Here is a 140,266-nt window from a genome sequence, read left to right as displayed (position 1 = left end):
CTTTATAATGAAGAGTGGTCACATAATAAAGGGAGCTTTGGCATTCACTGAACCAAAGGGAAGTGTTCTGTGTCTGGGATTGCAGAGTTTCATTCCTATCTGTGATTTTCCCTAAGCAGCAGGTGCAAAAAAAAAAACACCTTCAATTTTCCCATTTTGGGACTTTTTAGTTTGCACACTCCTTTTAAGAAGTGCTCTCTTCCCAATGAGCTTTTTGGGGTTGTCTCTTCTTCCCTCACAAGACATGCAATCCCACAGGGGCTCTATTCCTGCTTGGAATCAGAGCCCTGAAAAAACTGCATCTCCAGGTCAGTCAAGACAGATGTGGCAGAGCTGGGGAGGGTGGGGAGACCAGTCCAACAGAGAGAAGAAAAGGCCAAAATCAACTTGCCTCAACATTTTGGGAAAGGAGCCCTCTTTTTGGTTTTCCATTGGTTCAACTCTAAATGTCCCAGGTCTGTTCAGTAAAATGCAGAGCTGCCTGAAACTCTGCTGACATGTCCTTCTCCTATTGCAGTGGGAATATTCCATGGTTTCAGCACATTTAGGAGCATGATTCTCATTTACTTTCAAGGCTCTCCATGTTTACTCTTTCAATATTGAGATTTTACTCTAAATTCTCATATTCATTCTTGCCCAAAGACACGTGAATGCCCAGGAAAAGGTTTTGCAAGGTGTAAAACTGTAATACTGATCTTTTAAAGAGTTTATTCCATTTTTTGTTGTTTTGTTCTCCTCAGGCCTATTCCACTGTTGGAACCCCAGACTACATTGCACCAGAGGTGTTCATGCAGACTGGCTACAACAAGCTGTGTGACTGGTGGTCTTTGGGAGTGATCATGTATGAAATGCTAATAGGTAAGTTAAAGAACTTGGAAAAAAACTGTTCAAAGGTAACATTTTTCCACTGATTCAGAAGAGGAAGCTTTTGGGGCTCGTGAGATTTGGGTCACTTGGCTCTCCTGGGAAAAGCTCCTTCATTTCTTCTTTATTTGTGCAGGGTATCCACCTTTCTGCTCAGAAACCCCTCAGGAGACTTACAGGAAAGTCATGAACTGGAAAGAGACGTTGGTATTTCCTCCAGAGGTGCCCATTTCGGACAAAGCCAAGGATCTAATCCTGAGGTCAGTAAGAAAAGCCCCACTTGCTCAGCCAGGGGCACCTTCCAGGTTCAGTTCCTGTTCTGCAGGAAGGAAGTTTCATGTTGGAGGGACAGTTGGTTTCTTCTGTGTCACCATCCTTGATGGATTATTTTATTTTCCCCCCCTTTGCCATGGGTTTCACATGAAGGAATAACCTGGAATCATCTTGATTTGTACCATGGTATCAGGAGAAACAGAGCAGGCAGGGAAAAAAGGAGAAAAAAGGGGATTAGCACACACCTTTTCTCTTCCCAGAGGAGACTAAGAAATGACTGCTCACCACCACTGCGTGCACTGAGCAGAAACCTTTGGATGCTTTGGATTTGTGCACTTGTTCCAGAATTCCAGATTTTAATCCATTTTAATCAGTTTGCTTGGACGTTTTTGTGAGGGGTTCAGTGACAGGGTCAGGCAGAGAAATGCTCTCTTGTCCTGGGAGGCTTTGAGGTGTTAGGGAGGGGATGTGGGTTTTGGCTCTGGTATTTTTTGCTCTTTTTTTTTCTTTTTTCCTTTTCCAAGTTAATATTAGAAACTTCCACAGTTTTGTTGCAGGCAGAAAGGGGGAATGTACTTCACAAAACTAGAATTTGTTATTTATTGTTCAATCAATGCTTCAGCAGCACAAACAAAAGCGTAACTAATAAACCAGTGATCCTGAATCCAGCTACAGTGGTACCAACAGCTCAAATCATTGTGTAAAAGAGTTTTATTGCTTTTTCAGTCTCTATTTCTCCAGTGCTCTGCTCAGCCTTCCTGCATGTTGTCAGCATCCCGAGTTCTTTGCCAGGGAATTCTTCCTCCTCAACCCTGGCTGTGCTTGGGGGGTTTTTAATTATTTCAGTGTATTTTTTTTTGGCATGTCTTGCTCATGAATTTGCTCATGCAACGACTACTGGCATTTATTAGTTTGCTTCCACACATGGCAAGATTTAAATCAGGGTCAAACATCTTTAGTTGGAGATAATCTACTAAAATGAGGTCAAAACCACCCTGCCTGTGCTGCCAAGGGTTTCCCGTTTCCAAGAGGTCTCCAGAGGACTCCAAGCTTGGCAAGCCCAAGGTTTTCTGTTTGTGGGGGTCACACCATGTTGCAGAGCTCCCTTTTTGTGTCACTGTGACACCTTTTGCCCCCCTCGAAGGGTCTGCAAAGGGCAGTGCAAAAAAAACTGTAGCACATGCAAAGGACAGCTGGGTGAAGCGTTGGAATTCTCACCCTCTCCTGGCAGTAGGGATTTAAGCCTCCATTCCAGACTAATCTTACAGGGCTGGAACAGGCAGCAGCTTTTCACAAACCTCCAAAGTTGGGATGCAAAGGTTCAGAAAAGGTGGAAGTTGTCGACATTGGAACTTTCTCTTTTGGGACTCACAATATTCTGCCTCTATTTCTCATCTCTCCTGGATGCAACTTCCTGAAAGAACCTCCTGAAACTCTTGCTGCAGGATGCTGTTGCTCCTGGTTGTATTTATTGTAACATTCCCTTTATTTTTTTTTCCCTTTTTCAGGTTTTGTACCGACTCGGAAAACAGAATCGGGAGCAATGGAGTAGAGGAAATAAAAAGTCATCCCTTTTTTGAAGGAGTAGACTGGGGACATATCAGGTAATACACACACACATCTTGGAGAGAGAATAAAAGCCAGGAAAGCAAGAATTTCACGTCCTGTGATGTCAAGGGTGATTATCTCCAGTTTATCTTTGATTTTGAAAGGCAGCTGCAGGCAGTGGGTGGGTGACAGCGAAGGTGTTCGGGCCTTGCAGAACTCGTGGATCTGATCAGAGGTGCCTCAGGTTGTTTAATTGTAACTGTAACAATCACAACTGCCTGAGTTCCCAGCTGGAAATGCCTGCCTTTCCCACAGGGCCCAGTGGGAAGGTTTTTGTGGGACAGGTCCCGTGGGCAGTTTCCAAAGCACCTTCAAAGTCTTTCCAGGGCTCCCTGATTGTGGAGCTGCTGAAGCAGGAAGGTGTCAGAGCCAACCTGTTCGGGATGGGAGATGCTGGCGAGAGTGGCAGGAGCAGGAGCTGCAGTGGGAAGGTGCTTGGATGAGCACTGGGATTGGAAAGCAGCACATCTGATGGCTCCAAGTGCAAGTGAAATCCTGCTGGGCTGGGTGGGCTGGGCCTGTGATGGCAGCGATAGCTGGGAGCCAGATAAGCCTGGAATGCTCTTCCAGTTAATGGGAAAATGATGTTTTCCCCAAGCCTGCCAGGAAGATCCCAGTGCTAGATAGGGAAGCAGAGAATGGCAGAAACAGGTGAGTCGGCCACACCTTGCTGGGCCCAGGGGAACCCCAATGAAAGGGGAGTAAAACCCCAGTTAAACACAACTGCAGCTGGGTGTCTTTTCCTGCTCTTCACCGTGCTGGCATCTATTTCTGCTTGCAGGGAAAGGCCAGCTGCAATCCCCATAGAAATCAAGAGCATTGATGACACTTCCAACTTCGATGAATTCCCCGAGTCCGATATTTTACAGCCAGGTGAGACTGTCGCTGGAACTGCCACGTTTCCATCTGGAACGTGCCAGAAAAAAAGTTCTCCCCAGGAGCTTTGCTTGCTGTTTGCATTCATTTTTCTGATGCCCTCACACTCAGGCCCCATCTAGAGACTTCCTTTGAAATATAACTGTAAACCTGGGATCTCTTTAGAGCTTCTCCTTCCTTAGGACTTTGGAGTAGAAAACAAAAGAAGCCCAGGAAATTTCAGAGCTCAGTCAGTTGGTAAAAACAGTTGGCACAGACAGTGAGCACAAAAAGCAGTACAGTTTCCTGTCCTGCAGATTTTGGTAAAACATAATCCATAAGAATTATACAAAAGCTGGGTTTGGGTGGTTTTGGTTTGTTGTTTTTTTTTTTTTTTTTTTTGGGGGGGGGGGAAGTTTGTCCTTGATGGCTTTGCATTAAAATCTCCTTTAAATGCAAAACAACTCATCTCCAATGCCTCAGTAAAGCTGTTTAAGTCCATATTTGGGTAATGTCAGGAGCACTTGTGTTGTTTTGGCACTTCAGACTCACTGGAAGTGATTTTGTAGTTGTGGATCCCTAAATACAGACTTGGAAATATTGTTACAAAGGTATAAAAGCAGCAGCCAGAGAGGTAAATGCAAAGCCCAGTGACTGTCAGCGTGCAGGATGGCAGCCTGCACAGAAATGAGGCTGTGCAAGCCTTGCTGAAGCTTTAAGCAGAGAAGTCCTTGGAGATTTAATATTCTCTTGGGAGAACTTGGCTGTGTCTCGTCTGTGGTGTGTAAATGTGTTTGTTGCGCTCAGAGCATCGTAAATGTGATGGGTTTTGTAATCCTGTCTCCTGTGGGTGTGTGAGAGGTTCCTCTCAAGGTCTGGCAGCCTGGTGCAGTGTGTAGATACAATAAAAAAAACCCCAAACAAACAAAAGAACCCCCTTTTTCAACTTCAGAGTTCTATTCTGAAGTTGAAAACTCAGAATGCTCAGAAAACTCAAAGCAGAGTTTTCTTCTGAGACCACTTCTCAGACCACTGACAAAAGGCAACTGACCTGATTAAACACAGGATTTCTTCCAGGAATTTCTGCTGGGGAGGGAAGTAAAGAGTTCAGGGCTGTTTATATCTGTGGAAAGTCCTCCTAGAGGCACCACTGGTTTTAACTGTTTGTTGTTTCTTTTCCCCCCACGTGTTTGCTTTTGCCGGTGAATTGCAGTGCCAAACACGACGGAGCCTGACTACAAATCCAAAGACTGGGTTTTCCTCAACTACACCTACAAGAGGTTTGAAGGGCTCACTCAGCGTGGCTCCATCCCTTCCTACATGAAAGCTGGGAAGTTGTGAGGCAGGACCCGAAAGCCCCAGAGGGAACTGAAACCACAAACCTCAGGTAGTGCATCACCAGACCCGCTTGGCGTTGTTATCAGCACATTGACTCTGGTGCACATCGACTTCACACGGAAATCCTACAGGATTAGGGTTTCTGAGACTACTACAGGAATTAGTTGGCAGTGCCAGCTGGCTTGGGTTTTGTTTTGTTTTCCTTTTCTTGTTTGTTTGTTTTCTTTCTTTTTTTTTAATATTTGAATATTTTTGTTAACTTTATTATACAAAGGTACTGGAATAAAAGGAACGTGCATCCCTTTTTCCTGCACTGCCTATGTGTGGATAACGGTTAATCCTGCCTCTCTCTGTACTGTGGCTTTGTTTGTACTGTAAACCATCTAATGCACCCCAGGAGGGCAAACATATCATTTGGTGCAGTGTTGTTGTTGGCCTGCTCACCTGCTGGGCTTTAGATATGCAGTATAAAAAAAAAAATAATAATAAAAAAAAAATGCTCACATTTGCCAACTTCTCTGAGCAGCTGCTCGAGGGTTTTCCATTTGTGGGCTGCAGATACCCCATGGAATTATTTTAAATAGCAGTGTCCTGCTTCTGCTCTCGTTTGCCTCCCACTCTGGGATTGATCAGCCCACGCTCCCTTCCTTTCCCCACCGTGTGTGGCAGTGCCATCTGTGGTCTGTGTAGGGGCATTTCTGATGTCAGTAGTGGCATTTCTGATGGGTGTGGCTGTTCAAGGTGGTGATGCCTGCTGGCAGCTGCAGGATTAAAAAGAGGAATCTGGATAGAAACGACCAAGACATTGAAGAGAAGGGAAACGTTCCGATGTACAAAGTCTTGAAGGGATGGGGGAGTTCCCAGGACTGCATTCCTGCCTCTGCTGTACAGCTCATCACCTTAGTGCTGCTCAGAACTCAGGCAGCCTTTTCTCTCTCTGTGCAAAATGGACTCTAGAAAAAGGGATCAAATTGGGGTGTTTTCCTTTTTTTTTTTTTTTTTTTTCTCTCCCCTAAGAAGTTCCAGGCAGTAGGAATCCTTTTCTTTCCAGAATGCCCTGGAGCAGCCTCTGCCCAACTCAAGGAAGTGGAGTGTCCCAGGAGTCCCCAGTGGGCTCAGTCTCCTGGTATTGTCTCTCTCTAATGTGGCCACGGGATGAACACCAGTGAAAGGCACCTAAAACCTCTGCAGCCCCCTCAGGACCTTTGGGCATCCAGTGGGAAAGACCCCTGGCCTTGGCAGCAATATGGAAGTGACTTTTGGAAAACCATTAGAAAAATATTTACTGCTCTATCAGCTGTTCTGAAAGACTTGTATGCTTTGAAAAACACACTGGGGGGTTGTGCTGCTGCCTAAGAGACCATTTACCAGCAAGAGTTCTGTGCATCAGTGCCTTCCTGATGTGCAGGTAGCCTTCCCTGATCCAGCTGCCTTCTCTGATCCAGCTCTTGGGTCCCTCCAGGGCTTCAGTGATGTCTTTCTTCCAGTGTTCTGTCTCCCTTAAGCATCTCCTGTCTGTCCTTTGTACAACAAAGCTTCACTCTCCAGCTCATGCAGGAGGAGCAGCTGGTGCCTCAGGGCCCAGAGTTTACCCAGGCTTTTATCACAACATGTCTACGCTAAACTTCAGCCTGAGGGCTGTCCCAGGTTTCCCCCAGCCCTTGTGCTGGTTCTTGCCCCTCTGGCTGCTGCTGGGACAGGGGCCCTCAGAAATTCCCCACCCTCAACCCGAGGCCATCCAAAGGCTGTCCAAAACCAGCAACTCTTAAATCCCCCCTCCCCACTTCACCCTGGCAGTGCCCCAATGGCTCCCCAGGCTTCCCAGGAAAGGAAATGCCTTTTCCCAGGCCTTCCATCCAAGGCAGAGGAGCTCAGGCAGAAAATCCCTGAGATGAAACTTGGCCCCAAAAGGACACTGCTATTCAAAACAGTTCTGCTTGGGTTTCATTTCCAGGCTCATTCCTGGGGCGCTGTGTGCACTTGGAATTGGAATTCCTGCAAGCACCACCTTCCAAAAGCCCACAGTGACCCTTTTAACATGACCTAAAAACAAGTCTTTGCTTGGACTTGCTAAGGCAAGTTTCATGGAAACTGCAAATGCTCAGTGATACTGGTGATCTGGTGGTTTTCTTTTGTTCCTGTGGGGTTTGGGGGAGGGCAGATGAATACACACCTAATTTAAAGCTATCTATTAAACAACTGTGTCTGTACATACTCACTGGTTTACAAACTCGGGCAAAAGCTCAACCCTTCTCTTTGTAACACTCAAGGTAATAACAACTCATGTAAAACTGCAGATGATTAATCATATCAGTGCTCACATAGGAGTTATATCCATAGGGAAACAGCCTGCAGCCTATCTAGCATAAACTCCTGTATTGTGGTAGTTGATTTTTTTTTTAATTTTTTTTTTTAAACCCATAGCATTATTTTAATCAGCAAGCCAAGTTAAACAATATTAACTGCTGCTTTTAGGATGGTAGGGGTTTGGGTTTTTTTTTTAAAGGTGAAACTGTGACACTGTAATGGGTTAAAGAGAACAGCAGGTTATTGTACACTGGCTTTCAAAAAAAAAGTGGAAGTACAACATATCCTTTGTTATTTTTGTCTGATTCCTTTGGATGGTTGTGTGTTTTCCTTTGGTGATGTTTGTCACTGTGCCATTTATTTTTCTTATTCTTGGAGTACCAAAGATCCTGAAATGGCTTGATGATTGCAACCATGTGCAAATTTATTTTCTGGGAGTCTGTTTTTGTTAGACTTTGGTTAAAACGTGGAATTGTTGTATGCAACTCGTTAGCAGAGCTTTGCTGGGAAGCTTATCCTGTTCCAGCAGGGAAAACATGAGTGTGTCGATGGAAGTGAAGCACCTGGATGTGAATTCCCTGGAACTGGGGAGGAACCTTGGACTGGGAGCCGCAGCTGAGCTTTTGCACACCGTGGTCTCCAACCAGCGGGAGCGAGTGGCCTTAGGTCCAGGACATCAGCAGGGCTTCTGTGGGCTGCAGAAGGAGTTGAAGAAAGGAAAACCTGCCAGCATTCCCAAATCCAACGTTGCACTGTGGAATTTGCCTTGCTGGGGTGTCACACGAGTGTTATTTTTCTAGGTCAGTTGTTCAAGGCCCGAGCCGTGGGATCCAGGATGGAAAACAGCCCCGGAGGGGGGAGTTCGCCTGAGGGCAGGGATGTGCTGTCTCCTTCCCCCTGGCCACAGCCAGCAGGGAATGCTGCAGTTTAGCCAGGGAATGCTGAGGAAGTGCTCTCACCTGTTCAGTCCCACAGGCTGCACCTCGTCCTGCCAGCGCCAGCAGCTCGTCCTCAGAGTCCAAAAGGCAACTGCTCTATTTTTCCTGGACTGTTTCATTAGTCGTGGTTGGGAAAGTTACATGGAAAAGCATTATAAAAATTTATATGAGGCTTTTTACAGCATTTGACAATAAAAGTAGCATTCTTTTTGTAAAGTTGTGGTTTTGGTTTGTTGCTTTGGGGTTTTTTTCCCCCACACTGGTGTACTGGATTTCTCTTCCAGGATGGGAGACCTCGAAGGAATTGAGACACTGTTTACTCAGAAAATGGTTTTTAACAGAATCTTACAAATTCTATTTTAATGGGATTAGGTTACTCTTTTCTTCCCTTAACTATATCTCATAAGAAAGTACAAGCTTAGTTCAGTTCTTTATCTCCTTGCATCACCCACTTCAGTGTTCCTCAAAAAAAGCACTTCAGTGGCAAATACAAAGGCAGTGCCTTCAGCTCGTGTAAATTTTTTAAAATCACAGTTTAGTGCTTAGAAAACATACTGCAAATATCTGTGCATCTGATTGCTTTACTCTTGTACAGAGTGTGCCTTGTACCTAAGCAAAACAATTGTGCTTTGGACAATAAAAGAGCTTTTGTGGACAAGCATCCAATGGAAAGAGAGGGGAAGAATATCCAAAACAGTCTGTCTTGGGAGTGAGGACAGTAGTGGTTCCCAGCTCTGGATATATTTGCAGTTTAGGAAGTGCTTAATGTGTTTGTGAATGGAAAGGGTGGTCAGGCATTGGAATGGGCTGCCCAGGGAGGTGGTGGAGTCCCCATCCCTGGAGCTGTTTGAGGAAACACTGGACATGGTCTAGCTGATAAGGTGGTGATCAGTTGAATGTTGGACTCAATGATCTCGGAGGCCTTTTCCAATCCAGAGGATTCCATTTCTCTAAGGCAAAGTGACTTCTCACATGTAGATCTGAAATGCCATGGAGGTTCTGAGATGCCTGTCCCACAGCTGAACTTCCAAGATGAAAGCAGGTTCCAAAGGCACCCTGTGAGCCATGCTGGGTTCAGCTGCTCCAGGCCCTGCAGCACGGAATTCCAGGCTGCCTGAGAGCTGTCACCATCCAAACAGCCCCAGCTGCACTGACACTGGGAGGGCTGGGGGCAGGTGGGGCTGTGTCACACAATGGGCTTCTGTCAGTAGTAACCTTACCACTGCAGTGGGTGGGAGAGGAGATGAATCTCCTCTTCCTCCTCCTCCCACCCTCCTCAGGTTATTTGATAGTGTGAAGGTCCCTGTTCTGGGAGGAAATGGGGTACACAGGCCTGGACCTCCTGGTGTTGAGGAGGGAAATGAAGGCAGGTTTCTCATTTCCCAGTGGAGCCAGAGCTCCCCTCAGAACAGTTTGGACCGACCCTCAGTGCCACATCTTGTGTCTGCACCAGCTGCTTTAACGCGTTTCTGGTGAGCTGCCATCTGCTGCGGCTTCTCCCTCCTCCAGGAATACCAGGAATACGTTCTCTCCCTAGTGCTGTCCCCAGGCAGTTCACTGCCATCAGGAGCAGCTCCTTCCCCTGCAGGTGCCTCTGCCCAGCCTCCCTCTCCCCCCTCCTCATTTCATTTGTGCCCACAAGGAGGATGGAGAGAGACTATTTCCAAGGGCCTGGAGTGACAGGACATGGGGAATGGCTTCAAACTGACAGAGAGCAGGGTTAGATTGGATATCAGGGAGAAATTGTTCCCTGGGAGGGTGGGCAGGCCCTGGCACAGGTTGCCCAGAGAAGCTGTGGCTGCCCCATCCCTGGCAGTGTCCAAGGCCAGGTTGGATGGGGCTCTGAGCAACCTGGGCTGGTGGAAGGTGTCCCTGCCCATGGCAGGGGGTTGGAATGAGATGGTCTTTCAGGTCCCTTCCAACCCAAACCATCCTGTCATTTGAACACACATCCCTCCAGCGTTCAGACTTCCTCAAAAACTGCAACAGCTCTGCCAGGCCTGGGCTCTTGATTTCCCTGTTCTACTTCTGACTTCAATATATCCATTTAGTGAACCATCAGATAAGAACCTCAGTGACTTTTTGATCATGAGGGGGTGAAATCACACTCGTGTCAAGATTTTCAATCCAGCAGCTGCCTTTGAGGTCTCATCCAGCTCCCACTGACGTCAGCAGCAGATCCCTATCTACAGGCCAAAGAAACCAGGAACAAGGATGGTCTCCCAAGGGAGCTGGTTGCTGATGCCATGCCTTGGTGTTCTTTACCAAGGAGACAAAAAGATTTCCCAATCTCTGCAGCTCAGTGGGTTGAAAAGCAGGATGTGGAGTCCTTTCGGCTTCAAACACCATGTGAGAAACTTCTGCTGTTAAAGAGGGAAATACTACCTATTTTTTTACAAACAAAAGGAAACTAAAGCCTCAAGGAAGCTTTGCAAAGTGTACAACTCATTTAAATGCCTTTTTCTCAAAGGGCATCGGGTGGGATCTCCCTGATCCCGACTTGGGAGCTGCCCCTTGTGCACCGTGGGCACATTTGAATTGCTTTTCATTCCAGCAGGCCTCCTAAACAGCTTTATTTATCCTTGGGAAGACATTTGTATCTGCAGACCCAGTTCTCAGAGACATTAGGTTCTCATTAGGCATTCAGAAAGCATCAGTTTCTGCCAGGAATTAAAAGGCTATTTAAAAACTGGAGGCTACTTTTTTAATTTTATTTTTTTTAAATCAGAAATGGCACCATCAAATTGAGAGACTTTTGGGCAAGAGATTTACAAGCAAGGGAATTACTTTGTGGGCACAAACCTCACCAAGCAGGACCCCACAATAAAGCAGGCACTTTGGATGTTAAGTAGCAAGTAGGATTTGGATGCTCTTCTCCAGTCAAACTTGTTTCATCATGCAAGGAATTTGTCCACGATTCACAGATCTCTATATCACCATCCCAATCCCATTGGATTCACTGAATAACATAATCCATACAACCCCACTCCCTGGATTGTGCCAGCACAAGCCTGATTTTTTGGTGATGTTTTTTAATTCTCTGAAGGGCTTCTGTGCTAATTATCGAGCAGAAATAACTTTAAAGGGCTTATTTTTGTTAGTGGCTGATGACAGCATGATTATGCTCTTTCTATAATTTTTGAAGCAAAAGGCACTCTGATTTTGGGAGGAATTTTTGCTCTAAAATGCCAGCAGGTTTTATTAATACACAGACACTGAATTTATGGCAAAGTAAGTCAGCAAATTGCTTGTGGTGCCCTTAAAATTAATCCAGCGGCCTTCAAGCAGAATAAAATGCAAACAGTGGCCTAAAATAGATTTTAAAAAAATACTCTCTCTGATAACTAGCTAACCTGTTCACATGTACTCCATGAAACCACACTGGATTCAGGGCACAGGGGCTGTTCTTTCCTTTGAGCCTCGTGTCTGAGGGGAAACCACAAACACTTGTGTTCTGGGACAGGAGGTTATGAAAAATGGGTTTGTCTCTCCAGTGCTGAGTCACTTCGGTTCACTGCTATTAACTTTTTGGAAAAAAGTTGGCTGGGTCCCCCTGGGCAGTGACCTAAGGGTGTTTGTGTGTGAAGTAACACAAGTGTCCCTAATAATGGAGAGGGACTCCCGGGTTCCCTCACAGGAGGAGAGTCACTCCTGGATTCTGGGATGGGTGTGCATGGAGAGAGCTGGGCCCCAGCAAACACAGAAAAACTCACAGCCCCTTCGGGACGCTCCTGGGAAACAGCTACGACCTGGATGTGACAGGAAACCAAACAGGAGGCAGAGCACAGCCACCTCTACCTGCTCACTCTCAGGCCATTATTTAACTGCCCCGAGGTCTGATTGTTATTCTTACCCCCTTAGCAAGTCGTTGTATAAGTTGTTTGGGGAAAAAAAAAAAAAAGAGGCTGTCCCTGGCTTACATAAAACATTGTGTTCCCTATTTTATAGCTGAAAGCCACTCAAGAGAAAGTGCTCACCTTAAAATGGGGCAAAAATATCAAGTGTGGCCTATTCAAACTCAGTGCCTTACATAAACTGGGCTCCTGCTCTGCAGACTCTGCTCTGAGACTCGAGGCAAACTGTGCTCCAAACACCAGTTACTGGCAGATGAAATGCTCAGTGAACAGGCCAACCATCACCTGGGAAGAAGAAACAAGTGTCACAAATGATGTCTCAAATCTCTGTTAATGATTTGGCAGCGCTGGAAGGTTACAGGAGTTATTTAAGTGCCAGGGGACACGTCATTAATTTCTGTGTTGAGCTGCAAGTTCTTCTATTGTGGCACTAAAAAATATGAAATGAAACGTGACTGAGGGACAGTAGCTCTGTTTCTAGTGAGTCAGTTTATTAAAAAAAAAACATTTTAAATGTCCTCATTAATGTTGCCATATGGAGAGAGTTTGTATTTAAGAGCTGTTAGGCTACTGAGCTTGTTGAAACAGTTTGGGGGAACTATTTATATGTTTAACTCGTTGAACTTTATAACATCTTCAACTTTCTGTGGTTGCTGTCTCTGAAAGACTTTTGGACTCCTAAATCTCCCTAACATTTGGGTGTGCACAAACCTGGAGGAGGGAGCTCCAGCCTTCAAAACTGGGGCAGAAGAATATTTTAGCAGGACAAAACAGGAATCCTCCCCAAGATTATAGTTTAGACAAGTAAATGCTGTCTAAATCTCTGAAAGCTATGAAGTAAACACCTCCTTTGTTTCAGGTTTTTGTCCCCAGCTCTATCCAACTCAGGCAAGTTACTCATTTTCCACCATAAATAAATAAATTTGTAGGTGTTCGAATGGATTTGGCTCCCAGAATTTTATAAGGATTTACTTCCCTCTCATCCTTTTTCTTGTTACCTGGGAGAAGAGGCCGACCTCCACCTTGCTGCTCCCTCTTTTTGGGTAGTTGAGGGGAGTGCTTTGGCAGACACAGATGTTTGTACCTAATTAAAATAAAGACAATGCTGAATTGCTGTTTTAGATTGAAGGATGGAAGCAGAAAAGCAAAGATTTAAGGAGGCTTTCATTTCAAGGTATTGGCTTTCCCAAGGCAAAACAGTAACTTTCCTGCACAGAGAAAAGAGACATAGAAACAGCTTGTTTGCACACAGGAGGGGTTTGTTCAGGTATAGCAAGCAAAATCTTTGGCAGGACTTGAAAATTTCCTTGATATTGATGGGGAGAAAAAAACCCTTTTTTTTTGTTAAAAGAGTCAACAGTGAACATCCTCTTGTAATTTTATAAATAACCACAACCACCTGTAGTCTTATCACCAGCGGTGAGATGCTTGTAAACATTACTGGAGTCCCCTCTGCACTCTTTCTACAGCTCCAGACTCACTGTGCTGTTGCATGTGACCATCCTGTTGGAGTAAACAGCCTTTCAGGAAAAATGATCTTTCAAGCCATTTACTTCTGCCAGATCAGTTTTATAACCCCCAGGTTTGGCTTAAACCTTGGCATGCTTGAAAATCCCTTTGACCTGGACAGGTGAGTGGTGTTTCACACCCGTGTGCTTGCTCTCAGCATAATGAAAGTAGGAAAATGACACTCTCACTTTCATTAAAATGGCATGGATCTTTTGTGTGTGTTTAGCCACATTTTCTTTAGCGAAATCAATACACTCCTCAAGGTTAACCCTATTTTTATGCTCCTTTTCACCGACAGATGTGGCTGTTCTGTCCCTGCTCTGACCACACGCTGCACCAGATGACTCCTAGAGGCCTCTGCCAACCAAAAGTACTCCAAGATCCTGACTTGGGCATGTCAAGATTATCTCAAGTCAGGATGTTCTTTGGTGCAAGATCTTTGTACACTTTCAAACCACTGATGTCTGGCTCCATTGTGTCATTACTGTTTTGTTGTGTGCCTAGTAACAAATCCACTTCTGTGGACAACATGAGGAATCTGGACAGGCTGGATCGATGGGCTGAGGACAGTGGGATGAGGTTCAGCAAGACCCAGTGCTGGTCCTGCCCTTGGGTCACAACAACCCCCTCAGCTCCAGGCTGGGGCAGAGGGGCTGGAAAGTGCCCGGTGGGAAAGGCCCTGGGGGTGCTGTGACAGCGGCTGGACATGAGCCCAGCTGTGCCCAGGGGGTAAGAGCCCAATGGCCCCTGGATCAGCAAGTGTGGCAGCAGCACCAGGGCAGGGACTGTGCCCCTGTGCTGGGCACTGCTGAGGCCACACCTCAAATCTGGGTTCAGTTCTGGGCCCCTTCCTGCAGGAAGGACACTGAGGGGCTGGAAGTGCCCAGGGGAGGGAACGGAGCTGGGGGAGGGTCTGGAGAGTCAGTCCTGTGAGGAGGAGCTGAGGGAGCTGGGGGGGCTCAGCCTGGAGAAAAGGAGGCTCAGGGGGAACTTCTCGCTCTCTCCAGCTCCCTGACAGGAGGTTGTAGCCAGATGGGGGACCTACTCCCAGGGAACGAGTGGTAGGATGAGAGCACGCAGTCTTAAGCTCCACCAGAGGTTTAGGTCGGACATCAGGAAGAATTTCTTCCCAAAAAGGGTGCTGAGCCATCGGAACGGGCTGCCCAGGGAGGCGGCGGAGAGTCACCTTGCCACGAGGTGTTTCAGGAAAGACTGCGGCGCTCGATGCTGTGTGTTCTAGTCGACAAACCGGTGCTCGGTCACAGCTCGGGCTCGATTTCCCACCCCGCCCGGCCCCGCTGTCCCCTCAGCGCTCCCGCTCCCCGAGCCATCCCCTCAGCGTTCCCGCTCCCCGAGCCATCCCCTCAGCGTTCCCGCTCCCTCCGCTGTCCCCTCAGCGCTCCACTCCCGCCATCCCCAGCTCCTCCCCAGCCATCCCCGCTCGCTCCCTAGCCATCCCTCAGCGCTCCCGCTTCCCCCGCTGTCCCCTCAGCGTTCCCGCTCCCCGAGCCATCCCCTCAGCGTTCCCGCTCCCTCCGCTGTCCCCACAGCGCTCGCGCTCCCCGCCGTCCCCTCAGGCCGCCCGGGCCCAGCTCTCGCGAGAGGCGGCGCGCGGGGCCGGGGCGAGGGTGCTGAGGCGGAGCCGCTGAGGCGGAGCCGGGGGGGGAGCCTGGCGGGGCGGTCCCTGAGCCCTCCCCGGGCTGAGCCGTCCCCGGGCCGGCGGCTCCTCCTCGGCTCACCTCGGCTCACCCCCCCGCATGCCGCCGGTGCCGGGGGCGCTGTGGAGCGGGGCACGGGGCCGCCCGCCATGGCCGAGGCAGGAGCGGCGAGCGCCGAGGGCGCCGAGGAGGAGCGGCGGGCGGCGGAAGGTAGGAGCGGGGTCCGCCTGAGGGGCGGCCGTGGGTGGGGTGTGTCTGTCCGTGTGTGTGTGTCTGTCCGTCCCCCTCGGTGATGTGGCGCGGGCGGGTGTTATTGTGGGGCCGGTGAGGGGTACTTTGGGGCTCCCCCCGCCCGTGCCCGGCGCCGCTCTGGCGCTGGGGGGTTTGTGTTTTAATTCCCGCCGGGCGCTGCTCTCCCGCACAAGTTCCTGCCCAGGTGGAGGTACCCGGGGCGCTCACGGGGAAACCACGGAATCCCGGGAATGCGGTTGGAAGGGACCTCTGGAGACCATCCGGTCCACCGGGGCAGGGTCACCTGGGCAGGTGACACAGGGACGCGTCCAGGTGGGGCTGGAATGTCTCCAGAGAGGGAGATCCACGACCTCCCGGGGCAGCTGTTCCAGGGCTCTGCCACCCTCAGTGCAAAGAAGTTCTTCCTCGTGCTGAGGTGGAACTTCTTGTGTTTTAGTTTATGGCCACTGCTCCCCGTCCTGTCGCTGAAATGAGCCTGGCACCGTCCTCTGACGCCCGCCTGTGTGATGGTCACTCAGTGCTGTTTATTGCCATCATACCGACGTGATGTGCACTAAAAATCTCCTTGGTTTGTTTTTAACTTACGATGTAGTTCGTAATTTCACTTACCTTTGCGTTCCTAATACTGTAGTATGAGGGTTTTTTTCCGGTATTTAGTATTTTAGGTACAGTGATTCTGGCTTCTCTGTGTGTGTGTGACCAGGGTTTGATGTTCCTTCCTTGTTCTTAATCGTAAGTTTCTGGGACTAAAAAAACCCAGGCTGGTTGTAAAGCACCACCAGCAGCTGCTCCTCCTGCCTGGAGACAAGTTCGGTGCTTCCCCTGTGCGAGGGGAAAGGAGTGTTTTGGACGGGGTTTGGAGAAACGGGAGCGAGCCACTCCCTCTGAAGCCGGCCCTGCAGTTCTGTTTAGTTAGCACCAGCTCTTCTAGGCTCAGCAGTGGTGTTTCATAAACCTCTGCTGGGTTGTGGGTGGTTTTATGGCTATGGGGACCCCGGCTGTCTCAAGTTGACAAGTTTCTGTCTCTGCTGCTTGGTTGTTTAAATATTGGGGTGAAAATGTTGTGGCAAACAATGCAGTGTTTGAAAACAGAGCAGGGTGTTTTTCCGTGGTGTTTTTGCAGTCTGTGGAACTGCTGAAACGAGAGTTTATTGTTTATAGCGTGCACATATTGTAAGGAAAGGAAATAAATAAATTAAAGAAAACCCCAGGTGCATGGATGTTTCCATTTACACATGGGAATTGGAAGATCGGTGTTTTGTTGTGAAATAAACCCCCTCCTTGCTTTTTTAACTACCCATGTTTATACCTGTTCTTTGACTGGATTTTGAAGAAACAAGTTTTGGGTTTGTTTGCTTTTAAGAGACTTTTATCTGAATTGTTTGTGGAATAGGTCCCTACACTAAGGTTGACTGCTTAATAGATTCATTTGTTTTTTCACTTGGCTGTACACGTTACTGTTGGTCCATTTGCACATCGTGGAAAATCAAATTCTGAATGGGACATTTGACAATGAGATGATTCCCAAACTTGCAGGCAAACAGCTACCCACTGTTCCTTTAGGAGTGTGTGATTGGAGAGGGTTAGTGGGTTGTTTTTTATTCAGGGATGAGACTCCCGATTACTGTCAGTGGGTTTTACCTGCTGTGAACCCCAAAGTGCCTGGGAAAGCAGGGTACGCTTTCAAGGCCTTGGGCAGTGTCTTTTCATTAGCTGGTTCCTGTCTTGTTATAGTTTTTAATACAGCAGGTTTGGCCAAATATTTGGTGCTTGAAATCTGTCAAGGAAATGTGTTATTTAAGGGGTGAGTTGTTACTCTTGACTGATTCTCTGCTGAGCGATGAAAATAAGTAAAAACAGAAGCAGACAGTAATCAGTTGCCTCTGCTATTGTTTGATTTAAATATCTGTAATTCAGGATATTATAACTTTTCATTTGCTGACATTAAAAACAAATACATTTTTCAAGAACATATAAGAGTTCATCCTCTGCATAGTGTTGTTCATGCAATTGTGAATTGTCTGTCTCTTGCTCCTGCATTACAAAGTTTGGGGAAGAATAAGCTGCTTCAGACTGTACATTCCTACTGTTTTCAGAACTCCAGTGAAAACTGTTGGCCCAGCTTTCCACCAGAGATGCTGTGGGCAATAATCTTGCTGTGATCGGCCTGAAGGTGCTTTTCGTGACCTATTTTAAATATCTAAAATAAATGAACTCCAAGTAATACTAAACACAACTCTCAGCCCTGTTTCCAAAATATGGTTCTTTGTTTTCTTCTCCTGCAGTTCAGATCTGCAGGAGCTGGAAAGGGACATCACAGCACCTGTAACTTTCTTCCTCCTGCAGCACTGTGTGTATGGTGGACACCTTCCACTGTCCCAGGCAGCCACAGCTTCTCTGGGCAACCTGTGCCAGGGCCTGCCCACCCTCACAGGGAACAATTTCTCCCTGATACCCAATCTAACCCTGCTCTCTGTCAGTATGAAGCCATTCCCCACGTCCTGTCACTCCAGGCCCTTGGAAATAGTCTCTCTCCATCTTCCTTGTGGGCTCCCTTCAGGTCCTGGAAGACCACAGTGAGGTCACCCCAAAGCTTCTCTTCTCCAGCTGAACAATCCCAGCTCTCCCAGCCTTTCCTCCCAGCGGAGCTGCTCCAGCCCTCCATCTTATATCTTACAACAAATAAAATAAAAGAGGCTGTTCATTATGACAGGACTCAGTAAGTTGCTGCTCCCTGGCTTGGCTTGCAGGGCAGTTTTGGTGTCCCTGAGCTGGACTCCTTTCAGGAGAAACTGAAGTCGACTTTTGTTGCAGCAGGGTCAGTGCTGCTGCAGTCCCACCCCACACATCCCCCAGGGACTGAACCAGGGGTTCTCAGGCAGCTTCAACACACATGCACTGTGAGGATTTTTGGCCCAGTGAACCAGAGTAAATGTGATTTACTGTAAGCTCCCTGAACTGCTTTCAAATTAGAAACAGGGGCTTCTGCACCAGCTGCTTCCCCCTGACCTGCTACTGTTCTGCCACTGATTTCCCACTGCAGATGCAGCCCAGGAGCTCCTGTGAGCACATTTCAATTTTAATAACTTATCTCCTTACACTGCACAACCCTTCTGTGCCACTTCACAGCCACTTCCAACAGAATTTTGAGTTCTTTAAACTTGTCAGGGCTTAAATTTCCAGCTCAAGGTTTTTCTGTGTGCCAGGAACATACCTTCGGAAAATCCACATTTTAATGGTTTGTGGCATCTGTGATCTTAGAAAATTCAGTTCAAAGCAGCTTCTTTCTCCTCCTTTCCTTCTGCCAGAAACTGTTTCAAAATAGGGAACTGGATTGAAAATTCCTTATTCTTGGAAAGTTTGTGCCAGTGTTACCACATAATAAACCACATTTCTCCAAGTCTCATTTATCCCCACACTGTGAAGGGTGTCACCATAAGTTTTATAACTGTGCTTATTTGTTGACATTTTATTTCAAGCCCATTTTGCTGCCATCTCCTGATAACTGGATTTGGATGCTGCTTTTTAAACTGTCTCAGTGAGGATTGACTGACAGCTTTTATATTAATTTATTAATACAGACATGACTTGTATCCTCCTGTGTGTCTTGTATGCTTGCATTCTGATGATTCTAAAAAGTCAGTGTTTTGGTACTAAAGCAATAATTTAGGAAACCTATGAGGAGGAAAAGGTGACCTTGCACGGGGGGGGGTGAGTGGATCATGAGGTGATAGTGTATTAATTAAGGCACTAATTTTGAAAGACTGTCTTGGGCTTGAACTTGTTGCATGTGATAGCAGCCTGTGGTTGGTGTATTTTTAAGGATTGCATGATGGTTCTGGAGCCACCCTGGGAGGGATTCATCTCACTCCTTTCTGATGTCCAAGTGTGGATATCCAAGTCTGAGCCAGTTGCTTTGGTCCTTGTGTAAAAGGTGGATACTCTTGGGCTGCATCTCATGGAACCAACTGTAGGAATCTATTTTAGATGGAGATGAATCACCCTAGAACTGTTGTATTCCATGGAGCCAACTGGAGGGATCTATTTTGGGTTGGGATGAATCACCCTGAAAATGTCTTCCTTCCAAGAGGGGCTGGAAGGGCCACTTTGGATGTGGACATGGTTGTTTGCTCAGATCAACCTCCCCTTTTATGGCTGCTGGAGTTGGGCCATGAGCTTTTTCTAAGGGTTGTGTTTGCCTAGAACTGAAAACCTGCGAACTCTCGGTGGAGCAAACAGCTCAGGAATGTGGCATGTGATTGGAAAAAATCTTCTTGGAAAAACGTGGAGTGTCCCAAGCCTTGTTTCTGTAAGCATTGCACGGGGTTGGGCAGATGTTTTGCTGAACACGGGGATGGGGTGGTTTGGGGTGTCTGTGTCCCACCCAAACACAGCTCCACCACCTCATTCGCGCTTGTTCACTGCTTTGCCAACCCCTCGGGCACTGGAGTTATTTCTTTTCCCTGTAGACAAACACAAGAGAGTGGGATCTTGAGATTTGAGATGATGAGAACTGTGTATATTGATAATCACTCCTTAAATGTTTTCTTTGCCTGATTACAAAATATATTAACATTAGTGTTAAAATATACTACACTTAATTAGGGTTAAAATAATAGTGGGTTTTTTCTGATACTCACTAGGAATGAGATATGGTGTGTTTGTACTGCTTGGATGGTCTTTTCTCTTTCACAGAGAAAATGATTCCACTGGGGGGTTTCCTGTATTATTTTCATCTGTCCCAATGTGTCCAACATGCTTTTAAAAGATGTTTGATTTTAATATAGATAAGCTTTTTAATATAGATGTACTTAATACTGAGAGCCACACATAGACCATAATGGAGTTGTCTTTGAGGGACTATTCATTTGCCAATTAATTTCAGTTGTCAGTGTGCCAGGGGCATTAACAATGGAATGAACAGTAATAAAAGTGTCATTTCTCCATGCTGGAGTTTTATTGGGCTTGCAAACCAGGCTAGTGTGAGTTATAGCCCTTGGGGTGCTAAAACACAGCATCTCGACTTGAATAAGTAGATAATAACTCCTAAACTGTTTCTAGGAGTTAAAAATGGTTTTCCAGGGAAATAATCCATCTCCCATAGTAAGGGAGCAGGAGAAGAAAGCTTTCAATCCCAGACTCCACGAGGCTGACCCTCTCCAGGGAGAGAGAGAGAGAGAGAGAGGGAGCACCTTGGAATCACCTGGTTTAATGATAATTATTAGAGAGCCCTCAGAGATTATTTTAAATCACCTTCAGTGACTTCTCAGAGCTGACCTGGCCTTAGGAGCTGTTTCTACCCCCTTCTTGCTCCAGTGAGTGGTAGTGTACTAAATTCCCCAGAGCCACTTTTCTACTCTGCTTGGCAGTTCTGACACTTTAAGTTAATTTCTTTATCTGTTTTCTATTGCACTGTTTATTTTTGAAGGGTTTGGTTTGATTTGTTTGGTTTGGTTTTTTAAATCTTAAAATACATATATAAAGAATAACAATAATTCTGCTAATGTGATGGAGAAATTGGGAAAATGGTGCAAGAGGCACTGGATTTTGTTCCTGTGAAGGGCAGTGGCCCAGAAAGGCTGGCCATGTGTGCACAGCAGTATTTAGGTCAGTGGGTCTGGGCTGGCCTGCTTTGTTCCAGGACGGAAGGATCTCTTGTGCTGGAGGCATTCCTGTCTTGGAATCATGTAGGTCTCTGCTTAGTAAGTACTCTTTTATGAATATTCATCATGGAGGATTATACTTCAGGAGCTTAATCTAATAATTATAGGGTGCTGTGACCTCGGTGAGTTAAAACTGCTCCCTTAAATAAACACTTCCTTTGGAATCGGCGCCGTGTTTTGGTTTATAGTTGTGTTAATAACAGAAATATAAAATGAGAGACTATTAGGAAGAGGGGATTAATCATAAAAGTATTTCAAATATCTACCATTTGTGCCCTTGTAGTACTTAGCGTGTCCTTTTTTTAATATCTTTTTTTATCATGTAATTTCTTTTAATCTTTTGAACAATCCTAAATTGAATATAATGTGTATCTGAAATAACCAAGTTTTCTTGCTGTTGCACAAAGGCTGTTACTTATTTGTCAGGTATTTCTTGATTCTTTGAGTTTCCACCTCTTTTTTTGTTTTGTTTTGTTTTTTGAGACTTCCTGTGTGAGTTAATGAGTTAAAGAGCTTTCTAAAATAAAACAGAGGCTGACTTTGTGTCGTCTGACTTGACAGAGAGAGGATTAGTGGAAGACCAGGCAAGCTGTTGTTGGAGTATTAGCCTATATTCCTTTAACTCTCCAGTCATATTCCAGCAGCAAATGAAAAACTAGCAGGTCACTTTTATGGTACAAGATGTGTTTGCACCTAAGGGTTAAAAACCCCTGTGCTTTGTATGGTTCTTCTTGCATGTTTTGACCTGTCATTTACAGATAGCACAGATGCCAAAAAAAAAAAAAAAAAAAGGAGGAAACTCACAAGAAAACATCCATTTTTAAATTCCTGTTGGATTTTCCAAGTGCTCCCCTTTTACCCCCTTCTAGAAGTAGGAGAGGCTCCCTTCCTGAAATGACCTCTCTGTGTCTCTCACCTGCCCGAGCACGTGAAACCTGAAGGAGTTCCTGCCTCGAGACTCCTCCAACTTCCATGGCAAATGTCCTGTGTAACTGTGGATTTTATCTCAGAACATGGATCCCTCTGTATTTTTGAACTTTAATTGAGTTTGAGCCACAGTGTTTTGGATCTGTGAACTCCTGGGATTCTGCAGCAGGATGTCTGAGGTGCTGGGGGGGATTTAAGGAGGGGAGTTGATATATTTTATATGTGTGTTTTCTGTTGATGGGGTTCAGGATATCATTACAGCACTGTGGGAAGTTGTTGGGGTTGGAGCAGTGCAAGCTTTGTTTTCTGTGTCAGAGGCCTGGAAATCACACACAGAGAACACTTTCTGTCCAGCTGGGAATCCAGATGGATCCACACTGCTGCGGCTCCTCCTGGACACTGAGCTTTTATTCCCATTCACAGAGAATTTCCCGGTAGATGGGAGCCCCTGTGTTGCCTCTGGAGTCTCCAACCTCATGAATCCCATCCCCAAGCCTGCCACCACCACTCCTTTCAATGCTCCCGTGCCTGAGATTCCCAGGAAGCGCAAAGGGAGCGATTCCGACAACCAGTGAGTAAATCCCTTCTCTATGTGTGGCCCAACTTTCATTTTTCCCTTTTCTTCCAGGTGCATTCTTTGTTATTAAACCCAGAATCCTATAATGCCATATCCTGGCTGAAGTGTCTGGATGATGTCTCTCAATCCTACCTTTTTTTTTTTTTTCCCATCTTTCTCCCCTTTTTTTCCCCTCTACTTTGCCTGCTGCTGAAGGCAAGTTATTAAACTGCTTGAAATAACCCAAGGGCACACTTGGGAATATTACTTTGGAATATTACCTTCAAGCATGAAACCAGATTGTTAATTAAGCTGTTTGATCTGGAACTGCTGCTTCAGTGCCCAGAGCAGCCACTGCCTTCAGTGTGGGGACTGACCTTTGACCTAAAAATGGGGACTGTCCCCTGGTTGTGCTCAGGCTTTTTAAGTGGCTCATACTTGTTTTCTCCTGGTTTGTAGCTGCCAAACAGATGCCACTTCACCCAAAAAGTGATCTGTTCAAAGCTGTGTTGATCAGGCAGAAGTGAGGGGCACGAGGCAGATTTAATGCGTTACAAATATCTCCAAACCAGTGTGCAAAACCCACCTTTAAAAAAATTGAGGGGTAGGAAGTTTACATGTATTTGTGCTTATTAAAGCAATTATCTTTAACCCCCTGCTTCTTCCATGTACATTCCACTGATCTACAGAATGTACCCATACCACGGGTGTTGATGGAATTGGAGATTCAAGTGTGTCTTGTGGATCACTGAAACCTCCAGCAATAGCTGGTTTCTGGGGGGAGAAAACTAAACTCTCCATTCTTTTTCAGTAGCACTTGTGGATTTTTACCCATTCAGTAGAGTTTCCCTCAAGTTTCAATCTCCCTGATTAAAAAAATTCATGTCTAAGGCAAAAAACTAATTGACAAAGTATTGGTTTATAAGAAGTAGTAATTAGGTCCTAAAAACTGGTGTTCTTGCTGAAAGGAACCAAGTGGGGTTTCCACTAAAATTCTTCTGTGGCTTTGCTTCCTTGGGTGTCTCCAGTCATCCTGTTGTGCTCCGAACTACATTTTGCTTACTTGATGTCGTGTTTCTGCAGGGACACGGCCGAAGCTGATGGTGATCCTCAGAAAAGGTACTTTCTATGCCTGACTCCGTCTCTTTGGGGTGCTTATGGACGTGTCACACTTGCCTTGATAAGCTGTGTGGTTCCTTCAGGAAAGCTTCATCCAAGGGCAGGGCTTTTACAGCACAAGGTGATGAACAGGAGGGGGAGGTCCATCCAGTGGTCAGGGTTCCTGGGACTTCTTCCCAAGGCATTTTGTCTCTTCTTCCAACTTCACCAGATGGATGGTAGGATGGAGGTTAAGGATGGGAGCAGATGAAAAGCACCACTCAAATAAGAAGACTTTTTACCTTTCAAACTGTAATTTAGGCCCAGTCTAGGCAGGGGTTGCTCATTTCATCATCTGACAAGAAGACATGAGAAATCACAATGTGAATAGATGAGCTCCCTTGTAAAATTTGAAATCAAAAAAGTGAAGTCGAGCTTAGACTGAAGTTATTTGAACATTCTAATAATGTTGTTTTCTCCAGGTTACAAATAGCCCCATAATTATGGAATATCCCCGTAATATGTTCAAACAACTGTGAATATTGCCAGCTGTGCTTTGGTCTCTTTCTGTTGTGCATCACTTGCTACACAAGTTTTCCTTTCAGGAATTTTTGGGGCTTTGCTTTTGCCAGAGCCATAGTAAAGTTGTAGCATTTTATATCTTCTGAAAGTTGTGGGAGGAAAGAGGTGCCAAGTAAGTATTAAATATGCAATGTAAAACTATATCTTGTTGGGTTTTTTTTCTAGGAGCGAAGATGAAGAACATGTTAAAGTGAAAGATTTCAGGTACTGATTTACAACAGAAATATGTTTCGCTAGTAAATAATAGTGAAATATGAGTTTGTGAAACTTCTCAAATATTTAACTGTATACTTTTTCCTTTCCCTGCTTAAACGTGTAGGAATTTTCTACTAATTTTAATAAAAGTTGCTGCCAAATATCTCAAATGGCTTAGCAAAAACAGGAGAATACAATTTTCCAGGTGAAAATTAAATGCAAAACACTCAAGTCATCTCTAAAGGGAGGAGCTGATGCTTCACTGGGGTGAATTTGAGAACTGTTTTTTCTGGATTTGTCCACACCTGCAGATATTTAAAATTTATCCCACATAGAAATGGATTCAGCTAAAGCACAACAGAGAATTCTCATCCTGGCACAAGTTTTTGTGTAGGGAATTATTCAAGGTTTGCCACTGAACTTGGAATTCACAGCAGCTGAGATTCACTTATAAGATGCAGCCACAAGTCAGGCAGTTATTTTCAGCCGTAGACAAGCCACTTTGTAAAACTAGAGCTGTTCTATAAAATTGACTTGAAAAATGTCTTTCATTTTTCATGGGAGCAGAGATGTCAAACCAGAAATCCATAATCCACTCAGCATGCTGTCAGAGGTGTTATTTATATAGTGTGCTAACTAATAATTGTGAAGTGTCCCTGTAATCTAAACAAAACCAATGAAACTAAAATGACCCAAGATATATTCACAGTTTTGTTTAACTCCAGAATGAATTTGTCTCCACAGAGTATCCCAGATTGCTATAAAAGATTGTGTGGTATTGTTCATTTTGTTTCCTTGAGTTTTGGTTCATTAGCTGGGGGGAAAAAAATAGAAGACTCTCTGAAGCTTTTCTTCCCAGTTGTGTTCTTCCAGTGGTTTTTTTTCCCCTGCAGCTTTTCTCCCTTCCCCTTTACAACTGGGAATGTAACACAAGGCTTTTTGAGTCATCCAGTCACCACCTGAATTTCTGCACCCACCTTGATTTTTTTATAACTTCATATTGACCCTTGGAGATGGGGAAGGTCGCTCCCTTTCCTGGAATGACTGTGTCCCTCTTCCCGAGGTCCACAGGTCAAGGAGCAGACACAATATTGTACTTGACTGTTCCTACAGCGAGGAAAGAGTCGGGTGAACTCCTAAAGCTGAGCGTAACTCCTACAATTAAAATGCTTTTAGAAAGGCTTTAGAGGGAGAAAAGCTGATTTCTTGGCAGAATGACCCAGAATCAGTTGTGTGGTGGAGGCGTTTATTTTTTTTTTGGAAGGAAGTAATAAAAATAACAGATAACAAGGTCTTTAAAACTGCACTTTGTTCTTTCTCACCTGACCAGGAAAAGGGAAAGTTTTCTGAGTTATTGTGGTAAATGACACAAGGCACAGCTTTTTCTTTCAGTTCCCACTACATCCCTTAAAATCCCAAGGAAAAGTGTGGGAGTAAATGGTGGTGTTTCTGCTTCAACCTGAGAGGGTTTTAAGGGACTGAGTATTAATAGGAAGACACTGCTTATTTCTGCTTGTTGGGAGTTGCATAAAAGAGATTTCAGAGAGGCTTTAGTCTGTGCTGGGACACTGTTTTTGAAAAGGAAAAGGGCAGAATGAACACCCCATCCTAGTTCCACAGTTCCAGAGATGAGGAACAGAAATGTCTCCCAGGGATTCCTAAAGGACATCCAGAGTTTTCCTCTGTAGGGTGTCCAAGTAATCACTTGGAAGTCAAAAGTCACAAGAATAATTTAATTTTTATAAGTCTTCATGGCCACATATAATCAAACTGTTCCTTGAGAGTGTTTTTCCTCCTCAGTTTTTCCCATCATTATTGGGACCATTTCATTTGTTCAGGTGAATCCCATTCAGCTGTCCAAGTGTATGAAAATTGTTTCAGTGCAGTAGCAATCGCGAGGTGTGTTCCATTGCAGAACTGAACTATTGAATGTTATGGAGGGGTAAAAAAACCAAACATGTGTTCTACATCTCTTTTTTAAAAATATTTTTTCTTCTCAGAGAGGCTCACAGTCAAACAGAGAAAAGGAGGAGAGACAAAATGAATAATCTGATCGAGGAATTGTCTGCCATGATCCCTCAGTGCAACCCCATGGCCAGGAAGCTGGACAAGCTCACAGTGTTAAGGATGGCTGTGCAGCACTTGAAGTCTTTGAAAGGTGGGGTTTAGCAAACTTAATCCTTGTTCTAACAGCACACTGTGTGTCTTCTTTGGTCTCAGATAAACCAAGGATAACTCATTTTGCATTTCCTTACTGTATTTAGTTCTGGGGCTGTTCCTCATTTAAATCTCCATCTGTATCTTCCAGAACTCGAGTTCTTCTTTTTGCTTAGTACAGCAGAAAAAAAGCCACCCTTCAGTATCTGATGTTTTCTGTCTTGCAGCCAAGTCACTCCTTGGTTCTTTATAAAAAGTCCAGGAGTCAAAAGAAAAGTTGCAAGACAAAACATATTTTAACAAATGATTGATAACAGTAAAGTCTTAAAAATTATGTTAGAGAGTAGCCAGAAAAAGAGTTATAAACTCAGACAGCTGGCAAAGTAATCATGGATCTCAGGGAATGTTTAGTGTCAGGATCAACCCAGGAAATATCCTTTCCTCTCCTTTTGATAATTGCTGGGGTTTGGGATTGATTTATTTTTTTTCCCTCCCCTAAAAAAATTGTCTCCAAACACAAGTTGCACATTGCACAGTCTGTCAACAGCACACAAGATTTTGGGGGTTTGCAGTTTATAAACAACCATCTCCAAGAAACCTTCAGCTCAAACATTTATATTTTACCAATAGGATGTGAAAACTGGGCTTCACCCAGCACAGTTTTATATATATATATATATATATATATATATATATATAAATATATATATATATATCTTCAAAACAAATACTTTAAGAAACACAGGGTGCTCTGCGGAATCATAGTGAATGATGAAATTTGCTAGAAGGTTCAACTGCTGTTTCCTCAAAAAATATCTAGGAAAAGTTATAGACATGCTTGTAATGGAAAAAAAATCCTTTATTTTAGAGTGCTTGCCATGGGTGCTAGAACAGCACATGCAGTGAGTCAGTCATTACATTTAGTGAGATGTTCAATTTAACTACAATTAGTAAAAAATTGGATTGTTGGCAATAAAACATAGTTATGTGCTTGTATGTTTGAGATTTTTTTTAATTTATTTTTAGAATTCCTAGAACTGTTAATTTTTTTTTTTTGTAATTCAGCTGCTCTGGTCACAGAGCAAAAAATACAAAATATATACTAAGTATGACTCCTTTAAAAGTGAATTTCAAATGTGACATCTGACATTATGTCTGTGATTAATCCACTTTCCAGGTTCCAGCAGCTCCTATACAGAAGTCAGATACAAACCTTCATTTTTAAAGGATGATGAACTCAGACAGTTAATCCTGAGGGTAAGTGGAAGGACACTCTCAGGTGAATGATGTCCTTATTAACTTCAGTTTTTGTAACAAACTTTTTGCCCAGCTCTGTAAATGACTCCCAAGTGAAGCTGGGAATTCTCTGGGCAATCTGTGCCAGGGCCTCCCCACCCTCCCAGGGAAGAATTACTTCCCAATATCCAATTTAAACCTGCTCCCTGTCAGTTTGAAGCCATTGCCCCTTGTCTTGTCCCTTGTAAATAATCCCTCTCCATCTTCCTTGTATTTAATTTTAAAAAGCAGGTTTAGAAAGTGTGCTTTCTTGTAGTAATTAATATTCACTGGATATTTTAATGGCATGTTTTTAAAGACAATATCTTTATATTTCCAGGCTGCAGATGGATTCCTGTTTGTGGTTGGATGCAACAGAGGGAAAATCCTGTTTGTCTCTGAATCAGTTTGCAAAATACTGAATTATGATCAGGTTGGTTATAGCTGAGTTTCTTGCTTTACTTTTACCTTGCATTTTCTGAGAAATTTGAAAAACTTGCACATTTTTCTTATTTATACCATTTCTTGGACTTTCTTTGGGTTTAAACCAGACCTTGTGTTATCATTTCTTGGAATTTCTTTAAAGCTGCTTCAGAGTAAGGCTGGATATCCTGTAATAAAATATTTGCAGGTACACTTGGTGTTCCTGACCTGAGTAACAGCCCCAGATTTCAGCTCCCCCTGAAGAAAACTGCTGCTCTGAGAGGATAATTGGAAGATGTCCTAATTTCTGGGGTGCAAGAGATTTTCTTTTACATAGTCAAGTGATTTACATTTTTTTTTTATTTTTTTATTTTAAAGCAAAACTATCCTTTTCAATAGCAACACGTGGGTGTGGTTCTCATCTCCTGTGGGACTTGTTTTGTTTTTAACAGGCCAGTTTAATTGGGCAGAGCCTGTTTGATTATTTGCATCCGAAAGATGTTGCAAAAGTCAAGGAGCAGCTTTCTGCCTCAGACGTGTCCCCTCGGGAGAAGCTCGTGGATGGCAAGAGTAAGTCACACTTGAACTCAGATTCATTTTTGAAGAGATGTCAGTAAATCCAGTTATTATCCAGGATAGATAGCTGTATTTTTATGTGCCTGGGTGTCCTTGTGACCCATTTGAATGTGTATCTGCTGCTCAGAATGCATTTTGCAGTTCAAAGTTAGCCCAGAAAAGAGTTGATTTTAGATCATAAGAATGACTGAGATTTGCACTGTTTGAACATTTACCAAGCTGTGCTCTGACCTTCTTCCTACCAGGAATACTACTTTTTTTTCTTGTATTTGCTAGGTCTTGTCAATACAAAAGCCCTGATGGGATAAAATACTGCACTGTCAAGAATCCCTGTCTGCTCTGAAAATGCTAAGTGTCAATCCCACTGTCACCAACCCTCCCTCTGCTTACACTTATTTCTCATGTGGGAAGCCTTACATACTGTGCAGCTCAGGGCTAGTTTAGAGCTGGCTTTTACAGGCATCCTTGGGCCAAAAGAACAAACTGAATGAAAGTTTCTTAAAATACCACTCAGAATATCAGGAGGGGTTTAAAAATTAGTTTGGTAGCTGGTTGTTGTTTGTTTGTTTTTTGTTCCGGAATCTGTGGGGCAGCCATGTTTTATTTATTATTTAAGCTTAGACTTATTTCGTTGTGAGGCCAGGATTTATTTAGGGGAATGTAATCCTAGAAGCTCCATGTTTTGGGAAGTTCCACTGTCTGATTTTGGGCTTTTTTTAACTGCTTTACTGGATTTTTGTAAGCGGGCTTGCAAGTCCACACAGATTTCCAGGCTGGACCGGCTCGGCTGAATTCCGGGGCTCGCCGTTCCTTCTTCTGTCGGATCAAGTGCAGCAGGAGCACGGTGAAGGAAGAGGAGTGTTTGCCCAACCCAAAGAAGAAAGGTATTCATGCAGTGTAGATCAAGGAGGGGGTGCTTTTCAGCTTGAAATGTCAATTCCAAGTTTAAGTTGCCGGTGGCTGCCGTGACCCTCGTGTAGCTCTGGCTGATCTCACAGAGCAGCTGGAGAGAAGTGGAAGTTGGACAAACAGTCTCATTGTAGCCTTTCTGCTCCCTGTTCCCTCCTGGAAAACAGGGAGGAAGCTACGGTGGCTGTTTAGGAGCGTGGTTTGTTGGGGTCAAATTTTAGAAGGCTCAGGGAAATACTTGAAAGAACTGGAGCAGATGAGAAGAATGAGACTAAATAACTTTATCTCTTGAAGATAACTGAGTGAATAAGGCCTGCAAACTCTGCTATTTTGAAGGAAAAAAAAAGCAAGTAAACCAACTTTTTTTTTCTGATTTACTTTTTGTGTTGTGTGTATTTGAAAGTCTGAGTTTTTCCTTTTTTTCCCCCTTTTCATTGTAAAGTTATCAGTGTCATCCCATTCATTTTTCCAAGGATTTTAATGTAGCTCATATTCTGCTATGTATGCCTGTACAGTAATCTACTCTTGTCAGATTTTCAGTGAAAATTTTGATTTTTAAAGTGTGATTTCCAGCTTTTGTTTAATACCTCAGTCTTGATTTTTGCAAAGGTGTGCTGAGATTGGTTGATCCTGAAAAAAAACAACCCTCCAACTTCTCTTTTTTTTAAAGTAACCTGTTACTGTTGAGATACACCACACAGCTGTAAAATTTAAGAGGCCCATAATTGTAAGTAAAATAGAATTTGGTTGATCCCTTGATGTGTCAAATAACTGGGTAAGATAAGAATTTAGTAGTTGGATAACTGTTTGTTGGGAAGGCAGCTGAGAAACTGGGACAAAGTTACAGTGGGATAACTCAGTTTCTCATTTTATGGAGTTGATAAGTGGGTTTTTTTCTTGTTGAGAGGAAATCAAATCTATGGTAAGCACAGGGATATCAGGAGTGCTTTGGCATTTTTGGGGGAAGACAGTTCCTGTAGGACACATAAAATCATCTCTGTGCCTTGATGCACACGAGGGTGTTTGCACGTTAGGTAGGTGGCAAGTGTACTGTAATTTTAAGACATTTAAAACATTTGTGTTCCCAGAAAATTGTGGAATTCAGAAGCCTCAGGCAAACAGAGAACAACCTGGATTGTTTTGGATTGTTCACAACTGCTTCTTTGAGCAGTTGCAGCAAGGATATGTTAAAATCATTGTGTTCACAAAGAGTAGATTGATTTGGAGGCTGCAGAGGGCCTTTCCAGTTAGTTTTCATTTATAATCCATATGAAACCACCCAAAGGCAAAGGGAGCTGTGGGTTGCCAGACTGTTGGTTTGCTTTTTTTATTATTATTATCATTATTGTTATTGTGCCACTGTGTTTGAACTGCCAACACCTATAACTTCTCTTCCTAAATCTCACATAGGGGGTTAGAAGCACTCTCTCCAGGTAAGCCAAAATCAAGTAGTACCAAATCAATTTAAAAACACTCTGTAAAATTATCTATAGCCTTGTAGGTAAAACTAAAATGTAGTTGCTGGTCTCATGGCCAATAGAGTAAAAAAATAATGAAAAAAAAGTAGTTTGGTTTCCTTTTTGAACCATAACTGCTTCTCATTTCATTTCTTTCTCTCAGATCACAGGAAATACTGCACCATTCACTGCACTGGCTACTTGAAGAACTGGCCTCCCAATGAGGTGGGAGTAGAAGAGGAGACCGATGTAGAAAAGGACAGTAGTAACTTTAACTGCCTCGTTGCAATCGGGAGGTTACACCCTTACATTGTTCCCCAGAAGAGTGGAGAGATAAAAGTCAAAGCAACAGAATTTGTTACACGGTTTGCCATGGATGGGAAGTTTGTTTATGTAGATCAGCGGTGAGTGTTTTGTTCTGTGTGGAGACAAAATGCCAATTACACCAATAATTAAATTTTCTGCCAGATTTTCTAATTAGAATTCTCAACAAATTTTCAGATTTTTTTTTTCCTGCTGGAAATACTTCAGTCTGAACCCATGAACTCTTGGGCTCTTATTTGTTTGGGTTTTTTTCCCCAAACATAAAACTTAATGTATAAAAGTGTATTGTTCCACAGAAATATGTTGTAAAATGCACTCATATACTTATTTATTAATAAAGGAAAATCTCGAGGTGACTAAAGACATTTAACCAAAAGTTATTCTTAAAATCCTACTGTTTGGGACAAATAGGTCTGAGTGAGGTACCAAATTATTTCATTAGAAATGAAAGCTAAGAAGTTCCCCTTTTCTGAACTTTCTGAACCAGATTTTTATTTGTTGTATAGACTGAGTATATTTTATTTGTGGTGTTAGACTTTGCATTTTGAATTTCATCATTGCCCCTGGGGACTGTGTTGCTTTCACTCATCTGTTCCTTCACCTGCACGTGTCAGTTCAACCCTATTCCTTGGACAATCCTGAGCTTTTTAATGACTCCTTTTGTGTGTCTGGCTAATTATGACCTAATCACCACAAGTATTTCGTGTGAACATGTGGTTTGCTTGTCTAAACACTGGGGGTTTTGTCTTTGAATTGCCACTTATTGCAAATGGATATCTTGCAGTGAATTGTTCTTTCAGAGCTGTACTAGTGCTTTCTTCCTTTCCCCAAACACTGCTTCTTTAAATATCAATTTTTTGCTTTGCCTGATCGTGAAAAAAAACCCAGCTTTGCAATTGTTTGAATCCTCTGGAGTTCATGTTTCTGTTTCTCACAGTGCCACAGCAATTTTAGGGTATCTGCCCCAAGAGCTCCTAGGAACTTCTTGTTACGAGTACTGCCACCAGGATGATCACAATCATCTAGCTGAAAAACATAAAGAAGGTACAAAATAACACCATTCAAACACTCATTATGGAACTCCACCAAGTCCTGAGCCTCCCTGCTGGTGGTTTGCTTTTTAACTTCACCTTCCTAAGCATAAATATGGTGATTATAACTTTTCTTTCTTATCTAGTGCTGCAGAATAAAGAAAAAGTCTTTACAAATTCCTACAAATTTAGAGCAAAAGATGGCACTTTTGTCACTTTGAAGAGTCAGTGGTTTAGTTTCATGAATCCATGGACCAAAGAGCTGGAGTACATTGTGTCAAACAACACGGTGGTATTGTAAGTAATTCCTAGCAATCTCCGTGTTATTTTTTTTTTTTGTCTTAATTACAATTAGCATTTAGCAGAAAGCAGCCTGTTTAAGAAGCAGGACAAGGCTGGAAAATGCCAACACCAAAAGGGGCTGAGTAACCTGGACAAACCTTTTTTTGGCCTTTACCAGCTGTTTTTATTTCAGCCCTAAGTCAGGGGTCTGAGTTTGAAAACTGTGCTGTTTCCTGGTGGGAAAAAATGAAGGGGAAGAATTTCTTCTTAGAGGAGGGAAAGGAAGGATCTTTTAAGAAAGGGAGATACGAGTAAATGGACATGTCAAGTTAATTCTGCTTTTCCTCCTTGCCTTTACAAGACTTCATGTGTCAGTTGACCCAATTTTAAGGACTCCCCCACCTACCAGGTGTCAGGAGGTGGAGAAGAATAATTGGTGGATACTCTCCAAAGTGACAGCCTGTGGGACAATAAATAGATGTGTTCAATTCTTTTTTCTTTTTTTACTTTTCATTCTTTTTTATTCTTTTTCATTCTCCTTGCAATGGAGCAATAATTTGGATTGTTCCAGTGATGCTGGGGGACAGGGAGGATTATAATGGAAATAAAGTGAATGGAAGGGAGGCAACCACTGACCTGTCCTTGTAGCACTTGTTCCTGGTTACCTGCCCTCCCTCAGAGAATTCAATTCACAGCCTTGTTCTCTTACCATGGAGCACAGACAACCATCTTGGCTTTCTTTTTGATCTGGAGGATAAGTGGGAATGAACATTTCACCCAGAACCAGTGCAGAGGATTGAACATTGAAACCTGGGGGGGGAATCTCTCCTTTTTACTGCTTTGAGGATGTCAGTTTTTATTCTCTGTGAGGTAATTTTGACATCAAACCTAAACATGCTGGATTTTGCCCTTGAAAAATGAACTGATTGTTTTTGTGGTTTGTTTTTTTAATATATTTAAATCTCAGAGGTCACAAGGAGTCAGCTGAAGAAGAGGTTCTCTACAGTTCCCAGCCTGCAGAAGGCAAGTGTTGCTTCTTACAGTTACCAGAGATGCTTCTCCTGACCACTCACTCCAGATTTATTCTCTCCAGGATTTTTTTTTCTCCAGACTGTGTACAAGGAAGAATTAATTTTTTTTTTAAAGCTAGTTCTGGTGACAGTTTCTAGCTACTTACAGCATCCTAATTCATGTCATTCACAGAACTGTAAACAGCAGCGTATTTGTAATTTGTAGCAGCCTCTGTTGTAGCAAGGATTTTGTTTGATAGGATATTATGCTTCTGGCACAGAATCTATTCATATTTTAACCACTCTTCTAAGGAAATGTAGTTGTGCTCTGAGTTCACCTGGTGAATGCAGGGCAGTACTCATAGATACACATTTTGTTAATAATTTTTTGCCACAGTGCTTTGCATTGTCTGGGAGAGAGACTGGAGGTGGCAGTGATTAAAGCCAATGTCACTACTGGAGAGCAGCAGCTTTCACAAACTCACTTGCCTTTATATTGCAAATGAGGCTCACAGCGCCCTCCCCCACCAATTCTCAAGAATTTAATTTCTGAAAATAAGAGATACAGAACCAAAACCGCTTTAAAATGAACCCTTGCTGTGCAATTAAACTGCTACAGATTCAAAGTGTTGGTTGTTTGTTTTTTTAACCTCTAGATGCTGTAAAACAGTCTTTAGTAAGTGTACCTGGAATGTCCTCTGGAACAGTCCTCGGTGCTGGGAGCATAGGAACCGAAATTGCAAATGAAATCTTAGAGTTGCAAAGGTAAGAAAGGCTCAGCATCGTCACTGGGTGGGGAAGAGGTTTATGTGCTATGTGGTTCCATTTTCATGAGGTGTATCCAATATTTGGGGGCTGAGCAGTGGCACTGGGAGGTAGCAGTTCTGATGGAATGGAACAGCTGCAGAACACACCCCTGCTGGGGGTAAGTAGTTTTGTTCTGGCCGTGCCATTTTCTTTGAGGAAAGGATTATTTGACTGGGACTTGGCAAAGTGTTACTGTGGTGTAGCTGCTTCCCATGGTGGTGAAATGGGCAGATAAACCACTTGGGAAGGGGAAATGAGTTGTCTGTGAGTCGTGTTAGTGTTTTTTCTGGTAGGAAAACTCGCCTTGAAACACTTCCCAGTGGAACATTTCCATAGCCTGTGTTGTCCCTCAATGCAAAGCTGTCTCCAGTCCCAGCTCTTCCAGGAATTGAGGCTTCATCAGAAGGTTAAGGTCTTGTTAAGGTCAAATTTAGGGTGATGGAAACATCATCCCATCAGTTGTCTGAGCATCAGTCAGAATTTAAGACCTACTTGTTTCCAGTTACCTGAGCAGAGCTTCACCACTGGGGAGCTCTGCTGGCTTCTGCAACACAAGGGCTTTGATTGATGGGACCTGGTAAATCAGCTCAATGTATGTATTTTAGGTTGCATTCCTCACCATCAGGGGAGCTGAGCCCATCACACCTCCTGAGAAAGTCCCCTTCTCCAGCTTTACCTGTGAACTGCAGCGATGTGAGTATAGAACTGCCTGGCAGAACCTGAAATCTGGGCTTAACATCAGTCACCTGCTCAGTCTGACAGCCTGAACAGCAGTGCTGGCTTTCTGTCCCTTGTAGTTTTAATCTTAAAATTCTTGAAGACCCTTTAAAAAAAACTATGCTGTTTGGAAATGTTTAAAATTGTGACTTTGAAGGTATTTCAGTAGTCTAAAAATGGATAGGACAATGCTGTTTTGCTAATTTTGTGGTGCTACACACACTAACAACTTTATTGTACTTAGCAACCATAGCTGTGGAATAATTAACGTATGTTTTAACCTAACTGTATTGTCTGTTGTATTGTGTGCACTGTGTGAATCAACATTTACCTCTCCATCAGCACTTTTGGAAGGTACATTTCCTTCCATTTAAAGGCAGTTTATCGTCCCTTTGCAGTTTTCATTTCCTAACAACTCTGCTCTGGATCGTTTTGGCTTCCTCCCTTTTCTTGTTAAAGTTCTCCCCTGTGTTACCACAGCTTTCTCTGCCAAATATTGGCTGATTTGTACACACTGATCTCCAAATCATGCAGCATCTCATCACGAGGATAATTTCACTGTATTCATTGAGGGGTTTGCTTTGTTCTGGGCTTTGGTGTCCCATTTGTTCCCAGAATACTTTTGGAAAGCACTTCAACTCTATTAATTCCCTGGTGGAAGTCAAGCAATCCAAGAAACTCTTCTGCTAAATCTCATGTGTGTGTTACATTAAAAAAATGGGGGGAGGAAGTAAAAAGTACTATTTTTTTTCTGATTTGTTTGGGTTAGGATGATTTTCGTCTCAAGTGTTGCTATGATTAATGTGGTTTAATGCACACAGAGCACGGTAGGTATGAGCTGGGGTTTTTTCATCTTTTGCCTGGAATGTTTTGATGTTGACAAACCAGTCACTGGGAGTTTGTAGTTTATGGTGGACGTGGAAGTTATTCCTAAATGCAGAATATCTGGCTGGCTTTCACTTCCTCTATTCAGCTCTTCATAACCTGGCAGTGTTCCTGCCATGTAATAACTGACTAAATTTAGGATTTAATTCAGTCCTTTGCACTCCTTGTGTTCTTCCAGGTGCCAAACAAAGAGCTGATCCAGTTATGTCCTTCAGAGACAGAAGTTCTGGAGAATTCCGAACAAGCCCGGGGTGCTATTCCATTTCCCAGCAATGAGCCTCTCCTCAGTAAGATTGATTTCCCTGGGGATATTTGGGGACCTTTTATTTCATTTCTCCTTGATAAGTTTGTACAAAACCCACCCAGCATCAGGAACAGGGTTCATTGGTTTTGGACTAAAAGGAGGCCAATTTAGGTGCTGTTTAAAACCAGGTATGTTTTGGAGTTCTTGGTGGTTCCTCCTGCTGATGTTATAATCCCTTTTCCAGGTGGGAATTCCCAGCTGGACTTTGATGCAATATGTGAAAATGATGACACTGCCATGACAGCTCTCATGAATTACCTGGAGGCTGATGGAGGCCTTGGGGACCCAGCTGACCTCAGTGACATCCAGTGGGCTCTCTAGAGCTGCTTTTTCGGGATGAGAAGGAATGTAAAACCCGTAATGCACAACAACCACACATCCTCAGTACTGTATTGTAGGTTTTTTTAATGTCTCAGTTGGATTCAAACTTACTGTCTATATATATATATATATATATATATTTTAAAGACTGAAGCCTTGTTCAGAGAGACACAACTTCTGCTGCACCTCTGGAAAAATGCAATATTTTTTTTTTTTCTCAAGATGAGGAAACCTTGAAATTTTAATATTGAACCACCTGTAACTGGAATGCTTAGAACACATTAGTATATTTTTGCTAAGAAGCTTTAACCAAAAGGTACTGTACAATGTACAGGAAGACTTTATTTCTTAGTTTTAATACTCAAACTTTTATTTATTGGGTTCGTTTCAAGCAGTAGAATATTGGTTATCCGTGTTACCTTCTGTAGAACCTACTGTACTTGTATGGTTTGAGGATATTTGTAACTATTAAATTTCATGGAAATGATGATTTGCACACACTAGAGCTGTAAAATAAGGTGTTGTGATTCTCCAGTGATGCAGTTTGTGGTTCCTTGCCCTTCTCAGCAGGGCAATTTTTGCAGTCAAAAGTGAAAATAAAGAATACAGATCTGGGAACAAAGGTTGGAGCTGGAACCCCAGAACAAAGAGGAGAGAATGGTTTGAGAAAAACAGTCATTTTCCCAGTAACCAACACGAGAAGGGTATGAGAAAAAGAGCACCAAACTTTTAAATTACTGTTTTGTATTGTTTTTAATGCATTGTGAGTGCAGAGAACCTGAGACAGACAGTGCCGTAACTGTAATAAAGCACTTTACTCTTGTCCCAGGTTATTTCCTAACTAGAGGAAGTCTGGGCAGACTGTCTTGGCTCCAGAGTGAGACTTGCACTGTCTGTTAGTGAAAGAAATGTTAAATTCTGAAGCCTCTTTTGTTATGTTTTTGAAGGTAAGGAGAACTTTCTGTTGCTTGAGTCTGTGACTTTAGCAAACCTCTGTAATCCAGCCCTGTCTGGAAGTCAGTGCCATGCAGGAGGAGCCTTTGGGGGCAGCTTTTGCAAGGGGGGGATCCCAGTTACAGCCAATGACTCAAGAGCGTGGCACTTTATAGCTTTGATCAGAACAATAGAGCATTGATAGATGAGGAGGATCTTTCTATCTCTGGTGTTAAAGGCTTAGACAAATTTTATCATAGTTTTTTCCTGTTTTCTTGGTTGTTTTTTTTACATTCAGGTCATGAAAGGAAAGCGTTTGGAGATATTTGAGATGTGCACCTTTTAGCAGAGACATTGAAACACAGGTACCACCACGAGCTCCATGGCATTTACCACCCCAGGACAGCCCGTTCCAGGGATTTTTGGGAGCACATGGATGTGGTAAACACTAGATGTCCCCCTTGTCCTGCTGGGTTAACCACCACTTGAACTGGCTCCTTGTTGCTTGACAGGGCAGCTTTATATCTTATAGATATGACTTTTTTTGGCACAGGAGGAATTGTTTTTTGGTAATGTCCAGATTGGTTGGGTTGATTTTGCTTTTTTTTTTTTTTAACAGACTTGGGGCCAAAATGATCAGTTCTCTGGCTTTATTCAAATGAACTTTTCTATTTGTTTTTTGGTGGTTTTTTTTTTCACACAAAATGAATTTTGGGCAAAGTGAGCAAAAGAAACAGGCACTTTCTAAGAACTGAGAGAAACCTATTGGCATAAAGGAAATTTGAGAATTTCAGATTTTGCCATTGTGAAATGCATTTTCTTTTTTCTATACTAGAAATAAATGCGAAATAAAGCAAGAAATACAGTAGTTAATAGGTAAGTGACTACTTAAATAACTTAAAATTATACAGACTTTACATAGGGATTTTTTTAACTGGATTAGTTTAAAAAGGGGCAGCTGTTGTTACTGAAGGAGCATATTAGTTTTTTTACAAGATTATGTAAGTGTCTTTAGTCAAACCATTATTTTGGGATTCCTGGCTTTCCCTGAAAAAATAAAACCACAACTGTAACTTCCTTTTGCAGTCAATGATCAACATTGTGGCTCTGGATTCATTTCCTCCATTATTCTCCCTTTGCTCTTTGTGAATTTTTCTGGCTCAGAGAGACCTTTACAAGAAAAAGTGTCCCTTTGTAAATATTTATGGTGAAATGAATAGATATTTTGGAATACAGCCGAGAAAGTCTGTGCTTGTTTCTGTTTGTATAACAACACAGTTTGGTAAGACATGGACAGTGTGTTCTTTGGTTACAGGTGATCAGAGGATGTGCTTAAAGCAGGTCAATAAATGTTATTTTGATGCACTGCTGTTACTCTGCTAACACTTCTATCTAATCCTGAAATACCACATACTCCTCCTGTCAGATCTCAGGCTACTTCCCTAAAAATATACCCGGGAAGACTGAACTAACGTGGATTTTGGTACCCCAGCCAGGGTAACCTTGTGATCCCAACTGCTGTGCATTTTTTAGGAACTAAACCCCCCTGATGTTGCAGTTTAATCGGGCTGGCTCTGGAGAGGAGGAGCCTGCAGGCTGGACCTGGGAGAGGCTGTTGAGCACATGGAAACCATCCTTAGGGAATGGTGTGGCAGGAAGGTGTGGTGAGTGATAAAGCAGGTGTCAACAGGCTCTTAAAGCCTGCTCAGTTACCAGGGTTGGATTGAGATTTGTGTCCGAGGACAGAAGGAATCAAAGATTAAAAAATCTCGATGGGAGACGAGTTCTGACACAAGCAGCTTATTATCTGGCCAACCAGTTCCTGTGTTGACAGGAAAACAGGAGAGAATTCCTTTCGGAATGTTACCAGATGCTTGAGGTTATAGGAACCTGCAGGTTAACAGATACAAAATGATGTTTCAGAGTAGCAGATGCAGGAAAAAACCCAACTGGAGCGGTGAATGAGCTGGGGAAATACATCCTTTGGGAGCAGCCAGTTTTACTGGTGCACATCCTCTGGGCCTGTGGAACTGCTGCCTGATCTATTAAAGGATAAGTTCACATACTTTTTTTTTTTAATCCTTCATTTGTTTTCATATCAAAACCTCTGCAAATAATCACAACAGTCTTTGGAAATCACAAGGAGTTTTGTGGCCAAGCTCTCCCCTGGCTGCTGCTCTCACGGTGCTGAGCCTGTCTGGGAGGTGAGTTTGTTTTCTTCCCTGGAATTTGCAGATTCCGAGTGTACGTGACCCAACATCACTGCCGTGCCCCAGAACACTCAGGGAACTTTGGCACGTGGGAAAGTCACGAAATTAATGGGCTCCCTGGTTAATGTTCATGGGTAACAATGAAGTATATGCTTGTTTTTCTAGAAGGGGCTGTAAGGTGAGCAGAAAACTTTGATTTATACAATTAATTTTGATTTACTGGATCTTTAAGAATACTCTTTATTTTTCCTGCAAAAACAGTTGCAGTAGCAGATAATGTTTTTATTATCGTTGAAGACATGATAAATCTCTTAAAGAAAAAAAAAGGTGGGAGAGGGAGAAGAAGAAACTCCCAAATAACCATGTATTTAGTTTACTGTGGTATTTTTTTATATATTTTGTGTCCAAGTTCTGTCAGGAACTTGAAGTTTGGAGTGCAAAAACACGTGTTATGTATCTGAAGAATCAGAGGTTGTTATTCCAGGGTTCTTCCATTTGCTTTGCTAGGGAGCCATGGGAAATGTGCTATGGGAGTTTGCAGAGAAACAGAAAAATCAAATGGAGTGCAACTCCAGAGAGAGCTGCAGGGGAAATACACATTTTTCACCCCCCAAAAAAGGAACACACACAGAGTCAGGACAATTAGTTATATAAATAATCTCCAGTTCTATGCCATGCTGCCAGCAAAGATGCTTGTGGAATGCTGCTTCCCTCAGCTCCTTTGGGCTAAAGCACAGGAACACAGACTGTTTGTTCTCTCTCTTCATCTTTGCTGCATTTAACCCAAATATTTACTAATTCTGGTAAGCTTTCTTATCATGGTCACTTGGCTGGTGTTTCAGGATTCCTGACGGCAGCCTGAGGGGAAAATACCTCCAAGTGGATCATTTTCCTGCTTAGAGCCAGTGTGCAACTGCTCCCTTCTCAGGCAGTCACTGAATAGTCAAACCCACTGCAAACCTGTTGATTTGGGGTTCCCTGGATTATCTAAACACAATTTGAAGCTTCAACCTTATCAGTCTGGAAGGAGGTGGGACAGTGCTGAGCAGAGCTTGTGCTGCTGGAATGACCTGTCAGGAGCTGCAGTGGCAGGACATGGGGAATGGCTTCACACTGACAGAGAGGAGGTGCAGATTGGATATCAGGGAGAAATCCTTCCCTGGGAGGGTGGGCAGGCCCTGGCACAGGTTGCCCAGAGAAGCTGTGGCTGCCCCATCCCTGGCAGTGTCCAAGGTCAGGTTGGATGGGGCTCTGAGCAACCTGGGACAGTGGAAAGTGGAAGGGGGGTGGAACTGGATGATTTTTAAGGTACCTTCCAGCCCAAACCATTCTATGATTCTTACAGGGAACAAGTCTTTCAAATTAGGAGTTGAGACACTTCCAGTCTTGGCAACTGTCCCACTCAAATACAAAGTTGTTCAGGTATTTTTAGGATAAGGAATCTGGCAGATGCGAGTCCAGTTATGTCCATTTTTATGACAGGAAGCTTTTCCTGGGACAGAACTTCTAACTTGTTCCAGTAGTCCTAATTCAGTCTGTTAGACATCTCTGGATGTGGCACTTTAGGGACTTCGACAACCTGCCATTAAACAGCTTGGGAAATGTCTCCCAAGCCTTCAAATAGCTGGAATGGAGATGGAGCTTTTGTTCCTTCTGAAAGTTGAGCTCCAGTGAGAAAAAGACCAGAATTTATTGGATCGTTAGTGGTTCCCAAGTGAACTTTAATGTTTTAATTGATTTACAGAAGCAAAACCTGAGTTCAAACCTGACTCCATTGCAGTCAGTGAGAATCTTTGCCTTCAGTGTGGCCAAGATCAATATTAAGAATAACTGCAAGGTGACTGGTAAAACTGAAGTTCTAGTTAGCAAAAATGGGCTGGCTATAAATCCTCCCTACACACAGGCTGTATTGTTTTGGTTTGTTGTTCCTCTGCACAGATTTATGGGAGTTTAGATCTATCAATCAATACATATTTAATTGGCACAGCCTGCAGATGATTGTGGCACTTACAGACACATTACTGCATCTCTTAATAAGCCCAAACTTCTAAATAATGTAGTTTTTAAAGAACTGATAGATTTAAGTCCTGTCCAGCTGTTAGCAGCTAAGAAACAAAGCACAATCAGCACACCAGTGAATCCCAGAAATAATCTGGTTACAGTGGCAAAGCCCATAAGACAAACCTTAATTGGCTTGTCTTCCACCAGCTCCAGCTTGGGCTTTTCCACACAGCGCTCTGAGTGTGGTGGAGACACAGCCTAAAAGCTTCATCTGGCAGATATTTTAACCTAAGTAGCTTTCTTCACTTGTCTGGCTCTGTTTAGAGTTACCCACGTGTTTAAATAAATATTTGCACTTGGAGTGTACGAGGTAGAATTAAACTCCCCAATTAAATTGCTTTTCTGGTCCGTGGTTAAGTGGAGGCTCGTGGCAGCACAGTAATTCTGCCCTGGAAGGAAAAAAAGAGGCAAAAGAAGAAAAACAGGCAAAGAAAATTAATCATTTTTTAGCAAATGTTGGCAGCATCTTCATTGTATTGAGATGTTTGTAAAATTATAGTTAAAAATTAAATAGAGGTGACCTGTACCTCAATTTTAAACTTACTTTTGATTTTTAGTGCAACAGTTTCAGCTGAAATATTTCTCAAAAGGAACACACAGGATTAGAAAAATACTACTAACATTTTCTTGGGAATATATGCCAGTGGACACTAACCAATTGCTGAGCCCTTCTTACATCAGAGACAACCCTCGGGAGTTCAAGTTGAAATTCCAGGAGCTCCTCCCGTGGAAATAGGAAACTTGGCTGAAGAGCCAAAGCCAGGATAAACATGTGAATTCAGCCATCCTTTAGCTTAAGCAAAGCCACACAGAAATAGCTGCAAACTTTGCTGGGCAGATGTGACTTCCCTTTTGTCACCTTGGAATGTCGCTTCCAGGTTTTTAGCTTTGCCTCTTGGTTCTTGGTGCTATCCTTAAGCTTGCTCTGAATTTTTAGCAGTTAATTTCTTTTCCTAAAAGCCCACAAAGCGAAATGAGAGTGTCTTCTAGCCCTGCCTGTTGACACTGGGCGTGCAGAGGAATAAGGGAAGGATTCCTGGGGCCAGGACACCGGGGAAGGATCCCACTTGTGTTCCCAAGAAGGAATGAGTCTGTCCTGAAACAACCACATTACTCAAGGTGAAAACTGAGCATTCGCTGCTCAAGTTGGGCTTTTTTTTCCCCCAGATAGGTGAGATCTTTAGGTACACATGAATTGGAAGGCAAACTAAGACTGATTGTGGGTTGGGATTTGCCTGACAAATCCCAGTTCAGCTCTGCACGGTCCTGCAGCCTTGCAGTGGGAAAGCAGTGCCTTTAGTCCTCTCGCTTGGCTTGTGTTTTCCAAGTGTGTCATGGAGCCTCTGGCTGCACTTCCATGAGAGGTGAGTGCCCACCCCTCTCAGGCTTCAGAATTCCCTATGTTTTTCCATGTGCAGCAAGGCTTGGTGTAGAGATGGGTCTGGCTGAAAACACACAGTGAGACCGGTGCTTTCCTATCTGGGTATCGAGTGCTACCCCCACTCTCACCATGTGTTGTTATGGGGGTAACAGTGACTCACCTCCTCTGCCTTCTGAAGTAAAGGAGGATTCCAAGAGGATTTTACTTGGTCTTCATCATGAGAAACCTGGAGTGAGACCGACTTAATCTACAGAATCTCATTATCTGGGTTTGCCTTTGGGGTTATTTGTCAGGGCTGTGGCAGAATTACATCCCTTAAATGAGTTTAATGCTGAGAAGAGGAATTAGACCATTGTCTGAAAGCCTGCTAAGATATCATGGGTGTCCCTGCTGTTTGGAGCTGCTGTGGGCTTTTTACCTGTAGTTTTAGAAGGGAGGTCTTTTTTTTTCCTCAATCTTTTGCTAATGCTAAAATAATCTGTATTAATAACGTTACCGATGAAGTTTGTCTGCTCTGAGGACTGGTGCAATGTAGACTAAATGTGATACTTGCAGATATAAGTTTGCATAGGCTGAGATACTGTGCAACTTCAAACATTCCCCCCTGAACCTCCACTTGAGTGTTTTTACAGAAGTAGAAACTTGGATATTGCCGTTGTCCCAAGGCTGTGTTAAAAGACCCTGGTCCGTGGGGTTTTTCATGCTGTGCTCTTGGCACACCTCAGCCTGGATGCAGAGATATTTCCTGAGCCTGAGAGGATCCATTAAATTCCCCCTCAGTTCCCTTGGCTGCTTTGCCAAGTTTCCAGAGCAGGTCATAGCGTTGCACTGGTTGGGATAGTGTTTGGTGTGCAGGATAGAAATGCTCCTCCCTCAGGTACCGGAGTGGCCCCACTTCTGATCCTCATTCCTGTAGTAAGGTTGTTGTAGAGGTGTTTGCAATTCCTGGTCCTTGGAGCCTGCAGGTGAAGGGTGATCCCTGCCACCGGTGCTTGTGAGGGAAGGCAGGAGAGGGAAAATGCTGAGCTGGCACAAAACAAGCTTGGAAGGGGTTTATTCTACCTTCCCTCACACACACAAGGATACTGAAGTCAACAACTGTGCATTTTAAACCACCAGCCTAGTGCTTGGGACTTCTGTGTTTGGTTTTGCAGCTTTGCTCCAGGCAACCTTTGGACTTCACTGGAAACCCTTGTCTCTGTTTCCCACCTGGGAAAACACAGCTCCAGGCACTCCACACTTCAAAGGCTTCCCTTGGGAATAATCACCTTACTGCTACAGTAAGAACAGGCACAAAGTGCACAAGGCAGAGGGAAGGCTTCTCCTACCTGGGAAGGCTGCACAGATGGAGAGTTAATAATTGCCAAAGGCTGTTACTGCCGAGGTGCAGAGCAGTTAATGCCATAAGGAAATCAGTGTTGTAGCTTGAACTGCAGCTCAGGTAGGGGATGGAAAGTTCCTGCCAATTTGCTAATAGTGCACCTTTAGGATAAAAGCAAGATGAGGAATATCAGAGAATTCAAGGCCTGGGGAAGTTTGTTGCCTCCTGCTCTTGGCTCTCCTTGCCTGATAAGGAATGCTGCTGCAGCCTTCAAGTGATGATTTTGGTGGGAGCTCCTCTTGAAAAGCAGAATAAGCACGATGAGCCAAACTGGAGTTTGGGAAGCTGAACTTGCAAGCAGCGACACCACTTTTCAGCTCGATTAATTAAAATTTAATCAGGAGCTGGGACACAGCTGCTGACTAGAAAACCAGCATATGGAGCTGATCTGTGAGTGTCTGAAGAAAATAAGAACTTGTGCTCACATTAGCCCTCCACTGCTGTTACATCAATAGCTGTTTATATTTAAATCTCATCAGATTGACAGTGAGTCTGAGTTCTTGCTGTGACTTGACTTTGGAAGGTTTTTGGAGAAAATGGTATGTGCTATCTATAGGATTTCCTGCCTCACAATGGCCCACCCAGCTGCCTTCTGTGTAGCTGAGTATTCCTCCCCGAGCACTGAGGCACTCCAGCTCTGCAGTGCAGCACAGTGTCAGTGGCAGCTGCAGGTTTGCTGTTCCTCCACATCAGCACAGAGCACGGAGGCTTTAGTGGCTGCAGAGTGGATGTCACTCCCTAGGGCTGAGAGAGGTTGGGAATCCCTGAGAGGAGGTTATGTGTAGGGACAGCTGAATCCAGGTGTCAGGTGTAACTCACCTCTGCTTTGCTCCTGCCCTCGGCAATCGCGGCGGCGCAGGACGGTTGGGCTTGGAAGGGACCCCTGGAGATCACCTGTTCCAGCCCCCTGCTCAGGTAGAGGCACCTGGAGAAGGTGGCACAGGATCACATCCCGGTGAGTTTTGAATCTCTCTGGGGAAGGAGGCTCCACACTCTCTCTGGGCAGCCTTTTCCAGTGCTCTGCCAGCCTCACAGTAACGAACTTTTCCTTCACTCCCTCTGTTCCCCTTTGTGTCCATTGTCCCCTGTCTTGTCACTGGGGAACACTGGAAGGAGTCTGGCTTCATCCTCTTGACACCCACTGGAAAAAAATTCATCCCATCATCTTGACAGCCACCTCTAAGATGTTTCTGTGGATTGGTAGCACCCCGTCTCAGTTGTTTCTGCTCCATTGTACATCATCAGATATTGCTGCCAGGTCAACTACCTTGAGATTTATCTTGGATTAAGGGATTCTATGTAAAAAATAAAAATCCCACCTTTAGTTCAAAGAGATTCCCAAAGTCAGGACTCACAGTGCCTTGTTCACTGCCAGTTACCAGTGCTGCCCTTGGAAGAGTCACCCAGAACATTCCCACCTCAGAGGGAACTCACATTAGGCTGGATGTTGGTCCTGATTACCAGAGAGTAGATGGGAACAGAAGATTCCCCATCTTGTGTGCGTAGCAGAGTCTGGGAATGTGCAAGGAAGCCCATTAGTGGCTCATAGCTGCTGCCTCCTGTGAGGGACAGTGGCACACCAGGCTCTGGAGAATCACTCAGCCATTTTCACAACAACTTTTTATTGATGCTGGAAATTCGGATCATTATTTGCAGAGGTTACTTCCCCCTGGGACACTCCAAAAGCTACAGGCAGGCCTGGCACCACACTCAGCCTGGGAAGCAAATTCCAGGTTAAATCAGTCTGGAGTCCTGAGGCACAGAAGGCCATGTGAGCTCTGAGCAGAATGAGGACTTGCTTCTGACACCCCCTTTTTGGGAATGCCGTGGCTGCCTTTGGCTTGGATGACAAATTTTTTGCAACAGCCCGAACCTCCCGTTGGTTGAAGTCACTGGGGGCCAGTGTCAGTCTCCCAGTTGTTTGATGTGTCTCCCAGCTTGCTAATGCAGGAGCAACGAGCTGCATCATTTCCATGAGAAGCAGGAGTGCAGCTTGCCTTCCTGTCCTCCTACATGTACAATACAACATGTTTAATTTACATCCCCCCCTTGGGGCAGCTTTGGGAGCTGAGGGCCCGAGCTGAGAAGCGCAGCCCATGGGGATCTGGGGGGCTGAGGGACACGGAAGGCCTGGGGTTTGTAAGGCTTTTTATTTTCAACATACTTGATCCTGAGAAACTCAGCATAGTTTGTGTTGTGTTGCTGAAACACTGCCACGCTCTCTCGTGTTTGCAGGAGAGGAGGGTTCAGTTTGTCCCCTTAGGGCCATGTGAATGTATCCCATGTTTATTTACCATACCCAGCTAACCCAGCAGGCCATTGCCAGTGTGCTGGCCACAGAAAAGCTCAGCACTGTACAATTTTCATAAAACTGAACTGATTTAGGCAGATTGCAGCTACTGAATCCGAGTGCTTGCTGCTCATCAGTGTCCCTCAAAAAGAGGTGGCCCTTGCATTCCTCACTTTTATTCCCAGCTTTTTGTGTTTAGTTCCTCATTCGTGTCTCGGCTTTGAACTTACTGGTATTTCTGTTTCAGATTATTCAGCTTGTTCAGCTCCAATATCCTTTCTGCACATGTAGAAAATCCCTTTTATCAAAAGCTGGTTCACTTCAGCCAATTCTTGTTCCAGATGTTCGGATGGTAATTCCATCAGTTTGGCCAATTTTATGTTCTTTAAGACTTTAATAGCGAACATTTATGATTTTCACCTTGAATTTTATGTCATCCATTTTAAGTGTATATTCAACTTCTGCTTTAATACTATAAGAATAGTATATGAATTTCATGCTTTATTTTAAATGGCCTTATGTTTTAAGTAAGCTATTGAATTATTAGTGAATCCAGCTTAAGTGTTTACTTAGGTACATATAAAAGTATAGACATATACTTTAAAAGAACGCAAGACTTTTAAATATCATCCAGTCTAAAGCCCTGATTTCCAAACATTAAGGGGGACTTTAGTGTTTGCAAAACACTTGCCAAAAGAAAATGGTTACTTCTGACTTTGTTAGTTTTATTTTAAATGTGAAAATATAATTTTTTGGATGCCTGAGAGCGACTGAAACTCCTTTTGAATCTTCCTTGCGTGTGTTTTGTGTGTGAATTGAAGGCATCGTATCTGAATTTCCTGACAGTTTTTGTTTGAATTTTCAGGTGCTTTATGTACAAATATAGCAGTAATGTGTGTGGGTACACAAGAAGTAATCTGAGTAAGGGAAACTGGAGAGTAAATTATTTGGGAATGCTCAAATAATTCTTCACAGAACCCGAGATCAGAAGAAATACCCACATATGTTAAGAAGATAACTTTGATCATTCAAATTTGAGACTTTTTTAAAGGAAAAGCGTTTTTTGTAGGAATCATAGGCGCTTTTGTAGAAGGTGAACAAAGCCGTTCAGGGAAACTGAACCAGCTCTGGGAGGTTTGGATGAATCCTGCCTGGTGCCCCGCTACCCGAACTAAAGGAGAGCTGTCTGTTTAAAGATATTCGCGGAAGTTTTTGGCACAAAGCCCCGCAACAGCAGCGCCGATGCAGGATCCCTCGTGCCTGTGTATTAGCAGATTGGGCGGTAATGAGCTGACAGGGCTCCTAAAAGCGTTTTGCAGGAGGGCATTTGGCCAAGTGGACGTGACAGCCGCAGGTATTTCCACGCAGCCAAGCTGCCAGGGGGGGCTGTGCCTTCCATCTCCAGCAGGATTAAGCTCAGGATGTCATTAATCTCCTCTCAGATGCCCTTGCATTGTTTCGCTGTGCTCACCTGCTTTTCATGCCTCGCTTTTTCTTTGGCACGTGTTTAACCTTGCACGGTTCACAGTCCAGCCCGTTGTTCCTGCAGGGTGTGGTGCTGGATCCAGCCTGTCCATCTTGTCCTTGGGAAGGAGCTGCAGGGGCAGCAAGACACCCAAAACGAATGCAGAAGGTACAGCTCACCAAGACAGAGCAGCTCCTTGTTTGTCCCATCTTTAGATGGTCCTCAAATGGCGTGTTTTAGGTAAATAATGTAAATATTTTTAATTCTATCGGCTTAGCAAAATTCTATAAACTATTCGTGTCAGCCATACTCAGACATGACTTAAAATCCCTCTGTCTCCTCTTTTCTCCACTTATCCTTAATACAAAAAGAGAGGACTCACAATTGGAGAATCAAGATCATTTTTATGTTTTTCCTAACCTAAAAAACAGGTATCATCTTCCACGAATGAAACCTTTATTTTCTGGATTCCTGAAGTGTAAAATCTCTGGAGAGAGAGGGACAGAGAGAGAGAAGGGGAGATTAAGAGTGGTAGTAGCTAAACTGATGCTCCCCATCCCCTTGTGCTCCCTCGGAGCTGCATTTCCCATGTTTCTCCCTTCTTTCAGAACTCAGTAATCCCTGGTTTATGGTTGTCTGTCACTTTGCTGGGAGCGGGGCAAGTGGCTGATACAGCCGGACAGCTCGGTGACTGTCCTAGTCAGCCTCTAAGACCTCGCCGATCACTTCTTGTTTCTCCGGAGCAGAAGATCTCAGTGATTTCCAGTGATTTCCCTTCCTTCGGTCCTGCCACCTGCCAGCCGCCCTTCCCTCCGCTGCGGACACCGGCACTGGCTCAGCCGGGGAGCCCGAGTTTCCCCCCTCAGAGAGTCACCGGCAAAACGCATTCCCGGAGAGGGCAACCCGGGAACAAGTGCTGCGCACAGGGCTCTTGGAAGTTCCCGCCTTCCTCCGCGGCCCTCTCAGCCTCAATATTTAAGGAATGTGTGAACCGGCGCTGTTTTCCTGCTCCTGAAGGCCGGCAAAGGCCGAGCCCGGGCTGAGCCAGCTTGGACACGGGCCCATTGTGGGAGCTGCAGTGAGTACCGCACTTGTGTCTCTGGTGCCGGGCAGAGATATCCGCGGGGCTGGCAGCGCTCCACGGGCCCTCCCGCCAGCTCCACGTGGGAATGCAGCTGCATCGTGGAAACGTGTGGAGGTTTGCTCAGCAGCTCTGTACCGTGGCACACTGTGAGCCGAGAGATTCCCTGAACCTTCTCACCCCTTGTGTTCACTGGTGCTAGAGAGAGAGGAACTTCTGTGTGGTGGATGCAGTGCTGGAGAGTCTCTTCAGAAAGGTCCTGCTGGTGCTGGGGAGCCCTGCTGGAAGGCTTTTGGGAGTGCCTGCAAGCCTGCTTCTATCAGGAAGTGTAAGAAGACTTGTCTTCAGGAGCACTGGTGGATTTTGGTTACCCAAGAGCTGTGCTTGGGTACCTGAGAAACTGAGGAAAAAATTGAGGGAAAAAATTCACACGTTTCCCCAGGCTATGGGAACATGGAAGTTGAAAGGAACAAAAGCAGTATGAGTTCAGAATCAGTGGGATATGAAAAGGGAGAGTTGTCCCAGTGGCTGGGGACCAAAACTTAGGTGTAGGGTGTCACCACTAGATGAACATTTTGTCCTCTGTCTGAAGATAAACACTTTGAGGACCCAAAGGGCTTCTCTCCAGCTCCATTATCTTTCCTGACTATCCCAGAAAGCAGCTCCTGAGTGTAAGTAACAACTGTCTGCTGACACAGAAATGGAGAGAATGCTGTTAAAAGTACGTACATGTGAACCTAATGAGTATTTCATCCCCTTTAAGGTACATTTATACCTAAATTAGGGAGTGAGAGACCTCCAGGGAAAGAAAAAAAAGTGTTTTATAGACCTGCAGAAATTTAAGAATGTGAAACTTTGGAAGTGAAATCTCTTTTCCTGCTTTTAATGACAGCAATTGTTCAAAATAACAGAAAGACAAAGCCCATGTGGAATACCCAGTCTTTCCAAGCAGCTACTCTATTGCCACTGAACATGTAGGGATTCCTCCTGCCAAACCCAGTGTGATTCCTGCTCATGTCAGGTTTTCTCTTGCTCACATTTTACCTCAAACATGCAACACCTTCCACTCTGTAATACTGCTTTTTGTGATTTCCAGACACACACTTGACATGTGGCTGAGGTTCACCCCCGTGTTCAGGCTGGAGAGGTTTCTGCAGCTAATTGCTTCTTCACCCTCATGGGTGTGTGAAGTTTTATGGGAAGCTTTCTTGTCCTCTTGAAAACAGAGCTAGAGCTTGCCTTTTCTTGTTTTTCAGGGGTTAACTGCACAAAGCTCCGGATAAAATACACAAGACTGATCATCTGAAACTGGGCACCTGAAACAATCCCAAGCATTGGAGCAGACTGGTAAGTTCTTAAATGGCCTTCTGCTTTTTAAGGTGTTTAACCCAGAAACTTGAGGGAGCAATGCTGATGAAAAGCAGCAGCCCTTCCGTCAGTTCAGCAGCGTGTTCAGTGTGCAGGGCTTTTCTTACTGTTTTCAAACACTGTGGGAAGACCCAAGGATGGGACAATCAAGGTCAGAAATTTGGCTCTTTTCAGGGAGTACAGTTTGGGGGCATTTTGTACTTCAGCTGCTGTGGATTAAGTGAATCCTTTGGGCACTGAATCTCTCTCCTTTTTAGGAAGGGATTGGAGGGGAATTTAAACATGAGGAGGAAGGTTCAGTTATGGGTTTGACAGCTAGAAACTGTTTGTGCAGTGCTTTGTCCCAGGACTGAACATCATGTCATGGTGAAGCTCAAGGCTTGGGCTAAAACATTTGCTCCATTGAGTATTTAACTATCAGATACTTCAGGTATCTGAAAGCCAGGGCAGCTTTGACAGCCCAGCTACAATAGGTGGTCAGAAGAGCAAACGTTTCCAAGGAAATGGTTCCTAATGGTAAAACCGGGCTGTTGCTGCAGAGAGAGAATTCCAGCTCCTCCAACTGAAATGAGCTGCCACTTTCTCTGCTCATCCCTCCATCTGCACAGGGTGCTTGTGCTGGCACAGCTCTGCCTTCCGGGATCTTATCACAGCTCTGACTGACACAACTGTGCCGGGAGAGTCGGGAGCGGAGACCTGACCTGAAAACACCCTGGCTCAGCCCCGGGGTTAATTCCCGTCTGGGAGTAAAGACAGCGACTCACAGAATCCACCTTCTGAGCTGCCCTGAAATGAAAGCTGTGCACAGCCTGGGTGTGAAACCATTGCCCTTTGGGAAGGAGATCCCTCGGCTCTTTCAGCTGTTGTATTCTGGGCAGGGGGTTTGGTCTGAAGGAAAACTTCTGGGGCCCAACAAGGAGCTGAAGTTTGAAAAAAATAAATTGGCTGTGATGTACACAGGGCTCTGCCCGTGAGCTGGCACTGATGGAACCATAGAATGGTTTGGATTGGAAGGGACCTCAAGGATCATCTAGTTCCAGCCTTCCTGCCAAGGGCAGACACATCTTCTACTAGACCAGTTCTCAGAGCCTCATCCAACCTGGCCTTGGACACTTCCAGGGATGGGGCAGCCACAGCTTCTCTGGGCAACCTGTGCCAGGGCCTGCCCACCCTCCCAGGGAAGGATTTCTCCCTGATATCCAATCCAAACATTTAGGCATTGGGCTGATGACAGTGCGCTGCCAAAACGAGATGATTTCCAGAAGAAGCTGAAACCTGGATCGCTACGAGGCATTAACACTCCCAGTAAATTGAAGTGAGTCCCTAAACTGTGTGCAATGAGACAGCAGTGCCCGTGAGAACGTAGCGAGGATAACTGCGTTAAACACTGCAGTGTTTATCCTCTGCACCGAGGCACTGCGGGTTTACTGAGTGCTGCACGTTGCTGTTTTCAAAGGGGCTTTGTCTCAGAGTCACTGCCAGTGGGATGAATGGTCCTGCTCGTGCCTCCACCCGACACCCAGACACCCATTTGGTGCCAGGGACCTGTGTCTGCTCGTCCCAGGGGTCCAGCTGGGAATGAACTGCTCTGCCACACTGCACACCCCAGCTGTGCCACAGCGAGCGTGGGGGAGACACGGAGACCAGGAGAGATCCGTGAGATCCTGGCAGAGCCGCGAAGATCACGTAAGAAAGTGCACACTGCTCCTTCGAAATGCCTCTGACAGCTCCCGAAATACCGGGCTTAATGCCACTTATTGATTTGTAACCACGGAGACGGTGCGTGTTCCCGCTGCAAAGTGAGGGAAAAGCTCTTTCCCTTCACCTCCTCCAGCACCGAACAATGTTGGAAAATACTCCTTGTAACCTCCCGGAGCCCTCACAGGAGGGAGGAGCGAGTTGTTCGCCTTCTCAGAGGCTGCTTCGTTTTCACAAAGGTGGGGAAAATCAACCATTCCTTGCAAACCAGCCTGGAGCAAAAAGGGCTAAACTATTCTGGGAGATGAGAGATAAGCACGCCAGAAAGCCTTATCAGCGATTTGTCTTAACTTGCAAAGGTATTTTCTTTGATGAAAGAATACAAACAGTTGTTTGAAATGTTCTGTCTGCTCAGATTTGCTTTCAGGGATCTTACACGAAGTCCCTCTGCATTAAATTCTTTATTAAGGATCTTCACTTTCTGAATTAAAAATTAAAGTGTGAAAAAAAGAGGTATCAACAGGGCAGTCAATTCAAAAAAGGCTGAAGGATATTGGATCAATGTTTGTCCCATGTCCAAGTCCAGCCATTTCCAGAGGGACTGGGGCGCTGGGTGTGAGATCCCTGTGATTCAGCCTGGTGTGACCTGGAGCGTGAGCAGCACTTGTCCATCAGCTGACAGCAAACTGGGAACATTTGCTGGAGAACTGATGAAGGTTTGAGGAAAACGGGCAGAAAGACCAATTGTAAAGCATCTGAACCATAGTCAGGCACCAAAGCTTTGAAACAGAGGTTCTAGAAATAGAAGATACCAAAGCAAAACAGGTTATTTTTAAATTGCCTTTCTTTTCTCATAGTCTAAACCAGCCTTGCTGTTTAACTGGAGCTGTGTGGCCAACGTGACAGGCTGGTAACTTGCCAGGAAACAGTGTTTTGGGTGGACTTGTCCTCTTTGGAAACTGTGCTTAAAAAGCAAATGCTTGAAAGGCAAATGGTGCCTTCCCGTTTTTGTTGTGAATTCCAAATGTTTACTTCTGTCGTCACCATGTTGAGGGAAAACTCCTACTTCTTTATGAGTCGTGGTCAGAAAAATAGCAGGAGCAAATCATTTCCCCCCCCCATATAAAGCCTTAAGAGTTTTCTCTTAAGGGAGGGAATGGGGAGAAGAGCTCTGAAATGACAAGTTTTGGGCCAGCTCAAAACAAAATTAAGAGTTAGTCGGATGGATCTGGCCGCCCAGCCAAGCCCCACGGCCCACTAGTCCCGTGACTCCGCTCCTGGAGGAGCAGCATCTCGAGGCCTTTTTGCCATGGACGCGGCAAAGCTAAGGCTGGTTTTGGGGCAGGCTATCTGTGAGTCCCTTAAACTGTATGGAATGAGGCAGTAACGCTTGTGAGAACGCCGGTGGATCACACAGGCTGGGAGAACGGCTTTGGAATGGGCTGCCCAGGGAGCTGCTGGAGCCACCGTCCCTGGAGGTGCCTAAGAAGACACTGGACGCGGCACTGCAGTGTTGGGTCATAGGTTGGACTGGATGATCTCAGAGGTCTTTTCCAACCCAGTCGGCTCCCCGGATTCTGCGTGAACTCCGGTGACCATCGAGAGCGCTTCAACCCTCGCCGGGCCCCGGGGGCGGTGCCGAGCTGTGCGGGGCGGTGCAGCAGAGTGCGGGGCGGTGCAGCAGAGTGCGGGGCGGTGCAGCAGAGTGGGGGGCGGTGCCGAGCTGCCCGGGGTGGTCCCGGGCCGTGCGGGGCGGTGCCGAGCTGTGCGGGGCGGTGCCGAGCTGCCCGGGGTGGTCCCGGGCCGTGCGGGGCGGTGCCGAGCAGCCCGGGGTGGTCCCGGGCCGTGCGGGGCGGTGTCGGGACGGCGGCGGGCGCTGCCCGGAGCCGGCGGAGGCGCGGCCGCCCCGGAGGGTTCTCCGGGGTCTGTGCGCAGGTAAGAGGCGCTCCGGGGAAGGGGGGATCGCGGGACCGAGCGGCAACTTGGAGTCCCGGCGGGATGAGCTCCCGCCGTGCCGTGCCCTGCCCCTCTCCTGCCCCTCCTCTCCAGCCGCCATGGCCCGGGTCCCATCGGGAGCGGGGATCGGGAGCCGCCCCGAGCCCGGCGGGACGGGCACGGCGGCGGGGGCCGGGATTCAGCCGGCCCTCCGTCCTCAACCTCCGTGTTCCCTTCCAGCCTCCCGGCTGGAAGAGGAGGGAGAAGCGTTTTCCACGCTCCGGACCTTCTGGTGCCTTTTTTACGCGCTGAAAGTGACACAACTTTTAGGGAAGTTTTGGAAAGAGGTAGGCAGGCTCCGGCTCTAGTCTTTTCAGGCACTACCACTGTGAAACTGCGGTGAAAGAGTTTTATCTAGAACTAGCAAATGTGTTTTGATTTAAGGCCTGGGGTTCTGACATCCTGTTATTATTTTTTATCCCCCCACGCCCCTCCAGGTCTGTGTCTGTTAGATCCGGGATTTCGGGAATCTGGAATAACTGTGGTAGCTCACACCCTGGCTGAGGTGTGAGCTGTGGCTGTAAAAAGGTGCTTTGCGCCTACGTGGGGGGAACGCGAGCTTTTGGTGTTGGGCGCCGTGGGTGTAACACGTGTGCGCCCTGTGGTGCGAGCGCAGAAACACCCATTAAGTGCTTCGGGTTCGGGCTTGGCCGTGCCTGAGCCCTCCAGAGGCTCTGCTGGCTCCTTGCTGTGGCCCGAGCACAGATAGCCCCCAGCACCATGGGTGAGCTCCGGTGGGTATTGCAGCGGCAGCACATTGAGCAATGCGAGTGTCGCCGCATTCCAAAAAGTAAACAGCAAAAAATGGGGCACACGGTGAGGATGTTCCCCGGGTTACACGATCGAGCACCCGAGAGGAAGAAGTCACAGTGTGTCAGCTCCGGATTTATTGCTCCTATTAAAGGTAGCAGCTATAGCTGGAGGATTTACTTTTGTGAAGGACATAAGTAGAGGTTTCAGTAAAACCAGAGGCAGCGTGGCAGCTCGATTTGAGGGGCATTCTGGAAAGGAGAAAAGCTGAAATCTGCTTAAACTCTCTGTTCCAAAGGCAGCACAGATTTTGGTCTCTTAACTTCTTTACATCAGTAAGAAATTAAGAGCCAGAGTGCTCTTTAATTTAGCTCAGTACCTGTCCTAGGGGAATTTTGGCAACAGGATTTAGCCCAATTCTTTGAAAAGCTGTATCAGAGAGATCAGCTCCTAGAAGTGAAAATGCCTGTCAGTGGCGTGTTGCTCGTAAATTAAGATCCATGTTCATGTGTCAAAAGTATGAAGTTGATGTTTCACTCCTCCCTGAGGGCAGTGGGAGCTCCACCTGTTTGCCTGGCTGTGGAGTGGGGCCCTTGGGAAGCGGGACCCCTCCTCAGCATCTCCTGCCTTTGAGCAAGGTGCCCTGGGATTTGATCCATTTGCTGGATCTGGGCTTAAGATAGAGTTCTTCTGAGGAATATTGAAGCTGCTGTGTGCTGTGCACGTGTGTCTGCGGCAGATCCACGCTCTGGAAGGATATCGGTGAGTAACGTTTCTGCGTGTGCCCGCCCCGCAGGGCGGAGCGCCTCGAAACGGGGATGCCACAGGGGGCAGGGACCGTGCCGAACGGCAGCTTTTTTCCCCCCTACTTAGATACATCTAAGTCCTGTTTCTGTTTGGAGCTGTCTGGGCGGTGTGAAGCACCTCGGGAAGGAGCGGGGTGCTGATGTAAATGTCCACGGGGTTGTGGGGGGAGGCTCTGCCTGTGACCCGTGGCGACAACGACAACGTGAGGATAATTGTTAACATTCCTGAAATTACAGCCATTCCCGGGAGACTGAGGTTCCCAGGTGGTGCTTCCTGCCTGTCTGGTCCCACTGCTCACCGGTGATCAGCAGGACACATTCTGGTGGCTGCTCGGGGCTGAGGTCAGGGTGGCCCGAGGACAAGCAGTGCTGCGTGTGAGGAGGTGCAGGGGGTGCAGTGCCCGTCAGGGGGTTCTGTGTCTCTTGGATCCATCCAAGGGGGGGTTCTCTGATGTTCTTCTGTTTTTTGTCGCTTCGAGGAACTCTTTCAATGAAGTGGAAATCCTTCCCCTGAAGAGGTTTAAAAGCAAACAAGGTTTAGTCATTTTCTTGACTGGTGGTGTGATTGCATCAAAATAGACCTTGGGCTTACTCAGGACCGGGTAGTGTTGCTGTAAACTCGTTTGAATAACTGACTAATTTCCTTTGTTGTGCTTTGCATTGTGTGTTTTCTGTGGAGAGGTGGCAAGATCCCAAATCCAGTACAGATGTTCCAAAAACGTGTCCCTGGCTCCTGGGATGGCGCAAGAGGAGTGCAAAAAAAAACCCCTAAAAGTCTCTGACTGGGAACTCTACTGGTTTACAGAGAAAGTAAAAGCTCAAATATTAGGTAGGATTTAGGGAGGTGATAGAGCATCCTGGAACCTCCTGTGGTGTCAGAGGTGGTCAGGAAAGCCCCCTTCCCACTGCAGGATTTGCATGCCCTTTCTTAAGGAGGCGCTGGTGACCTCTGCCTCAGCTTGTGCGTGGTGATGCACAGGTTAGGTTGGTGTACCTGAGACAGCTTCTTCTCATTCTTGCCTTGGCTATTTTTGGGCTTCAAAGCACAGCTGAAGTCATGTCGCTGCTTTCAAGCTGTACAATTATGATCTGACCCGTTTCTGCCTGGCCAAACCACATCTGTAAACTTAGAGGTGCAAGGAACGGGTTTATTGGAAAGTTGGGGCAGGTTTTGTTGTGTTCGCTCCTCACTTGGGGCATGTGCCTACAGCTGTGCATTGCCAACACCTAAAACACTTCATACCTTCATCAACAGAACCACTGAGTACCTTCCTGTCCTTAGGCTGAACAGTGAGCCCCTTCCCCCTTTGCATTTGGGAGATGCCATTAGTCATCATCCCATCAGTGACTTTGCTCCAGCCAGGAGAGGTGAACTACGCTGTGCTGCTGTTCATCCCCAGACGTTTATTTAGCATTCAGTACAAATTCTCACCCTGTCCTGCTGTGCTGTAAATTTGTTGGGTGTCCAGAGCCTACATGGTGTAATTGCAGTGTCTCCTGAGCAGAGGGGCTGTGCCTGGACCTCCTCCTTTGCCAGGCTTTGCATCTGTGCTGCTTTTTTGGTTTGAGTGGTACTAAGGCATCAACCCTCCCTGTGTCTTGGTAGGAAAGCGACTCTTGGTGCTGAAAATCTGAGTGCTGGCAGGTGACCTGTGAGTGGGGAAAGGATGATGTTCAATGACAGCTGCAGACATAGCTCTTTGGAAATGTCTGCTTTGCAGGCGTTAACCTTGGCATCACCCAGGAAAGGCTCCAGTGCTGTTCCTGAGAGGTCCCATCTCCTGCCCAGCCTTTGGAGAAGCCAGCATCCAGTTTGTGTTGAGGTGTCCTTTCCCTTTGCTCTGCAGCATTGACCGGTGCAGGCTGTGTCAAAGAGCAGGACTGGGGAGGCCACTTCAGCAGCCTCTGGCTTGTGGTGTTGAAGGGAAGATAAAAGTAACAAGTGTGACTTTAAGGAGCTGCTTGCATACATTTCGATGGTAATCACTCCTCCAGCAGGCACAGTGTCATAACTGTGGCATGAATAAAATCCCCTCCTCCAATGGCACCTGTGAGCAGAAGGCTCCCAGATCAAGTTTGGTTTGTACTTGCATCTCTCTTTGTAGGCTTTTTCCTACATGCTAGTGAAAAATCTGAAGGCTGAGGCTCGAGCCGGCTGTTGCAGCATCTGAGCTCTGAAGTGGAGGATCTCTGTGCTGCCAGACAGCTGCCTAATTGTGTCTCAGATGGGAAAAACCTGATAACCACTGGCATGAATCAGCACATTTGAAATCAAACCGTTCTCGTGGCTCCAAATGTGACGGATTTGGGAGAACAGCTTTACTTTCTTGCTGTGTAGCAGATGTGTTAAAGTAGGAGGCAGTGGTAACGGTGTGGTCTTGTACACACTGACCCAGGCCATGGGGAGTATGAGGGGTGGGGAAAAGAGCACACAGACCCTTTGGAGCCTCATGGGCTCCCATGTTTGTGGGTGTTGTGAGGTTGGCAGTTGAAGGTGTCTGTAGGATCAGGTTAAAGTTCTGCAGAGTGCAATGCTGATAATTAATGTCTGTCTTGAAGAGTGGGTGAGAAAACCGTCTTTGTTGTAAAAACATCCCAAGCTGCTCCTGTGTTTCTGAAAATAGTTCTCTCACGTGGTTGTAGCACTTGTGATCTTGGGTCCTGTGTCCTTACACTGCTGTAAAAATCCCTCTTGCCATATGGAAACTGCCAGAGTCTGTTCTCTGCTAGGCTTGGATCAGGTAGGGAGGTGGTTTGATGGCTGTGCTTCCTGTGGTGCTCATCCCTTTCTTTGCTCTCCCTCCTGCACTGGAAGCATCTCTGATCGACTTTTGTTAAGTGGGAGATGGGTTCAGGTGCTGGCTTTGTTGTAGTATCCCCTGTCCTGCTTCCAAACCAGGATTAAGCGAAGGAAAATATTTCTTTACTCTTAATTTAAATCTCTGGGAAGTGGGTTTTGCTTCAGAGCAGACTTGAAAAGGCTTGTCAGTTGGATCTTGGAGCCACCAGCGTTTTTTTCCCCTCCACTTGACTGAAGCTGGTTTCATTTGGGACAGCACTTTTAATTTGTTATGTTTGCAAAGGAAACATCAGGGGAAGGTTCAGAAAAGCATATTTATGTTTCTTGGCTAAACTGAAATTGGCTCTAAGAACTTGAGTTTGTAAACTTTGGAAAGAAAGGCTGGATAATTTTATTTTTTATACATAGTGCATGTTTTTTGTTTGTTCTTGTCCAAAAAGAGGTTATAGTGGCTTACCTCGGTCTGCACCTTCCCTTGGGTGTGAAATATGTAACTAGGAAGTTCTAACTCGGAGTATCCCCTCAGAGGTTTCCACGCTCACGCTGGAGGGATGGAAGCAGCAGTGAAGATGTGGTTGCACAGACAGATGGGCGTTACACGAAGCAGTAGCAGTCTGTCACGGGTGCAAACACTTCTGCAGCAGCAGCCTTTTGCTCTCCCTCCACCTGAGAGTGTCCTTTTGGTGAGCAGTCCTCGGGCTGTGAATGCAGTGTGGAGATGAGAAGATGTGAGATCTGCTGTCAGGGTGGCGCCAGTAAACTTCCTGCAGCTCAGTGACAGAGATCATTCTGCGGGGTCCTGGCTCCATTGTTGGGACTGGGTCTAAGGTGAATTTAAGAATAATGTTCTGGTTGAACAGGCCTTCCTTTCTTCTTTTATCCAAGGGGAAATATCTGTTGTTCTCGTTACTGAGACCTAAATCCGTGATGATTTGCAGGTCCTTATCTGTGTGTCACAAGGCTTCCCAGGTCTGTGTCTCAGGTTTCAGGCTCTTAAATCTGCAGATGCAGAAGTGTTTGATCATAAAGGATCCATGAGGTGAGAGGCTTTTCTCTCTGCATCACTTTGGGCATTGTGGGATGGATAATCAGCTGCCGAGGACCAGCCTTGCTCGGCTCGCGCGGGCTCTGGGGCTGCTCTCGGAAGGATGGGGAAGTGCAGGATTGTTTGACCAAGCCTGTAATGCCTGGGGAGGCTGGAGAGGAGGCACTGATGACCTGCAAGGCCTGCAAGGCCTGTCAGGGGTGAGATAACCTGCTTAGGGGGAGAGGGGAACATCTTGCACCCCGGCATGAGTGCAAGAGTGGAGTCCCACCACGTCTCCAGAGAGCTTTGTGGAGCCAAACCTCACCTGGCCTCGGAGAGGGCCCCCTTTTGTGCAGCAGGAGCTGGGAATGTTTTCCTTTTGGACCTGGTTGGGAGTCTCTGGGGTTATAGTTACCTCCTTACTTGCAGAAGCACTAAAGCAGGAGCTGGAGTTCAAGGCTTCCTCCTGCCAGGAGCGTCCGTGCCATTGTCTCCGTCTGAAATCTGTTTCCATTTTCTCCAGCACCTCGTGGTGCTTGAAACTCCCCCTTCCTTGCCCACTCTTCCAAGGAATTTTACAAAGAAATCAGTGGCTGTCTAGTTATGACAGCAAAATGAGAAAGGCTGTAACGTCTCCATAGCTACCTAAAAAGTGCTTGTGAAATGCCTGTGGAACAGAGTGCCCTGGAATTATCCCATGCATTCCTTGCACGCAGACTGGAAATCGTTTGCATTAGTTAAGTAATCTCTACACGCCTGTCCGGTGAGCAATGCTTGGTTACTGCAGTAAATTTCGGTTCCTCAACCCCTGTGAAGCTGAAAGAAGTGGATTTGTTTTACACAGCAAACTGACTGACCTGAACTCTTAGTGGATGAGCTGGTTGTGAGCGGCCCAGCTTAATCCAGCTTGTTTTTCTCCTCGTGTTTCGTGTAGCATCTGAAAAGAGACAGCTTGTGGCAAATTAGCCAGGGTGAGACTACAAAAAGATTGAATTATTCCTGTTTGAACAGTTCCCAGCATGTGAGCACTTGCTGCTTGGCTTGTACATCATCTGTGTCTTGAGCTGGCTTGCCAGAGCTGCTGTGACTGAGGTGAAAGTAAATAACCTCCGACTGGAAATCCTGCCTTTGCTGTAAATGAGAATTTATCCATTCATCAGTGAAAATACCATGAACAAAAAGGTGACTGCTGTGTGTTTGGGTTCCTTGCAGCAGTGGCTCTCTGTGAAGAGAAGACTCTGGCGCTCTGTGCTGTGCTGTCCTGAAGAGTCGTTTTGCTCCGGGTGGGACCCGGTGCCGGGTGGAGATGCAGTTTCAGGACACCCGTGAGGTGTGTCCGTGCCTTGTGCTGCTCCCCTCGCTCCGGGCCGTGGCACTGCAGTAACAGGAGGCAGAGTTAGGCCTGCCTTGTTTAGGCAGGGCTGAGCTGGCTGTGGGGAAGTGCAGGAGGAGCTGCAACAAGAAGCTGTTTCTGGAGGGATTTGCCTTGATGCACTGATGTAACTCAGCACCTCTGTCAGAGGACACTCTGCAGTTTTGAGAACCTCAATGGAAGAAGGATATAAAGCTCTTGGAGAGTGTCCACAGGAAGGACACAAGGGTGGTGAATGAAGGGTCTGGAGGAGCCACACGAGGAGTGGCTGAGGGCACTTGGTGTGTTCAGCTGAGGGGAGACTTCATTGCAGTTCCAGCTTCCTCAGGAGGGGCAGAGGAGGGGCAGGCACTGAGCTGTGCTCTCTGACATGGAAGGGGTGCTGGGGTCTCTGCTGCTGCACTCCTTGGTTGTGGAAGTGAGGGGCGAGGGAACAGTTCCCCGGGGGGTGTAGGGGGACTGGACTGGGTTTGTTGGGCGGTGAGAGCTCCTCCAGAGCTGCTGCAGAGCAGATGGCCCTGCTGGCTTGAGGAGTTAGTGGTGCCACCCTCCAAGTGCGTGTCCCTGCCCTCCGTACCGCAGCCCGTGCTCCCATGGGAATGGGGAAATTCAGAGTTGTTTGTGGTGTCCTTTCTTTAATCCCTCGTGTCTGGCCTGTGCTGCAAAGCTCCGAGGCAGAGGCTTTCCTCCCGTATCGAGAGCCTCATGCCTGGGTCTGGTTGATGTTTATACAGGAGCGGGAGGGCAGCCAGAGGTTCTCCGGGATCTGATAGAAGCCATACGTGAAATCAGTCCAGATTAAACTGGTGGTTGTTCCGTGGTAAACAGGAGGTTACAGCACAGACTCAACATGTTGCATAGCTTTGAGACTGTGAAAAATGAGAAGTGAATCCCCCTCTAAAAGTTGGCTGTCCCTGGATGAGGCTGAGGAGGTTTTGAGACAAGCCAGGACACCGAGCTCGCTGTGTAGGCGTTTGTGGGAAATGAGGCAGATTTGAGGGAGAGGACTGTGGGTAGAGGGAGGCAGAGGGGTGTTGGAGGTGAAGTAAAGTAGCTAAAACAATCGTGGATCTGCTCGGGGCAAATCTGTGGTTCTGGGCCTGCGTGCTCCTCCCTATGGAGGAGGGAGAGGTCAGATTGTGTGTCCTGCTAACAGGGACCGAGCTGGAGCTGCCTCACCTCTTGGTGGGGTTCTGCACACCATTCCAGTGTTCCAGCTTCCTCATGCTCCACAGTGACTGAGCACGTGGCAGGGGTGTGGGAAACAGGGGAAAACAAACTGGGCAGGGCAGCCCAGTTTCTTCCTGCAGAGCCTCTTGTGGGGCTCAGGGAATGCTGGAGGTTGGTCAAGGGCCAGGCATTCCCCAGGATGGGGGGAAAACGTGTTGCTCTGCCCTCACCCCCTTGTCCCAGTGCTGGGGAGAGGGTGTGTTGCACTTCCCAGCAGGGCTGGCATTAAGGAGCCGTCGGAGGCTGGGATGATTTTCCCTGGATGGAGTCAGTCAACTCGCAGCTGCCTGGTGTCTTTGGAGTGGGCACATTTCTCCCAGTGAGAACAAAAGGGGTACAGAAATGTGTGTGCTCTGGGAGGTGTGCTGGGCTGGCAGGACATGGACCAGTGTCACTTGACAGACCAGTTTGCTCTGGGCTCCACCTGTGATGCTCTGGAGGGTTTGCAGTGCCACCTGCTTCTCCTGGGGCTGGGAGTGAGGAGGGATGGATGCTGCCTCAGAGTCTCAAACTGTGACTCTTTTCCAAGGGAAAGCAGTGCCTGCATGGTTTGGCTACCCCTCCTGCCCACATGGAGATTGTGTTGGTCTGGTGGATGTAAACAGACCAACAGAGCTGTGATGGCTGGGGAGGGGCAGCTTCCAAATGGGAATACTCCTGGTGGTGAGGAAGGAGCTTCTGTAACTCTGTGCTTGTGGGTCCCTCCTTTCCAGGGGCTGTATACTTGGAACTTGGACCATGTTAACTGCTTGTGTTTGGATTTCCAGAGAAGAGGCTTCCCCTCAATGCACATCTGTGGGGCTGGATGCAGATGGTGAAGGTTCATGTCCAGCTGTGTGTGCGCAGAGGGAGGAGATGTTATTTTGGCATCTGCAAAGGCAGCTTACTAAAAATAACCCAAAGCCCACGAACCCAGCAGCAAGAGTAGTTGTCCCAAAAGTCTGTCTTGCTGCATTTTTGGTTGGTTTTTTTTTTTTTTTTTTTTTTGCCTTAAGGGATATTTGTTTGGAATATGCTCCGTGTCTCAGCGTTTGCACAAAAGCCAGTTGTGCTCCTGCTGGAGCTGCTGCTGGGTGGATGGAGCCAGACTGAGCTCTGTTTGTAACTCCCCCACTCATTCCCCCTGGCTGGGATAAGTTGCCTTCGTGCTTTTCCTGCTCTCCTGCCAGTCCTGCCGTGTGGCTCCCTGCAGCCCCTGTGCCGGGCGAGGGCACACTCGTGCCCTGAGCGGGAGCAACACTTCCAGGGCAGAGGCTGGCAAGGGAGTGGCACGGGGAGTGGTTGGGATGTCAGAGCAAGGCCCTTCCTGTGGTTTGAGCTGCTGGCCCTGGCTGTGTTCCGTGTGTTTGGAAGGGGCAGCTCCTCACACACGTTGCAGCCCTTGCCCACGAGCTGCTTTGCTGTTTCAAGCCCTGTTCGTCGCAGGGCTGGGGCCCCGGGTGGTGCAGGACTTACCTTTGCTTTGGGAAAGCAGAATAAAGCAGCTCAGTGTTAACTTGCCCTCACAGAGCTGATCCTGGCTGCAGGTTGTACTAGCTGGTGCCCAGACACTTCCAGATTTTAATGCTGGATGTTCACAGCTCAACCTGGGAACGGGGCTGAGCGTGTGCTTGGCTGTGCTCTCAGAGCTGTTTGCAGTCATTGACTGGCACGCCTGCAATAGTAGGAGGTGGTGTTACATTGCTGGACAAGGCTTTGTACAAGACCTGCTGTCAAAACAGCTCGATAAACTGCCTGCTGTAACACAGAATGCTGGGCTGTCCTTTTGCAAATTGAATTGCTGGGAAGCTCTTATGATTATTAAATGATACTTTGTGTTAACTCAATTTCCCGTAGAGGGCACGAGCTGGGTGATTCAGAGAAACAAAGCAAACAGTCAAGGTAAAGGCAGAATTTCCATACCTGTGCATATGCAATACTTGAAGGTTTCCAGTACCATCATGTGCCACTGGGATGGAGTAAAAAAACATACATAAACCCCCTCTACTTTACAATTTGTCAACTTTGAAGAAAACTGGGAAACTGAGTAATGAAACCCAGGCAGAGCAGGAATGGGGAAAGCATCAATTTAATATCTTCTCCGAGTGGTGAGAGGCAGGAATCTTTATCCATCCCCCCCACGGTATTTTGAATGAGTTTAAGAGCGTGTTCCAGGTGGATTCAGTGGAGGGTTTGGGAGCAGAAGGGCTGTTATTGGAATTCTGGCTGGGTTCCAGCTCAGGGGATCTCAGTTCAGGGTGAAGTGCCCCCTTGCTCTAGGCAGGCGTAACTGTTGCCTCTCCCTCCTGCTCCACAGGGACCAGCAGCCTCTCTCCTGGTTTTTTTTCATGCTGATGCCCTTCAGATCTGAGTTAAGCTCACAGACTCTTGAATGAGTGGAGCTTAAGTGATCCTGGGCATCCTTTGGAGGAAGGATGCTGCTCTGGACAACATTAGCTGTGCTTGCAGGATGCCAAGGGACCTGAAAGCTCTGCTTTATTTACACACAGCATTAAACTTCTAAACCAAATAATATGTATGTGTTTATGTATATGTGTAATATATACATAAATATGTATACAAAGGTTCCGTTGCTTTCTGAGTTTGACCACAGGAGTTGTGCTGAAAACAGTGGGGAAAACTTGGAGGACTTGAGGATCCCCGAGTGTTGCCTGCCTGCTCTGGTGTTTAGATATTGCTTGAATGTGCTTAATCAAACATTTGCCTGCGTCTCCTGCCAATTCAATTAAAGTGCCGTGCTCGAATTAAAGATGTAGCTGGGAGGGCAAGTCAGGGACAGTGCTTGAGTTAATCTTTCAGTGTAGACAAACTCTGCTAATTAGTGTGTTTATCTAGGTCCTGCAGCAGTTTAGAATTCCTGTTGTGCTGTTCAAAGTCCGTCTCGCCTCAGAAGTGGCTCTGCTTATCAATAATACATCAAGGGATGGTCCTGGGGCTCTGTGTGCTTTATAAAATGGATTGTGTGGATAGCTGCTGGTGTCATTTCTAAATGCTTTTCCTTGCTAGAAGAAGTGTAGTTCATCATGAACTGAATTTACCACTTGGCAATATTTCTTCTCCAAGCACCCAGCCTGGCTGGTGCTGGCAGCAAGGTTTGTGTGTCTGTAGTTGGTGTTTTATGAACTGTGTGTTGTTAAAGAGCTTTTCTGGTTCCTGTTGCTGCTGCAGACTCTGCTCCAGAGGAGTCACAGAATCACAGTCTGGTTTTGGTTGGAAGGGACTTTAGAGGTTGTCTTGTTCCAATCCCTGCCATGGGCAGACACCTTCCACCAGCCCAGGGTGCTCAGAGCCCCATCCAACCTGGCCTTGGACACTGCCAGGGATGGGGCAGCCACAGCTTCTCTGGGCAACCTGTGCCAGGGCCTGCCCCCCCTCCCAGGGAAGGATTCCCCCCTGATATCCAATCTAACCCTGCTCTCTGTCAGTTTGAAGCCATTGCCCATGTCCTGTCGCTCTGTCTCCTTGCCACAAGTCCCTCTCCATCTCTTCTGTAGCCCCTTCGGGTCCTGGAAGGAGCTGTAAGGTGTCCCTGGAGCCCTCACTTGTCCAGGCTGAACAGCCCCCAGTTCTCAGAGCCCTGAGAGGAGGTTGGTGCCCTGCAGGAGCCCGAGCTGTGCCGTTCCCAGGACGGCTCCGAATCGCGGTCCCTGCTCCTGCCCCCCAGCATCCTTATCCTGGCCGTGTCCCGGTGGGATGGCTCTGGAGCAGAGTGCTGTGCTGTGCAGTGTGGGTGTGCTGAGCCGTTCCAAGGCTGTGACCTTCCCCTGTTCCCAAACGGAGCGCTCCGGTCACAGGAAGTGCAGCTGCAGCGCTGGGAGCCTCCTCAGTTCTTGAAAAGGATTTCCTGGGAACAAAAGCTCTCATTGCTCTGTTTCTTCGATTTGATTTTGGTTTTGGGTTTTTTTTTTCCTTCTTCTGTCTGCTAATAATCTTGGCTTCTTGTTCACTGTTTTCTGTTTTCTCCCTTTTTAAAAGGGCTGGGGAAATAATGCTTTCTTTGTCTTTTTTATTTCTGAACTGAGTTTGCTCTAGTACCTCTAGGGCAAATAAATCTCCTTTTTGCTTCTTCCTGGCGTTAAGAATGCCTTTCATTTGAGAGAAAGTATAAAACTAAAATAACAAAAATTACAGTTTGACCTTTATTGGTTAGGAAAACAGTGATGTAGTGAGATGGCTACTGGGAAGGTTGTTGGATTTGCATAGGCTTACAAGGTATAATTTTAATTAAAAGCAGTAGAGCCCTTGGATAGGAAGTGAAACCCTTAATTGCTAATACAGCACAATTAAGTTTCCCAGTACCAAGCTAGTAATTAGACAAAATTCCTTGCAGTGTGGAAACACTGTTTGGAAACACAGAAGTGTAGAGTTAACGTAGAAGGAGGTTTTTTCTGCAAATATCAACTGTCTGAATTGTTCTACTCTTCAAAACCAATTCTCTCTCTTTTTGTCTTAACTAGTACTATTTTAGCTGTTGAGAGTCTGTAATACAGCTCAGTCCTTTGCTTGGGGTGGGTGGTTTTAAACAGCTGAAGCCTTGAGGTTTGTGTGACATGAGGAGCTGCAGGCCAGTCATTCATCTTCTCTTCCTTGGTGAGTGTTTGCAGAAATTTCGAGGGCTCAGCAAGGGCTTGGACTCATCCAGAAGCAAACTAACGCTGTTTGGTGTTCCTGTTGGTTTTAGGGAAGGCTGGATGCCAACCTGTATTTATTCTCTGTTTTCAGCCCACTTGGAGGGAGTGGCAGCCAGTGCAGGGCAGTGGTTATTTCAGCAGTGACCTTTTCAGCATCCAGCATATTTATTGCCCCCCAAAATAATGCTCATTCTACATGGATGCAGCTCTCTCTGAGCATCAGGTTCCCCTGCTCTGAGTGGAGACTTGAATTCTTCGGTGCCTCAGTGGTGTTGGTTTGTTTTGTTTTGTTTTCAAGAAGGAAGTTCATGCATTTCTTTTGGCAAATAACGTGAAGCAAAGATGTAAAGCTTCCGGAGTTACTCATCTTTTCCACACGGAACTTGATGAAACATAAGGTTTGCCTGAGACATTTTCTAATGACCAAATGCATTTGGCTTCAGGCTGAACATCTGAGGCAAACTTTGGGGAAGGAGAACTATGGAATAAACAGCAAATGAAATCACTTCACAGCTCTCTGTTGTATTACCAGGGGGAGGAGGGGAGTGATTACTCCTTGGCAAATGAGGCTGCAGGAAAGAATTCTATATAAAGATTGTTGGTGCCCTAATGAGTAATAATCAGTGGTGCAAAGCAGGAAGGGGAAATGACATTGTCACCAGCTGCATTGCTGGCCTGGCTGCGAGCACTGCTCTGCTTTGCCAAGCCCAGCAGGAGCTGCAGGAAGCTCCCAGCAATGCCCCCTTGCAGCAGGTGATCCCTCAGCCTGCAGCCCCCCCAGCTTGCATCAAGAGAGGAGACAAATGCTGGATTAAAGCACAGCGTGGTGGTGTTGGTGTGTGCTGGCAACCCTGTGCCCGACATGGCTCTCTCTGCAGAGGAGAACTGGCTGCTCCAGTGGCAGCGTGTTCAGTGCTGCACACACAGCCTGTGCAGATCTTCCCAATCTGTCCTCTCCTCCCTGCAGCTCATTCTGAGTGTTCTGGTTCGTCCAGGCCGTGCTCTCCTGTGCTCCTCCCTGATGCTGGGCTCGACCTGCAGAGCCCTGCATTTAGGAGAGGGTGGAAGTTGGACATCTGCTAGACCTACTCTTTGCTGGGCTTGGAGATGTGCTGCATGCCTGAGGAATACACAGACAGTAAACAAGGAATGGCTGGGAAGTGAAGGCTGTGCTGGTGCTCAGGAGCTGGGGGTTTCATGGAAATCAGGGTAAAACGACCTTTGCCTCTTTGGGGCAGGGCTCTTGTTCCTGAGGGAAACCTGACCACCACAAAAGCACTTCAGGCAGCCACTGGGCAACACTGGAATGCAAGTTCAGGACAATTACCTGTACTCTTGTATCGTCCCTTGTGCTGTACCCCATAAAGCCCAATGTTTTTGCAAGTGATGACCTGCCCTAGGGATAAAGCAGGAGTTGCATTTTACTATTTGGTCAAGTATGGAAGGCTGTTTCTTCCCCCCATAAGTTTATAGGATTCTTAGGGGATATTTCAGGATAAAAGGAACTGAGACTGAAGAGGGTTGGTTTCCCACTTTCCCCGGTGGAAAATAATCAGTTGAAGTGATGTTGAAGTCTTCTTGCTGTCTCCCAGATGTTACACAGCAGTTAAAGATCCGTTTTGCCAAACTGCTGGATTCCAGGAATGCCTGTGGGATGTTTTTTAGGGACATCCTTGTATAGGATGTGTGCTGCTTCTGATATTAACTGTCCCATGTGGGAAGGATGGTCAGTAGGTGATTTCTGAATGAAGATCTAAGACAACACATACTTAAGGGTGCACTTGTTTGCCCTCAGCATCTTGTAAGTGATTCTTTCCCATCTGACTTTCCTTTTGGAGCCTGAGCAAAGTTTACCTCTTTCCTTAAAAAAGCCAAACAACTGCCCTCCCACAAAACAAACCCACCCGTGAAATAGGAAATGTTTGTTTATTTATTCCTATCTCATGAGAAATACGAAACTGAGCTGGTTTCTGCTTGGCTGCTGTGGTGGTTGCTCCTGTCCCGAATTCCAGCTTTAAGGCAGAGTCCATCTGTGGACCCAGCAGTATCCAGCACTATTTGTGTGTGTCTTCTGAACAATGCTGATGGAGCATCTTCTGGGCCAGCCAGAGCAGGGAATTGCAGAGTTCTTGCAGCAGTTTGATCTGTGCGAGGCTGATTTGGATGTGTCTCCTCTACCTGCATAATAATTTCTCCCAGAGGTGTAGGAATGTGACACCTCTTTGGAGCTCTTCACCTTCTGCCAAATGTGGTCAGACCTGAGCAGCGAGCTGAAAGTTTAACGGGGTGAAGACTGACAGACAACACCACCACATAAACTTCATTTCCTTTAGAAACCCAGGCCAGAAATACATGCTGAGGGTTTTATTCTGCAATCATGTGCTTTAGGATTGTGTGGAGCAATGTGATGAGCAGCAGTGGTGTTCTCAGGGTTATTTGCAGCTGAGTCCTGTTGTGTGCATGTATATTAGCACATGACCAGCTTGAAAGGGCTGAAACAACTGCAGTGCCTGCGTGGAAAAATAGCAGAAGACGTACATAAAACTTAACCTGTGAAGCTGGCAAAGCATCTGGTTCTGTTGGTCCTAATTTCCAGAGTTTCTAATTCTAATCTTTTGGCTGCCTCTTCTGAACAGCAATAAAAAGGTGTCATTTTGCTCCTTTTCCTGGTGAGTGCTTTTGGGCTTCGCTGCTTTCAAAGCTTCCACTTCACTTCCCAGCTCTGGAAACACAAAGAGTTTGGGTGCATGTGCCTCAGTAACAGGATTTTGTAAGTTTGTGGTGTTGGGGCTCTTTAAGTTCCTGACATAACTGTGAAGGAGGAGAATGCTGACAACACCAGTGCTGTCAAATTTATGAATTCTCTCATATCTGATTCCACAGACTTCTTATCACAGGCTTCAGTAACATGGGTGTTGGGGGCATGAGCTCTTCAGTTAAAGTCATAAAGTAATTTTCCATTGTCTTCCAGTCACTTCTGCATCTTCCCTCAGCTGATGTCTGCACTTCCAGAGATGATAAACCTGTTGCTTTGGCTGGTAGAGTTAAAACAAAGTAGAAACTGCATGGAGTGGCACTCCAATTCAGAGATGGACACAGTGATTAATATAAAATTAGTCACAGATTAGTCATAATTTTTTTCCTTGTGTAAATCATGTCTAGTTTCACTTAAAATCTGATAAGTTAGTGTTTTGAAAGCTTCTCTTTAAACCTTCTGCAGCTTGTTCTTGCTGTTGGTGTTGCAAGTACTTCACTGAATGGTCTGTCTGGTGTTACTCTCCTCTGACTCAGGGGATTATTTATAATATTTTATTATACCTCCACTCAGGGGATTATTTATAATATTTTATTATGCCTCCAGAAAGTGTCGTTTTGCTGTTGGCTGTGTTGTCTTCATCCCCCAGCGCTGGGATGTTGATTCAGTGAGGTTTGGGCTGGTTCAGATGGGCTGTTTTGGGGTAGGAAGTGTTGTTGTCTGAGCTATCAGCAGCTTGGGTCACTGGAGCTGATGATGTGGTTGATTTAGCTCTGTTCCTTTGGTGCTCTGTGTGTGCCAGACCCCCGGGGTTTGGATTGAAACTTGGGGTTGTATTTTTTTTAAGCTCAGAACTTGCAAATGGTTTAGTAAGACCCCAGCCCAGACTGGCCTGTTAAAGTGGATGCTCTGTGATTCTTGTCTGTGTCAATGTGTCTGCAGCCTTCCAGAAACCAAAAATAAAGATAAGGGGTAAAGCATCTGTGTTCTCCCTTTTGTGTCTGATTTGTCTGAGTGCAGCCAGCCTGTCCCCTGATAAATAAAGAGATGTGCTACGTGGTCTGAGGCAGCTGAAAGACATACCCAGGGTGATTGGAAGGTGAAATATGACGTGTTGGCCGGTGATCCTTGGCGTGGGTGAATGATTTATACAGATGTGGGGAAATCAGTCAGGCTGCAGCCCTGATTACTCCCATTCAGATTCAAACCAGCCTTTGCCCAAAGGCCCTTTACAAAAAAATTGTACCATTAGTGGTACCAAAATAAAAGGCTTTTTCCATGGGAAACCATTAGAGCTCCCCAAATCATTCAGACTATTAGTGTTTCTTCATTGCTTTGCTCCTTGGCTTGGAATGCTCCTCCTGCCTCTCCAAGGCAAGAGAACTGGACACAATCCGTGACTTCCTTGGAAGCGTGGATGTTATTAATTTGCCTTAATAATTTTTTTTTAGTCAAGTTCTATCTAGCAGTTCTATCTGTTGCTTTATTCTTTAGAGAGAAAGAGAAAAAAATGAAGTTTGTATTTTTTATGGATCTGGGGGAAGCTGGATAATGAGGTGCGTGCCTCGACAAGGAGCTGTGTGCGTGTGTGGGAGCCTCCGTGTGCACCCCGTGGCTCGGCCAGGCTGCTCCAAGCCTGGCTGGGATTTTGGGAAGAGGTGCCTCAGCTGGAGGTGGAAGGTGCTGGGCACAAGCTGAGCACTTGTGTCACCCTGAGCAGGGTGTGTGGCAGACGAGGGGGAAGCACAGGAGGCTTCTTGCCACTCCTGACTGTCGGAGAGATCCGAGTGATCTCTTCTGGTGGGAGATACTCAGATACAAACTTCCTGGAGCCCTGGTGCCTGTGTCATTTTCTTTCGGAAACGTAGGAAGAATGTCATAGTAGCTTTGTAACTGAAGCACAGACACGCAGACGTGAGGCGAGTGTGTGGGAGGAGGCAGTCATTTGGATTGTGCTGTGATTACTCGGGGCCCGTGTTAAAGAGGCATTTTTTAGCTTTCACTAGAGAGGAGGGGCTCTTTCAGATCTTGTGTCTCAAAGCCTTGCTTGTTTTTGATCAGAAATGATTTATTTTCATCTGGTAAAGAGCAGACACGGATCAGATTATTTGCTTGCAGTACTCGTGCATCCTTCTGAAAATATTCCTGTGGTCACAAAGCAGAGGAATAGTGCTGCAGCTTCCTTGCTAAGCTGTGCCCCTGAACAGGGTGCAGCACGTGAATTTTTCAGGTCTTTGGGCATATGGTTGTGTCCTGATTAACTTCACACAGTGTGTAATTACGTGCAGTTGTGCTTCTTGAATTTGAAAAAGCAATGGGTGGCTATGGCAGAAAACCCTTCATTGGCAAGGGAAAATATTATTGCTGAACATGCAAGATTGTAGGATTGGGATTTGTGTTTTTCTTCCTGGTTAAGAAATTAGAGTCTGGAAAGGGAAAAAGAAAAAATCATGTTGTTCAGCTGTCTTTCCTGGGGATACTGGAAGGATTCCTCCAGGGCATTTATATGTTGTGATGTTCTCAGTATGAAAACAAAAACCTGCTTAACTCTCACCATTTTGCCCAGTCCTGCTCCTCTGAAATGATCCTTCCTAACAGGGAGTGTGGTTTTCTGGGAGGTTGTTCTCTTGATACTGGAATTGAACTTGGATTGAACTCGTTGGAGAGCTTGGCTGTTGCTGGGGAGGCTGGAGAGCCCCTGTCCCCCCAGGCTGTGCCCTTTGGTCGGGGCTGTGTGGCACATCCACGTGGGATGTAAGAGCAGCTGTTCCCTCAGTTGCCGTTCTGGGATGATAATTTACCCTTCCAGTTAAACCAGAAAAACCCCACCCTTTCCCAGAAGTCCCAACAAGTCCCAGTTTTCACTCATGGCCCCTGAACTCCAGACTTTCCCTGGGGGCTGTCGGCCTTCCTGGCATCCTTCACAGGCTGAGGCCTCCTGGATCCCTGTGTCCCATGCCAGGGCAAGTGCTGGGATGAGCATCACAGCCATTCCTATAGGAATTAACTGTTGTAAACAGCCTTCAGAGGTGAGGGTGTGCGAGGGAGTGTTTTTGGCTCTGGAGTTAGAGGGTGTCTGATTGGGGAGTGCTGTGGTTTAACCCCTCTGGCAACTCAGCCCCAGAAAGTCCCTTATTCACTCCTTTCCTGGTGGGGTGGGGGAGAGAATCAGAAGGGTAGAAGTGAGAAAGCTGATGGGTGGAGATAAAGACAGTTCACTAGGGCAAGCAAAAGCAAAGCAAACCAAGGAATTCCCTCCCTACTTCCCATGGGCAGGCAGGGGTTCAGCCATCCCTAAGGACAGCGGGGCTCCAGCACGTGGAAGATGGTTGTTTGGGAAGACAAATGCCATCACCCTGGACATCCTCCTGTCCTCCTTCCCCCCCAGCTTTGTCTGCTGAGCATGATGCTGTATGGCATGGGATTGGTCAGCTGGGGTGAGCTGTGCCCCCTCCCAGCTCCCTGTGCACCCCAGCCCCTCGCTGGTGGGTGGGTGAGGAGCAGGAAAGGCCTTGGCTCTGCTCGAGCCCTGCTTGGCAGGAACTGAAACACCCCTGTGTTATCAAGGTGTTCCCAGCACAGATCCCAAACACAGCCCCCTACCAGCTGCTGGGATAAAAATTAACTCCCTCCCAGCCACAACCAGCCCAGGAGGTTCTTTACTCAAAATGAAACGGGAGTTTGAGGAAGGAAGGAAGGAAGGAAGCAGGGCGGTGGAAATGCAGCCTCGGGAACAAACTGACTCCTTGTGCTGCCGGGATCCAGGGCAGTTCCCTTTTGAGAAAGGCATGAAGTGTTCCCTGCCCCTTGGACAGCGAGCTTGCCTGAGGTGTGGGCTGAGTGTGTGTAACTGGGACTCGGGGGAGGAGGAAATGACTAAACCTTCTGTCAGACCACAGGAACAAAGAACATCTTTGATTCACTCAAATGGGGACGGACAGAGGCTTGGGAATAGCTGGTGGTGCTGCTCTGGCTGGGAAGAGCAAGTCCACTGGAGACTGGCCCTCGTGGGGAGTGTGAGTCTCCCAGGACTTAAAATAACACCATTAACTAACTTTTTTCCCCTGGCTCTGCAGTTCCATCCCTGACATTCTGCAGTGCCCTTTACAGAAACCTCAAATATTTTTTTTTCCCCCGCCTTCCACATTTTGTCTCCTTTTTTCCATCTCACAGATGTTTTTTCCCTGCCTGGCACAGGGCTCAGTACACAATTATTCTGTTGCAATAGCCTGGAGCCCCAGTCCTGTGACAGAGTCTGCTTGCACAGGCTCGTGTCTCCTCGGGTGGGTTGTGTTCTGTGTCATTTCTTTTTTTTTCATATCCTGGTGGTTTTGTTCAATCTAGTCTGAAAAACTGCTCTGAGAAAGAATGAGCACCCAAGCATTTTAGTATCTAGCCCTGAAAATGCTATTTATTTGTTTGTTTGTTTGTTTATTTTTGTATTCATCTCCCAGTCATGCTCTGGTTGAATTCTCTCTCTTCCAGTTTACACCCTCTGGATATTTGGAGTTTGTTGCCCAAGTCAATGGCTTGTTGGTGTCTCTTTATTCCTAGATTCATTCCTAGATTTTTGAGCGGATTCTTTGCTTTTTGGTTGTGTTACTTGCTTGACTTTTAAACTTCTGTCAGTTTGCCAAGATGTGTTCTTGTGCAGTGTCCCAGGTAGGGGGTGTCCCTCTGGGATGTTCCTGGTTGTTTCAATCCTTCTACCAGCCATATTTTTGTATTTGTATTTTGTATTGCACTTGTAGTTGAGTTACTGATTCTTAAGCCTCTTCTAATGGGAGCTCAGGTAACTGCCAAGGTTTGGAAGTTTTTACTTCTTGGTCTGGAGCTTTATTCCCAAACTTTCCTTTTGCATTTCAAATTCAAAGTTTGCCCAGAACCTTCCCCTGGAACGATTTTGTCACGCTTGCCAAATACCAAATAGCTCTTTATTTTGTGCACAGTTGGTAGATGGGAGTATCCATGACTAAAACTTCCTGTCAGACCCCAGTAACAGAGACCATCTTTGATTAACCAAACCAGTCGTAGTAAGGAGACTCAGGAAGAGCTGTGGGGTTGGTTCAGTGCTGTGGGCCGCTCTGATTTCCACTGGCTGCACTTCACACCCTGGTTTGTGGATGTTCAGCACCGTGGGGTGTTTGGCTGGGGATTTTTGGAGGTTGCAGTGGTGAGAAGGAAGCCTTGCCAGGCATCATTCACCGTCTTTGTTTTGTGTTACACGTGTGTGAAACTGAGAAATAATGTTGCTGGGAATTATTTGGAATAAACAAGCTCATTTCCTCTTTGTGTATCAGTTGGCAGCCTTTAATCTCTTGCCTTTTTTCAGTGCTGTTGTGTACATCATCCACTGTGCTCCCTGTATCCCATGTGCCTTGATGAACTTCTGCAAGATATCACTGTTAAGTCACCTCAGGCTTTGAGTGATGAATCAGAATCTCTGTTTCTCTTTTTCTCAGTGTTGGAAGTTTTTATGGATCAGTGGTACTTGCTCAAGAGTGACAGTGGAGATCAACACTGAGTCTGCTCCTCTGGGTGAGTAATGCAACCCATTGCATTGCCCATGTCTGCTACCTGCATCTCTGCTATTCTATTGCTTTTTGGTATCTCAGACAACAGCTCCTTTGGGATTGGAGTTCAAATGCCATTAAAATGATGCTGTGTGTGACTCCCAGTAGGAGATATAGAAGAATGTCATTCTGCTTCTGCAGAAGATCCATTTATTGGGAATCTTTAAGGGATGGTCCTCACTTCTGAGGACCACACAGTCTGAGCTGCTGTTCAGAGCCAGGGAGGCTTCCCACATTTTAGAGACAATGAATTTGCAGCTGTGGCAGAGTAATGAAGTGTATTTTGATCATCCAAGAAGCACTACTGAGATGAGCACTGGAAGCTGTTCTGTGGCACACGAAGGGCTCGAGCAGTGCCAGTGCTCCAGCGCAAGATCCCACTGGATCTGCCATGATTGCAGGATGCAGCTGTGTTGTGCATGTGCAGTTAACCTGACTCAGCAGGTAGGTGCAGAGAAACTGCCAGCAGCTTTCCTGTTTCTGGGGCAAGCTGATGTGAAAATGCATCCAGCCAAACAGCGGATGTGTCGTGTTACCCTTTGGAAATGGCCCAGCTCAGCTGACTTGGAGGAGCAGCGTTTTGCATGTGGTCTAGACTGATTTGATCCAAGTAGCCTGGTGCTTGTCAGAGCTGGCAGGCTTGCTTTGGGAATTGTTATCCCTGATCTGCTTTGTTCTGGGTGTTATGGTACGATTTAGCATCCTGAATTCCAGCGGGAGGGCCGGGTCGGATTGCTGTGCCTGCACCTGGGCTGTGCACCCACCACTGTGTGGTGTTTGTGCCATCCTCTCTCAGGTGTTCTGTGTCACCCTCTGGGTCACTGCTGCTCCCTGGAGCTGTCCTGCATCCCCACACAGTGTGTGAGACTGGTGTGTCATTTGAAATATTATTTCCCTCCTTCTACTCCCTTACTCTCTCCATAACCTCTGGAGTGCTGCTTCTTGGATCTCAGACCTTTCCCCCGCTAAATCACGGTGTGTGAGCTCTCTCTGGGATTCACAGCTGCCCAAGGTCTTCCACCAGACCTGAAAAGAAGGGGACGTTGCCTCTTGTTTGTCAGGAGCCCTAAACTCCCCTGCCAAATTCCCTGAGTTTTTAAGCAGGGCTGCAGGAGAGGTTATCACCTCTTGTCCCCCATGCTGTCACATTTCTCCAGTTTCAGTGCTGCTTTTCAGAGCTGGTGGCATTACACTCCAGCTGGATTCGAGTCCGTCGTGGCTGTGAAAACATCATTAAAAGTTGGCTGGCAGCCATTCCTGCTGGATGTGTGTTTGGAGACTTCCAGTCTGCTGGCATCACCGTGCCTTTGCTGGAAGTCTCTCCCTCTTTGCTCTCCAGGTGCTGTGCTGAGTCCCTTTTCCAGGGAGCAGCAGAAATTCTGGGACCTAAATCCACCTTGTTTTCCCTGTCCCTCGAGTTGTTGCTGTTGGGAAGGGAGTGTGTGTCCATGTCCATCCTAGGCTGGAGGAACAGGTGCTCAGTGCTCCTTTGGCTGTTCCTGTAGCTCCAGTACTGGGAAGTATCTGGAATTTGGAATGCTGTTGGAGTCAGACCCTCCATCAACCACGATGCTGACAGTTCAGCCGTGGCCCACAGGAAGGCAGCATTAGAAATAATCCAGAAAGGCTAAATGAGGCTTTCAAAAGAAGCCTTAGCAGAGACAGCTGCTTTAGTGTGATGCCATGAAGACACAGGAACCTGGCAGAGCCCATGCATCCAGATTCCTACTTTTCCTAGCAAAGTCCACACAGGTTTTCAGATGCATCTCCACCTCACTCTTGGGAATGCTCGAGTTAAAGTTTGGGGTTGGGGTGTCCAAAGCTGGGGCAGAGCATCACATGCAGCCCTGAAGTAACAGAGTGAACTCCAGTCCACCCTTTTACAGGGCCTGTGTGCAAAAGGCAAAAATGAGGATTTGTTGGGTTTCCCCCCCACCCCAGGGTCATGCTGAATACAGGAGGGAAAGAAGTACAAGGCTACTCCTGTGTATTGCATTTATTAGCACTTGATGGCTGGTCCTGCAGGGCCCAGCCCACACATGGCTTTTCCTGGCCTTTTAATAGTTGTGCTAAACTCAACTGTGCCCAGAATAGCACCGAGTCCAGAGCCTGGGGCTGCTCAGTGTTGCTGGGAGGTGTTGGGGCAGGGTGGGGTCCCCGGGCAGGCAGGGGGGGGACTCTATGGTGTCTTTTCCCTCCCTTTCTTCCCAGAGCAAGTCTTGCTGTGTGCAGGAAAACAGAAAGATTCCTGTGCTTTTGCTCTTCACATATTCCGTGTTGTGGCTTTCTGGGTGATGTTAATGTAGCTCGAGTTCTGATGGGGGCTCTCTAACACACGTAAATCTCTGCAGGGAGGGGGAGAGGTGTTTATCTGTAAATAGTTACCCTGCTCCCTGTTTATCTTGCATGTGACCTCCCTGTCACACACTGCCTTTCCCTGTGTCCCTCCCATCCGGTCCTCCTGATTTTATTGACTTTCCTGGTCCTGGCAGTTGCTTTATATTTGGAAAACAGGAATTCATCCCTCACACTAAGCTTGCAGATCTGATTTCATTTCTTCCCTTCTTTGAAAAATCCTTTTTGCTCTCTTACAGGCTGAAAATGTACATTTTCCCTGTTTATTTAGACAAGCCTCTTTTGTCTGCAGGAACCTTGTCAAATGATAAGTTTCTTTGCTTGCATTTATAATCCTGTGAGGTTTATGTATTGGGAATAATCTTTGTGAGCTGGAAGAAGATTGTCCAATCTGTTTAAAGATGTCCCACTTTTGGAGTGCAGCATCTCATTAGGAACACAGTTGGCTGTTTGCTTGGCTTTTTTCTTCCTCTCTATAGCTTGGGGGAGAAAATGTATCATTTCTTCATCTAGTAATAATACTTGGCACTTTGCATCTTCAAAGAACTGTACAGCTATGAATTGAATAATTTCTGTAACACTGTGTGGTAGTTTCTCATTATTATTTCCCCTGTTTTACAGATAGGGAGAGTGAACAAGAAGTCAAGTGAGCTTAGGCCAGGAAAGGAGAAACAAAATCAGTTTAAGTTCCCAGCTCTCTAACTTGTCCTAGAGCAAGAGGAAGTTGAATTCAGGTTGACACAAAAGGAAGGGGAGAGCTGGTTATGTGTAATTACCTTTCCTAACCTTGTTAGCTATTTATCTGTGTTTATTGTCCTTGGGTTTTGGGGGGGGTTTCTTCTAAATAAGTTTTCTAACTTACTGACGTGGTTGTCACTGCTCAGCGTGTGCTTGGAGGAATTGTCTGAAGTTTCTGAAGTATAAATGGGATTGGGTTTGTTGGGTGTTGCTCACTGCTGGCCAGGGGATCTCTCTGCTCCTTCCCTCCTCTTTCCTCTCAAACCAGAAGCAGGGAAAACCTTTTCTGGTGTATTTGGAAATATTTTTTTTCTCTGTCTTGTGTTCCATCTGAGACTAAGATGGGAAAAGTGAGCCATCCCAAAGTGGGAACTGTGTTTAATATATAGAAACTAATGCCTCTTGTCTTATCCACCACATACCACATTAAGATTTATTTTTCCCCCTTCATAGGCTGTGGTGGAAGTTGTTGGCTCAGAGTGGTGTCTGGAATTGTGTCACTTGCAGAAATAATTTTATACAACTGACTAGGCATGAGTTTCCAGCTGCTTAATTGGCTGACAAGGCCCCCAGATGTGTTGATGCCATCTAGAAAAGGTGAGTGCTGGAGGCAGTGAACTGTGGAATTGTGTGTTACAAAGCAAGTCATGGTAGCAGTTTTGTTGGCTACTTGTTCAAGGTTGGTTAAAACTTCTTTATTTTCAGGAACTCTGACATTTTATAAAGGTGCTTTGGAGCACTGGGCAGCGTTAGGACAGTTTAGTCTCTTGGGGAAGGCAGATAATCTGCTTGGTGCAGAGGAGCATGGAAATCACATGGAGAACTTCTTCATCTTCCTTCAGAAAATCTCCTGGCTGGCTCTCTGCGGGCTCTCAGAGGTTCCCTGGCCACCTTCTGCCTGGCTTCAGGTGCCTTGGATGATAACCTTGCAGCCAAAGCTTGCATGGCTCATGACACAGCTTCATTCTGGGCATGCCCTGCTGCTGAGGGCGCTGGAGAAAGCAGCTGTCTCCAGCCATGTGCTCTTTTTGGGGATGCAGAATGTTGCAGAGCCCTTTTTAGGGGCTCAAGATTCAGCTGCAAGATCATATTTAGTTTGGGATGGGTGGGACAGATATCCTGGTGCCTTAGACGAGTCGCTCAACGATGGATGGCAGCCCCAAGGTACCCAGCCAGTATTCTTATTTTCATTTTCCCTGAATCTCTTATGTAGCTGGTATTTGTCATTTGTTGCTTCTGAGCTGACTTTTTAAGGATCTGAATGTGGCTTTTCATGAGTCTGGATGTTTTTCTCCTGCTGGGCTTGGGAGGCCCTCGGGGCTGAGCTGGGCCCTGGACTTTGCAGCAGTGATGTGAAGGGCTTTGCAGGGAGTCTGTGCTTGTGGTGGGGTCTCTGTGTCTCTCCTTTGTCATCTGACAGCTTCTCTCACTAGGCTTTGATTTCAGCTGCTTACAAGAAATGTCAGCAGCTCAGCATGTGGGAGCTGCACATTCCCCTGGGGGCTGTTCTGGTGTGTTTATTTTGTTAATTCTGTGTTTTGTAAACTGCTGATGCCCTGGCCAAGGAATTTGGCTGGGATGCTTTAGTATCTCTAGGTGTTGTTACTCAGGTAACAACAGATTTGAAATCAGGAGAGGGAGGGAGCTACCTGACTACCTGCACATCTCTTCCTTCTCCTTCTTCTCCTCATCAAGACTGAGGGATCTTCTCAGCTGTGGGAAGAATTGCTCAGCAGAGCCTTGAGAGTTGGATGTTCCTCAGAGCACCATCACTCCAAAGTCCCACACAGCAGTCCCAGGGTTGAGGAGGACTTTTCCTGCCATCCCCTCTTTGTGGCTGCAGTTGTGCCAAGCACGGGAACTGAGGGCAGGGTTGTTTGGGATTAATGTTTTTTTTCGTGCTTCCCCATAACTGTTTGCAAGCAGCAGAGAGAAGGGAGGAGCTGTTACGTGTTACAGATTAATCACAAACCACAAACTCTGTGGGCACTCAAGAGTAGGGAAGTCTCAGGAGAGGGAAAAGGCTGGTGGGAGAGGGGACATCAGCTTGAATGGAAGGAGGGAAGAAGTGGGAAGTGGCAGCGCGAAGGTGATGAGGGACAGGTGCTGGGATGGTACGTGAGCCGGTGTGGTTCCCCGTGGTGAACTTGATTGTTGCCCTCCCGGTTTTATTGGTGTGACTAAGGAGTTGCATTCTGAAATAACCTAAGTATTTTTCTGTTTGAAGATCTTGAATTTACAACTTCCTTGTTAAACCTGCCTGCCCAGCTGGCTGTATCCCCACACCCTCAGGTGTAAACCTTGTGTGGCCGCCAGGCTTCTTGTGGCCCCCTCTTTCACAGTTTTACTGGGTGTAGTTTGTTTATAGTAACACACCTCTGGGGTTCAGGGGGGGTTTGGGAAATGGTTGGGATCAGCAGGACGGGGGATAATCTTTGACTGCAGATTTAGGCAGTAGGTGGGGATATTTAAGAGAAGCCACCTCAGCTGATGGTTCAGTGCCGTGGTTTAACCCCAGCTCACACCTCGGCCCCACTCCCTCACCAGTGGGATCCAAACTGTAGCACCCATAGCAGCTCCTCTGAAGGAAATGAACTCCATCCCAGCAAGCCCAGCACATTCAGGAGGAAGGTGTGTAGGGCAGGGTGCAGCAGGCATGGGCCATCCCTTGGGACCGGCTGGGACACCCCTGGGCTGGCAGGTGATAGCCCAGGTGAGTGGATGGCTCTCACGTAGAGGGAATTGAACAGGGCTTTGGTTTTTTACCACTGTCAGAAAGCACTGAGAACTTCTAAGGCCTCGAGTGGAAAACCAGCTGTTGTTGTTTTTTCAGCTCTCCTCCCTTCAAACTGGCAGGTTACCCTTTTCTGCAGTTTCTGAGAGGCTGAGGTGATGCTGACCAAGTTTGACAAGTAGATAACCAGGGAGCCTGGCTGGGTTCTCTGGTGTGATTAAAGCTGCAAGCTGGCCCTCTGAGCGTCACAAGGCAGCAGCTTCCAGGTTGATGTATCTGGAAAACATCAAGGAGTAGGTGATGAGGTGTGAAAGGCAAGGAGCTCCGTGTCCAATCTCCCCAGGCTTCCCTGGTTGTCCAGGGGAAGCTGAGATCCATACTGCATTAAAGGGATGTTTGTCTCAGCTTATCTGCTGGCCAAGCCCATACACTCCAGATGTTCTCTTATCTCAAAACCAGAGATGCACCTGTAATTGTCCCTTCAGGATTTGGAAGCGTTTTTGCTAAAGCTGTCTGTCTGCCAGTGTTTTCAAGGACATGTCTCACTTGGAAATCATGGTATTAAAATAATTGGCTTTGAAATGAAGGGAGGGTCATGTGCCCTACATCAGAAATTCCTCTTAGTGCTTATTAATCCGGTATATAAATGTCATGGCTTACATCCACAGGGTGTTTGTATTGAATTTATAGCCATATCAGTAGCTCTTGCTCTTCAGAATAAAATGCCATATAATCTGGTAATGAGAAATATTCTCGATTTAGAAACCAAAAATAGGACACAGACAAATCTGAGTGAACTGTAAGAAAATAGGAAATAGCCTTACCTCATGAGGGGAGAGCAAATCCAAAGGAATAATGTAGCTTTTAGTGGAATGGTAAGGCCAGAGAATTCCATCTGTTTCCTTAGGGGATAGCACAGTGACTGCCTGATCCTCCTCTGGAATACTGTACTGAGGTGTGTAATGAGGGGTAGTTGGGAAACACCCTTCTTTCCTCACCCTGAGTGGATCAGTGCACACCAGTTGGAGGTGCAGAAAGCAGTGGGAATTCAGGCTTATCTCCCTGCCCAGCCCCCTGGTTTGAGGGAGAGGAAGGTGTTCCTCTGAGATCTCCAGGGAGCAGCACTGCCAAGGCCAAGATGTGCATTTTGGGAGCAGAATCATCCTTGCTGTGGGCAGGTGAGCATCATCCAAGAGCTTGGAAGTCTGAAACACCTTCCTTGCTTAACCAAACCAACAGTCCCACACCTGGAGGAGGTGAGAGTTCTTAGCAAATGTTCTTAAATAACAGCAGTGACATTAATAGTCATAAAAGCATCAGTAGCTAATGTCAGTACCTGACAAACTAATGATGCTAATGCTGCAGGCTGTCCCTGCAGGCTGCTGACTGAGTGGCCAGTGTTTGTTTTGCCCCTCACCAGGGTGGCAAAGGCTGTTGATTTTAGCTAAGGTGCTGTTTGTGTGCTGGGCAGGTGGGTGAACTTTGTCCCAAACTCCCAATTGCTTCGGTGGAGGCTTTCCCCAGCTTGTCCTGTTGATGGTGGTGTCACCAGGATGTGATGATGGTGTGGCACTGAACCAGCAGCAAGATCCGTATTGGAAGAGAACATGTCTTTGTTGCAGATTTGGTGTGAGTTTTGGACCTTCAGTGTTTCCCGTGGGCTCAAACACAGCCCTGCAGCCCCACTACCACTGGAGTAGGTTCTGGTAGTACCTCTAAGAGGAGAAGGAGGGAAGGTTGGAGCCACAAGGATTAGGATGTTGAGACTTACTCATGTTCTGTCTGTGGCAGAAATGTCTGGCTGCTGATGGTCTGAAGTCCAGGTGAGGAGAACTGGTGTTTTACTGTGGGCTGATACAACTGAAAGCACCCCCAGGTCACACAGACCTGGCAGGATCTGTATTCTGAGGTCCTGTTTTGGTCACTTACGTCAGTGCTAAACGTGCTCCCGGTGTCACTGGTTCCAGTGGCATTGAAAGCACGCTTGACATCACGTGTGGGCTTGTGCAACTTGCTGATCTGGGGCTGGGTGGGTCCTGCTGCAAAGCTCCTGCGCCGACAGAGAGACTGTCTCTATTTCAGGCCGTGGCTGTGCTCAGCTGTCAATCCAATTCCAGGGGAGCAGATTATGAGCACTGAAACGCTGAGCTGGTGTAAAGCTGCTTTGCTGATAAGGAGCCCTTGGAAATATTTGGCGAGTTCAGCTCTGCTGTGGGCCCGGGCAGCCACTGCTGGCTGAGCTCCCAGGGCACAGTGCCAGGGGTTTTTTGGCTGCTGTGCCCCCTGGCTGGAGGCCGAGTGACCGAGGCTTGGTGTGCCCTGGCTGTCCTGAGAGACTCCAGGCGAGGGCAGCGGGGAAGCAGCATCCTGTTTCTGCCATCTGGGCACCAAACAGCCCTCTCTGTCCCTGGGGGGCAGGAGATAGGGTGGAGAACACCCTCAGGTGCTGGAAAAACCAAAACCGAGCTGAGGGCCACTCTGCTTCCCTTTGCATCTGTTCTCAGCTCCCGGCAGGAGGTGACAATCCGAGAGGTGGGAGATGATGCCACGTCTCTTTCTGGGGAAGAGCGTGGTTGTCTGTCAGTGCTTCAGCCCCAGAACAGTCTGGCAGTGGAGCAAATTCCCAGCTTGCAAGTACTCACAGGAGCCTCTTTGTGGATTTGGTTGCTTTTTGGTCCAAGATCTTGGCACGGATTTCCACAATTGCTCCTTTTCCCATTTCCCTTTCTCATCCTGTCCTTGGTACAAAATGGGATAGTGTTTATTCTTCCCTTGCAGATTGAGACACTGATGGAATTTATAGAATCATAGAATGGTTTGAGTTGGAAGGGACCTTAAGGACCATCCAGTTCCAACCCCTTGCCATGGGCAGGAACACCTTCCACTATCCCAGAGCCTCATCCAACCTGGCCTTGGACACTTCCAGGGATGGGGCAGCCACAGCTTCTCTGGGCAACCTGTGCCAGGGCCTCCCCACCCTCACAGGGAACAATTTCTCCCTGATATCCAACCTAACCCTGCTCTCTGTCAGTTTGAAGCCATTCCCCATGTCCTGTCACTGCAGTTCCTGATGAACACTCCCTCTCCATCTTCCTTGTAGGCCCCTTCAGGTACTGGAAGGTGCTCTGAGGTCTCCATGAAACCTTCTCTTGTCAGATTTGTTTTGCCAGCGGGGGTGTGGTGTATAAATGTGACACCTTTGCATCCTGTGAGCATTCAGAGTAGCCAGCCTTGCCTCCACCTGTGTGTTCCTGCTCCTTTCCAGCCTGTCTTTGAGTTTCCTCAAGGGCCCTTCTTTGCAGCTGTGGCGCTGTGTGCCCTGGGCGGCTCCTGCAAAGCCCCTCTGGCTCTGGTGCCAGGCACTCTCGGTGTGATGATCCAGGTGTGCTTCCCTGTTCCCTGGGGTGTTGTCAGCCAGTGGCAATCCCTGTCGCTGGAGGCAAGGGCAGCGCTGCTTTGAGCAGCTGGAGCAGCTGCCTGTGGGGAGGATGGGGAAGAGAAGCCCCTGGACGTCGGGGCACGAGGAGGAGCTGTGAGTGTCAGTGGTGCCAGTGAGGAGCCGCAGCATGGCCTGCGTCTGTCTGCCCGAGAGCCTCTGCTGTCTGAGCAGTTGCCAGCACCTGTTCATTGCTGCTGCCACAGAACATGCAGGCACTTCTGAGGGTTGTGTCTTTAGGGGGTGTGTTGTGTGTAACTCACGGTGTGTTTTGCCAGCCCCGATCCGCGCCACGGAGCACTGGCACACGGCTGAGCTGCCACCTCCTGTGTTACCCAGGGGGAGTTTGGAGCCTGGCTGGCGTTCCAGCGGGAGAGGAGACGTGTGTGGTCACGTTCCCCCCACCAGACATCTGCATGGGGCTCCTTGGAGCACAGGGAGCTTGTCAGATCTTGCAAGCAAAGGAGCACCAGGCTGGGTCACAGTTCTTGGACAGGAAACTTCCAAGGAACAGGCAGCTGATGCAGAGATACCAGAGGCGTCCTTGTCTCGTGGTGCCATGTGTGTTCTGACACGCAGGCTGGGCGTGTTTCTCCTTTTTTTGTTGTTGTTACTTGGTATTTTCAGACTTTAGAAGAGCACTATTATGTTCTAGTGTGGTGAGAACAAACTCCTGGTTCTGCTCTGCCCCAGCTGTGAAGGATTTGCAGTTCAGTGTTTGAACTCTGCAGAGGGGTGTAGCACTGGTTACTGATGAGATGACAGTTGTTCAGTCCCAAGTTGAATATCCACCTGCACTAAGCATGGCTTAAGCACAGCTCCACACCGCTCCCAGAGACCCCTGGTGCTATTTCCACGTGGAGCACTCACTTTGCCCTCCTGGTGCAAAGTTCCCCCGAGTGAGCCGTTCCCACAGGTGAGAATTTTGCACAGGTAGTTGAACATGTGCTCTGCTAACCCACTCAAACAGCCCTGAAGGCCCCAGAGGAACAGGAGCCCCAGCTCAGGTGAGCAGCTTTTAACCTAAGCCCTTCAGGGGGGGCTGGTTTAGCTGAGCTGTCTCTTTTGATTTAACGCCCAGTTTACTTCACCTTTATGTCTGTCTTCATTGAGTTCCCTTGAGTTTGGCAGCTGGAATTAGGAAAATAGTGTCTCTCTCACAGCGTGGGGTTGGCAGACTGCTGTGTAGAGGTCCAGAATTGTTGACCCCACCTAAGATGGAAATTTCCTGCCTTGGACCACCCTGCTGGAGTACCAGGAGAGGCAGGCAGTGTAGGCAGCATAAGCAGTCTAGTCCTGCCTGATTATGATCCCCAAGGGAACACGGACAAGGTCAATCTCTGCAAAGAAACCCCAAATGCTGGTGATATCTTTCCAAAGTGACACTGCTGCCACAGTGGCATCACCACAGGATGCAGGATCTGGGGGCTGTTCTCCAGAGTGCTGAGTAGGAAGGGGGTGGCCAGAACTGGGAATGCTCTCCAGGACTGAGGACAGGGTTGGTATTGCAGGTAGAAACAGCCAGGTAAAGTTTCTTTTCCTTAAACAAAGACATTTTCGTAAATCATTAGCAACTTTTGCCTGAGTAACATAAAAGTAGGTCTGCAGAAGCTTTGAAAAGGGCACAGAAAGGTCAGGAGTGTGACTGAACATCAGCTCATTGATACTGAGACACAGTCATGCAACAGAGAGCATTAAACCCCTACTGTTTGGAAGTATTTAATCAGCTGACAGTGCTGCTTCAGATCTTGCATCGTGTAAAATGCAGCACATCACATTAGTTCATCTGGGGTAGAGCTTCACTTTCTTTTTAAAGACTATTAAAACAGAATATTAAGAGAGAGGAGAGGGGAAAAAAAACCTACACAAAAAAACCCCAAAACCAGAGCACAGAAATGGCAGTTTAGTATTCCTGACATTTCTCAGAAAGCTGCTTAAGATTATCCCCTTAAAATGGCAGATTTCGCCTGCAAGTCGAGTGCAGGAGCAAGAACTGATATTTCATTACAATATTAGGAGAGGCCTGAATGCATTTGTGATCCTTGAGACATTTGCAAGAAACAAGAACTGTCAGAAGTTTGAATAAAGGGCAAAAACCAAATCCCAGGAGCTAACTACATAACTCTGATATCTCCACTGGCAGCAGAACCTTGGCAAGGCTGAATCCACCTGCACTGAGGTGGCAGTTTGGGGCTGTAAGGAGGGTGCTGGCTTGTAGGGGTTTGCAGCCCTGCTGGAGGGCTGGGTGCAGCAGTGGGTTTTCTGTGAGCAGTTCAGTGCATTTGTGATCCAGAACTGTCCCCATTTCTGTCCCATAGCTGCTCAAACACCTCTGCTGCAGGCTGGTTCCATCCACTGCTGGGTAAATGGTGAGCTGTCCCCCAGAGGAGCTGTGCTATGACAGGACTCCTATGTGCAGATGTGTGATGATTTCTGTGCTGAAAGAAGCAATGTTTCTTTTCCTAAACAGGGCCTAAGCTGTAGTTCTGTTGCATATGGAAAGTAAACATTCGTGCCGGTTTGGGATTTACTTTTCCCATTTTAAACAGCAGGATTATCATGGTTGAGGTCTTGGCATCACCAGTGTCTTCTGCAAGCCCAGACTAGACTTGTCTCAGTGCTCTATTTATGTGCACCAGAGCAAGATCCTCCTCTAAGGGAGGATCCCTTCCTAACTTTAGCCAGGGAAACAAACTCTGTAGTCACTGAGAGATAAATATAACCCCCAGAAACAGTCCCTCCAATGATGGTCTGTAAGCACATGAAAAATAGTCAGCCCCAAAAAGGAAAATGCAGGGGCAATAGGTTTTAAAGTAGTTATTTTTATAGCTCTCTTACATGTGAAGCAAGAATCAACATTTTTAGTTCTTTAGGGCTTGAGAACAAGTAAAACTTCTCTCCAGGTCTCCACGTATACCGTGAAGGATTTGACCCCACATGTTCAGGTGGCTTGAAGGAAGCTGGTGGTGATTAGAAAATGTTTAATTCTTTCTGTTGAACTCTGTTATTTGGGGTGGAGTATTTAGGGGTTTATTTTGGACTTTCTTTTTGGGGGAGGGGGTTTGCATGGTAATAGAGGACAAGTTCTAGGGCCTTCCTTTTTCAGCTGGTGCCGTTTCTGTTCGACCCCTGGGACATGAAGAACCCCTCCTCGGCCAGCTGAAAATGTTAGAGTTAACACATACCATTCTACAACACTGAGTCTCGCCCCCCCAACCTCCCAAAGGTTGGGAAAGTGTGAAACACTTTAAATGTCTGCTTCTTTTAGCACCAGACATCTCGGTGGGTTTGTATGCAAGTAGGAAAACTTTGAAGTGCAGTTGAAGTACAAAGGGAGAGCACTTCAAAGAAGTGTAACTGTTATAAGTGTATCTGATCCCTCCAGGTTTTTGAAGTTTTATCTTGAGATTATGTGTTCAGAGGAAGATTTATATGGAAATACTGAGGGTTATTAATTCATCCAAACCAAGATGAGTGTTGGCATTCATTGAACTGTTCTGTGCTGGTTTTGGCTTCGCACCGTGGCGGGCAAGTGATCCCTCACCTTCTGTCTGCCCTGCCAGTGTCCCTGACACTGTAAACCTCCAAAGCAAAAGGCTGCTGCAGAGTGAGACTTGTTCCTCACTGTTATCCCAGGAGCAGCAGAAATCCCTGGATAGGGCTGAACAAACCCACAGTGTGTTAAACTCCCCAAAACTCTGCTTGGCATCGGTCACTCTGCTGGAGTTGAGTCCACGGTGGTCCTTGGTGCTGCATTACAGCTTTTAATAAATAGCTTGAACTTTGGGAGAGTTCAGCTCTTGAATCTGAGCTTTTTTTTTAGGGTTGGGCATCCACCCCTGTACAAACATGCCCAGCTGTGCTGGAGGAGGGAGGTAGTTGTTTTTCCTTTTGGCAAACAAGGATTCTGGCATCGACGGTTTTAATTGCAGGAATTATATCAGCAGTTCCCAGTGCTCAGGGGGTGTGTGTGTGCAGGAGGGGCTAATTAGATATGTATAAATAATGGGCTAGGCAGAGCTTTTAATCCTGGATATATTGTTCCATCCTTGCCATCATCTCTTACTGTGGGGCTGTGGAAAGGTAGAAAACTATAAAGTTACCCAAGAACCACTTTTTCCCAGTGCAGCTGTGAAACAACAGTGAGGTTGCTTTTGGTCTTTTTTTATGTCATAAAAGCATCTTTCAATTAAAATGTTATTAAATTACTTGTGTTGTTTTTGAAAGTTTCTTTTCATTAGGTCTGTAGGCTGAGGGAAGGGACACCGTTAAGCAGCCTAAGATGTTTTTTTTCCCCTCTATTGCAGGAGGTGATCCTGCTTCCCCATGCCTTGCTTCCCTTCCATGCCTTACTATGTTTCATGTCAAGTAAGGGCCCCTTCTGTGTTCACACTTTCAGGATGTTTGTAGATCACAAAACTTCCTTCAGCAACCACGTGGCTCAGTGATGCTTTTCTTTCTCAACAAAAACAATATTTTCGGGGAATTACTTCTCTGGAAGATCTCGAGTTCTGAGGGAGTTTAGGGGGTGAAATTGGAGAGTCTGTAAACCTGACTGGCTTAAACATGTGGCAGATACCCTTCAGTACTTGGCCATGCTCATATTATCCTTATCCATGGAAGCCTCCAGCCCACCCCGGGATTGTTTCCATTCCCCCGGCACCAATATCCTTGTCTTGGGAGCTCCTCTGAGCCCCAGGCACAGCTCAGCCCCTGTTCCACTGAGTTCCTTTAGCCTTGGGTGCTGCTGGAGGCCACAGGGGGCACCAGGGCATGAAAACATCTTCCTGCAAGGGGGTGGTGAGGAGGTGTGAGTCTGACAGAACAGAAAATGGGTTGAGATGGGATGGAGAAGGCATCTTTGTTGGCTCCTCAAGGCGGTAGCACACGGCTTTTGTCCTTCATCTCTTGGCACTGGGTGTTGAAAAAGCAAGCCAAAATCCACAGCACTCTGCCCCCTGGCTGGAAAAAAAAAAAAAAAAAAGAAGTAAAATAAATCTTTGCTTGCTCCAGTGTTGCTGAAATTCCTGGTTATCAGTCCCGGGGCTCTGCTTTGCTGAGGGACTGGAGGGTCCCAGGGACTTGGATTCCCAATTGCCCTCCCTAAACACAGGCTGTTGGCAAAGCTCCAGCAGGAGTTATTGGCAAAGAAAGCTTTAGTTTAGGAGAAGATGAAAAGGTCCACCAGCTTTTGAGGAGAACAAGAGAAAACCAGAGGGAAAATGGGCCTACCATTTATTGTTTCTCACTTCCCCCCATATCTTTTTCTCTTTAAAATTCAGTCCCATTCCACTGTGAGGGGAAAACAAAAAGATTCCTTAACCACGTTGAATTTTACCCTTTCTAATTTTTGAAATGCCAAGAGGAGAGAGCTGGCAAATCATGGAATGTCAGGGGGTTGTTGGTGTTGCAGTGGTGGTTCTGGCAACCTCAAGTTCCCGGGTTTGAAAAATGAAAGTATCTTCCCATGCAGAGCAAGTGCTTCAGATACCACACTCTTCTTTTACATAGTAGTCCTGAAAGGTAAACCTGAAGACAGCAAAATCCAAGGCAGGTAGAAGGGGGAGGATGCAACACATACACAGATTTTCTACATGTAACAGTTGATGCTGCAAAATGACAGGTGTTGGGTTCTTTGTTGTTTTCTGCAGGCCCTTATTAAAACACTGTTCAAGCTAAAGGTGTTTTATTTAGTGATGGGTGCCCTCTGCTTTTGCCTTGTGCAGTGACAACTCTGAGAGGGTGGATCTTGGAAACTCTTAGACCCAAAATCCAAAGCCAGATCCTTTCCAATCTGGAGGTTTGTGGATTTGACCCTTGGACCCAGCCCATTTAAAGAAAGTGGCCCAAGCTATGACGTTGTGTCTAAATGTAGGTCAGTCCTCAGGATCTGGGGGTTCTTACCCTGATTTTAAGAACTACCTTTTGGACTCTCAGCCAACAGTGCCTCTTTTGTTCCGTAGCCTCTGTGGCCACGGTGTGTCAGTAAAATGTTACCAGGGAATGTGAGGCATTTCCTTGCTTGCACCAGAAGTCTTGGGGGGGAGGAATGAATATCTCAGTTGTTTTTCTAATAAGAGAACCCAAACAAAATGTGTGAGAAAACAATGTGTTGTTTCTCAGACTCTCCAAGGTGAGTAGTTGAAGAGTATCAAATAGTTAAACTTGACAGAGGAATGACCTGAATGAAGTGGATCTGTGTTTGTTTGGTTGGGTTTTTTATTTTGCAAGTCTCCATTTGGCCTTGAATTGTGAGAAAAGAGTGAAAGTGAGTCTGAGTTTGGAGGCAGGTATTGGTACTCCAGGGCTGCTGTGCAGGGAAGGAGCTGCCTCCCTACCATCCAGCAATCACAGAGCCCACTTGCACATCACAAAACAACACAACCTGTCAAGGCTTTGAAAACTTTTGATTGCAACAGAAAAAGAAGGAAAAAAAAAAGAACTGCTGGAGAACAGGGTAGCAGAGATAAGCAAGCAAAATGATTTCAGTACTGCAGACCAAAATAAAGGGTTTGTTTTGTAACTGGAGATGATTGTAAGCCATAAACCTTGACTCAGAGACTTTGGGTGTTTATATAAGCAGTTTGCTGTGTATGCTTCTCAGTCAGAGTATCTGAAGGATGCTTATCTCATCAAGGCTTAGCTTTTGATTTACGACTAATGTGTTTAACAAATTTCGAGGCAAAGTGCAGAATGCACTGAGCTGGTTGGTGATAAAAGTTGCTGTGTGATTTGAAGTAAGTTTTTCCCAGGTATAAACAGTCACATCTTGGAAGGGCTTCTGTGCTTTATGCTCTCAAAATACTTTTAAGTCATTTCTGTGGCCTGATAACTTTTATCTCAAGGCGTTCCTTACATGCTGTGGGATGGGCTTTTATGCTCAGTGTTCTTCCATTCATTTTTATCAGTTAAAGGAAATAAATAATGTTTGTTGTGAAATAAAGAAATAATGAAATTCAGGGAACAAAGAAAGGATCTGGACCTGGGGAACAAAGGGACATTTGTTGCCCTTTTTGCAGTCCTGCGTCATAGGAGAAGGGTATTGCTTTGATGTCACTGCTCAGCAAATTCAAAACGAAAATTATTTATGGATATAAAAATAAATAGACATTATCAGTTTAAAGTGAGCCTTTGCCAGTGTTTGGGTTGGGTTTATCTGTAATAATGTTTATCCCTTTTTTGCATGGGTGAGTGTCGGGCTCTCGGAGGGTGCTGAGCCCGGCAGCTCTGGGCTCAGGGCCAGGGCTCCTTGTAGCCACCTTCCCAAAATGCAGGATTTGGACATGGAAGGAGCAGCCAGAGGATGAGCCTGGTCTCAGCAGATCTTTCTGCCTCTGCCTGTTGAGCCAGTGTTGGATTGAGAGCTCAGGTACCTGCTGGGAAGAACCAGGCAGAGGTCCCTGGCTCCAGGCCAGGAAAGGGGACAGTGTCTGAATTCCTTGCCCAAAAGCACATCAGGGCCCTAACTAGCTTCCTCTCACTGCCTCGTGCTCAGACATTTCTCCGTGTTATTTCCATAAGATATGCAATATGTTCACCAAGGATCCATTTTCTTTTTTAGTTTCTTCTTTCAGGCCTGGATGGAGTGAAATGGAGTTGATTTTACATTAGAAGAAATGTTAATGACTCTTGGTGTAAATGATCTGAATATATGCATTAGTAAGTGTTGAACTGCTACTGACTGGTGGCACTACAGTTGAGCATCTTCAAAACATCCCATGAGAAACTGTGCCAGAGATTTAGACTGAATTCATTTTGAAACCATTCTTAATCGTGATTGAAATGTGTTTTGCAAATAAACCTCTGTGTGTTTGTATTTCTCTTCTGGCCTGCCAGAAGACAAATAAACGTGTCTGAAACAACATTTGTCTTCATGAAGTAGAGCTTTATTTTATAAGAATCAATTGCTGAGGGTGTATTGTTCTAGTGTTGTGAGGCAAGAGAGATGAACCCAGAAGTTGCTTTAGACCTCTCATGCAGTCATCTTGTAGATATAGGACTGAGAATGAAGGTTGTGGATTTTTGACAGCATTTGGGGTCTTACTTTTGCTGTGGAACAGGATAACCCTCCCCATAAAAGATGACTGCAATTTCTTAGCTTTTTCCCTTGACTTTCATGGTGAGCTGGGGGGTGACAGCCTGTCCTTTTTTAACTCTAATCTTAATTTCTGTGCATCAAAATTTCCTGGCTTAAGAAGCTTTTGTGTGTGAATTGGGAGAGATGGGAAACTCAAACCATCCATCTTACTGCATCATGCCATGCCAAAAACCTGGAGCTGGTGCTTTATTTCCCAACACTGAGCATTGGCAGCCCATGTGCAGAGAGAGGAAGGAGAGTGGGACAGAAGGGCAGCCCCTGCCCTTCCTCAGGGAGGTCACATCCAGGGCACGGTGTGTCCTTTGGCCTTCAGACCTGCTGGCAGCTGATCCTCCCCAAGCCCTGGCAACCTCTGGCTTTTAAAGCCTGGTGTGTTTTGCAGGTGGACATCCAGGATGAGACCACCCCCAAAAACAGCAACAAAAATAGGCTTGAGGACATTGCCCCTCGATGCCTCTGTGTGTGTTGTTAGATCTAGAGGAGAGGCAGCCTCTGGGTGGCAAAACTATCATTTCCTACATATGTAAAATGCTTAAGTGGCTTTTTTTTTCCCCTCTTCTTTTTGAAGTCTACCATCTTAATTAAATATCTGATTTTGAAATCCATATTCAGGCAGCATCAACAGACTGCAGTTCCATTCACAAAGCCCCTTGTTTTTTGTGTTTTTCTTTTGGTTTTGTTTTTTTTCCCCTGGCTTTCCCTCGTGTTTATTTGCAGGGCAGCGTTTTGTTTTCTCTGCGAACCGTTTGGAAAACGTCTTCACAAGCACTGTAGCCAGAGGGTTTGTGTGTCATTCAAAAATAAAAATAAAAAAAAATCTCCACCTACTGAAAAGTGAACAGCACAGCCCTAGCAACCGGCTGGTGCTTTCCAACCAGAGGAAGGGACATGAAACAAGTAAGACCACATTACATCTTCTCTTTGGCCAGGGATGCTGTAGAAATGCCAACCAGTGATAAGATTAATCCTAACTGAGAGTGGAGAGACAGAGAGAACTGCATTTGTGGTTTATTTTTATGTTTTCTCGTGGTGGGTTGCACATCCAGCCTTGGGGAAGCCGTTCTTGTCGGCACGAGCGAGGTGTTCGGCTGGGGGCTCTAAAGGGGGGACCTGCCTCTCCAAAAGCACCCCCACACCCCATCCTGCACTGGCTGTGCACACAGGGAGGTAAGTGTTGTTTCCTTGGAAAGCAGGGAGCTTATCTGAAATGGTCTGGCAGACAGGGAGGGCGCTGCCAGTCCTTCCCTCTCAGGTGTGTTGTCGATGACGTTGTGCCAGGGGTGGATTTCATGCATCTGCCTCCCTGTCTCCTCTGTGCACCTCGATATCTCATCCATCTGCCGTGTCTTAGATCCATCTGTCTTAAAATCATCATTTCCCCCCCCCCTTTTCTTCTTTTTTTTTTTTCCTTCCTGCTTTTGTGGGTGAAGGGAATTTAAACTGCTTGTCATCCTTATCTATTCCTTATTTTCCTAAGGAGCTTCACTGTGCTCCTCCAAGGTGGATTTTCATTCATGTTACCTGTGTGGTTCTCCTTAAACACTGCCAAGAAAAAAAAACCGACCCAAAGCCTTGAGTGTTCTCTTGTGTTATATTTGTGTTAGACTAAAGCCATAAAGAGGAAAGAAGAAAGAATGGAACATACATGTGGGGAAAGCTGTGCTGTGTTAGTGGCCAGCTGAGGCTCCTCTCATAGTTTGGGAAGCCAGAGGCAGCCTCGGTGCCCTTCAGCAGGCACAGGGAATAATAATAATAATAATAATAATAATAATAATAATAATAATCCACCTGTGTTTATTTATTATTTTCCTCTTCCCTGTGGTGCACTGATCTATGAGTTGTGTTTGTTTGGCTCCCTCTGTTCCTGCTCTCCCCACCCTCTTCCTCCTGCAGTCTGCTGCCTGTTCTGGTGTCCTGCAGTTTGGTCCTTTGGTCTGCTGGGTACGAGGTCCCCTTTCCCCTCTGCCCATGCACGTGCCAGTGATGGGCAAAGCCCAGAAATGATTCTGTGCCTTTCCCAGGCAAGGACACTTCCAACATTGTTTCCCTAGCACAGCAATTTTACTTCCCCACTGCTGGATGTGCTGCAGTGTGCTGGGAAGGTGGCCAGAGCAGGATGTGCTGTTCCAGGCTCGTTTTCAATGACCACTTTAGGACCAAATAACCGGGGAAATGGGATTTTTTTTTTTTGTTGCGTCATCTCCAGCTGTTCGGCCTGGGGGGCTTTGTGTCCCTTCTCATTTCACCTCTCCAAGTTTCTGAGCTGTAGGCTGGGTCAGGCTGCTGACAGATGCTCTGTGAGTGGTTTTTGGAGACTGGTGTGTTTGCAGGGACTTGCTTCAGTAAGTTTTATCTTCAGATTGCTCTCAGCAGCACAGCTCCTTTGGCAGTGGAGGAAGCTCGGTGCAGACTGACACGTGTCTTTGGAGGTAGAGCCAGGTAAGGGTGGAATAGATGCTGGAGGTCTCTTGGATGCTCTTGGCACCCCTGTCTGCCACTGCTGCTCTCGTCAGCACAGCTTAGGGATTTTTGGCAACCATGGACAAAGCCTTTGTTTAGGAAAAGCAAGGAGCTCTTTTTTTGGAAAGTGAGGGCTGATTGTACCTGGATGACGTGCAAGGATTGTGCCTGGGAGCCATGGCTTTATTATGCAAGTGTAAATTAGCAGTTCCTTTTCCCCAGCTCATGTATTTCCTAGAGAGAAGGTGAGAAGCCAGGGGTGCCCCATGATTATGGAGCACTCTGTTCCTTAGTGCCATTTTAGCCTCCAGGAGGCTTTTCCTGGGCAGCCTCCCCAGGATTTAATGCTGCATTTAATGCTTGATCATGAGCTGCACTGAGCTCAGTGGTGCTGAGGTGGGAAGGCACCACTGGAGGTCTGCAGCCCTTCCCCTGCCCAAAGCAGGGGTTCCCAGGGCACTGCACCACACAGGATCCAGGCGGGCTGTGAGCAGCTCCAAGGATGGAGAGCTCCAAAGGGCAGCCCTTTCAGTGCTTGCCATCATCCTTGCAGCAAAAAAACTCAAAAAAAATGGTTTCTTTTTATTTAGGTTTTTTTTCTTTCCCCTTTTCAAGTCTTCAGTGGAATTTGCTGTGTTTTAATGCATGCCCATTGCCTCTTGTCATGCCACTGGGCACCAGTGAGAAGAGCCTGGCTCTGCCTTCTTTACTCCCCTGTGAGGTGTTTCTGCACACTGTGGCACTCCTGATTCCCAAACATTAATTGACTGGTTCAGGTTTGTGGTTGCTTTGCACTGTTGGTCCTTTTTCACTTAGAACTGGGAGGAATGCAGTGTTTTGCCTGGGGGCAGCAGCAGCCCCAGAGGGGAATCCACCACAGATCTTCACACTCTGCCTTCCCAGACACCCAGATTTGAGCAGGACCTGATTATCAGAGCCAGAAAACCCTAAAGCAGAAAAAACCCAGACTGTCTTCAATACTATTCAAGTGAATGTATTTGCAAAAGCTGTGTTTTCTGCTCGTTTTTATCGGGCACTAAACCTGCAGATCTTGTATATTATGGCAGGTGTTGTATATATATATGTGTATATATATGCAGGTCTTCATATTATGGCAGGTGTTGTACTGGTTGAAGGTGAAGGTTTACAATGTGCTTAAGATCAGGGGCTTCCTCCTTGAAGGCTGAAAGGCTTCAGTCACAATGCTGCTGCATTTTTTAAGATTTGCACCATCTTAACTTACAGATATTTTGGCTGTTTAAAGTTCTCTTGGCCCTTCTGACTCTGACAACTAAATAACAAAGCAAGGCCTTTGATGCCAAAAATGCAGCAGCCTTTGTGCTGTCATTCAGAAGTCACCTTAGGGTTTGGACCTACTTTGTGTAATGAGAATGTTGTTATGGAAGATGAAATGTTTGTTGGCATTTTAAGAATAGCATTTCAGCAAAAGCCAGCTGGCAGCCTCCAGTGAGAGCTACTTCCCAGCTGGGTCAAACCAATAAGGTGACTCACAGGAGGGAATAATTCAGTTTATACCATGAATTTTTGTTTTGCCTTGTTTTTCAGTAGACTCTTTTCCAGGACTTCTGCCAGAGATGCTGTGAACAACTTTCTTAATTGCTTATGTTGGGGCAAATGTCAGCAGTGGTGTGGCCTAATACAAAACCCAAATGGCAGGGCATGCAGAGGTTAAAGCGAGTTTTCCTTCCTGGTGTTTCTTTAGCTTTGTTCCCTAAGTGTATTTATAGCAGAACACTCTCACGTGCCTTAGATGAAAGCCCAAGCAGTCTGGGCTATTTTGGTGGTTTGTGTGTCCCTTGTGCCGGGATGGAGGGATTGGGAATTCCTCTGGCCTGTGCAGCTCCACTGCAGCCACCTTCCTAAGCACCTGCTTAACTTGGAGCCCATCGGGATTTCAGGTCTAGTTCACTTGCCCAAGCAGCATGTTTGCTTTTCCAGACTCTGCTGGAAATGCTCCTTTGGGGACCACCTCTGGCTTTTAGGGTAAGATCTTTTTAGGAGTTTGAGGGTAAAAACACAATCATTGCTAGGGTGTGAATCTGCTAAACTCAGAGCAGTGTCTTGGCAGGGATACTCTGTGCCTGCACACCAAACCCACTGAGTCATGGCCATCTGAGACATCCTGCCTGCAAGCAAATAGTTGCATGCCTGGGACTTCTGGATTGTCAGACATCCAAAAATCTTGACCAAGTGGTCGGAATCCTCTTTTTTTATACCAGCAAACTCCTGGGGAGAAAAATACAGCAGATGACACACTTGGTTTATTGCTGAGATGCAGCTTCCTTTTAGCGACAGAATTGTCTCTTGTGTGAGCTCCTGGAGTGCCAGGTGGGATTTCAGTGGCATGGACCTGTGGGCAGAGCGGGCCGTGGGCTGACCAGCAGCAGAATCTGGGTCATCAGGTTGGAGCTTTGATTCCTTGGTGCCAGTTCCTGCCTGGCAGTGAGCACCTCTGGGGGCCTGTGCTGGTCAGCAAACGATGTCTGAGTGCAGAGAGCAGGCAGTGAAGTGAAATTCTCTCTTGCAGATTACGTTGCAGACGTGAGGCTCTGGACCCAGCTCACGCTCCCGGGGTTTTCTGGCTCCTTGATGGTGTAGCTGGGGATTGTTCCTGGGAAGAGAGAAGATGATGAGTGATGCAAGTGACATGCTGGCTGCGGCTCTGGAGCAGATGGATGGCATCATCGCAGGTAAAATCCTGGGGCAGCTGGCTCGTTTGGCTTTTTGGGTCCTCCTTCCTTGTCCCTGGAGGACAGAGTTTCAGGCTGAGAAGGGGATGTGCTTGTAACTGGTTTAACTCTGAAGAGTTAAAACATGACTTAAATTTTCTTTCTTTTTTTTTCTTTTTTTTTTCTTTAAAATTTTAATGCTTTGGCTCCAAATATTTGGCTTGGACCTGCCTTGAACATTTGAATTTTTTATAAGTACCTGTAAATTTTAAATGACCCAAGGGGAGGTATCACAAAGAATACAGCCTCTGCTTTTTTAGTGAGTTAGAAAACAAAGTACACAACACAGAGGAGCAAAGCAGAAAGAAGCTAATGGTTTAATCCTATTCCATCAAAGCTGTGCAAACAGCTACCCAAACTGGAAAAAAAAATGTTCTGCAGGTATAGCAACACAGTTATAAAGTTTTTAATAGTTCCACTTAAATAATTTCCCTTAGGGAAAAAAAATAATCATGCAGTGCATGGTTTGTTTGAACAATGGCTCTTCTCTGCAGTTTTCCCAAAGATCTTAAGGACACATGGCAGGAACAAATGTAAAGGGGATTCAGTTTGATCATAATGATCTCTAAAAATACATATAAGCTGTGACTTCAGTAATTTCCATAAGTAGACACTGGTATTTGGATCCAGTCAAGTATTTGTGTTTCCAAGAGCCTGAGTTGGTAATGGCAGGAATGAGGCTTAATATAAAAACAAAATGTGATGTTGGAAGGTTTAAGTCACCACAGACTTCATTTACCCACGTCTCTGGACAGCCCTATAAAGTAATATAACAAAGAGATATCAGCTCCTGTGCTGTTGTGGGGATTGTTTTTTCTCATTTTTTTTTCAAAGGGAATTTAGCAGAATACTTGGATTTTTGTGGCTTGCCAGATGAAATGAATGAAAGTTCATGGAAGTGCATATCATTGTAGTTTCTAGAAGTTGACAGTGCAAATGAAGGTCTGTCATGAACACATCTCATTGTGCCGAGGTATTACAGAATTAAGGTCACAAAATCAGTGTACTGGAATTATAGTTGGAATTAGCTAGGTTGACTTAAATCAACCTTAATTCCTGAATTCATACTTTCCCTGCTTACTTAATATGTAGCAACTTCTAATGTAGGTCAAATATACATACTGTGGGTTTATGCAAATGAGATTTTTCTCTTTATTAACATGCAAATGTCAGTGCTACCGTGTCAAATTGCTGGGTTTAAAATCTATTGCCATGGAGGAGTGATTTGGTCTTTTTTTATTTCTCTTCGTATTTTCCTTTATTCTTTTAAGAAATCTGAAATTCCTTAGAGCAGCATAACGTATTCCTAACGGGAAAAACTGCGGGGCATGGTTTGGTCTGGACACCTCTGGACACCAGCACTGCCTGGCTGGGATGGTTCAGTCCCTGTGGGATGGCTCGGGGAGCGCCTTCTCCCCGAAGTACCTTTTGTTTCTGATCCATCCCGGGGAGCCCTGAACCCACGGGCAGGGTTGTGGCATTCCCACCCCCTGGGGGTCAGCCCAGCTCCTTCCTGCAGGAGCTTTCCCAAACGTGTGGGCAGAATCCCACGCCCATCCCGTTTGGCTGGGACAAACTACCAGGAACACCCACCGCCATTTCCCAGCTCCTTCCCGCTCTCCTGGCGTTGACCCCTTCCCGTGTGGTTTCGCTCCCTCCAGGCTCCAAGGCGCTGGAATATTCCAACGGCATCTTCGACTGCCAGTCCCCCACCTCGCCCTTCATGGGGGGCCTGCGGGCGCTGCACCTGGTGGAGGATTTGCGGGGCTTGCTGGAGATGATGGAAGCGGAGGAGCGAGAAGGGCTGCGCTGCCAGATCCCGGACTCCACGGCGGAGGCGCTGATCGAGTGGCTCCAGAGCCAAATGGTACACTCTCACCTTGCCTTGATTTGAAGCCGTGTGAGGGCACTTGGTGTGTTCAGCTGAGGGGAGACCTCCCTGCAGTTCCAACTTCCTTGTGAGGGCAGAGGAGGGGCAGGACTGAGCTCTGCTCTGGGGGGAGCAGGGACAGCCCCCAGGGAATGGCTGGAGCTGTGTCAGGGCAGGCTCAGGGTGGATCTCAGGGAAAGGTTCTTCCCCCAGAGGGTGGTTGGCACTGAACAGGCTCCCCAGGGCAGTGGGCACAGCCCCAAGGCTGCCAGAGCTCCAGGAGGGTTTGGATGATCCCCTCAGGCACATGGTGTGACTCTTGGGGATGGTCCTGTGCAGGGCCAGGAGTTGTATTCAAGGATCCCTGTGGTCCCTTCCAACTCAGCATCTTCTGTGAATACTTTTCACTGAAAAGCATTTTTGGCGATGTGTTTTCTGCAGCAACTGGTGTTATTATTGAGCTTCCTTACCTGATTTGTAACAGAAGCTCAGCATCCCTTTCGTCTGGATACCAAACCATATTTATATTTTCTGTGTTTCTGAATCAGCCAGTTTTTGTCACCTTACTTTAAAAATACACAGAAATATAACTGACAAGGCAGTTCTTTCCCCACAACTTGGTTTTCCCCAAAAAATCAAAGATTATTCAGATGTAGGTTACCTGAAGACTACCCTGGGAAATAAAATCATGTACTTACCAAAAGGTGAGTGTGCTGTGGCTGGTGCTGGGTGACCCTTCGTGCCATCTGCTGTCATGGGGGCTGAGCACAGCAATGTGGGGACTCGCTTCTTGCAGGAAGGTTTGAGGGGAGAGCCTTCATTTTCTGGGTTTTTTTCCCCCTTTGCTTTGAACCACTCCTTTGAAAATGCCTGAAACTTAATGAAGCACGTGGGAGCTTTCCCACTGCCTCCAGTGGGATTTGGACCTTGCCCCCACTGTCAAAGTGTGGCAGCCAACGCTGGGATCAGGAGGAAGAGACGGGAGTGACACTCGAGTCAGATCTTTAACACACACGGAGTTCCTGCCAACATCAGCATTTCCTTCCTGCCTAACGTACAGCAGTGCACATCGCTGTAACCAGGCTGTGTGGAGCAGGAGCTGAGGGGCATAACAGGTTGATGCAACCATGGCCTTTGTAAATCAAGAAAAATGCCAGATAAACAGTCTTAGAGGGTGAACTCTTTCCCGTGGTGCTCAGAGTAGTCCGCTCGGTGATGCTGATCCACTGTGGAGTAAATGGGGCCCAGCAGCGTGGCTGGAGGGCTGCAGTGCCTGCTGAGATTAATGAGCTGTGACCTCTGGTGATGGCAAATGTGTGAGTTAGGGATGCCTGGCTGTTGGGATCTGGGATGAGGTCCTTCAGACCCCGTGATGTGGAATCACCACGTGGCAATGAGACAGTGACGGATCTTTTGTTGCATCCAAGGGCTGAGTGGGAGGGGAAGGGCTCTGTTATGCCATTCAGTTTAGTGCCTCCAAACCACTGGGGAGGGTGTGCAGGGGTTGTGAGCACCAGAGACTGCAGAAAATAGCTCTTCCATCAATGCCTCAGTTATTCCTTAATCTGCCTCAGACCATTCCCCTGTATTCTCTGGCATCCTTGAAGCCCCTGGGAGGAAAGACTGAACGTTGCACTTACACTTTGCTACAACCACAGGATTTGCAGGTGTCACCAGTGTTGCCAGGCCCTTTCTGAGCAGGAAGGTGTTTAGGTTGGATATTGGGAAAATGTTCTTTCCCCAGAGGGTGGTTGGCACTGAACAGGTTCCCCAGGGCAGTGGGCACAGCCCCAAGGCTGACAGAGCTCAAGGAGCATTTGGGCAATGCCCTCAGACAGATGGTGTGACTCTTGGGATGGTCCTGTGCAGGACCGGGAGTTGGACTCGATGATCCTTGTGGGTCCCTTCCAACTCAGCATATTCTATGAATGATTTGCAGGAAGGTTTTTTGCAGCCATGCCCATCCTTACCGAGGAAGGGAAGACATTTCCTTTGTTTGTCTCTGGTTTAATCCTCCATGCACGAAGCCGCATCCACTGGGCTGTTCCAGGCTGCTGGAACTGGTGCGTGACATCCCATCCCAAGCTGTTAGCGAGCCTCTTGTGTCTCAGGGGAAAACACAAATAGTGTTTGCTGCTGCCAAACACTGTGTCACAAGAGAAAAATCCTCTCCTGGCCCTGCAGGGAAACTGCTGGTGCCTGAATTGGGAAAAGGGGATGACAGCAGTCTCCCAAAGTTGCTTCTGTAGGATGGGGCAGAGCACTCAGTTCTGCCATGCCAGGATGGGCTGCCCTGCGTCCCTGAACCACTTCATTTGTGCTCCTCTTGGTGTGTCAGGGAAGTCTGTGCCCCTTCAAAGGGGGCCAACGAGTTAAAATGCCTCATGCTGATTTATTTTCCTTCAGCTGGTGGGTGCCAGGTGGCCACGTGACACCAGAGCACACAGACAGTGCCTGGGCATCTGGCAGAGCTCTTCCAAGAGAATCCACGGGCTGGTGCCCACGGGGAACTCGGGGAAGTTGTGCATGCAGCTCTGTGCTGCTCAGGTGAGGCAGTTCAACCACAGCCTGTGGGTACAGCTCAGACTGACCCCTGTGCTGCTGAAACCCTGCTCACGTCTCCCTGTGCTCATGGGGGGCAGGGGAGTGTCAGGGATAAAATGACAAACAAGGCCATTTGTTCAAAGGTTTTTCTGAGCTCAGACACTCTGTGCTTTCCCTGGGGAGCAGACCTGTCATCCATAGCCAGGCCGTGACTGGAGTTCTGGAGATTTCTCAGAATTCTCTTCTTCAGCAGAAATGTTGAGGGGGTTCCAGCCTGTGCTTTAGTAAAGTGTGTGCTGTGCTCTGGCAAATGGACCTTCTGGCTTGAACACAGACAGCAGGGTCTGCGACATCATCACCACCAGCAAGACCATTCTAAATGAAACTCCACATTTTTGCAGCCCCCTTGTGTCTGGCTGGAAGTTGATAGATCTGTCTCTTGGAGGTAATTCTCGGAAATCTTGCTCCCAGTCATGAATGTTGCTCCAGTTCTTGCTTCAGTTGAAAGAAGAGACAGTTTTCTTGCTGGTTACTACTTTTCTTGAAAGTGTTTTGGGTTTTTTGTTTTAATTTTTTTTAAAAAATACATCTTACGCAACAACCTTCCCAGAAAGAAGAAACCAACTGTGTCTTGTTAAAAAGAAGAGTGAAGGGAGGGAGTGGGTGGACATTCTCTTCCCACGTCTCAGAGCCGTTTTCCCCAAGCTCCTGATCTGAACTTGTGTATATGGGTCCTGTTGAGTGCCTTGCCCTCTTTAAAGGGTGTGCCCCTGGAATGAACCAGCCAGGATAACACTTCTTTAAAACCCACGGCAAGTGCAACTGTGGTTTTAGCTTTGGAGTGACTTTCTGAATTTATGTGTATATATGTATATATAAAATACCTGTTTTATTAATTATTTTCACTCCAGAAGCGAATTTCTGAAGTTGACTGTCAAGCAAAACAAACTTTCTGGCCTCCAAAGGTTTATTGAATTACATAGAATCATGGAATCATTAAGGTTGGAAAAGACCTCTAAGATGATCACCAAGTCCAACCACAGAACATGTTCAGCTCATCAGAAGATTGATCTGTATTTTGTATTGCACAGAGTGGCTTGCTTGTGCAATCCAGAGTGTTGCTGCTGTCTCACAGCCCAGCTTCAGATTTGGACAATTTTTCAACAAATTGGTCCTTCCAGACTGACTGTGGAGTAGTGAGAGTTCACATGAGGGAATGTGAGCTTTTAGAGAGAAACCTTCCCTGCTGGATAAACATGGCTTGTAATCTTACCGAGATCTGTTGACCTGTTTGGGCAGCAGGGTGGTTCCCCGGTGGAGGAAGTGGTTTGGTTAGCCAGAAATCACCTCATATTTCTTGTTCATGGAAAAATCTCGCCTTCAAACCGAAGTTTGTTGTTTGATTGTCCTGGTGTGGGCGTACAGTGCAGTCATATGGTTCAGCTGCTGCTGCTGCTGCTGCTGGGTTTAGCTGTCAAAAGCTCCTATGGTAATGTGTGGCACATGGGTGTTTACCACCAAATACCTGAGATCCCTCCTCAAGTTTGCAGAATCAAAGGAGTCTTGTGATACTGTCTCAGCCTGTCGTGGTAAATTCCCTGCCAGCAATACTTCATGTCTGGGAGAGATCTGCCTCCCAAAGTTCTTGAAATGCAGGACCCTGCTTCTTGTTCTTCATCCAGACTGGTGTGTCTTTTAACCCTGGAAGGTACTGCAGGCTCATTTATAGCACATCTTGGCGTGGCATCTTCGTGAGTTCATCAACAGTAAGAACAACCCATGCAGCCCTGATGGCAGAGCGGTCAAAAATCACCATTCCCAATCCAAAATGCATCGGTGTGGTTTCAAAAGTACAGCTCCTGCTCCTCTTCTGCTCTGCTGAGTTGCTCTGGGTTACCCAGTATTCATGCTTGTGAGATTTTTATCTCTCAGTGGTAGTTTTAAATATTTCTTTCCACTATGAAAGCTGTGTTTTTTTGAGGTAATCCACAGGACTCCCCGAGTTGGGCTCTGTGGTAAAATACATTAAGGATTTTTTTATGCTGCTGCTGTTACTGGGTCAGTTGAAACTTGAACCTGAGGACAGAGGTTGGTTGTTATTGTTGCATTTTACCTCATCCTTAAGCATGACATAAACTTGAGACCAAGCCACTCGTGAGACCTGGGACGGCTGAGTCAACCTTTTCCTTCCATTTCTTTCTTGGCGTCTACAAGTGAATTAATTACACGTGTCCTTCCAGCTTTTTCCAAGTCATAGCCCATCCGGGCAAAGCAAGCTCCCTCCTCTTGACTCCGCAGTCGGCTGGAGGGGTGGGAATTGCTCCTCGTGCTCGGGTGTTTCCGCGGGGCCGGGAGGAGCAGAGCAGGGGGTGATGCTGACAGGGAGCGAGGGTGGAGGTGCGCGGGGCTGTCCTCGCTCGCAGGTCGGGGTTTCGCTGCTCTGCCACCTCCCCGCCTGCTGCGCCGGGGTGATGCGGGTTGGGAGAGTTCCCCGCCGGGCTTTGATGTGTTAACTCCCCAGAGCTGCTCGCTCCGCCCGACGAGCGCTGCTGCTTCCCGGGCTGCGCTTCCCGCATCTCCCGCTCCATCCCGGCTCCGGCGGGGGAGCCTGGACCGTTCACCTCCCCTGGGCTCGGCACAGCCCTGACGGCGCCGGGGCTGCGGCTCCCAGCCTGGTTATCCGCACAGCCCCTCGGCTGCCTGGAAATAGCCATGACCAGCATGGAGTACAGCTGGGACATTCACGGCCACTGCGTGTGGCTAAATAAGGTAAGGAGCTCCGTGTTTGCTCTGCCTCCTGCGCTTCTCCCGCTGACAAACCATAGCTGGGCGACGCTGGGGATGGGAATTTCGTCCTCCTCTTGGATCAAGCACCAGCTGTGCTGCTGTTGAGGAAGGGGAACACTGTGACACGAGTGCATCTTCCCTGTTCAATATTGGTATTTACAAAATGTTTCAGGTAAAGGTCTCAGAGTGAAGGGCTGTCTCAAGCTGGTTTTCTTTCAGAATTCGCTTTTATTGCAGGGAAGCCTTTAAAATGTAACGTGGGGGTGGGGGGGTTGAGAGGGTTTGTGTGGGGTTTTTTTTCCCCCCCTTCTCATTCTGTAAGGGGGAACTAAGGTGTAAACTTTAGGAAAAGCTCAGCAGCAGGTCTGCCTGTCTGCTTCCAGAGCACGTGCAAATACTCAGAGGGATAAACTGGGAAGTGTGAAATGTGGGAGATGCCGGTTTGGGAGGGCATGGTGGGGTCCCACACAGACTGGTTGAACACCATATGAATTGTGCTCAGACCTGTATAAATTTGGGACAGAATCAATGCTTACAGAGAGTAAAGCTGTCATGGCTCTGTATCCAAATACTTTGCTTGGAAAACCTGGAGGCTCTTTCCGTGGCACACAGAGTGATGTTGAGGTGGCTGGGGCTGGAGGAACCCCCTTGCAAAGGACTCTCTAAGGCTGAGGGAACAAGCAGAACAGCAGCAGCTTTGTTTAACTAAGCATAGGTAATGTGTATTCTAATGATGTGAACAGTGTAAGCATGTTGATGAGCTCTAATTTAACTCCAGATGGTCAGGGAAGAGGTGTCAGGGACAGCTCACTTGCCCAACTGTTGACTTGCCTGTGGTGGTCCAAGCAGTCAGTGCAATCTGCTGCACAAGGAGATGATGCTGTGGAGTGGCAGCTCCTTCTATACAAATCAAACTGCACATACAGCAAGAGCAGTGTGATTTGTGCTGCTTATTTCCCTCCTCCGAAAGCAGGAGAGAAAATGAAGGGAAATGAGGGTATCAGCTGTGGTAGGCTAAAAAATGAGTTATCTTTGAAAGGAGAATTCAGCAACTGAGAGGAAATGGATTTATTTATTTTTTAAAATAATTTATTTATTTTTTTTATTAGGAGGTTTAAACCAGCAGCTATTAGAAACTTCCCTGCGGTTTGGAATGCTAACTCACTTCCAGGGAAAAGGGATTAGAGAATGAAGGCAGACAAGCTGTGAAAGTTTGGTGATGCATCTGCTTACTTCAGGAATAATTCCCTCCAGAGCAGCGTGGATTTTTACACTTAGATGATTACAGACAAAGCTTCCACACGTGTTTAACAGATTAGCCACGGATTGATCTTGGAGAGTTTCTAAGTGCACTGGGTCTGATCTTATGAGGCATTTTAAGTAAATGCTTAACCTCAAACTTCTGTGAAGCCTCAGTGGCGTTTTGACAACTGTTCTTTTGTTTTTAGGATTAGAATCTGTACTGGTAAATCTGCGTTCTCTTCCCGTGCAGTGTTTTGCTGTTAATCCCCAAACTGAAAACACATGCAAAGTCCAACTGCTTAATTGAAGATAGATTTGAAGTTGCTGATGAAAAGAGCCTTCTTTGGAAAAGGGAAAGCTTTCCTTGAACAGCTCGTAAACTGTGTTAATCCTGTATTGACATAAATGATACAAATTTGATCCAGAACTACCAAGTGCCCCAAATATGCTGTTGAATCAAACATTTACTTTTCTTTCTTGCTTCTCTTATTGTTATTTTCTCCCCTCAAAGCAAAGCCATTGCTCTGCAGGGTGAGTGGTTGCCAGGCTCAGTCCCAGGGGGAGGATGCAGGTTCCTAGGTGGAGAGACACTCCTGAAGGACACACTGAGTGTTGCTCTCCCAGGTTTTGCACACACCAGGTTTCCTGGCATCTTTCAGACTTTCCTGTATCCACTTTCTTGCTGTTAAGGCTCCATCCACCTCATCTCCTCATGCACTTCTTTCCCATATTCAGTGTTTGGGCATCTTCCCTCTCTGTTTCTCTTCAGTTCCACCCACTGCCATTATTACTCTCTTCTTCTTTTCATGTGTTTCATTTCCCCTCTTCCTTTCTCATCTCTCTGGGAAGGATATCACGTCAGGAATCAACTTTTTACCTCAGACAGTGCAGAGCAAAGATCTGGGAGGGCATCTGCCCATTACCTGCAGGTCCCTGGTCTCTGCACCACCCTGGGAGGGGCTGGGGCTGCTGCTCTTGGAAGCAGCTGCCGTGGTCTTTCTGTGTCATCTTTTCCTCCACTGAAACCAAAGTCAGTGACCTTCTTGACTTTTTATGCCTAAAATGAAGAGTCAGTCCTGCCTTGCAGAAATTAAAACAGCTCAGGCAAAAAGCCAACTGCCCTTGGGTTGTACTCGAGGTTTTCTGGTTTTGGTCTGCTTTTATGGAGGTTTTGGAAAATGTTTCTGGCAGTAGCCACAAAAGAGATCTTTGCCCCCAGTACACACAACTTGCAAAACTGAGACATCTCTGCAAGGTTTCTCCTAGAGAAAAGATGAACTGCCCTCAGCATTTGACAGGACGAGAGGAAATGGCCTCACGTTGCACCAGGGGAGGTTTAGGTCAGATATTATGAAAAATTTTCTTGCCTGAAAGGGTTATCAAGCACTGGAGGGAGGTGGTGGAGTCAGCATCCCTGGAGGGATGTAAAACACATGTGGCTATGGCTCTTGAGGACATGGTTTAGTGGTGAATGTGGTGCTGGGTCGATGGTTGGACTTGATGGTCTTGGAGATATTTTCCAGCCTTAACAAGTCTGTGATTCTTTAAGCCCTTTTATTTGGCTTTGAGCGAGAACAACCTTTGTTCCTGTGCTGTTTGGGGTTCCCTCCTCCCTGTTTCTGATGTCAGTGCACAGCTCTGGCCTGAGCTGTCCCTCTCCAAACACTCCTGTTTTAAAGCCAAGTGCGACGTGCTGAGCAAAGCGGATTTTCGTGTCAGAAACGCGAAGGGAGTTCAGCAACAAAGGTGTCTTGGCAAGATGCTGAGCTCTGACTAACATTCTGCTTTAACACCTCGTTGGTTTTCACAGCATTGTAAAGACATTTTCATCGTGGTGTGAAACCAGGACCTCCCTCCCCACGCTTTCCTCACGCAGCCTTTGGTTTCGGCTGATTCCTGTCTGGTTGTGCTGACTGGAGGTGTCAGGAGGGTCAGCGGTTCGGGTGCTGATGTGGTGGTTGGGAGGCAGGGAGTTCAGTCTGTGTTTTGGCAAGGCTCATCACATATTCAGGAGGCAATGAAGGCCCCTCAACGTTGGGGGGTGTCTCTGCTGGATTTCAGAGCAGCTTCTCAGCCTCCTCTAAGCAATTTATGCAACGATGGTAACAGGAATTTCTGTTCTGAGCCGAGGTCTGATCGTGGCATGGATCACAGAGTGCTTTGAGACAGCTTTGAATATGGATAGAATAAAGCCCTTCTCGCTGCTCAAGAGCATTGAAGTCATTATGGAGAAAGTTGCTGATTCCTCTGAACTCTCTGATAGCATTAACATGTATTCTTGTTTCTCTTTAGCCTCAGGCAGCTTTGCAAAGAGATGTGTTCAGAGTGCAGACGTTCACCCGTACCCAGTAAGATGTGCCTGATGTAAAAAGATGTCTCTTGCTGTGTGTACGACTTGCAGGAAGCATAACACACATCTTGTAGATTGCACATTTATTTATTTATTTATTTATTCACTTACTGAATGTCTCAGGGTATTTGTCTCCTTGCAAGTCTGGCTTAGCCTTGTGTATGGTTGAGTCCAAATTTTGTTAGCAAAATGCTGAATGCACAGTAAGTGACTTTTGCAGAACTGGGTCACCAGAAGGTTCTTTCTTGGAGCCCTTGAACAATTCTTTCCTGAATGGTGTGTCCTTTGTTGGCAATGTATTTGATATGTGACCCTTGGGGGGCTGGAGGATACTACAAAACTGTGCAGACTAAAAAATACTCCCTAAGTGTGCTGATAGCATTGGATGGCACTGTGCTACACTTGCTGACTGTGCAATATTTGCTGTCTTTTTCAGACTAATGGACACATATCTGGGAATGGAGATGTTTATCAGGAAAGGCTGGCTCGTCTGGAAAACGATAAGGAATCTCTTGTTCTGCAAGTGAGTTGTCACCCCAAGTATTTTCTTTTGCTCTTGCATTCATGAGACTTTTTGAAAGCATGTGATAGAAACCTCTGAGAATTTATTTGAAGTTGTGATGTCTTGGACAGTTAACCCAGATTAAGGATGGGTGTGGATTTAGATTGCAGGAAGAATGCAAAGGCCTTTCTGTCTGTGTATCCGATCTGTCTGTGAATCTTGTTAGCTGAGCATGTCTGCAGAGCAGCCACCTACGTTCATGTAAATCCTTAAGATCCCTGCTTTCCATGACCGTTCCCATGCTGGCTGCCTCAGGAGACAGATGTCCTGTCCTTAGGAAAGGTGTCTCAAAGGTGTTGTCTGGGTCCTGCCCAGCCTTGGGCTGTGTGTTTTAACCTCCTTTGCTTTTTTTTTTTCTCTCAAGAGGAGGAACTGGTTGCTGTGGTACACAGTGTGTGATCTCTGGGGAAGGAGAATAAATTGTAAGCAGGGAGATTGGGCTATTTGGTTCTTGAGATGGGAACTAATGGGTTTAGTTAATGGATTGTCACAGCAAAGGCATAATTGTTGGTAGCAAAGTGCAGCAGCCACCCCCCATGGAAACTTCCAGGACAAGCCAGGAGGGGAGATGCAGAACTGCAATGCCCCTACCAGAACTTTGGCTGAAACCGTGGCGTGAGAGGGCAGTTTTCCCTCCTCTCCTGTTGCCTTTGCCAAGTGTTGTGTCCACTGCAGAGCTCTGCTGCTCTCCCTGCACGGTCCCATTTCCCCCCTGGCCCAGCCAGCACCGTTACTCACATGCAGTTCCTCAGCTGGCACAGACTCGAGGTGCTGAACGTGCAGCCCTTTGTCCCTGCTCTCCAGGTGAGCGTGCTCACAGACCAGGTGGAGGCCCAGGGAGAGAAGATTCGGGATCTGGAGTTCTGCCTGGAGGAGCACAGGGAGAAGCTGAATGCCACGGAGGAGATGCTGCAGCAGGTATTTCACAGCTCCCTGCCTGTCCCAAACACCCTGCGCTGTGCTGTGGGGAGAGCAGGGCACTCCAAGGTGTTGCACCCCTTGATATCTCTTAGCTAAGGGGTAATTTTCTACCATATTTGCTTTCAAGTCTTTGTGCTTAGTAATGTCAGTGCTGCTTCCCACTGTAGGAATCCAGTTTGCTCTTCTTTGAGTCCTTCCCCACTGAACTTCAAAGAGCCTTTAGATCAGAGCCCCGTGGCAGGATGGCTGGATTCCCCTCACAGCTCCTTGCTGCCCACAGCCACTGTGATGACAGACAGGCTTTTTCCTCAGCCTGGCAGCCAGCCCAGGATAGTGCCCCCGTGATCCCAGATGCATCCTAGGTGCCTGGAGTCTGTCAGACGGATAATAGCTGTGTCCCAGGGCTTCACACAGTGCAAGAAAGAGGGTGATGCTTTTCCCCATGAAGGGGAGCTTTAGCTGTCAGAATAAATCACTGATTTTTTCCCCTTGGGTGAATAATTCTGTTCTCTTCCTCTTTATCTTGAATCAGGAGCTTTTAAGCAGAACAACCCTTGAAACTCAGAAGTTGGATCTTATGGCAGAGATTTCCACTCTGAAATTAAAGCTTACATCTGTAGAGAAGGATAGATTGGACTATGAGGACAGATTCAGGGACACAGAGGTGAGTAAAACCCGACGGAATAAATTGTGAAAGCTGTGTGTGTCTTGACATTACCTAAAAGGAACCTGAAACAGGCAAGAAGAGAACTCATCTTTAAGGTTAAAAAATATATCTCTTAAAATTAGAAGTGTCCCCTTTGTTAAATTCTGGTTTTACAAAGGAAGGTTCCCAGAGCCACTTTGGGATTCCTGCCATCAGAGCTGCCAGCCCTGGCAGTGCTCCCCTCAGGCCTTTACCCTCTGCATTGCAGGTCTGTGCAGCTGAGCCTTGTTCATTTTTGAAGCCAGAAAGCTTCAAAACAGGTGGGCAAACCCAGTTTTTTTCTAGGAAACCCCAGGTATCAGGCCAGGTTTTGCTGCCAGGATGACATGCCCCATATCAGAAGTTCCTTGGGTCTGCCTGCGAAGCAGAACAAAGTTTCCACTTCTGGATTCGTAACCGAGCTGAAATGTCAGGTGTTTGTATTGTGGATGTTCCAGATGTCCTTCATTTCTAGAAGGAAAAAAGCCATATTGTAATCACAGGAGAGAAAAATTTCCACTTCAGTCAGTGGTTTCCCACCTCCTTAGTTTCCAGTGAAGCGTCGTTCCTCACCTGGCTTTACGAGCAGAAGGAAAAGAGTTAGGCTTGCTTTTGAATTGCTTCCTTTGGACCTGAAGCCCACAGGTTAAAAACTAATGACTTGAAACACCCTCAGATTTAAAAGTAAGTGATTCTGTGGGTGGTGACAGCTTTGTGACAGCACATTTTCCAAAGCTGTGGGATGGGTCCATGTGCCTCCTGTCACCTTTTGCTCTAGTTCGGTAACAGGTCTGATTTCCTTCCTCTCTTTCTATCCTTATTTTTATTAAATCTAGTTGATTGTAGAGCTCTCCTGCACTCCCCCTTCCTTTGTTTCCACCCTGAACTGCAGTCTCTCCATGGTTTAATAGCACAACTCACATACCAAGAAGGTGGACCTGGAGCTACTGGTTCCCAGAAAAGTGGCTCCAGTGTGGGGAGCACACCCTGAACTGCAGCTCTGTAAGCTCTGTGCAAAAGGCTATCAAGACCTTTCTCTTTGAAATACCTTGAAATACACTTAATGCCCTTGATAAAAATAAGATAACTTAATTCTATTTAATTAGGGGCTATATAGATTTATTTCCTGGGTGTTTCTGCCAGAACTAATGAACTATTACTGAAATGTTCCTCCCTCCCTTTGAAAACCAGAACGATGTAGTTTAGTGTAATAGGAATTATTACATTGTTTCTTCTTTGCTTCAGCACTTTATAGGTGTAAAAAGGCTTAGGCTTAAACACTGAAAGGGGTAATATATCCTAATTTCCGTTTGGTTCAGTGGAAAAATGAATGGCTGATTAGTTGTAAGGGTCTCAGCCCTTACGAAATCTCCAAGAGGTATTTTGGAGGCAGTGCTTAATCAGCATGACACAGTATTTTATTCATTATTGATCTAATGATATTCCTGTTTAAAGTAGCAGATTATCAACTATTTTAGCAGAGCTGAATATTTAAATGAATATTTAAAATATTTGACCACAAAACACATTGTGGCATTTACATGAAGAGTTCAAAATGGAAATAGATTCTTACCCAAGCTGGGGAAGAAAAGCTATGACTATTGCTTCTGGTTTTATTCATGGAAAAGAAAAAAAAACCCCATCATTGACATCTGACAACTCCTGTGGAGCTACTGTCTCCTACAGAATTACCATTCAAATTAAATCCCTGTATTATCCAGTTGTTCCTTATGTTCTTATGCAACTTCCCATTCCAGCTTGGTTGGTTACTCATGTTCTCCATCCTTTCTCTAAACAGATGCTTCACTGGGCCTTTCTGCTCTAGGATTTGCTGTCTAGATGTTCACAAATACACAGCTTTTCCCCAAGCTAATTGTATACTTAATAGGGATTTGTAATTGTTCTGTTCTTTCAATCATTCCAGTCTTTCCACTTTCTCAGCAGGCACCAGCGTTATTTTCCTTAAGGAACACGGGTGGGCTGAGTTGGACTGAGTTTATATAAGAAAATACCTTACAAGGGAGTTTATTTAGGGAGGCGTCCATAACCAGCCTTTGAAGCAGCAGCCAGAGGGTAAAAGTGGCTCAGTCACGGGGAGATCTTCATAACTTAACCACCACCAGTGTCCCTTGTGCACAGGAGTTTCTGAGAGGAGCAGTTTGTGTTCCCAGAGCCAGTAAGGAAAACCTCTGACTCATCACAGCTCAAAGTTATCATTGTTTTTTTTATTTTTTTGGGGGTGCACTTGCAAGGGAGTAATTGAAAATATTCTGGTGGCAAAGCATTCTGTTAGGACTTGTCTTGAACTTCTGTTTAACACTTGAGAGAAACTGTATGGTGTTTTTTGGTCACCAGTTACCAGTGGTAAAGGGTCTGATTACCCAGGAGGTCCATAAGAGATTAATCAGAATAATTTCACTTCTGCTCCAGGATCCTACTACACTCTTGAATCCTGGTGGAATTCACTCAACAGTGAGTGCCACACAGTGACATTGGGTCATGCCACAGGAGAGAGAAACCCCCCCAAAATCAATTGTCAGAGTGTCAAAGGTGACAGACCTGGGAACAGAAATGAAAGCCGAGAAACAGAGTCCCTGGTTATCTGGGAAGCTCTGAGTTGCTTGGCTTAGGTGGTGTGATTTTGTGTACAGGGTGCCTTTTATTGCTGCTTTTACTGTTGCTGCTTCCCTACCAATGGGTAGCTGTTGTTCTGGGGCTTTTTACTGAATTTTCTCATTGTTTCTGCTCTTCTTTTTCCCTTCGCTCAGGATTTGATCCAGGAAATAAATGAACTGCGCTTGAGAGTGGGAGAGATGGACAATGAAAGACTCCAGTACGAGAAAAAACTGAAAACAACCAAAGTGAGTGAGGCCGAGGGGAAGGGCAGAGATGGCTCTCAGTCAGGTTTTAGGAGTTCACTCTCTTTTCCCCAGTCCCTGCCTGCACCCTGCAAAATGCTGAGCCCTCTCAAGCCCTGGGGTTTCATGGTTCTCACTTAGCACCAGGGGCTATTTCCAAATGTCATGCTGTGGTTTGCAGCCTGAGCAGTGTTTTTCTTATGAAGGATAACTCACCTTGCTGTATTAGTAAATTTATGACCTGTTTAGAGCCTTGTTTCACATGTGTGTCAAGAAACACCAGTTGCAGCACACAAAGTGTGTGCAATAGTTGGGACCAAAATTTAGCATTTATTTTCTTCTCAATGTGCTAAAAATAAGCCACTTCTGGTGTGAAAACATGCACCTAAGTATTTCTAGCAGCCTGTTGCTCTGAGTGTCTAACTTCTCTTTACCATTTAGCCTTGTCTCTTTTCTGCCTTCAGTTTTCTCTCACTCCTCTGTCTCTGTTACCAGTCTTTAATGGCCAAACTTTCTAGTATGAAAATCAAAGTGGGGCAGATGCAGTATGAAAAGCAGCGGATGGAGCAAAAAAGCCAGATGCTAAAGGTGGGGTAGTTTCTGGGGGACACTGGGCCTGTTTTGAATCCTTCATGTCCCCCCCTTTTGCCAGTCTCTCATCGTGCTGTCACGCTCTGTTCTTCATTCAGTGCTGTGTGGTGGTATGCAGTGTGCCCTGCCTCGTTTTACAGAGCTCCTGATGTAGATGTGCCTTGTAAACAGCTTTCATTTGGCATGGGAGAGGATTTTAGTGGTGTCACCTTTGCATAAGGTGACACATAATGGAATTAGACTCGGGTTAAAATCATTCCCCTTCCGAGGGAAGGTTGCCTCGTGTGTTGCTTTCACATCCATTATTCAAGCAGAACTTTGCATCACCCTTTTATAGAAAATTTATTCATGAAAACTAGCTGGAAAATAGTGATTCTCTCATACTCCCCCCCTGCCTCCCCTCTCCCACATGTAAATTTGCATATCGTGTTTCTAATTTCGGGGGAAGAAGCACACACTGACAGCCACGTGCAGCTCTGGCTGCCTGTGGGTATAACAGCAGCTTCTCAAGTGACCAAGAGCTGGTCTTAATTTGGAGGAGCATGGATCCTACACTGGCAGAAATCCCACCAGGATCAGTGCCCTGCTGAGCACTGGAGAACTGTATTTATTGCCCAACCGCTGTTGGGGAAGAAGCTTTGATTTCTTGGCAATTTTAAGATTGATCTTAATTAATTGATCTGTGGGTTGGGTTTGTTTGGGTTTTTTTCTTTTTTATGATGCTTTAGAGCAAACATGAACCAGTTTCAGGAAATTCCATAGTCTGGGTTGCAGACATCACTTCATATTTGCAACAGATCTTTTGAGGGTTAGCTCAGGAAAATACCTAAACCATGGCATTTTGTAGTTTGGTTTATTCCTTTAAGGATTTAAAACGTCATTTAACAAGCTGTTAATGCCAAAATGCTGAGTCTTGCCTTGTTTTGTTTTGTTTACAAGCTGAACAAATTAAATTTTCAGTGTTGGGTACATTTGCACTGAGGGCCCTGTCTTGATGACGCTGTTGCACAAGATATCCTCGGACATCACAGAAAACATGTTACTAAACTGGGTAGGATTCGACTCAACTTTTAAAAAGTTAAATGCATGGGGCTGTGCCAGTTCACTTGCTAGTGCAGATGGTTGGATCTAAGTTAAAATTTGACAGCATTTTTCTAATACACCCCAACTCCCCCAAACACCATCTGTCTCGTTCCCAAGAGTCTCAGCTCCGAGCTTCCTTCCCTAGTGCTTGATCAGCAAACCCAGACTGTGGCAGAGGTACCACATTTGTGTCTGAACTGCTTTCCAGTGTGTGTGTCCATGTGCTTGCTGGTGTTGTGGTTGATTTTTCTTCCATAGAAGCAGTGGTTATTTCTGAAACTGTCCTCAGCCTGGTTGTTTGGCTTTGAACATGCAAAATGCCCTATAAAAATACCAAACTAAATCTCTGCAGGTTTTAGCCTTTGCCCTCATCACCTGCACTTTTTCTGTCTGTGCAAGGTTAAAGAAATAAAATAAATAAGCAAACTCCTTTTTTTTTCAAATCTTCACTATTTCTCCTTTAAATTTAGACGTAAAATCTCTTTACAATGAGTCTGACAATTCCAGACCACTGGTTTTGCCCCCAGAGGTCTGTTGTGATGTTCAGGGTCAGTTTGGTGGGTGTAAATGCCAGGGGGGTCCCTGGGTCATTTCCACAGGCTGAGGATCTGCCCAGTGTGCTCCCTAGGAGGAAATTTTGGGAACATCTGAGCTGTGTGTCCCTGAGGGACTCTGTCTCTGTTACAGGATGAGCTCTCAGCTCTGAAAGACAAACTGGAGCAGAAGGAAGCCGAGGTAAAAAGGTTGCACGAGAAATTGGTTTGCAAGCTCAAAGGAGAAGGGATTGAAATCCTGGACAGAGGTAAGAGAAAAGGAGGCTCTGTCACCATGTCCTGCTCAGTCACCTCATCTGAGCTCGTGTCTCCAGGAATGCTTGTACAGGAGATAAAAGCCTCAATTTTCACAAGCTTTGTGTTTACCTCTCGTAAGATATTTATTTAGTGGGTGTTGATGATGCAGCTGCTGGAATTACTGTCAAAGCAAGTTCTTGATCACATTTGAACAGGCCAGGATATCTGTCCCTAGCTAGATCTTTATGTGGCTTGTTGGAGGCCTAAAAAGATGCAGTTTGTATTGGCCAAGAGACACTTAAAAGAATTTCAGCAAGTTCCCCGAAAAGGACATTTTTCTGCCTGAGTATCTGTGGGCTTTGTGCTATTTTTTATTATCTATGGAATAGCCAAACTGCAGACCAAAGTATGATGTGGACCTACCCGTAAGCAGGTGAAACTGAGGATTGATTCTAGATTTGTGCACTGGTCAAGTCCAAATCTTAGTTAGGCTTGAATTAGCACACACGTTTTCCTTGCCAGGTAATTATTTTATTTGCTTGTAAAGAAAAAACTAAGTTAGTGTTTATTTAAGCTTAGATTCAGGATTTATGTTATTGAAAACTAAAATTTATTTTTTGTTAAAGCCTCACAAGAATTTTCCACAGACTTTCTTGGCCTGCTGCAGTTTAAATTCTGAATGCATTTCACTGGTAGTTACTGCTGATTTTAAGGTCATGCTTTCAAAGTGTGTTTTTTGGAAAAACAAAGCCACGACAGATTAGTCTCCCCCCTGACCTGAGGAGGAAAAGGCTGCGTGTAGATTGTCACATTTTATTTAATAAAATGATCTGTTTTCAAAACCACTGGCTAAAATCACTACAAGTGACCACATTTAAGGACATTTAAATGTGAACAAGGTCTGATTTTGTTGCATTCATGACTACTTATATAGGGCTCTTTTTTCCTGGGGAGCTGCTTGAACTCCCATTACCCTCAGGTCCTCAGCTTTAGTTTAGTTTTCAGTACAGCTCAGCAGAAGATCTTTGGCTATGATGAAACGTTTTCTTCTGCCTTGGATCAACATTAAGAAGCCCAGATTATCTGCCTCATTAGCTGAGTGAAGTGAGGAATAGTTGTCTCTTTTTATTATCAGCGTTCTCTCAAAAGTTATTTAATGTCATAACCTTCGTGCTAATTTCAAATCAATGGGTTTTCCTGCACAGATGAAAATTGTAAAAAGAAGCTCAAAGACAAAAGTAAGGTTTCTGGTGTCTTTCCCCCAGCATTTGCATTCCAGAAGTGCTTTCCAGAATAGCTCCCTGCATGTGTTTGCAAAACTGCTTTAACAAACGTGGTCAGGTTGCATCATCTATAACCCTTAGTTACGGTAACACTGGAGAATAAGGGTGGAGATATCACATGAAACCCCAAAATTTTCTAAGAAAAGCTGATGGGCAAAGAAAGATTTGGTCTCAACAAGACCCACAAAGCAGTTGCCTCCCAGTGAAATGCAGCTGCAATCCAGAAAACCAGATTTTCAGCCAGCAGAACTGAGGGAAAAATCACTGGAAGTGGCTCAGTTACTGGTTTAGTTTCTAAATGTCTTTAATCCGGAAAGCCAGCCAGGCAGCTTGTTTTCTTCTTGCATGGCATTAAGGAGGAAAATGTTCTTCCTGCTCTGTTTTGCTTTCCAAGAATTTTTGGGGAGTTAGAACAATGTAAAGGGCTTTCTTACCTGTGGAGAAGTTTGGCAGGAAGTTTGCCTGTCAAAATTTAAAGCTCACTTCATTTACACAAGGTGGATTTTTAGGAGAAAAGGGAGATTGTTCCTATTCTCTTTGGATTTCTAGTTCAAAACACCTCCAGAACATACATATTTCCATGTATTTGTACTTCTTGCTAAATAAGGATTATAGATGAAGTGCTGTTGTCTGTATTAAGGACCTGGTCCAAGTGTGAATATATATTTACTCCAGCATGACTGCTCCTCACAGCAAATACTTGTTTCATTCCATTGTGCTGTCCTAATTTCTACATCCACACTGAATTAAGGCTGTAATTAAACATCACTGCCCAATGCTTCCTTCATCATATCCATTAATCCCATTGCTTTGGATAGGGGGTTTTTGAGATGCCATTTGGGGTGTTTGTTGACTGCTGTAATGAGGATGCATTTTATTGCACTCCAAATGGAGTATTTCTTATTTTGAACTTTTTGCTTTGTACTTATTTGGCTGTTTGAAAGATGGAGATGGTGAAAAGTCAAGCAGTAGTTTTACTCTTGAATTTTCCATTCTCTTAAGTTCCTGAATTTAATAATTGCCTTGATAAAACTGTCAGAGGTTTTGAAGAAAAGGGATTTCTTCCATGTATTTCCACCTAACCCAGAATTTAAATGGCTTATGTTTTGTCTGTTAATTTATAAGTTTACTTTCAAATATTACTGAATTGCTTCCAGGTTTTTATTTTGTTTGTTTTTCTTTTTTCATTGCATTTTATTTATTTAAACAAGTGTCTTGTTTAAACTGACTTGGAGAACTGTGTTGTGTTTTTAGATATAGAGGTACAGAAAATGAAGAAGGCAGTAGAATCTCTAATGGCAGCAAATGAAGAGAAGGTAGCAAAGTCATTCTTTTTTCAGCAATCATTCCTCAGACTGATTTAAATCTCTAAGAAAATCTTCGTGTTTGAGCCTTTCACAATTCAATTAAAAACCAAGCTTCTAAGAACTGGTGATTTTTTGTAGTCAGAAGCACAGCAGTGCCTTTAAGGGGCTGTAACTGAGCATTTCTGAGCTCTGTGCATGTACAGAGGGTCCTTACAGAGTCCTTTTACTGTTGTGTCACTGAATTCAGTGTGACTACAATTTACACCGTGTTCTGAAAATGTAAAGAGCTCCATAAAAGTACCCTATGGCAGTCTGTGTTCCCAAAAGGGCTCTCTGTGAAGTAGGAGTTGTTTTAATGGATGGTTTTGTGCTTTCATATGCATGTGCATTTTGTAGGATGTTCTCTTTTGATCACCAAAGCCCTAAATCCTTTGTACAGGGCCAATTTATTGTACTCTACCTTTGACTTGACAAGGGAGCTGGAATCCGCTTTCAAGGCCGGGGCAATAATCAGATGATATTTCAAAACCTCCCAGCATTCTGAGTCCTGTCCCATCCACACTTCCCACTTCTTCCAGTCTCACAACCAGTTAAACTGCAGAATGTAGTTATTTGTATTTCTGGGGGAAGAGGCACAGTCACAACCTGCCTCTGTTTTAGGATCGGAAGATCGAAGAGCTCCGGCAATCTCTGAACAGGTACAAGAAAGTTCAAGACATGGTGATTCTGGCTCAAGGGAAAAAAGGTATTGTACAACCAAAAAAAAAAATTAAACTTTGCCCTCATTTAAACTCCAGGTGCATTGTGGTAGGGAGCTTAGCTGGGAGACTGAACTGGTACCTGTAATCTAAACCCTAACGTGGTCCTTTCCATGTGTTCCAAGACTGGTGGAGGTTTCCAGATCCAGCTTCTGATCCCCTGAGGTGATAAATGTTGAGCTGGTCAAAGGTTTGAGTTTGCCTGAGCTTGTTTAGGACAGACATGGGCTTGTGGCTTTTGTTGGCTGTGCAGGTGTTGGAGGTGGGTGACCTTCCTGGGAGATGGACACAGAGCCCCCAGGGATTCTTTCAAAGAATGAGGATTGTCAACACCTGAGGAGTGAGGAAGCAAAATACATATTTTTGTGGGGCTGAGTGTTGGAGGGGTAGCAGTTTCTGAACTGCTTTTTCACCCCTTCAAACACAGGAGGGTGTTAGAACAGACTTTTGAGTCTCTGGGAACTGTGTTTTGGGGTCACTGCACGGAGCGTGGACAGATGTTCCTGGCAGTGAAAACTGGGCAAGAGAGGTTTTGGCTGTGAACAAACTTTGGCTTGTGTTTGCTTCAGGTCTTTGGCAACGAGTGTGAGATTCCTGCTCACTTTGTTGGAAGCCTTGGTTGTCTTTAACAACCAGTCCAAGGCTTTTGGCAGCACCAGGGCAGTTCAGGAGCAATACTGGGAGCAGAGGATGCCTCAGCATGAACTGAAGGACACAAACACTCAGTTTGTGGCAGGCTGCAGGCACAATGTAGGCACTTAAAGGCTGCTGATAGACCTCTGAGCAGTGGGCTGCATTTTTCCTGTGGGTAACTCAAAGATACCACAGAGACAGCTTAAATTTCAGGCAGACTTGACCTCCTGGTCTTTTCCAGGTGAATAAGGGAAAAGAAGCATTTGGTATGAAATTCCAGAACATGGGCAGGAAATAACTACTCCAGTTTATTCAGCTGGTTGAAAGCAATCCCAGTAAACTCCCTGAGGGCATTTGCTGGGGTTTTTGCTGTTGGTGTTTGTTTTGACCCATAAATGACTGCACCTTGCACGGGCACAGGGATCATCATGTATCCAGAAATAAAGCTAGCAAACCTCCACATTCTCTCCCTTCAGGCAAGGAGAGTGACGGTGAAGACTTGAATTCAGCGTCTGTTTCCACGGTTTTATTGGACACACCAAGCCTGACTGACCCAGAGAAAAGCCCATCCCCAACCCCAGTGACAGCATCTCCAATCCATGATGAGTTTAATGTGAATATTCATGAAGAGGTATCCTTATTCCTTCCTCATTTAATGCCCTTGGTCCTTGGAAACTTTGTTTGTGCTGGTTTCAATATCGCAGATGCCAAAACTCAGGTTTCTGAAAAGACTTTTTTTCTGGGTTGCACAGTTTGTAGTAATGTCTCATATCCTTTTGGAGAATGTAGTTTTCTTGTGAAAGCTTCTGAAGAGTTTGAATTAAATTAATTTTTGCCACGAGAACGGGTCTAAACTACTTTTCCTATCAAGCACACAGAAATTAGTTTTCGTGTCAGACATGGCTATATTTAATGTGGCAGGAACTTGAAGTAAACAAGCAGGACTTATTTAATATATCCTGCCATATTCTTTACATTATTGCATCCATTCAGTTAAATGGTAAGTGTGTTGTGGCCCAATCTCTGATTTTTACAATCAGTAATAAAACTATAGATCTCTTCTCTTAGAAATCTGAGTCAGAGCAGGGACTTGACTTACTTGAATACACTATGAAAAAAATGAAATTAAATTGAATGTTTAGCAGTTTTTTGGTATTCTCTGAGTGGCTGAGGACAAGTGTAAACCTGAAAAGTGAACTACTCTTCATGGTGTCTGTGGTAGAGACAGAGTGAGGAGGCAGCCTTGGGAGACTTGGGAGATTTCTGTCTGTGCTCTTGCTTATCTGTGCAATGATTCATGTTTTATCTTCAATGCCATCTTTCAAATAGTAAATCACTGTATTACAATAGAAAAAACCCCTTTTGAAACCTTGTTTCAGACCCTCCTTTTCACAGTTTATGTGTGACTCTTTTTTTCATATATAACTGCTTCATTTCAGCTCAGAAGAGTGTAACACATATTCTTCATCCTTTTCAGAACTCCTTACAGATCCACACCAGTATTTTACAGATTTCAATCCCTTCTTTTTCGTCAACATCCAAGAGCTCAGAAGTTGCTGCAGAGAGAGTGAAAACCCAGCCTAGGCCAGATGCTGCCAGTGAAATGAGGTATTATTATGGTTTCCATGCATTTTTCAATTGTAAATTCAGTGTTCTGGGACGTTTAATGAGGTTAATAATCTGTCTGGGACTGAATTGTCAAGTAATTAAGTCAGTTAAACGAGGCTGGCATTCATCTGAGGAGCTGTAGCTAACTAAGCTAATGTTCATGAAGTGCAGTGATTAAATCCTCTGTAAGCAAGGAGTGGCCTTCAGCTCCCACCAGCATTTCTAATCCTTCACCCTCCTTGCCCTGGGAGGAGATGGAAAAGCACCCCAGACTCACACCTAAACAAAGGCTGTGCTTGTGTTTTCTACTGGCTCCAAATCCCTGGCTTTTATCTAAGGGAGTATCAAATACTGAGAACAGAGGCAGGAAAATCTTACTGACTAAAACAATCAGCAGTCTTGGTGTGAAAAATCAGTGCAAGCCTGAGTTGATGTGGGATTTTTCCAGTTCCAGTCAAGGAAAGCATCCTGGCCAGCAGACCAGCTTGGCTTGGTTTCTGCTGGGCCTCGTGCAGCTCATCTTCATCTTGAACTCACCTTTGTCCTTTATCTTTCACAAGACTTGCCACCCCAGAGGGGGATATTTGCCCTGTGTTAGTAGCATAAGAGCTGAAGTGAAAGCACAATAAAAGCAGTCTGAGCTGATGGGATTTCTGTCCAGCAAAACATTTGGATGGAATCCCCAAATGCCTCACTTTTTCTGTGTCTTCTCTTTGTTTTTACAGTGAAGGAAGATCAGCAGGTTCCTCCCCAGAAACTCATCTGTGTGATAGTCCAGTGTGAGTACCATCATCAGAACTGTTTAGGAGACATATATTTATATATGATTGTCAATTGAAAACCCCAACACCCCCCCATATTTTAAACACCCATGCAAACATATCAGCTAATTCCAGCAAAAAGGGGGGATTTAGTGATGGCAGGTTTCTACTTTCATGGCCATTATTTTCCAGTTATTTATCTGTGCACAGTTACTTTCTGTTTCATCAGTGGTAGACTGTCAGTATACTCTGAAATTTGTAGTTTTCCACAGTACGCACACACGATTTGCTTTTTTCTTTTGATAGTGGGGGAAAGGTGATGAGTGGACTAGAATGAGAAAATAAAAGCCCAGTTCTGCTCTGTTGGTAGAAATATAGGTAACTTTATAAAATTCACTGTTACTCTGAATTTATATGTGGTTATGAGAAAAACTTCATTGGTAACTTTCTTTTCAACCACACTTGAGCATTCTAGACTGTAAATCCCACCAGAAATTGTGGGATATCTGCTCTGAAATGGAAAACAGAATCGAAGTTAAAATACTAAAACACTCATACTTGGCTTCTCTAGGGATTAAATTAGTCAAAAGCCAGTTGCTAAAAATAGTGGGTTTTGTAGCTTTTGTTTGTATCAATTCCTCTGCCTGTGTAAGTTCTGCTTGTTCTTCTGAAAATATGATGTTAAATAAGAAGCCAGCAAAATCCAAAGGTGGGCATCGTGTCACTGCAGCATCTGCAGCAGTGATGATGGTGTAATTAAATTCTGTGGGCTCTGGTTACTGCACTGATTGTCTTATTTCAAGGCAGTCATTGGTTTTAGTGATCTCAGCATGTATTAGAGTGCTTTCTTTGGAGCTGGTTCCTGGGAGTTGGCTGTGTCTTAGCAAATTTAATTTCAATACCTTAGCTCTGGTTTTATTTGTTGTCCCAGAACCTCCTCGCTGCAGAAGTCCAGCAGCCTGAGCAGTTTGAGGAAAGAGCCATCTGAAGTGGTAGGTTTGGCCGCCTCCTTCATCCCATCCCCGTGGGAATAGGAGTGACACCTCTGTTGTGGCAGTGACCCCGTGGGTGGATGCTCTGTTGCCACCTTCTGGGAAATGCTGAGCCAGAGCAGGGCTCCCCCTGTGTTAGCAGTGGTCACATTCGTGTGACATCTCCCAGAAGAGAATAAATCCCACTGCCCCTTCCTACTTGAATAATTGGGGAAGGCCACGCCAATGATGCATTATAAAATCCAGTCTGGGCTGACTGTATGTCTTAGGTGTCAGGAGCAAAAATACTGAGCCAGTGTGTGTCTGGTGATGGCTTCAGTTTAGCTTTCTCTGGAAGGGACCAAAAGCAGCAAACCTCCAGCAATGCCATGGAATCAGGGTGATTTGTGTGCTCTTTGGTGACAGCCTGAACTGCTGGAGGAGATCCTGAATTCCCTGACACCTCCTGTGTCTGACAGCACGGGAGGGGTGTTGGCAGGACTGAAAATGGAACCAGGATTTTATGATGAGAGCTGGAGTTTATGGGCTGGAGGTTTTTTTGGTTCTTTGCTTGGACAGCCAAGGAGTTGAGGCTGGGGATGTTTCTACCCTGATTCCTGCTTTGGGTCCTCTCAGCCTTAAATTCTGCATGTCCCTAATGATGTGCACAGCTAATCCTTCACAAAGCAAACCAAAGCAGCCCCCATGTCAGCTCACTGACCTCAAAGGAAGCAAGGATTAATCTGTGTGAAATACAGCTCTGAAGAGATTCCTTTGGGGGGAAAAAGCGTGCAGGGAAGGGTATTTCAGTTCACAATTTACCTCAAAATGAATTGAATGCTGGCTGTAAACCATGGCTTTCTAAATGTCTGTTTTAATCTTTTCCAAACAGGACAGAGAGCCTGCCCAGAAGCCAGCAGAGGTAACGAGTGTGTGTCTGTACGTGCAGGAACAGGGGCAGTGAGTGGGTGCTGAAAGGCTCCGTGGTGTGAAATGGCCACACACAATTCCAGAGGGGGAATATCCTGCAGATAGGATAGTGTGGAGTCTCTGCTGGGTGTCATCATCACCTCAGTGTCAGTGCTTGATGTCTCACACTTGTCTCCTCACACATGGATTATCTTCCAGTCTGCTTGAGCTTAAGGTTGCCCTCCAAGCTAATGTTTCCCCCACATACTCCACCACTGGATAATTAGCAAAGCTAACCATTAAGTATTTTACTGACTCTGTAATTACCTTTGATTAGTGTATCTTTAAAACCCTTTGGATTTCCCAGTTGTTTCCCTGAGTAGGAAACTGTGTTTCTGCAAAGGTTATCATTGCAGAACAGTTACCCCTTACGGCCACAGACCCGGGCAGAGATGACAGACCTCAGATAGCACTTGTGGGGTGAATGCTGCATTGATTCAGCAAAAGCCAAAGGATTGTATTTGGATTGTGACTGCATTTTCTTCCTTTTTTTCTTTTTAAAGCAACTGAAACAGCCAGCAAAGCTAAACTACTGCTCTAAATTGGTTGCCTGTGGTGTCTACTATCTCTCCTGGCATTTATTCTCCATGCTTGATACATCATTTCCTCTCAATTTTGGCAGGAGACATCATCAATTCATCCATTAACTGAGCAATTGCAGAGCAGTGATAGGAAGAGCTCTGACACTTGGCAGAGAACTGATACACCACGGGGGTCTTGCCTCTCTGCCTCCCACTGCCCCTGCAGCTCCCAGTGAGGGAGACAGAAATCCTGGAGAGCTGGAAAAGTTCAAAGCCTTCCAGGACTGTGTTTTTACCTTTTCCATACCTTTGAGCCAACCTTGCAGAAAGTGAGGAACACCCCAAAGAAGACAGGTTACTCTTAGCAGGTAGTGATAGTAGTCCTGGGCCCTGAACATGTGTCATGGTTAAAAAAGGAAAATTCATGGGTTGAGATAATAATAATAATTGAAACAAAGTAAAATAGTATAATAATAACAGTAATAGAGAGAAAGAGAGAGAGAAACCCCAAAAAAGAGAAATGATGCACAATGCTGTTGTTCATCTCCTGAGTTGTGATGGGCTTCCCATCCAAGTAACTCCCCCAGTTTATAGACTGGGCATGCTATTCCATGGCATGGAATGTCCCTTGGGTCAGCTTGGCCATGGATATCCCTTTGGCCATGCTCCCTCACAGCTTCTTGTGCACTTCCTCACTGGCAGAGCCTGGAAAACTGAAAATCCCTTGGCCCAGGGTAACCCCTGCCCAGCAACAACCAAAACATCCTCGTGTTACCAACACTGTTCTCATCCTCAGTCCAAAACACAGCTACTAGGGAAAAATGAGCCCTATCCCAGCTGAAACCAGGACAACATACTCAAATGAAGATCTTGTTTATGTTTTTCTTTGGGGGTTTTACATTTTTTCCTCATAGTGACACCTCAGAGGGACTTCCCAGGTCTTCTGCACTGTCCCTCTCAAAAGGCCTTTTGCAATTCCCTTACATTAAATCTTCATTTCCCTAATTTTAAGCAGGTTAAACCTCCTGTGGAAGGTCACAGTTTTGCAACCCTGCCCCCCAAGTCTCCCTCTCACGGTGGCACGGCCGACGAGGACAGTTTTGGTACCCGCAAGGCCAGGTCCTCCTTCGGCCGAGGCTTTTTCAAGATCAAGAACAACAAGAGGACTGCAAGTGCCCCCAATCTGGGTAGGTGTCGTGCATCTGCACTGATGTGGTGAATTGTTTGATCTGCTTCAGCCTCTGCTGTGATGTCTCCCCTGGGACCTTGCAGGGGGTTGCTGCTGGTTTGAAAACCTGCCTGTCTGGCAGTAGTTCACACACAGGGGATTTGTGGGCTTTTTTTCTCCCCCCAGCTCCATCCTCAGTTCATCTTTCATAGGATATGTCAGATGTGCAGAAATGGAGCAGCAGCACTTGGTCTTCCCCTTTATTCTTTTTGCATTTAAGCAGCCTTGCAAAAGGGATGGTGACAACAGGAACAGGACTGGCAAGTCATTCAAGCTCAGGTTGATTTTTCAGCTGTAATGGAGGGGGTGTTGTTTTGGTGTTGTCATTTGGTGACATTTACATATGACAAAGAAATAAACAAAATGTTCTGCTTAGCGCAGAAGTCGTTGTTGTCATCACCTGGAACGCTGCTTACATTTACTGCTCTGCTGTAGCAGTCCTTCCACTGCTGCAGTGAGAGCATCCATGAGTCTTTGCATCAGACCTACTGCCAGGCACCTCAAGATTTAGTTTCTCTCTTGCCCCAGGTTTAGGGATTTAGCTCTCTCTTTCATACGAAGGGGGATAACTTCTGCTTTGTTGAGCAGAAGGGTCTCCTGTTCTTCCTTACCCCAAGACAACTTTAGACGTTTGTTCAAAGCAAGTAACACCCCCACACATCGATCATACATTGACACACAACCTGGGAACTTGCTAGCTCCCAGCCTGTTCTGAGGGTTAGGCTCTTTGCTTTGGTTTGTTGATGTGTGCTGTTGTCCTGGAATCAACGTGTCTGACAAAGCGGAGCGCTCGTGGCTGCCGTAAAGGATGGGAAGACGGGTCGTATAAATCAGGGCCCTGTGAATTTGAGTAAGTTATTCATGTTACCCAGGTTTCAGTGCTTCCAGCAGCTGCTGTCCAGGTATTTGCCACTGCACAGGAGTCACGCTCAGCCCTGAGTGTGACGCCCTGCACCGCAGTGACTGCGCAGAGCTCTACTCCGTGTCCTTCCTGTGGAGGGGATTAGCAGTGGATGGGTGTGAATTCAGCATTCGTGTGGTGCCTGTGTCTCATGTACCTCCCTCCCTTTGTCTCCTATGTTGTTGACTTGTTCTGAACTGTGTTTTCCCTTGTCCCTCTGCGTGTTCCCTCCCGTTGTGTGTCCCTGTTTGGATCTCTGAAGATCGCAGTCGAAGTGCAAGTGCACCCACCTTAGGTACAGTAATCCTGCATGTCTTGCCTCTGCCAGCCCCGGGCTGTGGCTGCTGCTGACGGCTGGTTACGGCCACACCATCCTCCAACCACCCCTGGGCACCACAGCTCTGCACCCAGACTTCTGCCCATCGCTAGAAGGAGTTTTCACGTAACATCTGCCCTCTGCTAAAAGTCAGCTGTGCCATCTCTCAGTGGCTGCTACTAATGAGAGAGATTGCGGGTTCATTTGCTGTGACTTTGAGCCCAGAGTAACACCCAGAGCCAGGGAGCAGCTGAGATTTGGGGGGTTTAAATACCAGAGGCACCTTGGTGCTCCCATCTGTCCTGGATCCACTGGAAGAGTTTAAAGAATGGAGAAGCAGGGAATGTGGGAATGGCCTGAAGCAGGGCAGGCTCAGGTGGGATCTCAGGGAAAGGTTCTTCCCCCAGAGGGTGGTTGGGCACTGAACAGGCTCCCCAGGGCAGTGGGCACAGCATCAAGGCTGCCAGAGCTGCAGGAGTGTTTGGATATCACCCTCCTGCACAGGGTAGGATTGTTTGGGGCTGATCTTTGCAGGGCTAAGAGCTGGACTCAGTGATCCTTGTGGTCCCTTCCAGCTCAGCATATTCTGTCATTCTGTGATATTTCCCAGGTGTTCATTTAGGGGAGTGCCAGTGGGAAGGGCGAGTGATTCCTCTTCTGAGACGTAGCTGTATTTGTTATATAATAAAAAGTGAGAAATAATTGAAGGAGCCATTCACAGAGTAAATAAATACCAGTGTTGTGATGTGAGCCTTCCCTGGGTGGTTCTGGGTGGTGGGACCTCAGCCAGCAGAGCTGTGTTGGTCAGGCTGGTGGTGCAGCCACCCAGGGTGTCCCTCACTGGCAAAGGGACCGAGTGATCTGAGCCCTCTCAGTGTCCCACATGTGGCCCCTCGAGTGTCAGCTGTTCCAAGGGGTAGTGTCAGTGCATCAGAGGGAGCCAGGAACGAGGAGCAAACATTGCAATACCCGCAAATCTCTGCTACTAATGCACCCCACCTTGTCCTGGTATTCTCTCTCTAGAATGCTGTTTAAATGTGTTTTTTTTCCTAAACTAGCACCCCATCTTACACAAGTAGAGCAAAAACCACGAATGCCACAGCCTGGTTCCATGTTAGTGCTGTCTCCCACTGGCAGGATCCTTTTGTGTTCCACAGTGGTCAAACCAAAGTGCCTGGAAAGGGTCTTTTATCTGACCTTGTTGCTTCCCTGCAAGGTTTGGCATCTGAAGCATCGGTAGAAAATGGGACTTGTTCAAATGTATTCTGGCTGACTCGTCCAAACTTTGCCCAGCAGAAGGACACACTGGCAGAGCCTGAATGTTTTTGCTGGTCATGGCATGTTGTGACCTTACTTGAGGGCACGTGTCCCAGCAATACATGCTCTGCCTTGATTCACTGTTTGCTTCCCTCCTGGAAGTCTGAGAGTCCATTTCAAAAACCAGTGATGGTCATTTAATGGTCACTTAATTACACAACCACATTAAAAGATGGTAGAAGTGATTAAAGACCCGAGTGTCAGCCTGCTGCAGACTGCCTTGCCATGGCTGCTTCATCTGAACAAGCTCATGCTGTCACTGTTCCCCAGCAAGTCACTGCCATAAACTCCTCCTGGTAGTTTTATTCAGCTGTCTGGCACTTGCTGGCACACCTCTGCTTATGTAGCCTAGTAGATATTGCAATTCTCTTAGTTTTCTTTTTAAATGCTCTTAAAATTGTTTTTTTTTTCTCTGTTAAGTTTAGCTTTTGTGACCACTTCCCCTTTGGGGGACAGGAGCCCTCAGGTTTGTTGTCGTAGAAAGCAGCTACAGGTCAAAGATTGAATGGTTTTATAGTGGGTGATATCATGTAGAGTCTCTGATCCTTTGTGTACCACTCAGAAGATCTGGTTCAGACAGAGCCTAAACTCCCTGGTGTTCCTCTGCAGAGGAACAAATTAGTCCACGGTTTGCAGAATGAGGGTAAAAGGGGCCTTTTCTCCCAGAGCAGGAGTTTTATTGCTGGAATTTCTTAGCCATGGGAATGAAATGCTGCAGGTTATTGGGAAAGATGTCTGCAGGGAAATGATTTGGTTTTCTGTGCTATGGAGAATCCTGGTTTGGTTCCCTGTCATGGCACTGAATTGTTTCTGGGCATCCATGTGCCTGTGAAAGGACTGTAAGAAAATTCCCTGAGGAAGAGTAAACTTGGGATTTAACTGGCTGGTTGATTAGGGAGGTGGTTTTTGCCCACCTGGTGCAGGGCATTGCCCTGGAATGTTACCAACCAGGCCCATGAAGGAGGAACATGTTGTTTCTTCTGGATTTTCCCATCCCTCTTTGCCCCATTTTCTTAACATGGTGGCTCTCAATAATTTTAGCAGGAGTCATTCCCAAGTTCAGGAGTGTATCTGCACAGTCCTGCACAAGTGGGTCTTGACAGAGATGTTGTTTTCCAACAGCTGAGACGGAGAAGGGATCTGCAGATCACTTGGATCTGGCTGGCTTGCCCCCCCGCCCAAAGGAAGCAGATGGTCTACAGATGACACCACCTTCTCCAGATTCCAGGAAAAAGGCCAGGGGGATCAAGAAGTTATTTGGAAAGTAAGTAAAATATGAGAGATGTCCATTCTCCAGAGCTGGGGTTTGCTGGGAACACTCCTTCCCTTCAGCATGGTTTGCTGTCCCGAGAGCAGGAGCCTGCGTGGCGTTTGGGAGAAGTAACTGCAGGTCAGGGGCAGGTTGGAAGGAGAGCTACAAGCCCTGTAGGAGGCCTTACCTACTTTGATTGCAGTTGCCTTGTCCTCAGCCCAATGTGAACGTGCTTTCCTCCTTTAAACCAGGCTCAGGAGGAGTCAGTCCACCACCTTCAACCCCGACGACATGTCCGAGACCGAGTTCAAGCGAGGAGGGACGAGAGCGACGGCGGGGCCACGGCTGGGCTGGTCCCGAGACCTAGGGCAGTCCCACAAGTAAGACAAGTGGTGCCAAGTGGGGCTCGACTTCCTGGCCCCAAGGAGAAGCTCAGTGCCAAAATGAACCGTTCCCTCTCCTTGGAGAGATGGTCTTTGCGGGGTTGAGGTTGGGTGGGTGGCAGGGTCGTGTTGCTGAGCTGCAGGAGGGCAGCTGTTTTGTTCTGATTGCATTTTCCATTTTACACAAAGAAGAAGGAGCATCTGCTGCACACAGGTTGATCAGCCCCTTTGCCTTTAATTGTTACAGAATTATTTGTCTGTTTGCACTGAAGCAGGATGTGAGCCTTCAGGTAGCAGTGACAGATACTCCTCCAGTACCTTTCCTGCTGCAGTTCCAGGGATTAAAGGCTAAAGTGAAGCATTAGGGTCTCTCTTTGGGGTTTTAGCCACACTAGGCAGCAGAGATGGTTGGTTTGGGTATGACAGTAGCAGCAGATAGCAGCAGTGGTGCTGATGATTCCGAAGGAGACACATGTTCTTCCTCACAAGCCCACCACGATGCATGTTCCCCACCAGAGATTGTCCCAGCTCCCACAAAATAGGAATTAGGCTTAGACTTTGGCTTTTTTGGAGATCTGAGGTGCAGGATTTATCAGTGTTTTTTTTGCTGAATCTCCCCCAGTGAGCTGGACATGCCGTTCGCAAAGTGGACGAAGGAGCAGGTTTGCAACTGGCTCCAGGACCAAGGGCTTGGCTCCTACATAAATAATGGCAGGCAGTGGATACTGTCTGGGCAGACACTCCTGCAGGCTTCTCAGCAGGATCTGGAAAAGGTGAGGAATACTGGAAGCAATCCTTTCACATAAAGGTACAAAAAAATTGCTGCTTCTCTGCGTGTAAATCAGGTGTACCTGGTAAAAAATGTAAACAAGGTGAGTTCTCAAAATACTGTCACCTGCAGTGATGCCAAATCCATTTCTTTTTAGCTGAAGTTTTGTAGAAATTTAATGCTCTGGAGTGAAGCTAATAATTACAAATATGTGATTTAGCTTCATGAAGCATGCATGTATCAATTGACTATGCCACTTTCTAAAAATAGGCATGTGAGGGTGCCTCATTATCATATGGGTTTGTAGCCCTGATTCATGGTACAGTTGTTTTAAAAGGGTGTAAAAAGTTTATATTTTGGTCTGATTTGAATTTCTGCCCATTTTATACAAAGAGAATGAGGATTTATTACAGGCTGATCAGGTGATGTCTCTGATTGTTACAGAATTCTTTTTTTTTTCTAAAACGAGAAACACAGAAAAAAGTTGATTCATTTTATACTTTTAATCCACCGTATTCACTGCAGTTTGGATTTTCAGCTCTTAAAAAATCACTCCCCTCACCAAATAGTAAGGCTGTTTACTCAGTTGGGTAGTTACACTACAAATGGAATAAGAAAAGTGTGATATGTGATAGCGTGTCAGAGGAAACATTAACCAGCAAGCACTGGGGAAAGTGTGTAGGGACTAAAGGGATCCTGGAATGTTTGCACTTGCAGCTGAACTGGGAAGGGTGTTATGCCTTTGGAGGCATTAATGAATTTCAGTAGGGCCTGGGACCTTCATGTGCTCTTAAGTAAATAATTCCTTTAACCTTACCTGCCCAAATGGGAAGGGAGGAAGTAATCCCAGCAGGTATTTTTCTGAATGCTAACGTGGTTATATTGTGGGATTTTTCTTAACCTTGTATCTGAATGTTGTGCCTGACATTTTCATACAGTTTGGAATCCATCGCTTCCTGAAATTGATCTATGATTAATTAACCCAGCACACCACCAGGCCTTTCCCTGGTGCTGAACACGTGCTAAAATGATGCTGATATTCAGCACGTAGAAAACACACCTGCCAGGTCCCCAGCAAGTGCCGTGTACAGTGTGGCTCTCTGGAACCCTCTGGAATTCGGCAGAAGGAGAAATAGCACAGCACTGTCTCTGGATTTGCTGCTTTCCTTCCCTTCACAGGAGCTGGGGATAAAGCACCCGCTGCATCGGAAGAAGCTCCAGCTTGCTCTGCAGGCACTGGGATCCGAAGAGGAGAACAACCACGGCAAACTGGATTACCACTGGGTTACCAGTAAGGTTTTACTCCGTGCTGAAGCAGGATCTTCAGATGGGGTTCCTAGTCGTGGCTAACTGGGGGCTCAGAAGGGGAGGACACCTGAGTGGTGCAGGTGACTCGGCTCCCACTCTGACAGAGTGTGTCTGTGCCCCAGGGTGGCTCGATGACATCGGCCTGCCCCAGTACAAGACCCAGTTCGACGAGGGCAAGGTGGATGGCAGAATGCTCCATTACATGACTGTGGTGAGTAAATGGCTGCTTTTTTTCCCCTGACATCCTCACCATGTTCTCAGTCTGTCCCCACTGAAGAGCAGGTGAATGGTGCATTAATTGGGGCTTCCAGCTTTCTGGGTGATGGTTGGGAGGAGGCTGAGGGAGGTCAGTGTGTCAGAGGACATTCCAGAATTCCCTATTTGTCCATATGCTTCACTGCAGTGTTTAAAGGATCCCCTGAAACTGCAGTGGGAGTCCTGTGTTAAGCTAATAGATACTACTGCTCATCTGCAAGTATCTCCTGTATTCTTTCCAGTTTAGAGATACTATCTTCACACGATCTTCAGGTGCAAGAGCAAACTTTCTGAGCAAAAACTCAGACTTATCTGTGAGAAATGGGCAATATTGCTCTTAACAGTTGTGCTCAGGCAGGGTTTGCACACAAAAGTGTGCAGATGCTGTGGTTACTGTTCGTATTGTTAATTAATAGAAGTAGGTGGAATTTTTTTCTTCAGTGAGCAAGCATTTGATCCGCGTACTTATTCAAGTGGATGCTTAGGTGAAGAAAACCAAGCAAAAGGTCCTTCCTTTGAAGGAAATTGCAGTTTGAAGAGCCAACTTGTTTGAAAACAGGCTACACTCAATAGCTTTTGCATTTCAAAGTCAGATTCAGCTCCCCACTCAGACCATCTCAGTCAAATGTTAAATTTCTCACTGCTTTAATGGTGGGGTTTGGTGTTTATTCCCTTTAGCTTTTTGAGTTCAGACATTAACATAAAAGTAGGAGGCAGGCTGTTTCTTCTACTTCTTAACTCTTGGCAGTGTGATGCCAACAGGCTCCACTGAGCTTGGTCTTGTGTTGGAAGACTTCACTGCCAGTGTTAAATGGGTGAGGATTGCAGATAAGATACAGCATGGGCTGCATAATGTAAGGGAATTTGTATTATTCAACAGTCTTTTTTGTACTGAAAAGGGAGGAAAAGTAATAGGTGGACAGAGCAGGGATATGTAGCAGGAGCCTTGTGTTTTAAATGGATATTCTTCCTGTCACTGCCCTTTAATTGGGGATATTTTTAGACAGAGTTTAACCATCAAATTATGACAACACATTCACTGTAAACAGCCACCTAAATATGCAAAGCAGGAAACTAATACTTTCAGTTACCTTGCCTCCAAATTAATAACAGTGACTGGAAAGCTGTCCTGGCTCTAATCCAGTCCCTGAGGATGTGTCATCTCCCCCTGTCCCCTCCTTGTTGCCCCAGGTGTCCCTGTGCCCTGTGTGAAGAGCACCACCCAGGAGCTCATACAGTGCAACTCGGGGAGCTTTTGTTTTGGGACAGATGGTTTGCTGCTGATCACCTGTCTCACACAATAAAATGTTACCCCTGCTGTACCAGATGTGCCATTTTCAGCCAGTCTCCTCCAGTCGGATGCTGGTTCCATGAATAAGCACATTTATGTTTATTAACTCCCCCTTCCTCTTCAACAGGATGACCTGCTGTCCTTGAAGGTTGTCAGTGTCCTCCACCACCTCAGCATCAAAAGAGCCATCCAGGTGTTGAGAATAAACAACTTTGAGCCCAACTGCCTGCGCAGGAGGCCATCGGATGAGGTGCTGCTTTGCCCTGAAACTGCGCAGGGGAATCCTTTAGGATTTTATCCCTGGTGTTTCTGGTTGTTCCTGCTCTGCTTTCTCCTCCTTGTCTCCTCCTTCCTATTTCAATCTTTTTCATTTTCAGTCGCCTTTTTCTCATGTTGCCTTTCCAGCCTCATGCTCTGACATCACTTTCTTTCCTCCACCTGCCCTGACCCCAGACTCAGGTCCCCCTTGCCAAGTCTCCCTCTTCTCTCCCAAGCCAACAGCTGGGCTGTTCTGGCCCAGTGTCTGATGGGCTGTCTGGAACATAAATCATCTGGAGCTCAGTGCACTTACAGCCATAAGTCTTGTGTAACTCCTTGGAAAACTGATGGCAGTGTCAAAATTTTCTGTGTAAGAGGAGCTTGACCCTGTTAGCAGATGGAGAGACTGCTACCAGACTGTTTTGGAAGCAGCAAAATACTGGATAGGGCAATGGATGATGAAACAGCCCAGACTGTTGGATTTAGATGCATAGTGTGTATCTGCCAGAACAGCACAGCAGCTCGTGGAACAGCTCGTGGAGGTAGCATTGCTGAAGCTTAAAACATCCCCATCCCCACTGTGGTACTGCTGCAAGGTGGCAATCCAAAAAGAGATTTTATTTTTTTTCCTGGCAGTGCAAAGTGGGATTGCATTCCTGAAGGGCACGTTTCAGTAGAGATTTGGGCTGGGACAGCTGAGTTGGGATGTCTCTCCTTACCTGCCCCTTCCTCCTGTTCCCAGAGCAACGTCAGCCCCTCCGAGGTGACCCAGTGGACCAACCACCGTGTGATGGAGTGGCTGCGCTCCGTGGATCTGGCAGAGTATGCACCCAACCTGCGGGGCAGTGGTGTGCACGGGGGACTCATGGTAAGTGTCTGGGGTGGCTTCTTCCTTGTTATTTCAAAAAAATACGTGGCTGAGAATCACTAAAACCAAAGTTCTGATGCCATGTTCGCTGCACACGTCTCATCTTCTTGTTCTACTTCATAAACAGCAATTGGCATTTCTTACTCTGTGGTTTAAAGGATGTGAATGTCTCCGGCAGAATTAGTGCGGTTTGGTAATCTGTATTCCACTCATAATTTAATTCTGGTATGGCATTCTCCACCTCCTGTCCTCTGATCCTGCACACTGGTGGTAAACAGCCACTGTGTGCCTTCCCAGACCTGGGTATGATTTTCTTTTCGGATGGAAGCTTGTTAATTCTGTAAAATTTGAGATTTCAGTGTCAAACCAGGATTGTTTTTAATTACCATCACAGACTCCAGACTTATACTTGCAGAATTTTGTTGTGATGATTCAGAGTTATATCCCTACTCCAAACATTTTGTCTGTCTGTTTTCCATGGTTCCTCTGGCTACCTTTTCCAGGGTTAAAGAGGATGGCAGGCAAACATTCTGTGGCAGCTTCACACATTACTTCAGTTAAGGGTGAATTTCTCTGTTCCTTTCTTCTACTTTGTTTGTATTTGTGAAGGAAAGCCTGGAGGTAGCACTTTGGGAATCCTTTCACTAGTTAACTCTCTTTTCTCCCTCTTTGTTGTACCCTTCCTTTAAAATACAAACAAAAACTCCCAGAGCGGGGAGTGACCAAGTTGATGTCCTTGAGATTTCATCAGACAGTTGCTGGCTTCAGCTGGATTCTGTGGTTTGATCCACAGGTTTTGGAGCCTCGTTTCAATGTGGAAACCATGGCACAGCTGCTGAACATCCCCCCGAACAAGACGCTGCTGAGGCGGCACTTGGCGACTCATTTCAACCTCCTCATCGGGCAGGAGGCCCAGCAGCAGAAACGAGAGGCCATGGAGGCCCCAGACTATGTCCTCTTGACAGCAACTGCCAAAGTCAAGGTTGGTCACTTGTTCTGGGCCGTGGGTGAGGTTCCAGGCTCTCCGGTGTGCTGGGTTTGGAGGGCACTTGGGGAACGTCTGACAAAAGGGGCTGGTTCCCAAGGAAAGAAAGGTGAGGGCAGGACTTGCCACATTTGGGTTTGACACTTGTGTCTGCACCACAGTTCAGCCTCTCCTGTGCACAGATGAGAGGTAGCACTCGTGTTGTCCTTCTGTCTGTCCTGTAAGATGTTTGGGAGGGAGATTGACTCCTATTGTTTATAGGCTCATGGTCTAGTGTAGTGGAATTTTGACCTCATTTTAGATCCTTTAAATGGTGTTTTCTTAATGGTGGTACAATGAGAGGACACACACTGTCCTTTCTGTCATGGATTAACAGCTGTTCAGAAGATCTGTTTAGGAGACAAGTGGGGTGATCTGTTTAGGAGACAAGTGGGGTTTTGGCCCTTCACTGTTGAGACATCAGTGCAAGAGTAGGAGCTCTGTTAATTATTAGCTGATTCTCTAACTTCTTGTCAAATTTCTCTTCACTTTTAAGCCAAAGAAACTTACCTTCAGCAACTTTGGGAGCCTGAGGAAGAAGAAGCAAGATGATGGGGAAGAGTATGTGTGTCCCATGGAGCTGGGGCGGGCGTCGGGGAGCGGCTCAAGGAAGGGCTTTAAGCCTGGCCTGGATATCCGAGTGTACGACGATGATGATTTGGACAGGCTGGAGCAGGTGAGCCAGTGCTGGCAGCTTGGAGTCTCTGTCACAGCAGGACATGGGGAATGGCTTCAAACTGACAGAGAGCAGGTTTAGGTTGGATATCAGGGAGAAATCCTTCCCTGGGAGGGTGGGCAGGCCCTGGCACAGGTTGCCCAGAGAAGCTGTGGCTGCCCCATCCCTGGCAGTGTCCAAGGCCAGGTTGGATGGGGCTCTGAGCAACCTGGGCTGGTGGAAGGTGTTGCTGCCCATGGCAGGGGGTTGGAATGAGATGGTCTTTAAGGTCCCTCCCAATGCAAACCATTCTGTGACTCTGTGACACAATGAAGTTATTACTGGTTCATTGTTCATTCTCTGTTCTCTGTAGATGGAAGATTCAGAAGGGACAGTGAGGCAAATAGGAGCGTTTTCTGAAGGCATCAACAACTTGACAGTAAGGCTTAAAAGTGGGGTCTGGGGGTCTGTGGAGTAAGTTCTCTGTTTCTCTAAGATGGGTCTAAACCCTTGGCAGTCCCCAGTTGGGTCAGCCCTGACTGTCCCTCATTTCCTTTGCAGCACATGTTGAAAGAAGATGAGATGTTTAAAGACTTTGCCACCCGCTCTCCCAGCACCAGTATAACAGATGAGGACTCCAATGTTTGATGGTAACCAGCAGGCACTGGCAGGGGCTCACTTTCCTGTGTGCAGGAGCATCATCATTTGATGTGATGGGCAGCAGATCATGTACATTACAATTGCTCTTGCTTCTGTTTGTTCGAAGGAACGTTGGGGGGGTGGAGAATTTTAAAGAAAAAGGAGATTTAAAGATAAAAAAAAGGTGCCTACTCTAAAGTTGCCATAGAAACCACCCAGACACTGGTGAATGGTAATCATTTTAACTCTATTTAATGTACAAACTGGTGATATGTTTCAGAGTGTTGCATTTGTGGTATGATAGTGCTCTTTTTTTGCTTATTCATGGCCTCAGATAATCCTTTATACTGTTGGAAAGTAACAGAAGGTGTTAGGTGAAAGTGTTGAGTCTGTAGATATCGTGCATCAGCTTTCTCTAGGCTCTCAGCTGAAAAATAGAAGTTACTGCTCCTTTTCAAGTGCTTTTGTTTGGCACAGATGCCAGTTTTGCCCTTCCTGCAGTATCCAATGTAGGATTTTAGTCATCTGTGCCCTGCTTAAGCTCCCTGGTAGCTCTTGACTGTTGCTCTTATTTTTATACTGTTTTATAAAAAAAAAAAAAAAAAGAAAAAAAGAAGTATATGAAGTACATATAAAAGCAAAAATTTAAATTTTGTTGTGAGGCAGAGTGATGGAAAGTTGAAGGTGTGTGGGGAAAGGGAAGGAGAAGGTTGTAAAAAAAATGATGCCAGTTTGCAGACCAGCTGGTTACTGGAAAAGGCAGGCTGACCTTTGGAACTGTTTGCTTTTGTTGTTTTTTACTAAGTGCACAGTTTAATGATCTTCCATTTGGGATGAAACAATTCTAAAGCATGTTTTTTCTAGCAGTGACCCGTGTGGAAACTGCACATTTTAAAATGTCTTCTCTCCTGGTCCCAGCAGCAGTAGTTGGAGCATTCAGCAAGGTTGTTAACTCTTCTGTGACTTAAAGAATTCCCTGTAAGTTGAGAGTACTCCCTGCATATGGAAGGGATGTTTCTGTGCTGTGACTAACGTGAAGATGGTGTAGTTGCAAAAAGAAAGTTATATAAAGAAATGTATAGGAAAATATATTATTTCATATTATTAAACCTAAGGTGGGACTTCTCCTCCAAAATTCAAACATGTTGCTCATCATTAAAGCACAGCTCCTCTGCTTTTGGGGACAGTCAGGATTTAAAATTCCCACGCAGCCGGTGGAGATCTCGCGTCAGGCTCTGGGTATCGCGAGCAAACAAACAAACAAAAATCCGAGTAATGTTTTATCCAGTGGTTGTTTGTACGGTGTTGAACGTTGCATGTGTTGTAGCACCATGGCATGAAGCTGCTTTGCTTTGTAAAGGCAAAAAGAACCCCCAGACCCCGTTCCTTGCAGTGGTGTGTTGCTTTCCCAAGCCTTTGGCGCGCGTTCCGTCGCTCTCCTCGCTGGAAGCGAGGCCGCTCCTGGTGTGGAGCCAGGGATTGTAGGTTTGTGCTGGCCTGTGAGGGTGTTTCTAAAACACCATTAGCCTCTTTCTGGGGCTTCCAGGGAACTCCCATCAGATGCTGGGGTAGATCAGAGACATATTCTGGCATTGTATTCTTGTGACCTGATGACTTGGATCTTTGCAGGATGTGCAGGGGAGGTGAAAAATGTTGATTATTGATGTACCAAGATGAAAAATCTGATGTGGACAGGTTGTGTTGTACATGATATACACTGCCACTGTCTCTTCAGCAGCTGGAGCCAGGCAAACAATCCATAAAGTCTACATAAAATACTTTTTGCTGCTTACCATTTATCTGCAAACAGATCATAACCGATGCTTTAGTCAACATTCCTGACTGATTCCTGTGCTGACATTTCTTCCTCTGCAGTCTTGGGGGTGTTTGAGCTCTTTTATTTGGGCAGAAATACCACACTGTGTAACATGCAGAAGCTTGGGATGTGGATTCAGGCCTCACTTCCCGTGAATGCTCTGCAAAGTTGTTATTATTTACAGGGAATTTGAACATAAAACCCTGTGGAAGCACGGGGAGAACGTGGTGCAGGCTTTCTGGCAAAATTCCTCCAGGTGGCTGGCTGGTGAACAGGACTGGATATCCATTGGGGGGGAAAAAGGAGGGGTTAGTGACACAATCCTGTGTGTGGAAATAGGCACAAATACACTCTGCAGTGTCTCTCCAGTCCAGTGTTATCAGTGACAGCAGGGAGGGTTTATTTAAGTCCAGTTTAAGCAGAATTCTGCTCTGAGCAACCCTTTCCTGCACTTGCCAGCTGTCAGCCAGGTCATTCCCTTGGGGCTGCCTGTCACCTGAACCTGGGTTGTTTTATGGGGTGGGAACACAGGAGCAGGGGATAAAGTCAGGAGGTTTT

At 46.1% G+C, this 140,266-nt stretch overlaps 3 protein-coding genes across 22 annotated transcripts in view; all 3 read left to right on the top strand.

The window, feature by feature from the left end:
• STK38L (serine/threonine kinase 38 like) overlaps positions 1–8,399 on the top strand; it is a 35,314-nt gene extending 26,915 nt beyond the window's left edge. For all 3 annotated transcript variants that reach the window (XM_050324573.1, XM_050324572.1, XM_050324574.1), the window contains exons 10-14: positions 741–858; positions 1,001–1,124; positions 2,646–2,741; positions 3,527–3,618; positions 4,814–8,399. In XM_050324573.1, the coding sequence (XP_050180530.1) occupies positions 741–858; positions 1,001–1,124; positions 2,646–2,741; positions 3,527–3,618; positions 4,814–4,941 (558 nt within the window). In that variant the 3' untranslated portion in view covers positions 4,942–8,399. The remainder of the gene's footprint in view (positions 1–740; positions 859–1,000; positions 1,125–2,645; positions 2,742–3,526; positions 3,619–4,813) is intronic.
• A 6,858-nt stretch (positions 8,400–15,257) lies between these two features.
• BMAL2 (basic helix-loop-helix ARNT like 2) lies at positions 15,258–39,253 on the top strand. 3 transcript variants are annotated; one of them, XR_007630009.1, is made up of 18 exons: positions 15,271–15,414; positions 22,470–22,617; positions 23,686–23,721; positions 24,448–24,486; positions 26,478–26,635; positions 27,812–27,891; positions 28,250–28,342; positions 28,785–28,902; positions 29,652–29,792; positions 31,438–31,678; positions 32,536–32,642; positions 32,776–32,926; positions 33,879–33,934; positions 34,578–34,686; positions 35,334–35,421; positions 36,509–36,617; positions 36,819–37,271; positions 38,187–39,253. XR_007630009.1 is itself a non-coding variant. In XM_050324558.1 (17 exons), exons 1-17 carry the CDS (start codon positions 15,354–15,356, stop codon positions 36,953–36,955), a joined length of 1,872 nt encoding a protein of 623 aa, XP_050180515.1. In that variant the 5' UTR covers positions 15,258–15,353; the 3' UTR covers positions 36,956–39,253. The 3 variants fall into 3 exon arrangements, 2 of the variants coding, with proteins under 2 accessions (XP_050180515.1, XP_050180516.1); XM_050324558.1 differs by having other exon boundaries at positions 15,258–15,414; positions 36,819–39,253; XM_050324559.1 differs by lacking the exon at positions 15,271–15,414 and adding an exon at positions 21,105–21,143 and having other exon boundaries at positions 36,819–39,253.
• An 11,768-nt stretch (positions 39,254–51,021) lies between these two features.
• Positions 51,022–138,508, top strand: PPFIBP1 (PPFIA binding protein 1). 16 transcript variants are annotated; one of them, XM_050324540.1, is made up of 31 exons: positions 51,022–51,104; positions 75,652–75,727; positions 98,132–98,294; positions 99,995–100,200; positions 109,563–109,649; positions 110,493–110,606; positions 111,142–111,273; positions 114,063–114,155; positions 114,648–114,740; positions 116,514–116,628; positions 117,823–117,855; positions 119,155–119,216; positions 119,868–119,952; positions 121,075–121,229; positions 122,076–122,206; positions 122,932–122,985; positions 123,899–123,959; positions 124,831–124,860; positions 126,441–126,615; positions 127,820–127,852; positions 130,313–130,454; positions 130,694–130,822; positions 131,448–131,598; positions 132,774–132,885; positions 133,025–133,113; positions 134,576–134,698; positions 135,449–135,574; positions 136,368–136,556; positions 137,095–137,274; positions 137,627–137,692; positions 137,815–138,508. In XM_050324540.1, exons 3-31 carry the CDS (start codon positions 98,231–98,233, stop codon positions 137,899–137,901), a joined length of 3,117 nt encoding a protein of 1,038 aa, XP_050180497.1. In that variant the 5' UTR covers positions 51,022–51,104; positions 75,652–75,727; positions 98,132–98,230; the 3' UTR covers positions 137,902–138,508. The 16 variants fall into 16 exon arrangements, with proteins under 16 accessions (XP_050180497.1, XP_050180500.1, XP_050180495.1 ...); XM_050324543.1 differs by lacking the exon at positions 51,022–51,104 and adding an exon at positions 54,631–54,758 and having other exon boundaries at positions 126,444–126,615; XM_050324538.1 differs by lacking the exon at positions 51,022–51,104 and adding an exon at positions 54,631–54,758.
• Positions 138,509–140,266: the final 1,758 nt, after the last annotated feature.

Source organism: Myiozetetes cayanensis, unplaced genomic scaffold (genome assembly GCF_022539395.1).
Source record: "Myiozetetes cayanensis isolate MyiCay16 unplaced genomic scaffold, myiCay2020 scf3, whole genome shotgun sequence".
NCBI classification, from domain to species: domain Eukaryota; kingdom Metazoa; phylum Chordata; class Aves; order Passeriformes; family Tyrannidae; genus Myiozetetes; species Myiozetetes cayanensis.
Note: the sequence above shows the minus strand (reverse complement) of the source record. Positions and strands in the feature narration are given on the sequence as shown.

Coding starts and splice junctions, on each gene's coding strand:
- BMAL2 (XM_050324558.1), top strand. CDS start 15,354: ATGGCCGAGGCAGGAGCGGCGAGCGCCGAGGGCGCCGAGGAGGAGCGG. Junction 26,636..27,811: donor GCACTTGAAGTCTTTGAAAG/GTGGGGTTTAGC, acceptor TCCACTTTCCAG/GTTCCAGCAGCTCCTATACA. Junction 35,422..36,508: donor TACCTGTGAACTGCAGCGAT/GTGAGTATAGAA, acceptor GTGTTCTTCCAG/GTGCCAAACAAAGAGCTGAT.
- PPFIBP1 (XM_050324540.1), top strand. CDS start 98,231: ATGATGAGTGATGCAAGTGACATGCTGGCTGCGGCTCTGGAGCAGATG. Junction 110,607..111,141: donor CGGAGGAGATGCTGCAGCAG/GTATTTCACAGC, acceptor ATCTTGAATCAG/GAGCTTTTAAGCAGAACAAC. Junction 134,699..135,448: donor GCAGGAGGCCATCGGATGAG/GTGCTGCTTTGC, acceptor TCCTGTTCCCAG/AGCAACGTCAGCCCCTCCGA.